The sequence below is a fragment of the Takifugu rubripes genome, chromosome 13 (genome assembly GCF_901000725.2).
Source record: "Takifugu rubripes chromosome 13, fTakRub1.2, whole genome shotgun sequence".
Classification (NCBI taxonomy): domain Eukaryota; kingdom Metazoa; phylum Chordata; class Actinopteri; order Tetraodontiformes; family Tetraodontidae; genus Takifugu; species Takifugu rubripes.
In genome coordinates this window covers 16,280,528-16,424,706 of record NC_042297.1, presented here as the reverse complement: position 1 = coordinate 16,424,706, position 144,179 = coordinate 16,280,528, and the positions used below count along the sequence as shown (strand labels likewise).

Genomic DNA, 144,179 nt, shown 5'->3' with positions numbered 1-144,179 from the left:
GTGGACAAAACATAGACAATGTTGTGGTAGTAGGAGGTGCTTGGACACCTTTACAGCACCACTGGGAGACCCTGGAACTAGTTACTAACCCCCAAATACTCACATTGGGCCCTGTGATGAGCCTCAACTTTTTATAGTTGTCAGGAAATGTGCACACGCACACACACGCACATATAGATCTTTCAACTGCCAATATAGAGTGCCATGTTCACAAATACGCCCCGCTGAGTGAGTGAGTGAGTGAGTGAGTGAGTGAGTGAGTGAGTGAGTGAGTGAGGGAGGGAGGGAGTGAGTGAAAGGCATAGACAACTATACGGGTGGCAGTAATTGATGCAAACAATGGACAGTTACATTGCCACTTCCTCCCTTTTGCACATGCATGAAACAAAATGTAAAATATGATATTTTTAGGCAAGGGTACCCTGGGTACAAAGGCTGCGACCAGGAAAGCTTCTCAGCTGCCACACAAGACATTTTCTGATCTATTTTATGTCATCAAATATCTAATTAAAGACAAATTTTGGGGGCAAAGAACACACAGTCAGGATTCTTTACTTTCATGGATTGAAAACATTTGTGTCTGGGATATGGAGACTCACTGTCTATCTTTATTTATATCAGCGGTGGAGACAATAACAAGGTTATGGTTATGGGCTAATCCTATTGATCTCCTATTTAAAGTAAGACTTGTGGTCATGGCTTTCAGGATCTTCTCTTCGCTAAATAAAGCTTAAGAAATATGGAGCGAAGGTCACTGGTTTTCATCGTCTACTCCTGTTTTTGCCTTTTTGTCCTGTTTGTACAGCAGAAGGATGGACGGACAGGGCTGATTCTGATCCGATTAAGAGGGAATATGTGCAGGTAATGTTGTCAGTATGATTTCTGCCTTCAATTTAATTGTGTTAAAGTGAATATAATCTGCTTCCACATCCATTGACAGAGACAGTAATTCCTGGTGAAATTTAAGGAAATAAGTAAAGTGTGATGGTGCAGCAGCGGGGAAAGGAAAAATTGACTGAAAATGGAAACGTCTAAAAGGATTGGAGGAAAATGAGACTGAACACTGAACATCAGGTTCTACAAGGCTCATGGTCATTGGTGGGGAGGGGGGGACATGATTTTTGACAATGCCAAGCTAATGTCCTGCAGTTTCCTCCATCAGCAGCACCTGAAATGTGCCTCTTTTGTCTACTCTTCCACTGAGATGGAAGGGGGGAAATGTTGAAAACAGCTGGGAAAAATCAGATGCGGGAGTGGAGAGACTGGAAGACTGAATGCTAGAAAATGAAAAGGAAAAGCAAGTATGTGAAAAGATGAAACAGTGACATAAAGGTGTAAGACCAGGACAGGCTGCCAGTCAATCAATGGACAACCAAAGCCTTTCTGAACTTTACTTTAGGCCTCAGAGGAACGATGATGGGAAAAAAATACCACAAATAGATTAAATCACATGTAATATAAAATGCTTTTCAAGATAAATTGGTCTTTTCAGCGGTCTCTTTTCACTGAAGTGCAGCCAGCTTATTGTTTATGGTGGCTGCAGTACTCACTCACTCACTCATTCACTCACTCACTCACTCACTCACTCACTCACTCACTCACTCACTCACTCACTCACTCACTCACAATCAGTGCAGCCTCCACATCCTCTATGCCTAGCTTCGTATCAAGTCCCTCATGGCCGACGTGACTGCTGGATTTAGCCATTCACATCCAGCGTAGCATAACCCTCTCATTTCTTTGCAAGCACAGCAGGTCATGCTTCTTCAGTGGCTTACACCATCACGGCACTGACCCAGCAGGAATATACTCTTCCACGAGGGGATGTGCATCTGCGGGAGCACGGCACCTCTAGATGGTGCTGATGGTGGCAGCGTTGTGGAGTCATTCATCATACAGATTTACTGTACCCAATGTCTTGTTAAAAATGGAAAATATGTTTGGATTCTTATTTCCATTCATCACAATAGACCGATGTCTAGTCAACTCCAGCCAGCAGGATTCGTTGCACTAATTATCTTTTTGTCTTTGTTCAAACCTTTAAGCTGGTATAATTAAAGTGCGGCCGCCCACAGTGCTCCATGCACTCACATATTTTCAAAGAGGTAGGGTATGGAAATGTATATCTCATTTCCACTGAGATTAGCTTGTTTTAGCACTCTTTCCATAGACTACAAGGAGCGCATGGCTTTGCCATTGTTTGTTATGTTTTTCCCAGTAGGATTCGTGTTTTAGGGGTCGCTATAATGGCAGTGCAGCACAGAGAATAACAGCTTTTATAGAGGAAATATGCAAACATTTTGGTTGTGGCATCTTTTAGAAGCTAAAGGACCATCCAAGAGAGGCCGTTAACACTATGGACTTTGTAGCTGATGATGATTACATTTGAAATTCATATCCAACTATATAGAAATAACAAAACTACTTGTGTACTCCAGAGATCCGCTTCCCTGACCCTGAACTGTGGTGCAACCTCCCCTTGGATCTTAAACCAGACAACTCCTTTTCCTCTCTGCTGTAACATTATGTCTAAAGGGGAACTGGAAATGACAAATAAACCCAAGAGCCGCAGTTTGCAAGTAGCTGGAGAAATCTAGCAGCAACATATCAAATCGCATATTACTCAGTCCAAAAGTAGGTTAATCTCATCAGACACCGTGTTTGAGCAAAACATGTTGGTCAAGAAAGTATAAACTGAGTCTGATGTGAGATGATAGCGAAGGAACTGCTCTCCCAGCTATGAATCCAGTTTTTCTCTGTCTCTATCGCTAGAAAAATCACACGGACGCAAATTTTTCAGGTCAGCCAATCACTTTGGAGGGATCGCTGCAGCTTTTCCACGCTGGGTATCGCAACAGCTTCTGCAGAAATGTAGAAGAAAAGCCCACGAGTCTGGTACTAAATTTAGACAAATGTATCTAATAAATACACAAGTATATGTAATAATTCTGAATGTGCACAGTGTTTGTTGACGCTCCGTAGAAACGAGTCCAAAGTCCAGAGACTATAAATTCAAGTTATATCTCAGCTGTTTCAATATGGTGCACATCTCCCAGGCTCATGCTGCTGCAAATACCTTCCACAGAGGCGGCAAATGGATAAAAATGACACCTCTTTTAGGTTCCCCATGGATAAATGCTTGGTTAAATGTCCACTCAACCAGTATATTATTGGCTAAAGAAGATTTGTTTCATATAGAAAACACTTTATACTGCAAGCTCTATTGAAGGCAAGAATGTGCGACTCTGCTCACTATTATTACTTTGTTTTGCTCATGTCAAACCACTTGCCTGATTTAAAGACACAGAGGAGGGAAAAAAAAACAAAACAAGACACATTTTCTTGCGATGCCCTGTGTTGAGGCTCCGCCTGTGGCAGTTCTGTCACATCAGATAACAGGACCTCAGCGATGCAGTTGCCAAAAATGTAAAATGTATTCATTTCCTGGATGCAAGCCCATTCCCATGCATTACATTTTGAATTCCTCTCATTGATGCTATATGTTCACCATCACCCTGACAGGTCATAAAGTTTGAATGAAAAAAAAAATGAATAAAAATTAAAGCACATTTTGGCCAAAAAGTCTAGTTTGCTTCACAATGAACCGGCGGTAAAGACAGCTTTGGCATTTTAAACCTGAAATGTAGTAATACTAAGCTGGAACATTTGCAGGAAAACCCACAAATTGCCTGGGACAGCAAGTAAAATCACTAATGCTACAGCAACGCCGGCAGGCTTTTATAAGCCATCCAATCTGTTAGACAGAACCCAAGTTCATTGTAATAGTTTTGAGGCATAAAAAGGATGGATTGAAAAAACTGCTGTAACCTAACCACTTAAGAAATATCTATCTCCAGAGGCCTATGCATTAAACAGTTGATCGTGTGTAAACTGAAAAAAGCATAGTTAGTACAAAAGGCCACACTCTCTTCAAATACTGAAAAAAACATTCTGTTGCCATGGGCGAAACCTGGCAACTCAGCAGTATTTCAACGTCACTGCTCGCATCAAGGGCCGAGCAAACGTGCCTCGAAGTTATGAAGTCAGTCTTGATGACCTCTGACCGGCGCTTTCACTCCATCAGCTTCTGTCCTCCACGTGAATCTCTTTTCCTGTCCGTGGAATTCGGCGTAAATTCAGCCATCCTAAAGACATTGGCCACATATTCCGGCGCCTGTGAAACTGGCTTTTGCCGCAGACTCACTGACAACTGTTTTCCAGCGGTTCTCACATCATTACTCGAGTAAGTTTATCAGTAAACTCAATTCTTCATCTGGTTCAAGCAACAATTCAGATCATTTGCTTCTCTTTCTACTGCTGGCTTGTTTCAAAGTAAGAAAATGGTGAAAAGAGAGAGAACAAACCAACAACGACAACAACAACGTTGCCTTTTTAAGTACAGGACTGCTGTGGTTTTACTGTATGGATCGGCAGTTTAATGCAAAAGATTTTCCTTTTAAAACCAGGGGAAAAGTCAAAAACACACATCTTCCCCCTCCACACACACACACACACACAGCCTCAATTTCCATGTGCGAAGAAATATTAATGAGTACAAATGGTTCTGCTGTGTCTTATATTTCTTGTACGCCTGATACATGTAGCCACGTGTATAACGGATATGTAGTCCATGTTGTCATTAATATTTTAAAAACTGGAGCTCATGGCCCTATAAATACCCCGTACGGTGAAGTTTGGCCCCTTTGATCACATTGTTACACTGTTAAACTATTTTTTTCCCATCCTAGCAATGCATTACTAATCTTTCAATAATATATTAGTTCCTTCAGAACCTATGAGGGAACTATTTCATCCACTCGTGGCCACTGCAGGCCGCTTAGGCTCATTATTGCTGTGAGCGCTGCTCAGATTTACTCCCGCTCCGCTGAAATCCACTGAAAATCAATTGCATTATGTTTTTGACAGAAGACTCTGTGTGTGGCCGAGCAATTAATATTCCACAGATGCCTTCTAGGTCAGAAACGCCTCAGTAAAATGATGTACAGTAAGTGATGCTGAATGGACATGGTTGCAAGTGGGAGTGTGATTATCTAACAAAGCTCATTTGCATCATGTCGTGTATTCCTGCTCATACTTACATGGCTGCTTTGAGTGTCGGCATATATATTCATCTTTATCAATGTCCTATTTTAGATGGAATGCACTTTTTCAGTCGCATGAATGAACAGATCACGTCGGCTGACTTCTTCCTAGGTTCTCGCGATCCACCGATGGTCGTCTTCAGAAAGATGAGATCAGACAGCCAGGAAAGATGGCGTTCTGGGGTCTGTGGGAAGATGAAGTGCAGACGTTCAAACGCTGAAAGTGAGCATCTCATTGACCTTTTACTAGTAGGTAACATTTATCATCTGCATTCTATCAGTCACTCATTCATTCCCCATGCTTCACATCAGTGGTTGGTAAGCAATAGCTAGAGGACGCTAATTTGAAAAGTCAACAAATTAATCAGCTCGGGAGGGATTCATGGCTGCAGGGTGAAAGTCTGTTGCTTATCTGCGAGGCCTTTATTATACATTTGGCTGGACAAGAAACTCCCCATGGCAGTGCACTTAAAAAGGGCAGGATAAAACAGATGGCCCCTCCTTTACCCTCGGAGCAAATGCTCGCCAGGCAGACGATGCTACAGGTGTGACAAGATGTCCAAGCTGGATCGAGGCCCAGCACTTGATGTCCCATCTCTCTCCCTCCCTCTCTCTGTCTCCCTCTCTCTCTCTCTCTCTGCTCTGTCCAAATCAAATCACCTTCTGTTTTTCCCTCCTTTTTTATTATCCTTCACTACATCTTACTCGCTTCCATCACCCGATCCTTACTACGAGCCAAAGATTAGCCGCGACATTTGCAGGCCAGCTGAAAGGAAGACAGCATCCAAGGAGAAAGATGACATATTTTTTACCCTTAGGAAACTGTCCTGGTGGCTGCTGCAGTCGGCAACAGAAAGCTTCTGACAGAAACTTTTGCGAATTGGAAAGCGAGCATATGGTGATGAGGAACTCGCCTCGGAGAACAGCTGCACAGTAAAGGTAATTCAGTTTGATCAAGGATATATGTATTGTTTTGGGATCGTAACTGTAGCTGCTGTCAAAGTACAAATTTACAAAAGTTTTTTAGACAACAAAAGAAGAATGAGTTGCTCTCAGAACCAAGTACCGCTGAGGGTTCGAGGGTAAAACCCGGCTTGGAAAATTTCCATAAATGGCTATAAAATTCCCCAAATTTTTTTTGCCTAGTTTGCATCCATCTCATTATGCAGGGATCAACCTAGAAGCAAATTAATAATGTAACTGGAGTACTGCAAAGGAGTACAAAGTTTTGGTATACATTTTTAAAATCTTTATTCTGTCTTTAATATGGAAGAAAAACTGTTTGCAAACCATCGACGGTGACCTTGCACTGAGCCTGCGCACTCCTGCTGAGTTTAGGATTCCGCTTGCGCCAACAGAAAGAGGAGACAAATTGCTTTTTAGGTGACTGTATTCTGCTGATTTGATGCCTGTGATTGATGATGCTCCACTTTCGATTTTGCTCCAATCCGTGCTCCCCAAACGTGCGCTTGAAATCGCTTCACGTAACAAATCCAATTATACACACAGCTTTCCTCTGGCATGAGCTGCTATCCATTCATCTGCCCATGTAGATTTGGCTGGTTTTTGACATAGTTGTACAAGTGGAACTCAATTGTTGAAGAATAATATCAGCTGTGCATTAGCCACCTCGTAACATTTTATCTTACTCTTAATCAATTTCAAAAGAAGCAAAAGAAAGTTGCATTTCTTTCAAAGTTATTACTCTGTGTCTCTTAATGTCTCGAATGAACTTTGCTCGTTTGTATGATGAAAAACATCTATTTTCCATGTTTACTGAACAGCTTTAGTTTCTATTAATTATGTGATGCAATGAAGGGAAATGTAATACTGTGTTCTACTCAAAGTACACCTATGAATAATTAAGGAACTAAATATAAACATATTGGTCTGATAAAATGCACGCAGCGCCGAATCTATACTCAAATATGGAGTTCTACATTTTTGGGGGTTGAGAATGTCAGATTAGGTGAAAACACCATTATTATTTACGTTCAGCAATGAGAGCAAACATCTGGATTTGCACTGTCTATTAAAGGAATTAACAGATTGCTGTTTTTATTTTCAGTGGACATATGAATGAGAAAGCCTTTCATTTGTGTATGTAAAACCCTGTGCACTGCATTATGGAACATTCAGGTGTGAGCTGAGACACAAACAAAGAATTTCTGGGTGCAGACTGTGCAAACTGTGTGTCTCCTGATATTCTCAGCCAGCCAGAACCACAGATTGCATATGAATTTGCATCTGCTGGCAGCGTTTCCATATAAACTCACATGCACGGATGTTAAAGCAGTGTGCAGGTCCAAGTCCAAGTAATTACTGTGTGAAAATGAACGAGTGTGAGCCAAGCCACAAGTCCCGGACCCTCCATCACTGCTTGGGTACCTCAGTCAGGATCATGTAATTACCTATTAAACATTTGCACTAATTACCAGTTGGACGCTTACCCAGAATTTAAAAAAAAGAAAATAGAAAATATGAAAAAGAAAATAACAAATTCAAAGTGCTATTACTTCTCTTGTTAACAGAATCCCGTGTTTGTTGCAAATTTTCACATTGCAGTTTTGATACTATGTTGTTATTTTTTGCCTTCATCATGAACCTCCTCATGAGGGGGGTGCTGACAATTAAAAGAGGGATATTAGGAGGCTTCAGATAATTACAAAGTAACATACTTTAAGACAGGAAGCTAAAGTAAAAACAAAATGTAGGAAAATACTCTCAGATATGCTGACCTTTCTTTCCTATTCTTACCTTCTGTTTATTTACACAACAACAAGGAAACAGGTGCTCCTGTTCCCTAAAAGCAGCATTAAAAATATCCACAGTCTCCAAGAAGACTCCATTTAACAAATCAAAAGTTATAGTAATTTATGAGGGGCACATGGCTGTGTTAGAGGACGGAGACACCTTGGATCTGTCTTGGTGCTATTGGCCAAACAATCACCAGAAAAATAATCAAAATAATTTTATTGGTGTTTTAAAGCTTGTGCAAAGAGCTTGGGTGTATGGGACAGACTCCCAGCTAACAAAGGATGCCGGCATCCCATTGAAAGACCTTTTCATGGCAGGACATGTGTTCGATAGGTGGGAAGGAGTTGCAGTTCAAACTTTACCTCTCCAAAGCCTTTTTGTTCTTCTATCTTCTCAACTCCACTTATTAGTGAAACAACTTATTAAATGTATTAATTATTTGATGTTCTCTCTGTCTAGCCTTCCCTTATGCACCTAGAGGTTTTGTGTGCCTACAGTGATATGCATGAATGCATATGTTTAAATTATTATCCTGGGTTTGCTGCAGTGAATGAAAAGATTCAGGCCACTTCTCTGTACTTTGACACTTTTATGACTGCACCTCAGCATACATTACTCCATTCCGTCATCTATGACATGTGCATCCTTGCTCCAAGATAGCTTTGTAGTGTTGGTTTTTAATCTTTCTTTTTACTTGACCAATACATCCCTTTTGGGGTCTGGGGAACGTGTTGGAGCCTGTCCCAGCTACATTTGGGTAACGGCAGGGTACACCCAGCTCATAGCAGGGCACTATTTGGGTGGTAAGAATTTAGGTGGTTCAGTACCTTGCTCAACAGTAACTCAGTGGTGCTCTGAAGGTATCCCAGCACCTCCCCTTACCACCAGAACACTCGCCATGTTTTTTGTGCACCAGGGCCCGCGAGCCCTCCGTTTGTCAGCCCAGTCCCACACAACCTGGGCCTATTTGTTTCACGCAAAATCCAAATCACAATATCAAAGCATGTGTAACTGCTTGAATTCGGCTACAGAATAAAGCTAGAAGCAGGAGGACAAGCAACGGTAATGCAACATTTAGATGAATTATGAGTAAAAATGATGGGAGAAAGATGTGAATAATCACATCTAAATTTACCTTTGCAGAGTGGACATGGGAAAAATTCCAAGCATAAATGAATGTCTGTTATGTGCATACTATAATTATTGTTGTCAATGAAAACAGAATTGCAGTCCTATTGGCTGTTTATCTAAAGGAAAGACCTTGCTCGTGGGAACTGCATTCTTGCCTCGTGCATAGACACACAATTTCACTGCTGGATCCTTCCTCACAATTACTAATTATTCGTAAACATGCTGCCAGTGTCTGCCATCGTTCGAGAAAGTTCATGTTTGTCAAATGGATGTGCAGTGAAAGCAAAGCTCTCCTCTTTGTTGCTTATTCTTACATTCAGAGACTCAGATGATCAACACTGACACAGAACAACTTCTTCCACTTCCGATACGATGTCACTCGTGCAGCTTGTCACTTACACAATTAGGGGAATCAGCAAATATGACAAACATGTGGTTATTTTGGCGTTACAAGCATAAAACTTGATTCCCGGAGTTTCTTCCTACAGTTCTACCCATGCAGTGAGAATTCAGGCAATGTTTTCACTGACAAAAAGCTGATAACGTTTGACATTTGCTCGGGAGCATCGCGGTATGAAGGTTATCGGTGGCATCTTTTTAAGCCTTGTGCCATGTCTGATTTCCTTCTCTCTAGTTAGCCACGCATTTGAGTGAAAAGGCATGTTATTCCTTGTAGCTAGCTATCAGCATCTTTCTGTTTCCAGGGACTGGCAAATGGTTTTCAGGATGGAGATAATATATGACACCTAGTGACAACAGAGCATAGATACATTGTATATTCACCGGCGTCAGCTGTGGGAGGTACATTTAACATTCTTTTGTGGATGTCGGATTGTCTTTGAGATGGTGAATAAACCGAAATTACAACTTCACTAGTATTGAATTGGAAAATCTATTTGAGGCCACACCTGCGCTATAAAGCTCCCCATTTACAACTGGGACACATCAGTGTCCAGCCAACCCACTGGTATTACCCTTCCTGTATGGGAAGGTGAACTCCTTGATGGCCCTGAGCGGAGGGGTTCCACTTCATACTGATTATTATTGCTGCACATGTCACCAATCTCACTCATCTTCGGGGTTAACCTTCATCATCAGGGAGATCTGACATGAAGGAGAACAGAATTGAGATATTTTCCCCAACCTGTTAAAGTGGTCCCAGCAGGTGAAATCAATTTTGTTACAATATTCATGTCAGAGCTGGTTCTTTGTTAGAGCTCCTGAGATAACAAGATTCTGGCTTAACCAACAAGATGACAGCCTGCTAGCCTCATAGTGACAGGTGGGAAGTTAAGGTGTCATCAGGGGCAAATTCTTGGTGCCATGTGTTTTGGGGATGCTGGCATCTGGTATTTCATGTGAAAGCTGCTCTCAGAATGCTTTCTCACATTGTTGAATACAAAAGAATAAATGAAACACGGGACAGCAGCCTCTGCATTATCAACATAGGGACACTGGAAGCAATAGGTGCTGGTGTCAACCTGTGTGAAAAGGAACTCAGAGTAATTCTTCCTTTAGAACATTAATTTAAGCTGGCGGTAATGCTATTCTAATTTCTTTTGTTTCAAATACCATAGAACAGAAGATAATGAAATGAAAAATATGCCCATCTTTGGAGAAGAAAGTGAAAGAGGAACTGTGAGATGAGTCAAACATTCCCATTATCAGTTGCCATGGTGAGGTGAGAACACAGCTTTCTGTGCCTGAAAAGAAGCCCATTAGTATGGTTGAGAGACAGCGTCATTACTATTGCCCACACGCAACCCTTTCAACTCTTTACCCCAACGTAGTATTTCCAATCAATGTGTCCCACATTGTCGGTTTGAGCGGAACCTGAGTTATACATTGTAATATGTATCTATATATAGTCACACAGGGCTGCATATGTGTATCTATATGTGTCTCTAGGTGAATGACTCCACCTTTGATTTTCTTGTACCATAAGCCTTGCCAAGTCAATGTAGGTTGTGTAAATTTGAAATTATTTACTCCAAGCACTTAAAATAAGATGTTAATCTGTGGATTTTGATGGCTCGTTTATGTATACTAAATTAAGTGAATGTATGGTATTTTAGTTGTGATAAGTGATAAGTTCTATACAGTTGTGTGTTGGCAAATATCATGACATGAATTTTTCATCAGTTTACTTCAACCGATTAAAAATAAAAACATCAAAACTGGCATTATATACTACTGCTGATTAGTTACATTTATCGTCTGTTGTTGTTTTTTTCACCTTTGAATCCCTGGACCTTATTTCTTCCATACTTGTTTAAAATTGCTGATATAGCAGCTAAAATGGATGTTTCCAGAAGCCGAATAACTGCTATATTTGCTTTTTTTGAAAGTATATTTGTCAATTATAACATAAATGCTTATTCCACATTATTATATTCTCCTTTTACATCTGTAATTAAATCAGTCATTAGTGACTACCTTTTATTTTATCATTGATGGAAATGAAGCTTTGCGATGAACAAACTTATGTATTTGACAGGATATTCCTCCAATGACCTCTACAAAGTACATTGTGCAAGAAAGAAACTGCTTCATCAAATATTGCTCTTTTTAAAAAAAAAAAATAACTGAGCTTGTTTTCATTTTAACTTATTCAAATGAAGAAATAAATGCACTAAGTGACAAATCCATGACTGGCCAGACTAGTGATAGAAGAAACTGTATTGACTTAAACTAGAACAAGCTTAATGTTTTAAGATAAGAATACACATTACTGTTTTAAATTGTTTATTTTTAAAAGTTTATTTTTAAAATAATGAAGCCTTTTTAGGACTGAATCATTTCAAAGGATCTGTCTCTTGTGTGTTTTACTCTGAATGTTCACATTTTTTTCCTATATTTTATAGTTTAGATCAGGGGCTCAGAATAACCTTCTATGTTTAGCTCTGGATTGAAAAGATAATACCCACATTGTAAATATAGAACATAACACGGCTATTCTATGGCAAATGAGATTTTCTGAATGATATAAGGTTAATAAAGATTTGTCTTAATATGGAATAAGACACAGAAGAAGAAAATCAGCCTTAAGTGAAACTGCATAAATGTGTCATTGCAGATATGATTGCAGTTAAAAGAAGGGAAGAATTGTTATGAAAATAAATGACATTTAAAACAATCATTAACTCATCCAACCTAACCTGGCACACATACACTTACACACACTAAAAGCAAAAGTTCACCAAAAATTAAAGGACAATTTCTGACCACTGTATTGGAGTTGCCATTGATGTATTTAATTTGTAATCTGATTACAAATGGTGGTGCTCTCTCTCTCTCTCTCTTTCTCTCTCACACACACACACACACACACACACACACACATACACACACACACACACAGTGCCTGCTTACAATAGTGAAAGAGGGAATTTAATTCAATTTTCTGGTCATTTCTTGTTCATCCACATGAGAAAGGAATGGCAAAATAAATGCACTCTTTCTCAATCTCTCCCTTTCCCCTCATAAAGGCAGGAAGACAGCAAAATTTTCTCAGTAATTTTAGCTTTTTTAGCATCAAAGCTAATACCCTTAGGTGATGTGGACTTGACTGTTTATCTGTTTTAAATTAGACAAAGGACAATAAAATGAAATAAAGTGTAGTTTATCATGAATTCAATGATTAGCAGCCTGAAAGTAACAAAGCACTGGGGGAGCGCTGCAGATGTGAAGTTTCAAATTTGTGCACTGAAATCATCAGATTTCTCTTACTTATGAGGTAAAAGCAACATGAGTGAAGCGGCTCAAAGACAGAAGAAGAGTGCATGAAATGCAAATTCTTGATTCTGGTGATGGCCTGTGTTTCTCACATGGGTAGAGCCGACATGTTGGATTGCATGCCCTAAAGCTGTTCACTGGAGCAGCCTGTATTCAGGCTGGAGCAGATAGATAATCCAACATCAGAGGATTATCAAAACTGTGGGTCAATGAGTGAATAAAATGATGACATAATTTTAAGGATGGAGCCCTTTTTCTCAAATCCATTTCATTTGCAGTAAGTTGTTATTTTACCCATTTCAATGTTGATTTCTGATGACACTTGCTGAAGTGATGCGTCAGGTTTTGCAAAAGTGAGGCAGCCCGCAGCATCGTTCTTCAATGTTTGAGCTCTGCGGTAAATATCGATGCCACCAATGTCAATAACCTGTGTGCAAGATAGAAGAAACTTTCATGTTTTTTCCCCTTTCTCTGATTGGGTTTCTGTTTTGTGGCAGCTATCTTTTACTCTGCTGTCCAAAAGAAAAGTTTCCCTGTTTACAGATGAAGGGCACTCTGCAGGCAGACCACGTTCAATGAGTCATTACTGAGAGGAGGAAAGAGAAAGATGTGGAGGACGGATGCGAAGAAAGAGAAAAGATTAAGGAACAGGGAGTGACAGAAAGGTAAGAGATAAAAAAAAGACCCACAGGAGGAATATGAGGCATACAAAAGAATATTTGTTCCAGAAAAAAGAAAGTTTGTTTCTATCTGCGCTCACAGATATTTGGTGCAATATTTAGTTTGCTTGCTCTTATAGAGCAGCCGGCTGTTAGACTCCATCAGTCAAAGTAATGAGCACAGAGAAAAGGATTGCCATCAGTCTCAATCTTTCTTTGTTTCTCTCACATGCATTTGTCAATATTTTTCCATTAATCTTGTTTGAACTTAAACATGCTGTAATTAATGTGGCACCTAGAGTGGAGGAACATGCTATTAGGGACAAATCAAATCTTAAGTTTGGAAATGTATGAATGTTATTCATTAAATATTGAATATTTTACCTTACGCGTAATGTCATGTGTGCAATGTAGAAGCCCCTGTGGGGCCGGAAGAGAACATTATTTTGGTAACATCATTTTAAAAGGAAAATCAGTGTATTTGTCTTCTCATAAAATACTTTTGCTTACTGTTCAACTGAGACCCTGAAAGTCACGTGGCCAATGGTTTCTACTGTAAATAGTGGTATGTAAGATATCCTGATCATTTAGGAGGAGAGGGTCCAACACAACTGTCTGCTTTGCTGTGGAATCGAGTGTCCTTGGTCTTTCTGGTTCTTGCTCTCCTCTTCTTCCTCTCTTTTCCACCCACTCATCCTGTCTCAGGTCAACCTTTAAAAACCTGTGTGCGCTGAGATCTATCTCCTCTAATCTTCAGCCCTTACAAGAAAAAAAAAACCTCTGCCAATTCACCAAACCTCCAAGTCTTTCTTCAAGATCAATCATCTGAAAATATATGTTACCTGTGCTCAATTTAAGATGCCTGGCAAAATAAAAACAGTAGTGAGACTTCATTCACCTGTTAAGAAAGGGAATATTATACGGTATTCAGGGTATTTCTTCTGATCTTCTATATACAGAAATCAATAGTCACCATGAGGAATCTTCCCTGATTTTGTTAAACTTTCTTCAGCCAGAAAGCAATATGTACGGTATCCCACACTCTCGTTTCTGCAGCAGTGAGGGTTCCTGGCCTCGCTCATTGTTTTTCATTCCAATTTTCACTCATCCTTTTGGATTATTGTTGCCAACCTTTGGCGCTTTGAACTAGCATCTGGGTAGCCTCATAAAGATCTGAGTTTTTCAGAGTATTAGGTCTGTGACCCTCAATGTACATTTTTCATTGTGCTGTTTCCTTACAATGCTTGTATTGTGCTTCTACGCTATGCTTTCATTGGTTATTCACCATCTTATAAGGTTTATTATGGAAAAGAAGCGAGTCAAAACAAACACAATGATCACATTTGATTGTTGTTGCCCTCCTATGGTCATCTCACTCCACTGCATTGATATTCATCCATCTGTCCATCATCCATCAATCAATCTATCCATGTTCCACTGCTTTACCTGGAGTACTTGGAATAAACCCATGTGGCCGTGGGCAGAACGTGCAAACTCCACACAGAAAAGCCTCTAGTCCCCAAAAGCTTCCTTTGGTGAGGGATCAGCCCTAGCTACTGCACCGCCATGTTGAATATACTGAAATGTCACCATCTAATGCAGACATATCTACGCTTCCCTAAAACGTACTGGGAACACCTAGGAGTGCTGGAAATACGGAGGCAACATGAAAAGAGAAAAATGCATAGAAGGAGGCAGGATAATTTCCTCGGACATGCATTCTGAAATGCAGCCCTCACATGAATCAGGATTTTTCAGCCATTCTCAGTGCTGTTCTGGCACTTATGAGAACAATGTATGCTTTGATTTGAAGATGAATCAGTAGTGCAGCAGGGATTATGCTGTGATGACCGATCTTCTTTTCAGAGTTCTTCACAACACCAGTAGCTCACTACCACCTGCTAGTAATACCTTAGTGCTCTAAGGATGAAGGATGAAGTACTCCAGCTATAGGATCTCTTTTTAATCTCATGATACAATGTTACACAATCAAATTGAGATCTTAATTACTTACAGAATCTAACCAGAATACAAGTGCAAAGGTGAAATTTGTGGCTAAACAAAACTTATTTTTTTGAAGAGCTGTCCGGTGTATCACACTGCTGCTTTAGAGATTACTTAGAGCATACTGATATTATATGTAAAGGGTGCAGAATGTTGCCTGTCGACCAGACAGTTAGCTCTAACAATGACAAGTAGCTTATTGACATATTCCATATAATACAAGTTCTGGATTGTCTGGCAGGAAATATTATTGGTCACAGCCACAAATACAGCAACCACCTGTCCCTCTTCTACCCCAACATCAACACTACACAGTCAGGTGTAGGCAAAGGAGAACCATTCTCACGTGTGAGGTTACGAGAGTCATATGCCTGGAACATGCCTAGAACATTCCTGATTTGATTGCTATGTTGGTTTATTAGTGAGCACATTTTACTGCTGTGAAGAACAATAAATGCCAACTTAAGATATGAATTTCCAATGTGTGTGTGTGTATTTATTTTAATGAAGATCACAATATACATTTCCCTAGAAAAGTGAGGACATTTTTCAGAAGTGAGCCTATAAGGAAGCTGAAGAATGAATTATGTCTATGAAAGTCTGCACAAAGTGTACACGTGTGAGTGAGTTTAATTTTTCTAAAGGTAAGTTTCAGTGGATGGAGGAGGTGCTTAATTTGTCTGTGAATAAATTGCCTTTTTATCTATACTACCTAATTGCTCTGCACAGTTTATATTTCTTTTTTTTAATTAAGTTGATGTGTCACCAATTTATGCTATTTGTCTTCATCCTCTGGTATGAACACAGACCTCATTTTCACTGTACAGCAAAGCAGCTCATCAAACAGAAGTTTGCTGAGATGTTATCAGGTAACCAGTCTGAGTCAGTGTTTGTGCGGGTTCTCAATCGTGTGGGTCATAGTCAGAGAGAACTTTAATTCGGGGCAACTGGACTTCAGAGTTTAACCCAAAGCTCGGAAGATCCTTGGGAGTTGTTAACCCTTGGCCAGTCTCTGAGTCCTTAGAAACACGGTGGTCAAGCTTGACCTTGTGATTGGAGCACTTAGCCAACTCTGTGTCCAGCAATTGCTGTTATGTTCCTCTGCAGTTCCATTTACCAGTGTTGCAAAGATCCCTTATGGTTGCTGAATGTCTTTGTTCACTGGGGTGTTTCATACTGCACAGAGGACTTAATAATGATGCTTGATAAATGTTTTTTTAATGTATTATACACAAGAACAATATGGATTAATTATGTGAAGTTCTGAATTTCAGAGGGCAAATGAGTCGGACAGGGCACTCTTTAAAATGACACTGATGTCCTGCTATATGTCTGTATGACGGGGAGCTGAAGCCCTAGTAAAAATGGCTCCAGTCAGTTAATTGAGGCTGTGACAGTCGCCATGTCAAGAAAGTGTGTCATCTGTTGGACACAGCTAATTAGATCAGGCTGTAGCCTTGTCCTGTCTGAGCCTTCCCTCATTCCATTTTGATGGTCGTTCTCCCTTTTACTCTCTCTCTCTCTCTTTTGCTGTCCCTGCCTCATTTCTTTCTCAGTTCTCATGGCAATTTTCACCCTGCGCTTTAAAAGCAGCACCAGCAATGAGACAAATACGACAGCAGCAGGTTGGTGAAGATATTTGTTTTTGATATCTGTTTTTTAATTAGAACTTTTGTAATTCCAGCAACTGGCCTGTTTTGTAGAAACAATTTCAAAAGTAAAATCAACATGAGCAAGCATGAAAGACAAGTAGTAAAGTGTTCATGCCTAAATAAATGAGATAGAGCCACTCCAGTTTTAATTATCATTGGCATCAACATGTACCATTTGAAGGCAGTTGAGAGATTGCTTTGATAACAAGGCATTGCCAAAGGCGCATAGCTGCATGATCCCCTGACATTCCATGCAGCAGGCAGACGTGTTTATTTTTTTAAAAAAACCCACATTTGTCATTTTTGGAAAAAGGCAAATGTCAAGTCAGTGAAATCCTGAAAATCACACAAGGGTTGTAAGACACATCTAAAGTCCTATTCAATCATCATAACAAAGCGGACAGACGTTTAGCATGGTTGTACTGTACCTTGATCCCATACATAATTCAATAATCTATTGATTGCGGACATTTGGTTGAGCATGTTGTTCAGTGCTGCATGCCCTCTGGCTCTTTTTTTTTACCATGGGGGACGCTCCTAAAATGGATGTATTGATTTTGGAGTGGAGAAACAGGAAAAGCGCAATAAAACTTCAAGGAAAGAAATATTAAAGGATTATGACACAGAGGAGACTTGAAAGAGCTTTACAAGATATGAAGTCTTTCACATTTATGTATTTTTGGGTTGGTAAATATTTCAACATGAAATATGAATTCTTACAAGAGTAGGATGCAAAATAGACAAATAAAAAGGAAGAAATATTACAAAATGCAGGCTATTAAAGTATTTTTCATTACAGTATCAGTTCAGAGGTTCAGCATGAAAGATGATTTGTATTCAGTTATTTTTTTAAAAATCATTTACATGTTGACTTAAGTGTAGGATGTTTATATTGTTATTGTAGATGTGTTGGTTTCTGTCAAACCTCTTGGAGAAGTAAGAAACGGAGTGCTCTACTCTATCAGAACCTTCCAGGAGAAGACCAGCACCTACTGACCGGTCACTTGGTTTTGCTCGCTTTAATGACAGGTTACATCCGGGCACTTTAAGGACAGGAGCCCTGCTCAACAGACCCTTGTCCTACTGAAGAGCATGCTGGCATTGTCAGTCCAGCCAAACTTTACTTTCGGACCAACAAGGTCTGAAAAGGGAGCGGCTAAGGCAAAGTTATTGCAAAATTCTCGATAATATCAGCCATTTCGAGGAAGTGTTTGAGAACTGTGAGAATGAGAACTGTGAGCACGGCTTTAATTGTCATGGACAGGCCTGTCTCCCCTACAGTCCACCACCTTGCACAAGTAGATTCCACAAGTAGGCCTGACTGAACTCACATTTGGCCAGATTGAGTTTAGGTTTTTTTTACTAGGCCGCTCAAACATTTGTTTGAGCTTTTCCAGGTGTCTGACAGGGGTCAAAATAAATGACTGCATTCCCCAAGCATTCTTCGCAATCAGACAAATCAGACAACACCATGTTAATCAAGCTTTGGAATGTGTTGGGTGCATCATATCAATGCTGTGCTTTAAGACTCTTGTGTAGTTGAGAGCATCAGGAAACAGCGGATGAAGACATAATAATAATCTATAAATTTAACAAATGCTGTAAACACCTGTCAAGTAGTTAACTGGCTGCAACAGTGTTGTTTCACTGTCATGACTAACACACCTCAATCTGTCAGTTAAGCAGTATTACTTGTCCACCTGTCAATTTTGTTGTGTAAAAACCGAGTTGAAAAACCAACCTGTGGACTAAACATAACATAACTGTAAAATCGGTTTTGTTAAGTGACAGCTAATATTGATTCTCAGCACCCTTCAATAAAAGGAGTGGATGACAGGTATTGAATTCTTGTGATCTGTGTTTTCACTCATAGCAACATAAAATACCTAGAGGTCAATGAGCATCAATCCAAAATTAAAAGGAAAACATCACTGACTAAATCTGTTCAACAACACCAATGCTACAGCAGAGGCTACACATTATGGACCATGAGCAGCGTAGCTTGTTTCCACTGCTGCATGTGCTACTAGCTCACATGTGTGCTGATTGCTGGTGGGTCAGACAGGTCCACTTCTAAAAAGGTCACCCTGTTGTTAAGTCACATCCAAATCTCCTCCTGTGCTCCCATACTGAGTGAAGGATAGCAGCACACCTAAATGTCTGTTGGTATACTATAAACATAACCTGAATGAAATACGCATGTATTTACCACTGTCCCAAATGCTTACATGTGTCAACATCTTACAGTCCTCTGGGAATATTGTGAAGTAAAATGTGTTTGTCATCTTCATACTAATAGAATGCCTCGTAAAGGTCTGAATGCAACTCCTGCCCCTGTAACCATCGATCAACACAAAGTCCTTGAGGACTTTGGAGTGCGCCCAAAAGTCCACTTAAGCATGAAAACATTGAAGATATTGACTTTATGATTGTCCTTTTGTGCATTTCCATTTGTAATCAGGTCGATTGTGGAATAGAGATCATTTGAATATTTTTGGGGGGAGGGAAAATGAATTAATATGAAATCCCTGTCAGCTTGTCTGGATTATTAGTTGGTCTGCACCTGGGGTGACAATATGGGCAAGAGGGAAGATGGGATGTGTATTTGGGGTGGATTTGCATGGGTTGGATCCAAGGCGAGTCTTTCGCCTGCAAAGGCTATGTCCAAGTCTTGTGTCTATATTAACACAACACCAGTTAATCTCGCCTGTGAGCAAGGCATATTATTTCCTTGCCAAACCATTAGCATCATTGAGCATCTGATCTCTCTATCGATCTCATTTAACCCGGGAAGGTGGAGTTTTCCACTTGTCGACTGGTAGTTGCCTTTAATCTCTTATGGATCATTTTTGGGTTTTTCTCGTGTGTGAAGCCACCAACAAGAGATTCCGCTGAAACAAGGGGAGGAGCTGTTTAGGCTCCTCCGGGAAGATACACCTGGGGGGAGGCATGTGGACATCAATATGTGGGGGAGAGAATGGAAGGAAGTGATTATGTTCAGCTTCTAATGGATCTTGAAGGAATAGTAATCAAAGTATTAACACTCTCTTAGGAGCAATTTGGAAAAGGTATGTTCCACACACTATAATGAATCAGATATTGCTCTGGCTGGCTTGGAGGGGAGGGGGTCTCATAATTTTGGGTTCATGCCTGATGGGGCAAACATGCCCATCTTCACGTACACAGAGAGCTTATTGTGCTTTTGCAAATGTTGCATAACCTCATCAAGCATCTCAACAGACCTTCAGTAAGTTTAGTGTGATTTGTGCAGCAGTCACATCTTTTATATTATAAATATAATTATAGACCTTTAATCACTCTGAAATAGATATCAATCGTGCTCTGACAGGACATGGAAATGGATATATCATGAGTTGGTTACTTATATGAAATTGTTTTAATTTGTTTTTTAAACAAAACGATATAAGGACAACGCTCATAAGTAGGTACTCAGATCAATAAACATTTGTAAACTTGTTTACATTTTTGCTGGTTTATTTTTCCATCTCCTTGTATTTCACCCAGTTTTCATGTGTTTTTTTTCAAGCCTGTCTCAAATTAAAGAATTTGTTTCTTCGCAGGCAATTAAAACTATTTGGATTGCACACTCCAGTCCTTTTGCACAACACTGACTCTCTTAAAAGACTAAAGAAACTTTTTATTTCTCAGTTTTAGAACATGAGGTATACTGTAGCTGCAGCTGTAGTTTGTCAGGTTGGTGGGGTGTTTGTGTTGGAGATAATTCAGTCCATATAGATATTAATGTAGTGAACTTATGATGGATTTAAGTGAGAATTCACTTTAGGGCTTGTTTTTCCTTCTCGGGAAGAATTAAAGCAATCAGGTCTATATAGTAACAGGCAGCTGCAATAGGGAATGGCCATGAAAAGGAATAAATGTGCCTTTGTTAAGTTGTAACAAGGTCAATGTTTTCGGGTACTTTATGAGCATGAGCACAACAGTACTGGCTTTCATGCCCTAGTGATTTCATTAGGTATAAATAGCACAATGGAGCCTTTTGCCACAACCAGATGAGGATCAGGTGAGATTAAAGGAGCTGGTGCGCATAATCACCAGCAGAGAGACTGAAGCCTCACAGCAGGGGGGATAGGCGAGATGAATAATTACCAATTTACCTGCAGCTGCGACTGCCATCTTTACTGACTCTTACTGAGAGAGATGCAGAATGTCATACAATTCAGTGAGTCCGAACAATTAGGATACACCAGCTGCTGTTGAGGCGAGAGTGTGCTGCTCGGAACCTCTACAGTTCCCTTACACTCAATCCCAAATGATTTGTGTTTCCATATTAGAAAAAAAAAGCTACGCATAAATCTGTTGTAGTTGAGTCCAAAATGTGGCCAAACATTGTCAGTACTGACTTAAAAATCTAAATAGCTGAAGTTGTTTTCAATGTATGATGACAAATCAAAAGGAATTGATTTATTTTGAGGTTAGTACTCTTATTGTGTATTTCTGACACTGAAAATGTTTCCTAACAGCAAAGGTGTCTGGTTTTTACCTTTAGCAAGTATAGACGTAATCACAAACAAGGCTTCTTATATTTTTTGGACTTTTTTGGATGCCCTAAGAAAATTGTGATTGTGACTTAGTAAATTACAATTTTTTAGATTACAATGAAACCAAGGCGCCGTGCTCTGTGCCAGAAAGAGAGAGCTGGATTAGCTTGGTTGGTACAGTATGTCGCTCATTGGTTGGAGTAGAAATCCAGATTACTGCGTACCAAATTTAACTGAATGCAACTGTGCACTCGTAACCTAATTTTAGCGTCTGTGATTGCTAATCAGCGTGATTATTGCAAGTCCACCACATATCAAAGTATCCAATCATACCTGATATTTTCCTGCTGGTCCTGAGCCCAACTGCTTTACAGAGAAAATAGGGCGATGTCTTAAAGTCAAATATTGCATCTCAGCTGCATTCCAACATGCCCCTGAGAGGCGTGTGATTGTCACAGCGAATGATATTATGCTAATATGAAATAAATATTATGCTAATATTTAATCCTTGAACTGTGCTGTAGTATGCTTAATGATACTGGTGCATTTCTCCACTTTTTACACAAATGTTGTGACTTCTAACATGCCGTGGGATACAAGAAAACAACAGTGCCCAGACGCAGGGGAGAGCCATGGCTGTTCAAGTGATGGGGACAGCTCTCCACAACTGGAGGGCTCAGATTTATGTTTAAGTGATGACGTATCGCTCATCTTACTGAAGTGCCCTTGAGCAGAGAAAAAAAGAACTCAAATACTTCCAGCCTCAGGACAACACTTATCTGTCCGACTTATCTGAAAGACAAAAGGGGACTTTTCATGCAGGTATTAAGAGTCAGAAAGACCTGCAGTGGTTCCGATGAGTTGCACATCTCACACAAGTGTTTACAAAGGTGCTAGCTAATAACGGGTGCGATGGAAATCTTCAGCAAATAAATAACGACAATCAGTCATGCATGAATGTAATAATTACAGACACTGATTGAGCACAGTCTCAAATGTTGAGCCAGTGTATCCAGATGGAAATCTGAAAAGCACTTTAAAAGGCAAAATCAATTCTGTGATCGTCAATGAACTGCAATGTGTTTTTGTTTTTAATTTTATTTATTGGGCGTTTGATGCCTCAAAAACAAGCTGTAATCTTGTCTTTTAGTCTCCCTACTTGCACATCAGTCGGTAAGAGAACAAAATTAGCATTGATCTGACCACCTGGTGAATCCAAGTCCAATATCAATTGTGGTGTTAGATCTATTTTATTCTTTTCTTTTGCTCTGTAAATGTCTGCATGAGATATTATACTCTATTAGAGCCAATGATTAGTTATGACCTGTGCGCCATATATTCTGTGTTCTCATTTTAAAACAGTGAAGGCGAAGAAACTGCAACATAAAACGCTGAAGTCTTGGTAAAGATATTGATGTCTGAGTTTTAACTTTATTTTGATCTTTCTACTTCAAATATTTTCCTCTTTTTCCTGCATTCGTGCCTATTTTTTTTTGTCCTGAAAATAATTAAAAAAAATGTTCTTCTTGCAGGAACTAATCAAAATTCTCCGCAGTCGATGCGCCTGGCTTTTGAAGAAGCCGTCCAGTGACATCTGCCCTGGGCGCTAGGGGTTACTGATTTAAGTTCAACTCATACCGCACTGAATAACAGGAGTCATTAATGGGTTATTTCACCGTAAACCCTAAGGCTGTGTTATAAAAAGCAAGGAAATGACAGGGGTCGAAATCGAGACAGAGAGAGTGACACTTATTGTTACATCTTGGCTTTCCAGCGCCCTCCGGTAACGGTTCCAAAGAGGACAATGGAATCACAGAAAGGGTGGACGGCAGGGTTACGCATTTGTCTAATTGTCATTCCAATGCAGAGAACATCCCAGCAAGGTGGCCTTGAATTTTCAGACCTCAAGGGCTATCTGTGCAGCTCACATCATTGGTGTTAAAAACTGTCACAAAAGTCCTCACTGGGATTGTTTTTTGCTTTTTTAAAGTACCACTGGAGGCATCTGCTCCATTTTCACAGCCTCTTTTTCTTTAACCACCTGCACCGCTTATCCCACCGGCAGCTGTTATTTCTAAACTGCTTTTTTAAAGATGGACAGAGCCGTTGGAATAATGACGCTCCCTCACAGAGGAAAAAGGCTGGAGTCATTGATGCTGCAAAGTTTACCGCTTTTATCGATGACTGTGACCAAAAGCTAAATTTGAGCCTTTGTCTTAGAAAGAAAATATTAAAATGCATGTGAAATAAACAGCAATTAAATTAATCTGAGCTGTAATTAAAGCCGTACTCTCAGGCGTGACACTGTGTGTGCTCTCAGATTGGATCGACGGAAGTGTCTTGCAGGATTCTTGCTTTTGACAAGGTGATTTAGTGACAAATTTAGAATTGTTAACACTGTTAAACCAGTCCATCACCTGGTACCAGTCAGTTAAACTCTTCCACTAAGGGATTCAAGAAACTTAGTTTTAAATTCAGTCTCCGAGCAACCCGTTGATCATGTTTTTGAGCTATGGGAGTGAACCAGACATAGAAACAGCAAAAGTCTGCACAGAACGGCCTCCAGAACCACCTTATTATGGGACCTACTACTGATGTTACCAGTACGAATGGGTGTGAATTTAAATAAAACTCTATTTTTATTTTGTAAATTCCACATGTGTTTGGTTTCACTGCTTTTGCATTTCACACTAAATCACACACTAAAACACGACGTGAGATGATCCTTTTGGTTCAAATTGGTTCGGAAATGAGTGTCACAGCTCAGTCTTGGTCTAACCACATCAGTTATAATCACTAGTGGTGTTTGATCAAGCAATCGTCTTTTTCTGTTGTTAGTGTTGTTTTCTGTGTTCAGGTACCCAATTAGTACCTGAAAGTGTTTTATTTAGACAATAGGGTGCGACATGTGTAAATGGATGTTGTTCTCGTCATAGTTTTTATTTTTTCTCTACATTAAACCAAGCGGACTTTTTAGCTCAACTTTGCTTGAATGTCATGAGACACTTTTACAAATTGAGAGTATTTGGTGCTTCCTAATAAAAACTGCCACAAAACAAAGTCAGCAGCTCTCAAATGTGAAAGCTGCCATATTTAAAAGTATAGATAGATAGATAGATAGATAGATAGATAGATAGATAGATAGATAGTAGATAGATAGATAGATAGATAGATAGATAGATAGATAGATAGATAGATAGATAGATAGATAGATAGATAGATAGATAGATAGATAGATAGATAGATAGATAGATAGATAGATAGATAGATAGATAGATAGATAGATAGATAGATAGATAGATAGATAGATAGATAGATAGATAGATAGATAGATAGATAGATAGATAGATAGATAGATAGATAGATAGATAGATAGATAGATAGATAGATAGATAGATAGATAGATAGATAGATAGATAGATAGATAGATAGATAGATAGATAGATAGATAGATAGATAGATAGATAGATAGATAGATAGATAGATAGATAGATAGATAGATAGATAGATAGATAGATAGATAGATAGATAGATAGATAGATAGATAGATAGATAGCTAGATAGATAGATAGATAGATAGATAGATAGATAGATAGATAGATAGATAGATAGATAGATAGATAGATAGATAGATAGATAGATAGATAGATAGATAGATAGATAGATAGATAGATAGATAGATAGATAGATAGATAGATAGATAGATAGATAGATAGATAGATAGATAGATAGATAGATAGATAGATAGATAGATAGATAGATAGATAGATAGATAGATAGATAGATAGATAGATAGATAGATAGATAGATAGATAGATAGATAGATAGATAGATAGATAGATAGATAGATAGATAGATAGATAGATAGATAGATAGATAGATAGATAGATAGATAGATAGATAGATAGATAGATAGATAGATAGATAGATAGATAGATAGATAGATATTTTACCTGAAAGAAAGGTCTTTGTTTTCCATGTATATGAAGTTTTAATAAATATTTTATAATGCTTAGAGATTATTTTATTTGAGAGGTAATCGGTATGAAACCTTTTGAATGTATAATGTGTACGCCGGCCTGCTGACAGCGCTGACCTCTTCCCAAAGCTCACATTGCTCATGTTGCAATGTGACCTTTATGAGATGCCACTTTTCCGTGGATTATCAACTTGACAGAAGTCCGCCGCTGCAGTGCAATCGCTGTCTTCCGTTTCACCGATGTTTGTGCAAACCGGCTAATTTTGCGCATCTGAGTGTTTTGCGAGCCGCCTTTGAAGGCAAGGCAAGGAGACATGAAGAGAGGGAGAAAGGAAAGACAAGGTATGGGATGATGAAAGGAAGGAGAATAATATATGGGTGAAACCAAGACAACTTTGGTCGATAATGCCAACATCAATAGAACACATTTTCTCCCTCCTTTCAGCAATCCTACTGAGGAGTTCTTCTCATCATAGCCTTTGGAAGGTCGGCATCCATCATAAGTATGCAGCTTTCATTCAGGTGATGGACTGATGTCAGGCCCTTTCATAGCTGGATGCGGCGCCATAGAAGGGACCTTTTCTCCTGATCTCTGTCCGGACGCCACATGCACACCAGAGGGGGAATGGGATGTCGTGACATTGACCGACACCCTGATGACTTTTCATCATTTTGAGAAGAAACTGATTCTCGTCTTGTGTTTCTTAAGTGGTTTTGGCGTACTAAAGGTAAACATTTTAATGAAATCTGACAAATAATAATCTTAATGTATTGATTAAGTGTTGTTTTATTTGTTGTTATGGCTCGCCTCATTTATTGTTGATCAAGTTGTGCGAGTTTATCTTTTTTTTTTTTTTTTACAAACCTTACATTTGCTACATGTTTCAGAGTTCTTTTAGTCTTCATTAGCATAGACAACATCTTCCGCCACAGCAAAAAAGTCTACAAATCACATCGTTATTGCTACAAATTAGACAAAAACGTCTTAATTGTTTGCTGTTCAACACATCGCAATGTTTTTAATCAAATCCTACAGCCATGATTTTCTCCACTTATCATGGGACTAAATATCTGTCCTACAGAGGAAACTCCTCAGAAATAGCTCAATTATACACCAAATGATGCCTTTGAGCCTGAAAAATCTAAGAAGGGAAGCTGTTTTCTGATGATTAACAAATGGTAATTTAGGGGTCAAGTCACCTTAAAAGGAGCAAAGAGGTGCCTGTCCCCAATGTTGCACTTACACCAAAAGTGGCTTTGGCGACTGCAGCGGCCGGCTACCCTTGAGGGATGTTATGTGAGCGGCTGGAGCACTGAGTTGAAACTGAGAGAAGCTCAACTTCATGCAAATGAACCACAACCACACATCACAGCCTGAAATCCCTGCCCTTTTGGTCACTTAGGTCACTTCAAGTCACCTGAGCGACCACAGGCAATTTTGTCCCTTTAGGTGTGAATCCAGCACAAGTATATCCAGATTAAGATTAAAAGCATTGATATCCACTTCTTCCACTTAAGTTTATTTCTAGTCTTCTCAGAAGACAGATCTCCACCTCTTTGTGATTACAGCTTTCAAGAAGCCTCTGTCCTTTTCTAAACAGTTCAAATGCAGAGGTGTGGAATCGTTTCACCTTGTCCAAGGACAGCAACTTTTGCTCTTTGCCGTTTGCACACCCTTTGCCATTGTGAAGCGTGCCGTACACTGTGCACACACAACCAGGGCTTTACTGTTGTTCTGCCTGCACTATTTGATTTTTTTTTCTCCCTGGGCTTGGGTGTAAGGGGTCTGTGCTGGCCCTGACAGCAAAAGAACAGTCTTTAATAACAGAAATCCAACACTGTGGGGAGCTTCTGTTTGATTTCATGGCTCGAGGCAAAGCTGTCTGAATATTACCCTAACTCCCCTAGTGCCACACAGGGGAGCTCCACCTCAGCGTCTTCATTCTTCATATTTTTATTGGAGGCAGGAGGAGATTGTGAGCAAGTATGGATGTGCGTCTCCGTGTGTGACTTGAAAGAGGCTGCTGCAAGTAAGGGTTATGTGTGCATGTGCATACTCCTGAAAGGATATAGGTCTTTTCTAACCACAGAGGCTGAGTACGGGGTTCGAAACACTTCTCAGCTGTCCTTTGACCACAGATGCCAAATATTACTTCATCCCTGGGCATTGCGGTAGGGACACTGCTTATTCGATTCCCTAAACCAATCAATGCTGCAGTTCTGCAGAAACACAATCATTCAGAGATCTCAGGCGCTCTCATGCAGTATGTGGAGTTACTGCACTAGCGCTGTTGCACCTTCCTGATTTTACATTCCAAGGCCTTGAAATTATGCTTGGTTTCTGCAACAACAGTTGTTCTTTCTGTGTAGAGTCAAACTCAAACATGACATACACATTTCTTGCTCAGGCCAGTAGCATCTGACATGCCAGAGAATCTGTCCATCTTCTTGCAAAATGTGAAATCATACAGTAATTTGACAAATCAGTACATCAAGTAGACGAGGTACACTACAAAGAACACTGAAAACACTAAAAACAACAATCCGTTTTATTTGTCTGGATACATACAGTATAAGTTACATTGGGTATCAAATATAAATGCAATAGTGTATGAACCCAATTGCAAACACAAAAGACTCGGCACCAATGGAAAGATTCAAAGGTTTACTGACAAACCAAACAGTTCAAAAACATGGCAGCCGATGGCTAGGTCAAGGCAAGCAATGGCTTGGTACCAGAAAGAGCAGCACAGGCAGACAATCCGACCGAGGGGAATCAGCAGGAGGAGTACGGCTAGGGGTTCAGTCATAAACTGGCAAACAGGAAAGTAAAGGCTGAAATCTTGGTCAGGGACAGAAGGCTGAGATGATTACCAGGAGGCAGACAAAGAGGGAGAATCGGGTTCAGGGACTGGAAAGTTCAGGGGCTGGTGCTGGAAAGTTGGGGAGAAGAATGACAGAAAGACTCATGTGGCAAAAAATATTCTGGTCGGCCTGACTTTAGTCACGGGGAATGTTGGGTGCACCTGCACAGATCAAAGAACTGGATTGCGACCGTGCTGATGACCTTCTCAATGGCGAAGGGCCCAACAAAACTGAGAGCTCAAGGAAGAAAACTTTGCTTCTCTGTTCCTCACAAAGACTTCCTCACACCTCGTTGAGTCCTGTCTTTTAACGGGCAACAAGAGACAAAATGCCAGAGCATGCAGGAAATAATCATTCAGAGCCACACTGTTCCAGACGCTGTGGCAGTCACCACAGGCTGGTTCTCTTGGCACAGCAGATTGAGGGTGGCATCAGAACCCGAAGTTCCAAAACTGAAAACCTTTGCTTTGGTGCTGGGGCAGGCCGAAAATGATGGGCAGGTGGGAGTCAGCCTGTCCCCCACTGCTATTCCCACATGGAGAGCTCTTCTGGTCAGGTTGCTGATCACATGTCACCCTGGCCTCTTTGGGGGTGGAGCAGGTCGGAATGGCCTGCAGAGTTTAGCATTCTCATCATAGCGCTCTGGGGTTCCCACTCACGGCACAGAGATTATCTTGGGCTCAGGCAGAATTGAAGCAGAAGATTCCAGTGTGGGAACTGTAAATGAAAGAGGATGAGTAGACATCAGCTGTTTCAACTGGGCAAAGAGGGATGTAAAGGCAATGGCTTTGGGCTTTTGCAGAAAATCTGGCATGTGCAGCAGCCTTCTCAATTGGTTGTCTGTGTTGCTTGGGCATATTTTCAATTCTCTCAGACTGATTCTGTGGAGACAGAGGTGTTGCTGAGTCCATGTCTGGACAGATTGTACTCTAACCAATTGTGCATGAACTCAGTTGCAACAGAAAAACTAGGCACCAAAGGAAAGAGTTCAAAGGTTTACAGAAACTCTGGCAAACAGACAAGCATTTCAAAAACATAGTTGCACACAGCTAGTTCAAGGCTGGCAGGGGTTTGGTACCAAAACAACAACAGCACAGGTAGACAATCCGGTGAGGAGAGGGCAGCAGGAAAAAGTATAAGTGGGCAATCAGTCAGAAATGGGCTTACAGGAATCAGTGAAGCAGAGGCTGAAATCTTGGTGAAGGACAGAAGGCTGTGATGATTACAGGAGGAAGACCAAGCAGGAGAATCAGGAACTGAGGAATCAGGCAGAGGAATGATGGAAAGGCTCACATGGCAAAGAACAATCTGGAAAATAGTGATTATGTAGCTAGTGACTACATGCTTGGCTGAACAAAAACAAGCATTTTGAAATTAACTTCTGTCTTCATTGGTGATAGCACCCTTGAAAGATTCCTGGCCCAGTCACATGACTGTCTCCTGATCACAACACCTGCATTTTAGTGCATGTAGTTAAGGTCACGCATACAGTGCGAAAAGATCATAGGACTCAATGTTTTACAATGACTTCTTGTGGGTTACAACTTTACTGTGTTCATATAGTCACATGAAAGATGCAGAAAGTCACCACATGACCCACAGTGAACATTCTGCAGGGTAGAGCAAACTATAATATTTGTCAGATAAAGAAACAATAATTGCAACACAAAGAAATCAAACACACGACCCGACGGACAGTAACCAGGCTGCTACTGCCAAACAGAGTGTACATAACAGAATGTCCCATATTTGCTAACCGTGTTGTATTAGAAATGTGAAGACTGTCGTGATGTTCCTGAAGGCCTGGGAGTTTGTGATGGAAAGCTTTGTGGTAGCTGCGTGAAAGAAGGCTAATAAAGCTAATAAAGCTAGCTGTGGTTACAAGAGATCTCTGCGTCTGTGTGGAGGACCTCATAAGTTTGCAATTTTCTTCCAAGAAGAAGCACCAAAACAGGACAAAATAATAAAATGCACACTTCATTTGGGCACAAAGGGGGCTGCAAGGAATGTGTGTACTTAATTATGAGTCAAAACCTATTCTCATGTCAAGATATGATTCACATAATGGATGTTTACACTTTGAGCACCACATAGAAATAAGCCATGTATCGCTCCCCACATTTAGTCATCTCAGAATGTTGATACAGAGAATGCATCCACCTTTGGTCATTTTCTGTGCATGATGACATTGTTTTCCAGTGAACCAACAAAGTTATCAAAAACATAACCCATACTGGGAAACAATACTGGCACTTGTCTAATAGGCTAATACCCTGATGATCTACAGACTACAAATAAGACTGAGCCTTAACACTTAGGCCTTAGCCTCAAATCCCAGCAGCACAGATGTCTGGTCTCATTTCGAACACCTATGATACTGCACAAAGTCGGTTCATTAGGAAGCAACGCAGCCTCCGAGGACTGCCTACAAGTGTTCTGGAGACCTTTCGATGAGCCTGATGCTGTTTGTCAATGATCTTGTACAGGAGATGAAACCGCACCTGCCTAAATATGAATACCAGAGAGAAAATTGTATCACCAAGAGGGTTGTTTGCATAGATACACCAGCAAGTGAGAAAGTTATAATGAAAAAAACAAACAACAACAAAAAAAACATTATGACAGTTGTGGGTCTGTGATGTATGCTGTTGGTTAACTGTAAAATAAACAGGCGTGCATCATCACCTGATTGTGAAGGGCGGTCTGGCGGTTACATGAAAGGCAATTACATTTAGCAAGCTCATTTTGTTTCTGGAGTCATTTGGAAGTTAATTTTAGACCATTGTTGAGTATTTTTGTGACACATGAGGCTTTTTAGTTTTTCTTTGTTTTTTTTAATTCCAATTGGGTGCTCTCGATTTAGCAGGCCTGAGGATATATCATGCAAAGTATAGAGCAGAAGCAAATAGACTTTAGGATTCTTCATTGTCATATGAATGTACATTCCCTCTCTATGAGAAGGTGTTGTGTGAGGACATTGTGAGAGGACCTGTTGGACCAACATTCCCACAACTAAATAAAACTCAGAGGGTCTGACTCATGAGTCTTTTTCTCCCTGTTGCAACCTTTGAAGGCCACAGTCTTCAAAATGCCCCTACGTTCCCAGACGTATGTGGATGGTCAATGACCTGGAAGCTCTCACATCCCCTACAGCAAGACAGGTAAACACCGGACTGTTTTGACAGGATTTTCCAGTCGGTTGCTGCAGTAGTCAACAATTTTGCTATGACACTAATGACAGTGGCTCTCCATGTCCCCAGCTAGAGCCTGCTCATGCCACACAGGTCTGGGCCTCGTGGAAAGATGAGAAATATCTCCGGTCCCAATCAGACATCTGTGCAGCAGGGTTTTAATCCTCTAAGACACTTTGTCAAGGAAAGGTCTCGCGAACAATTGTTTTGTTCAAGGGGTTGTTAATGACCCTTCATCCAGTGGTACTGGGAGAAATTTGTCCCTTGAGGATTTGGTTCTCGGTATCTAAAAAGACCTGAGTGGCCATCTGGATGGTTGACAAGTCAGACTGAGGACTTCTAGCCTGAGTGTGTTTCTTTCATGAAGCTCCCAACATTTGTTACAGAATGAAGTGACCAAAGCGGGCCCATTCCTTATTTCCACAAATTTAATTAGATCCTTAAGGGTGAGCGTTTCATAGCTCAATGCCTTTTGTTCTCTGCAAAGCATAGCAGACTCGTGCAATATTAAATGCGCCGATGAACACCACGAGTCACAGAGTTTCTGCTCCAAAGATGCCGTAGATGGACAGATTATCCAAGGAATGCTGTGATAGATGAGTGTGTGAGGGTGTAAAATCAGATACGCTACAGCCTCTTTCATCGCATCAACATGGAAGCACAATTCCCATCTTGGAATACAGTTCCGTGTGGATGGTCAACTGTAACCATTAAGTCCAGTAAAACGAAAAGAAAAAAAAAATCTAAATCGGTCCAAAGCACAATATGCACACAATTTCTGGGTGTCAAGCTTTTCCTCTGCTCCATCCAGGCCTATGAAGTCATTTCACAAAGTCAGCTAATTCAGATGATCTGAGAGCCAGCCCACGTCAGCTGATGCTCGGCAAACACCCCTCTTTGTAATCAGCTGGCACATCCCACGCAGAGCGTGCTCATCGAGGTGTCTTGACCTGCCGACTCCTTCCGCTTCCTCATCCAGTGTTTAACTTTTTACTGCCTTAAGCAGAAGATATTCATTTTTAAGAGATCGTTTGATGTTTTATGCATGCATTTGTTCACTGTGCCTATCATTGTTCCGTTCATTTGTGGATTTTTCACGCCACTGCCTTCTTACTGTGTTCTAAACAACAGTTCCTCTCAGTTCAATGTTGGGTTAATATACAGGTGACAGAGAATAATTCTGACTGGTTGCCTTCTCGCATTGAAGGCAGCAGATTGTTATTAGATCCAGCAGTGATGGTTGGCAGCCCAGATTGACATTTTTCTTTTCAGATAATTGCAACTGCAGTGTATCAGTTCCTTGATTACATGTGGGATTCTGTGGATGCTTAAATATTCCTTTCACTCAACATAAGCCGAATGTCTTGAGGGCCTGTATTGGACAGCACCATGCGCCAACTTTCAAGAGCAACTTGCTTAAATCGCCACAGGAAAGGACATTTTTGCTCAACAGGCTTTTTGCTCCAATGGGAGCCCAATAGCGAGCTGCACATATGTGGTCTGAATTGGGCTTAACCCGCCATGTGTCATCGCTTTCTAAAGAGCAAAATTACCGGTTTCAGCATAAAAATAGGAAATTTGCAATGGAAATGAAATTAATGAGCCTTTGTTATGGTTTTTGTAGAGTCCCTAAGCCTCACGTATGGGACGGCTGGATAACTGATGACAGAACTGTCTGATTTTCCCGGCTCTGTTTAGAAGACTCGACTCCGGCTTCGTTGGCAGGATTTTATTATTGAGTGGGTTAAAAAAGCTGTGATCTTTATTGAGGAAACATACTGTGTCCGATGCAGGTGATGTGATGATAAAGTCTTAATTAATAATCTCTTAACCCACTCCTGCTTCTTTTGGTCTCTTTGATTCATTTCCAGTTTCGCGATGATGCTCGTCATTGAGTATGGTCCATGAGTCACATGGGCAACTGAAGGTTTCTGCATTTGTTCCCGCAGTCAGGAAGAAACCCAGTGTATATGTCCCGCGCTGAGTGCACTTCCTAAAATAGAAACCCAGAGCAGACACTCAGCTTCCTCTTATGCCTGATACACATCGATGAATCATCAGGGGCTGAACAGAAGCAATTTACTTAACTTACCATACATATTTGAGTTAATGATGAACCTTAAAATCCAACTGCTGGCAAAAGCGCACTCACAATTACTTAAAAAAAATCTTTATTGTAGAGAAGATGAAGGGAAATAGTGAAAAGCTGAAGGTGCTGACCTACTCTGTGTGCAGTGTTTGTTAATGTGGATTGTCTATAGACCAGGACACAGATGTTCCTTTTATAAAATATTCAAAACCTCCTGAAGCAGACACATTGGACACGTTGTGTGCGTTCGGTGGGGGACATTCCCAGTCCCAGTGTCACCACCTTCCCCCATCGAATTTCTGTGCCCATACAAAACTGAGTGGCTGTCCGTGCTAGTTAGCAGTGTCCAGAAACCCAGTGTTCTCTGTGTCACTGTTGTTTCCTGCTGCACACTTGCACAGACCGTCCACAACAATTGACTGAAAACACAATCCCAGAAGCTCTTCGGCGCACCGGAACTGCAGCAAAACCAGTCCAGAATTGCAATCTTTTTGACAGAACTGGTCGAAGAACAGAAAGATGCAGGTGTCTTGAAGCCTTGTGGAATCGCCAGTGCCTTCTTGCAAAATCTCCAAATGTGTAACGTATCGTTTGTTTAGGCAGGATCGAAAGCAAAGAAAAGCTTGTCAAGGCGAGCTGTGGAAAAAAGAAAAAAGGCTGATGGATGAAAGTGCATCAGAACAAACCTCAATGATCAAAAAGCTGCGCTTTGCAATCTTAAAAGGTGTGATCTTTCTCTTCTGTCCTCGACTGTGGGTGGAGAGTCAGGGATGAAAAGGTTGACGGCCATGCCTCCAGCGGAACTAGATTCCAGTCGCCTTTTTTACATAATGAAACAGCAGCTCGACATTTCTAAACATATATCAGTATATTGGTAAGAGCCATAGTTGACACTTTCACATCTGCATTCACAAGTGTTTCCGAGGCTTCGGTGTCATAAATATAAAAGAGAATTTATCCGTCACATTTGAAATGATGTTTTCACTCTATGTCACAGCTAGCAAGGTCAGAGCTGCTAAGAGTCGGCATCAGGTTGCACATCAAACACTGAAGGTAATTTTTAAACCTACTTCATGTTGTAGATAAATAGCAGATGAGCATTTTGATAACTATCTTTATTAATGGATTTATTTTGCCAGGGACAGTCAGGTAACATAAATCAGCATGGATGGGTAGATAGTCTGCAGAAAGAAGCTGTGGTGTTCTGTGAAGGTGCCACAGCCTCTGAATGGCTTCCCAGCAGAAGGTGGTCTGGATTGTGGAAATCCCCGTGAACAACAAAAAGGACTGAAGCCTTCGAAAGGACAGCCCCCCCACCCATTTGGTGTAACCTGCCTTTTCTCAGTCCTGCGAGCCAGCTGTGGCATGTCTGCTGCTGTCAGCCGAAATCATGGGATGTGACAGGCGGACAGCCTGCATGTTGGTGCGTCCTCTTCCAGCTTCGCTGCGTGGGCAAAGATGGAAGCTTTAAGTGCTGCACGTCTGCTTGCAGGATGACCACCTGGGAGTAAACTGAGCATATGTGCGGCGCTGCAGTCAGACAGGCGGTGTTAATGGCCGGAGAAAGGCCCCTCAACTCTGCTCGCCACCTCCGGCCTAAAAGCACCTGGAAGCCAGTCCGGTGTGTTCTGCTCTGCTCTAATGAGAATACATGGTGTTATAAAAACTCTCGTTTCCTCCACCAGCACCTTCCCTCACATGCGATTCCATTAATGTCAAGCCCCTTAAAATGTCCACATTCACTTGTAGTGTCAATTATAAACACTCTGTCTGGAGAGATCTGGTCCAAGAGATGCTGTCCTCTATCCGCCCTCACACGGCAAAAAGAGGCGTTGAATAGCACGTTTGTTACAGCGTTTCGTTCGCTTTTAAAATGTCATTGTTTAATGAACATATTTATCAATTCGGTTTCATGTGTTTTGCTGCCTCCTCTCCAGGCGCTGATTACTATGTTACAGCAACACTGAATTCCTTCGCTGTCATGACTTCTCAAGATAGTGCGACCGGTACTGTAAATGAGCCCGCTCTCTTATGCCTCGCTAGACAAAGCTCAGCGCTTTAATTGGCCCTCTGTTTCCCTGTGAATAAGGAAACTGGCAGCCGCTGCGCCTTTTCTTAATTGCAGCCAACAAATGTGGAGCTTATTTTGCGCAGAGTTTAATATTCCTTCCATCGGCTGTCGTATCTAGATATTATTTAAGACTGGAAGAGAGTGCAGCGGAACTAAGTGACAGGAGAGCTGGTTTGGAAAGTTGTCTGACAGAGAGGAGAAGTTTTGTCGCTGGAACAAAAATGCTGCGGGATTATTCCGTTTTCCCAGAATGAAAACATGAAACGGTGGTAAATGGACGTCGGAAGAAAAAAAAAATCAGAAATGTGGGTGTCAAATCGGTCTCAGGAACTGATTTTAGGCATCTGAACAGGCTGGGTGCACCCACACAGGACAAAGACCCAGTCACTAATTCACCTGACCCCCCCAAAGTGCATGTCTTTGGACTGTGTGAGGAGGTGGGAATGCCTAGAGAGAACCTACACAGACACATGGAGAGCATGCAGGCTCCACACACAAAAGCCCCCTGAGGGTAAACTTCCCTGCCGCATTTGAACCGGAACTTATCTGACCTGATGGTTCTTGGGCAGCCTGTGTTGCTGCCGGTGTTTCAATATCATTTTCAGAATTGTACCCACAGCTGTAATAAGTTAAAGAATGTTGGCAATATGGTGATTACTCTAATGTATGTTTGCTTTCAAACAGCATCCACAGGAGATGAAGCGCTGTCTGGCAGATCGGGGCCTGTTAGCAGCGCCGCGGCAACTGTTTGCACAAAAAAATGAAAATAAACTCATGATCTTTCAACGAGCTTAGCTGGTGACGAGATCATTACCAGGAAAGTGAAGAACAAACATGACTCCGGAGGGGGAAAAAAAATCAAATCCAGAAGAGAATAGCTCAGTACATGTTGCTAAGATATTGAGTATTAAAGGAGAGTTCCAATTTTTAAGCTTGAAGGAATTCCGTTATACTTAGTTACTATGGAACCATATACTATGCTCCAGTTTTATACTCTCAGCTGTTTTGGGAGTGCTTTGTTTCAAATCCACAACTTTGAGACATCGTAAAAATGCTGAAGTGTAGACATGCAGAGTGTGACATCGCTCCCGGTTTTCATGATAGTCGAGGGCTGTTGTTTCTACTGCACTGCATTCGATTTTGCCCCTTCACTGAGTACAAGAGTGTAACTAAATATGTTGATTGGAAACTGATAAAATTCATTCCAATACTTGTCTAGCCGCAGTGCCTACGCGAGGGCCCCCAGTAACATCTACCTACTTACCACCCTTAATTTAAAACACTGTCAGCTATTAAATAATCATGATATTATCAACATGTGTGCGTCCTGGTGTGTGACTGTAGCAAGTGCACCAGTCCTTTTGTACCGCTCCACCACTCGATTGTGACTGTTGTCAGCTCGTCAGTGAGCGATTTGAACCCGAAACCCGATCTGAGTAATGCATGTGCCAGCCAATTTGCGTTTTTCTGTCTTGTTTTTTTCTTTCTGCTTTCGGACACGGACCAGTCAGCTTTGCGCATGCGTTGCAGAAAATGAGAATGTCGGTGTATTCGTCTAAATAAAATTTATTTAAAAGAAAAAGAAAAACCTTGGCACATACGTTGACAATGCATGAGAAAAGCCTTGTGAATACACGGGTTCACAATATTATGAGAGAAACAGGAGATCAGGGTTCAATACCTTTAATGTTAGTCTGATTCTTAGTGAGGGCGAGGTTGTGCGAGATTTAGGGCTGCACAAAACACACTACTGACATATGGCATCATGTCTTTATTTTACTCAGTCATCTCCCATATAGAATGAGTTCTATAGAGCTGTGCAGAAATTTTTAGCAAGCACAAAAATAATTATTGTGACATTAATTTTGACTGATCACATGATTATGGAAAGGCGGCTCTTTTATCTGCATACCAACACGTCCTGTTTTTGGTTTTTAACTATTTATTTATTGTTTCTTTATTTATTGCATTTTAACTTGTTTATTTATGGATATGTGGTTATTTATTTTGGTCAAGTTTGCAGGCGGACAGATTAGCACATGCGCAGAAGCGATGTGGTTCAGATGGGGTCCAGGTACAGATCAGACTCTGACACTCCCCAAACACTGTTTAGCACCTTCTCTGGCAGCTAATGATGGATTTGCCAACAAAAACCTTGATATTTTACATTGAATACATATATTCCATTCCAGATATATTTCAGAAAGCCACCACAAAGAAAAGAGACCTTTTTCTTGCCTAATTGCTTGCTGTTTTTTTCTCATTTATAACCCAAAGGTCCAAGTTAAGGGCGCACCACACAGTGGCCTAAATTCATTATTAAATCATCTGATCTTTACTTTCAAGAGCAAAGCCAAATGCATAACGTATTAGGTTTAGCTCATGGGTTTAATATCCATTAGAGATGCACGGAGCAAAAATTTATAGCCGTGTAATTGCTGAGGTTATTGCACGTGTGCAGAACACAAGAGGAGCATTTTTCCAGTTAGAAAACAGTGAAGCGATTTCTGTTTTTCATCAAAGGCCCTGATGATATATCAATAATTCCACACCCGATAGGACACCATCGGTGTCTTTGTCTGCCGTTGCTGCTCGTTGAGTCCCTGAGATGTGGACCATGTGTGGCGTCAACAACAACAATAGCGTCTTTGATACCGGACAGAACGCAAGCATTCTGCCCCACGTTAAGAACAAAACAGAAAAACTTGATTTTGAACCAAATGATGTTATTGCCATTTTATTTTTGTTGAAATATGCATTCATTGTGAATAAGGGACCACATAATCTAAAAAAACCCCACATATATGAATCTGGAATTCTCTTTTAAAGTTTCCCTTCGAACTGACACTATAAAATGCCATTATCATTTTTTATCACTATTGAAGCTTCCAGGTTATAGTCATTTTCAAATTCATGTCATTAACCAGCCCATCTGAAAGGGCCCCATTATGCAAAATGGGCCCAGTGACAGTACAAAGTCTGGGAAGTAAATGTGAAACTTATGAAGAGAGTTCAGGCACTTTAGGTGCTGAGTAACAAGCTTGATTTGCAAAGAGCTTTGGGCTTTTTGACTTAGCTGACCGCTCGTGTGCACAAAGAGAGGTGTTATGCTTAAGGTGAAAGAAAAATCTGGAATCTATTATATGTCTGCAGTTATATGTGAAACTAAAATGTGCTTTTAAAAGTCTTGTTTTAAGTTTGCAGGGAATAAAGTATAATCATTTCTAGAATTTCATTAATATGGCCCTACACTAAAAAGGAGCCTAAAGGCGAGTTACAGCGCTTAAAATGAAGTCCAGTGGAGACGTTCTAGCTGTTGTGTTAGGATACATATGAATAGCTCGCAGGTCTGTGTTGAACATCTTTGGGCCAACAGGCAGGAAATGCTGCTGTTGGTGGGTGAAGAAGGCTAAGTTGATCAAATTAATGAGCAAGTCCCCGCAGCAGACCCCAGAAGTGCATGTTTGTGCTGGAAACACATGGTTGATGAGGGGAATTTAAAAATCATTCCGCTGGGTCGACAAATGAGCCATTTGGTCCAATTTCTGTCATTGTTTGGAAGAAATGCCCTGACTTGAAAATGTCACAGCAAAACCTGGGCACCATTGTTAAACCTTCATGAGTAACAACCAGCAAAGCAGTGAGGTTTCCTTTTTTGAGATGAACTAGAACTTTTGACTTTCCTACCCCCCCCCCCCACACACACACACACACACACCCTTCTCCAATCACTGCAAAGTAAAAATCAAAGTGATGGGGTCCAGCTCAGAAATGAATTGTGTCGTCCGCCCTCTGCATCTGTGGAATCAGCGCGCGAGAAAATCCTTATGGTGGCTGTATTTCAGAACCGGGAAGGCTGCAGCTGCGAGTTTAAACGAGTGGGAGACGGTTCGCTCCCTGAGCAAAGCGAGAGCTGACTCAGAAACTCCAACCTGTGCGCCCTAAATCACACAGCACTGTTATCTGCCAGAGGATACAATCAAGGAAACACATCAAAGTCGGGTCTCCAGAGCAGCTCTGCCTTACGCGCAGGCCTCTAATACGCTCGCACGCAAACATATTCATCGAATCACTCGCTAATTGTGCATGAATGCTTAATAGAGTGACTCCTAATAAAGAGCGATTAACCCCCCTCCCGACTGGTTGCTCTAGCATCTGCAAGTGTTGACTTCACTGACACAACTTGGCAGATGATCGGAGGGAGCGGCAGTAGTTTTTCCGGGTCGCGACCTTTCCTCTCCTATTACTGGTGCATCCATGTATTCCAAACCCGGGCCCGATTCCAGACCCGCGCCCGCGACCGGCGTCGCGTGCATGCGTGTTTACTAATCACTCATGTTGCATGTAATCTCTTGCTCCTAATCTTGTTCAAGCATGTGTCGCTACAATTTTTTCTCTCAACCCCCCCCCCAAGTTCCTCTTTATAAAACCAGAGGCCGGTTTGTCCCTAATCTCACTGACATCAAACTGCAGGCAAGCCTGACGTGTCCATACATATTAATGAAGCCATGAAGTCATTTATTCACCCGCTGATTTACATTGCAGAGCAGCAAGGTCCTAAATCAAAGGGATTTCAAACCCCTTTTACAAGATTTGCAAAGGAGATGAGACAAGCTGTTTATTTCTCTTGTATGTAGCAGCTTTCGACCTCAAACTCCAATTTCATCTAAAATCCTTCATTAGACAAGTACGGCGGTGGCTTCGTTAAAGCAAATCGCTAAATGAATCTTTCAGAACTGTTACCCACTCCTGATCATGTGTGGAGGGGAGCCTTTGAATTAAACATGAATCCACGGAATCGCCTTCACGGGCTCGGCGCCGCTGAGACGATATCGTCCCTCATATTAATGGCGCTATTGGGCAGGACTGGCTAAAACGTTACCTGCTGGCTGCCGGCGCTCGCCAGCAGAACTCGGGAGGACAGGATGAGGATTTGTATGCAGTAGGAGGCACCTTTAGGAGGAGTGTGTCTGGACTGTCTGACACTCAGCCATTCTCTGTGGGAGGCGTGGGGGGCAGAGGCTCACTCGGTCGGAGGAAAAGACTTATGAGCCTTATTGATCAGCGGCTGGACGCATAAAACGGAGCTTTTATTGACGTCCAGGCGGCAACAGGTGAGGTAACAGAAGAACCCGAGAGCAGAACATAGCATACTTTAAGAGAATCTGTCAAGATCATTGTGTTAATAATTAAAAGCTGCTTTATTGTTAAAAGTAGAGCTGCGCTGGGCTGAAGCTCAGACCTACAGGACCATCACTTCAATTCCACTTCACTGGGAAAAATTAATAATTCATGTTTGGCTGGGCACTACACAAAAACATGGTGCCCCAGATCGGCTGGCTGCGATATAATCATTACCTATCTGTTACATTCGGGTCAATCTAGTGAAAATATTCCGGTCTTCATATAACGCCTGACAGGATAATAACGCCTTCTATCATCACACATCAGAAAATGCTCCAGCTACTTTTGAGGAGTGGTTTTAAAACGGCGGTCAGCCAACATGAGGCCAAACATGGTGTAGTGACAATAGCCAGAGCGTAGGTGTGTTCTAAAACTCTGCTAGGCCGCAAATCAGGAAGCAGAATCATCATTGGTTGGACTGAGCTCCAAGGCCAACAGAACAGCACTGTCTTTAGCTCTTTCTTCTCGGCCACTCAGAACGCAGATGTGTGAGGATGAATGGACGAGGAAAGAAGCCCCGGTAGTGGCGGCGGTGGCTGTTTACCCGAGAAGCTTTTCCAGAAGGCCAGAGGTTCCTCATTCTGTGTCAGCACGACATGTCAGCGTGGGTAAGATCGTTTGTGCAGCCGGAGCCGAGTAGCAGCAGTTTAACCCTCCATCTGGCAGCACGCCCTCTCTGACCTCCTGCTGTGCCCTAAAATGCCTGTTTTGGCTAAACTGCAAGATGTTCACAAGAAATGTGTCATCAGCTACAGTTCAGAGCTTCACCGCACGATGTTAAATACGCATAAAAGAAAAAGTAATAATAAGAATAAGAATGTCCTTGTGTGGATCTGAGTGGCCTGATCTCATCCCTTTAAGAAACGACTGACAACTTAAAGGGGGCTTGTTGCTATGGTTCTCTAATGATTCAATGGAGGGTAGAGCTGCTTTTTATATAGGTTTGGTAAATGAAATTACGATGCTAAGATGCTTAAATTATATATGTGTTAATATAATCTATAATTGATTTTATTCTATTCTTTTCTTTAATTCTCTCATTCTTTAAAAATAAGGGACAAGCAGCAGTTACGATACCTGACTAGCTGTAGCAGCCGCTGGACTTGAATGGTGTGAAAAGGTGTGCATCTATTTGTTTTAAATAAGGACAGCCGTTAGCAGAGGTGCAGAACCTTTTCTCTCATTAGACTTACTAAACGGGATAATGAATCCACTGGGAACGGGTTTCTGTGGCTCGGCTCGCCCTGTCGCCGCCATCAACGTGGTGATCAAAGCCAGCTGTGCTCACTTCTGTTGCTGCCGACAAAGCACAACTGGATTGGGTGTTTTCACAGTTGTCACTCAGTGCGGCGCCTCGGTCCGTGGGGAACGTGCCAAGGCAACAGACAAATCTGAGAGAGCCACAGTTTTCCTCTAGACTGTCACTCACTCCCTGACACAGGAAATAGAATCCACTCCCTTAAATAATGTCATTTTCGGGTTTTCATCTTTATTCCTTTATCAAGGACATGTATTTTTACTTTTATGAGGTACAGGCTGAGGGGATTGGAAACAACGTTTACTGTAAAAAACAAAGGTTTTCAACAAGAGATGGGGGGTATGATTTAAAATCCAACACTGCCTTATTTAACGAGGATAACAGAGGATCATCAAGCCTGCGGGCATCAGCATTTATTCCCCTTGCTGTGACTGGTTTTGGGGAATATCAGCTTCCGTGTTTGTGTTGTCCTCCCACCTGTGGCTTCCTGTCTGGGCCCCTCCCTCATGGAGTGGATCTGTGCTCTCCTTCCCATCTGTGTCAGGCTGTTTGTTTGTCTGTCTGTGCCTCTGCCTACATGCGAGTTCCTCCCTGTACCTTTTCAGTATTCCCAGTGTCTTCCCGTGCTGAATTCTAATGTCTCTCTATACCTACAAAGAAAGAAAGAATGATAAATAAATAAATAAATACATAAATAATCTGACTCTGGTTTGCACCTCAAATGCCCCCTACTGGTTACCTGAATGACAACAAATCTTTTTCATCATTAGGCCAGCTTGTCCTTTCTGCCCAGATCTACATTTCTGGATTAGTTTATCTTTAATCCAATTTTAAATTGGTCATATGTGCAAGATTCTGTATATCATAAACTTGCAACAGTACATAAACACAAATTTATCACTGTAAGATCAATTAAATCCATAAATTCTGCCAAAGTACACTAGTATTCTTTGGGTATTGAGTTGTATGCACATACAACACATGCATTGATTATGGGATGGGATTATGAGAGGTGTGTTTGTTAAAGAGATTTACCTCGAACAGAAGGGTGCTGACTGCCCGAAATAATGTGTTTCTATATGGAATGTCAGTGATGACTTCTGAGAAAAAGACATTACTTGCAGTAGTAGCCTCTTCAATGACACAGTAACTCATCTATTCAGCTCACATATTTTGGCCATAAGGTTTCATACTTTTCCTTTTGATGAACAACAATGCATATATCCAGCAGTTCTATCAACATATCTCTTATTCTACTCATGCAGTCAAATTATCATTACGATTAAAGCCTATAAAGAAAAGAACTTTAAAACTTACAGTTCTTGCATGGCACCACGCAGTCACTGACGTTACCGTTACATCCCAATGAGTACTAGGGAGTGACCATGAATGTTAAGTGGGGTAAAGGAAGAATTAAAGAGACAATGATGCAGTGATAAAAAAGGTTTATTAAGAATAAAATAAAGAGAACCAAGCAGAGCATTAACTGAATCAGGCTTGCCACAAAGCAGCAGAGCCTGCTTCAGAAACAACAGCACCTCAAATAAAGACAAAGAAAACAGTCAACCAACCGACCACCTTCCAGTCAAACTGAAGAGGAACCCAGACACCATCCTCCCTTTCACAGGAGCGAAATGACGAAACCCTTCCTACATGAGTGAAAACCTACACAGCGCAAATAGCTGAACACTTACACGCATGGCTGTCTGGAGGCAGAGGGAGGGCCGCAGGCTGCTTCCTCTCTGCTTCTATCTAGAGGGAGACAATGAGAGCACCTGTGCTCACTCAGCCATAGGCAGCTGCAATCTCACAGGAAGGAGGGGGGGGGGGGGGGGGGGGGGGGGGGGGGGGGGGGGGGGGGGCAGAGAAAGAGAGGGATACAAATCCATACATATCACCCCCACCCATAAATTCAAACACCTAATGTTCGTGAAACATGTCACATTGTGACACCATAACACCCAGAACTTACAGCCTCCCACACACCCAGTTGGGAGCCTCTCCTGCCACACCAACCCATGATAACACAATCAAACATATCAACTCCATCCAAGTGATAATGGATCAGCCACTATATTATCCAATCCTTTCTTGGGTCTGATTTGTAAACTGTATTCTTCTACTGGCAGAAACAGCGGTAGTAGCTAGCCCTACCAAAGATCCGCCGAACTCCGCATTGCATTGTGGGAGCGAGATAGGCTAGTACTTTCATCAGCTGGATGAACTTGACATGACCAACTTGATTACCCAAATAGTTAACGGTGGCTTTTCCTACAATGCAAGTAAGACAGGTTTTACCACACTGTACCATATCTGTCTTCAACAGACCAGAACAAGTGTTTTCGGATTTTGTTTTAATGACCCCCAGATGGCCTAGCCAGACATTCTCATCTGTCACATCTAACACTCGCAGACCAGTCAGGACGAGTATCGGGCCAAGCTGGTCCTCACTTTATGTTGTTTAGAGACACATTTGCCCAAGAGCAGGAGTCATCTTTTGGGCATCGATAAGAGTAGCACAATCAAGAGCAAAGGGTGTACTCCAGGTGGTGTCAGGCTCTAGAACCTTTCTGGGGTTAGGATTACTGTCAGCCCCACTTCCAGCAGGGGGCAATCCTTCCTCTTCATACAGAGGAGGGGCAAAAAGTGACTCAGTCTGACTACAAAAAGGCAATGTGCCTACGAAAAGGATGAATAGAGAGGATGAAAGACCGAGGGCCCCTGGTGTCACGTAACACGGTGATTGGGTGCTGGTACTCAGGCTTTCCAGTAAGAGAAATGGGATGAAAAATTACTGGCTTGAAACATTCTTCAATTTCTTTCTGAGATAGTGAGTGACTATCAGGAGACCCTGTCAATTTTTTAAATTACCCCCAGCACTTTAGTTTGTAATGTTGTAAAGAAATACTGTTTCTTAGTTTTTGGTGGAAGATACAGCAGAGCTTGGGCATTCCACCATCAGGGAACAAAGTATGACAGTCTGGGTCTCCAATGAGATTGTAGTGGAGATGCAGCTAGTACTTAATCAGTAGTTGAGTAACATGGGCCTACTTCGGTTCTGAAGCTGCATCAACCCACACTTGGCTGCATCCTTTAGGAGGGTAATGGATTAGTCGATGCAGAAGATCACCATTGTACCAGTAGCTGGGGGGCATTCTGGGTTAGAACTGACCTGGTTTTTGTGATTTTGAATAAGGCCAAACGTCACAACGGGGACCCTCAGGCTACATGATCAGGAAAAAATATTCTCAAAGATTTTAAACAGACTTAGTAGGAGCAAGAGACAAGGTGCCAGTATTGATGTCAATGTGGTGCTGAATGGATTGGTTGGCCGGGAAAAGCAGGAGCTCAGTTCTACCAAGGTTCAGATGGAGGCAGACCAGCTTGATTTACCACCAACTGTTCGAGAGTGTGGGGCAAGAGACCATAAACGTGCCTCTTCCAAAGCAACAACGCAGATGCCTGGGGTGGCACTTGAGGTGTCGAATCAGGTTCCAGAGGTGGCCTGTGCAGACTCGCTCAGCATTTTAGCTCTGCCCCAGAAGCTGCAGCAGACACGCTACACGAAACATCACATAATCAAAACACAGATTTTTTTCGTTGTCATGAGAGAAAATGTCACTTATGATGTTTACAGAACACTCCAGTAAACAAATTATGGCATCAGTCGGACTGTTTAGTGGACAACTGATCTAAAAGTGTTAGTCTGACTGATGTGGGTGCTCTCTGTAACCCACTAAGACACACGGATAACGCAATGGGAACTTGAGTTAAAGTAGACAACACACGTGCACATGCTCCACAACCTCGAGGGTGTATGACCCTGGAGCAAAAACATTCAAGAAAGCCAGTCTTAGTTTCTGTGGTTGCCGGTCTGTCCCAGTTGTTTATGTGACTTGGAAAAGGAGGCTGTTTTATCCAGGAAATAATTGTCGGACGAGCCATCCGGTGTACCTGATTGCTTTAATTACAGTGTGAACCCTTTTCTTTTATCGTCCACCCATTAATAATGTGAATAGGTTCACATTTTAAGGTAATAACTGGTTTTATATAGTGGAACAGATAGTAGATAATAACAGAACAAATGGAGATTTACTCTTTCTAAGTGTAGCTTTTGGGCTACACAGTGATTGTACGTGATAAAAAGTTCAGTTTTGAAATAGGAATTCTTTTTCAAACTCTCATCTATTTGGTAAAAACACTCATTTGTAGCATTTTTTTTATTGCACTCATGCTGGGTTCGTTTTTATTTTTCCTCCTGAGATTTAAAGAAATATATAGTCTAGAAAATCGAACAACAAAGTGCAAAACCGTAAAAGATTATCTCCCACTGACATAAACAAAAGAGAATTAAACCTTCTCTGCATGAGGGTGCCAAGAATCCAGACCTCAGGATAGCATCCAGCTATCCGGAAAAATAAAAAAAAATTTAAAAAAAAACATCAAATGAAATGAACCCATAGTGACAGTTGGCAAAATATTTAATATCTGCTCTGATATTTTGCATGGTTGTCAAATATGCCCCATTTGTTTGCAAAGCAGTGGCGGATGAGCACTCTTTCATCATCACTTGTGTGTGATTCAGTAAAACAAGGACAAACAAAGAAAAGAACAGCCATCACAGATTAAAAAAAAACAACAACAAACAAGAGCACAACTGCAGTGACAGATGGAAGTAGCCTCAGTAAAGAAGAGATGTGTGAGGCAAACTCCTCCGCGGGAATGAGGGATGAAGAATAAAAGGTGGGTAATATCCATTGTTGATTGAGGTATTTGACGACAAACGCGGCGTCGAGCAGCTTGCAGACGGGGGGCGCCGTTCATCCTCGGATGAATTGGCTGACATTGTTGGGATGGTGATTTGCCGTCGGAAGCGTATCCTCCTGGATCCCAGCCCAAGCACAAGGTGACTCAGCTCTGGACCAGCGATGATTTGTGCGGTTCTGTCCCACTAAGGAGCCTCCATTATGAAGAAAAACATGTAAGGAAAAAAACAAGCCTTGAAACAACCTTGCAATATATTAGCAGCTGAGCACCAAAGTGTTTGGGATGCCTGCAGTGATGGGCTCAGTGAAGAGACTATCAGCCAACAGCAGAAGGAAACAAGGTCCGTCTCGTTTTTTTCCCGGTAAGAACAGCTGCTGGGGAAACAGCAGAGATTTGTCCATCATCAGATGGAACAGATGCACCTTAATTGTAATCAATAAAGAAGTCTCACAGACCATGTCGTGGCTCACATCTTTTTTAAATCCAAGTCAATTTGCTTGAGCGTGGCTCACCTCGTGTAGCGGGGAAAACATCTCGCAGCCCGGTGACCTAAAGTTAGCTGAGCCAAGCTAAAGCTGCTTTTGCTGTTTAGGCTTTAGTGTACGCGTATCGGTAGGTCAAATTTCTGGATTAGGCACCGAGACACGGAGAGGCAGAGAGAAACATCACTCTGATTGGCTGATCAGCTTAACTCCTTCATCAATGTATGAGTCACACACCGATTCAAAGTGGTGAGGGGGCTGTTTTGTGAGGGTATTCTTGAGAAAACAACATCAAATCTACCACAAACTGGGCTACCATAGCCACAGATGCCTCAAAGGTGGAAGAATGTCCATGCAAACTGGCTGATTTTCAAAAGGACGGCTTCGGTCCAGCCTGTTCTCTGCAGCCATCGTAAAAAAAACAACCCTGAAACACAAACGCCACAACACTTGACTCTAAAGGAAAGAAAAAGGTGACAAATGTGTTCCTCTGCAACGCCTCAGACACATTTTTTAACTTCATCTCCAATCAGAGGAGCACAGATTGCAGTCTGCCGCACAATATGTTTTGCTCCGGTTTATTAGGCTCATAGATAAACCTCATGGCTGGAACTGGAGCCTGTGAGTGATGAAGGCTCCCCCTCCAGCATAACGAGATCTGGCCCTCCTTCTGCTTCTTGGCCACACGTTTACTCATGAATGCGAGTTCAGCTGGTCAATTTTAGTGCTTCACTTTCAAAAAGGGCCCGGCCCCCAAGCATGCTGTGGGTGTGTGTTTTAAGAAGGCAGACAAGCTGTTAAATGGCCAACGAGTATACAGCTCCAGGAACATAAGCTGTCCCGCACGTGAAGTCCAGGGTGGAACTGAAAAGCCATCAGACATCGCCACGGAGACCAACGTAACCCCCACCTCCTCTCGCCAACGGCCCACAGCAGCCAGCTAAAGCGCTGATGGAGCAACAACTGTTCAGTTTTACCAAACAGGCTGAGCGCATCGCTGGAGAGGTGCGATCCAGATGGAGACAGTTGTGTCGCTCCCAGTACTGATTATGTTCACCAGCTGACACTCCGCAGAAAGCAGGTCTCATCAGACGGCGCTGTAGTGGTTGGCAGACTCTCTCTCTTTCCCTGATAAGTCTATTCTGTCCATCGCTGGGATGGATGACAATTTACCCCCCCCCCCCAAGATGACGAGATCGAAGATTATTGTGATACCAGGTAATCAAAAAAATATATAAATATTGGTGACAGTGAAGTGCGGCTTAACTTGGCTTTAAGAATGCAGAGGCATAAACAGGGAGTGCATTTTTATTACATGATTATGGAGAAAATTAGAAGCAAGAGCATTTGGGAATCATTATAAAAGTGAGCTTGTTTTGCTGGAAATTACTTCCTAACAAGGACAAGTTTGTGAACACGGACAACAGAGAAAACAGAACTTTGAAAAAAAGCTCCCAACTGGAAAGGTAACACAAAATGTTGACTGTTAAAACCTAATGTATAAAAGTACTTGTGCTTTTAACTTGTCTAAAATGTCAAAGTATCAGTTTTTAGACCTTTAGCGGCTATATTTAGAGCCATATCTGCAACGAAAGAAAATAAAAACAATTTTGCACCAGGTTTTATTTTATTTTTTGCAGCACTTGTGATAAATTTGTTTTCTCTACTCAGTTTAACAAGCTATCATTGACATGTTTCTGTTTCCAGCAAATGGATCATTGCTGCCGTTCCCTCATTATTGCTGATTCAAGGAGTTTTTAACAGCTTTCCTGGGCCTGATCAAGGATGCAGGGTGAGAGCAGATAATTACTGTTGGGGTAAGTCAAATTGTCATAAGAACTGCCAGACTTTGCAGGGGCTCAAAAACATGTTTTAAAACATGAGACATAATTTGAATGTGTAAACAATTGCTTTCGGCAATGAGCAGGGTTAAAGTTGTAAAATTATAATGATGCATTCAGGTGAAAACAAGCCGAGGTGTAAATTCAAGAAGGGAATATTAATGAAGTTCAATAATTATGCCCGCAGTTACCCGAGACTTCTGATTCTGCGGCTCTGTCAAGCATGATTTTGTACATCTTTATACTAGATCAGCATTACTGGATGCAAAGCTCCAGAGCTATTCCCTGTAGACATGGTTACCATGGTTACAACAATGCAGTAAAAAAACAACAACAAGGGTTAAAATAGTTCTTTTTTTTATTGTAAATGATCTATAAAGCAGTATCAGAAAGAAGAAAGTATATCAGACATTTAACTAAGTGAGATTTCAGTCAGAATAAAACAATTGTGGTTGTTTTTTATTTGGTAAGAAACAAATTAAAATACCATTTCTGCTGCATTCGAAATATTCTGTCAAAAAAAAATGTGGCCTTTATGATGCTAAAAGTACAAATCTTTGAGAGACAGGGACTGCTATATATTTAATAGTACGCAGATAACAATTAGAAAGAAAATGTAAACAATAACTAATAAGAGATTCTTTGCATATAAAAGTATTAAGTTACATCAAAAAGAGAGTAACAATATACTCACTTATACATCAGTACATGGACATGTAAATAAGTAATGCAGCATAAAAGTCTAAAGTAAAGAGGGAAAATATAAATTTTAAATGTTTTTCTCTGGATTACAAAAAAAAGTGCTCGTCCATATTGATTTGCGGTGCTTGTATAGATTTAGATAAATGCTACACATCTTAGTAGAACTCTTTGGTGGACACCACTGAACAGATCAAGATCTATTCTGCCTCATCTGCTAATAAAATCTCATCTCTTGTGAATCTGCTCTCGACTTTAAATCCTGGAGGTCATCGTCGGGTTATTGTGTCTGCACCATGATGTTACGGCATACAAAACCACTTTTAATGAGTCGTTTCAATCATTAAATGTCAGAGAGTGAATATGCTGATGTGAAGAATTCTCACAAGGCCCTCAGTTTTGCCAAGAGAGCCTCCACATCTGACTCCCCGTTGGTGCTGCAGCTGCTGAGCGCAGCATCCCTAGAGGTCGGCTGGAAGGCCGCAGGATCGGATTCCACCACTTTAACCGTCTCTCCATCCAACACTCTCTCTCTCTCCAGCCAGGAGCTGTGACCAGCGGGGTTCCTGTACCTTCGACCCGACTCCGAACACGGTGCGACCTTGGGCTGGGATGCGGCCTGCTGGCCCGCCGCTTCATTACGGGCCTCATTGGCATGGGAAGGTTTGACCGCCGCCAAGCTCGCATTTATATTCTGCCGAGAGCGAGACCTTTGTAAAGGTGTCCTGTTGTTTTCTGTGAGTGGAAAACAAAGAAATAGCTCTGTGTGTGTGTGAGGGAGATAATGAGGGGAAGCTGATGCGTTACAGATTTGCTTAATGGAAGCAAGGGGTTAATTAGCTCAGAAAATTAATTACAAGAGCAGGAAGCTAAAAAGGCGAGCAAGCAAATGCAGAAATGCATCATTATTTATTCTAAAGCCAAGGAGAGAATTAGAGGAATCAAAACACATATGCACAAAAACCGGTGCACGTGAGACAGAGATCACACGCAAACACGGGCGTAGGAAATGTACACTGTGTGCACTGATGGGGACGGATTTTCTGCAGCAGAATGAGGCACGTGCGGAGCTCCGTATGATGAAATGGATATGGCTGATCAACCACAGCAGAAGCTCAATAACACTCTGTACATCGCCCTTTTCCAATCTCCCAGTCTGCATTCTTCTTCTTTTTTTTTCTTTTTTTTTTTACACGACACCCTCCAAACCATCCCCACCTCCCCTGACTCCACCATTATCATCCATTCTCCTTCCTCCGCTCTTCATCTCGGCTCTCGGAGCGTTCTCTTCATCTCCCTCCCTATTTTCCATCGCTCACATATTTCCTCGGTCCTCCTCCCCCCATTCTGGTTCCTGACATAAAACGCACACCCAGACAGACAGCGGAACAGAGCGACAGCCGGGATCAGACCTTCGTTCTGAATTATAATCCCTCTAAGTAGATCTTAGACTTCATCATCAGTATGTGTGCGCTGGTAGGAAGGTAAATCCATATTCATGTGACCTTGAGTGGATGGCTGAGAACAGTGGCGGGGAGAGACACCAGTGCATTTAAAGTTTCCTGAGCATTAAATGTCTGGCAAACAGGAGTCAAACACAGCAGAGCGGAACGGAGCGACCCGCTCTGTCAGCCAATCGGTAATGAGCTTGGAGCGTGGCCAACCAGTCATGACAGTGTGTTTTATGGGCCACGCCGACGAATGACAACCGGCGTCCCTGAACGCAACCTCTGACAAATAAACAAAAAACAGGAGGAAAAAGACCAAGAGAAGCGTTAAAGAAAGAAGGGGAAATTTCCATCAGGAGCACACACACACACACACACACACACACACACACACACACACAATTTATTAGGCAAACAAGAGGCATTGGGGGTTGTGGGGGGAGGTTAAAAGGACAAAGGAGCGGGTTGTCTTGCTGCTGTAACTGAACATTTACCACAGCTGAAAACCCATTCGACTTTAATTATCTCGCCCCCTTTTCCTTCTCTGTTCCTGTTTGTTGCAGTCGAAGTTGTAAAAGATGACAATTATACTCCGGCTGCGGAACCCCTGCCACCAACCCCCCCACCCTGGGCTGCGTTTAAATAGTCCATCTGTGCTCCGGGGCTGTTTTTTCATCATTGTTCTATCAGGGTGAAAATAAACAGAAAGAAATAGACAAACACAAATAAACAGGGTGATGGAAACATCAGCTGGGCGCGGCGTGTTCTACGTTTCCTTTCGAGAGGCATCGTATTCCGGTGGAGATGTTTACGTTTCGCTGGGAGGATACGGCGGTGCCGCTCATCGGCGACGGTGAACCAGCGCTAATCATTGAGCAGATACTGTCATCCTGTGCCGTCTACAATGACAACATACTGTATATTATGGAAGAGGCTTTCAATGAGTTCCTAAATAACATGCAAACTAACCGTTCATTACAGGGAAGAGGCAGCAATGTTCCTGAAAGTGAAAGCACTGAAAATAACTCAGATCAGCTCATTCTATCCTCCTCAGCTTATCTTGATTTTGTACCCATCTCTGCGACGTCAATACGGGCTCTGGTGTTGGTATAATTCATCAGTTATGCATCCCTTATTTCAATATTATAAATCATTGAGATTATTTTCAATGTTCAGGTGGGCTTCTGTCTTTAGGAGATAAAGAAAGACAGACGTGTCAACACAAAACACGTGCATCTTTGGACACATCTCATTTGTCAAAGCTCCGTAAAACCTACCGCTGGGAAAGATGGAGCCCCGTACCGATATATGTGAATTTACACTTCAGAAAGAGATTGGAAGAACCAACACTTCAATAGAAGCTCTTATGCTAAAGTGTTCTCCTCTCCTTTCTAACATGCCCCTGGCCTTTAGTGCTGAATGCGATCAAAGTGCAGCCAAGTTCAGTTTCTTCCTGCTCTGCCCGCCAGTGACACCTCGCTGCCCCGTCCTTTGAAGCCTCTCCAGCTTCTCGCCGCAAACCTACATCTAAGCTGCGAAACATCACGGAGTCCTGAAAAGCGCGTCTCATCTCACAGGTACAGACTCCGCTTTAACAGGAAAACCAATTAAATTGGAAGAAAAATGTGCTTTTATTGTAAATTTGCCATTCAATTTGACACAGCTCCATCACTGGTAATCAGTATTACTAATTAAAGGGGCTTTGCGCTTCTATGGCAAATATTTAACCTATAACACAACCTAGAAATAACAATAAAAGTGAAAGACCATTTATTCTACGAAAAAAAACAAAAAAAAAAACTAAACCATTTAAAGTGCTTTAGGTCAAGCAGAGCTCAGTGGAGGGCCACAGAGGTGGTTAAATCCACTTCTTGCTCCCTACTTGCCTTGAAACTTTGAAAGGCCGCAAACCAGCTCCTGACTCCGACACTAAAATCAATTAGGAGAATTTATAAGATTACACACCGTGCCCAATGGGGCCACAGAAGGATTTACAGCCTCACCAAGCGGCACTGCTCTCCGGGGCTTTGAAACATGCCATAAAATCACATTTCCTCTCTTAAAATAAAATTAATTTGGAACTTGTCGGGATGATGGCTGTGTAACTGCAGCGCTGGGGCGTTTACCTTGATCCAAATTCACTTTCAGAATTTTCACCAGCAAAGAGCTTCCTAAAAAGAACAGATCCTCTCAATTGGTGAGAGGACTTAGACAATAGAATTATCTTCAGCTTTATTTATGGACCGACTGGATCTCACAGTCTTGTGTGGGCCTTGTGCCACTTGAGCAGTAGTAGTTGCTGTTGTTGTAGCTCCACCAGTTAAAGCAGGTAATATTTGTAGCTAATTTCTGTAGCTAACAATCCCTGGGATCTGTGCTTCAGCACTTGCTTCCTTCCCTCTTCTAGACTGCTGGAGCTCAACTTGCAACGCTGCAGCACGAGTCAACAGATCAGAAAGTCTGGAAACTGGTATTTCCCACACAAAACACAATTCTGACAAATTATGAGTCTATCAAACCCAGTAGTCTCACACTGTCGTTCCCTTCCCGAGATGGCAGACAGGAAAGGAAACACTGATATAAAGCTCGGCAAATAGAGCTTGTTACGTCTCTTCTTACTCTCGGCTTTGCTGTCGAAAGCCTTGAGTCTTGAAGCTGACATCCTTTAGCCAGCAACTGGCACTTGTTCTTTTGCATCAGGAGACAGGTGAAACCTCAAACACAACAGACAAACTGCAGCTCTGAACGAGCAGAAATCCTCCTCCAGAGTGTGTCGATGGAACCGAGGTGGTTCCTTAAATGTCTGGTGGATATAAAAAGGCTCACAGGGGCTGTCAAGTAGAAGAATATACATCTTTCTGCATATGGCTGCAGAGGAATTCACTTCCCCTCCCCTTCTGATCATTTAGGCCATTTGCATTTTCCACTTCAAAAACAGATGCAGATGAGCCGTTCCTCTCATCTCTCACACTCCCTTTCTCCCCACTCTTATGAAGTTTGCTGTATTTGATGAGTTTAAGAAGAAAGTCGTCCTGCAGGCTTTTTACCCTCTGCACAGTGACTGACACGAGTTCAAGATGACAATGAACACGAACCCCCCCCCCCCCCCTCACACACACGCACACACACACTATGGGCAGTTTGCAGCACGTTCTGTGTCATGACTATTTGCATTAATGCCTGGGATGTAGGAGCCCACAAGAAATAGGTCACCTCTAAGACAAGCACACTATCAGTGTAGAACTGGATTTAAACGGTCCCTCACTGGCACCGAAGGTCGAGGGTTCCATCCCCAGCTGTGTTGAGCAAGTCTCTCTCCGTGTCTGTGTGGGATTCCTCGGGGTGACTTTCACTGTTCGACAGCAATAATGACAATTAAAGCATCTTCTTCTAGATGAAGCATCCAAATAATTCCAGAGAGATGAACAGATCTATATCCTGCAGGCGCGGCCCCTGTCTGCGATTGGAATCACCAATCACTCTTGCCAAACCAGATTGTAAGGGTTCAGTCTGACGTGCCGTTTCCCGTTTTTAAGTATTTCAGGGATGCAGAGAAATTGTAGCATATTAATGCAGCATATTCACTAAATGGCTTTAGGTTCCCCCGTAGAAACTTCTCAAGATATGATTTTTGATGGTGTAATTTTCGATACCCTGCCCGCATCACAGCGCTACATATTCATACGTTATTGATGTGTTGGGAATGACATTTAAGGAGAAGTGAAGCCGAGGGCCTGTGGCATCAGTGTAATGATTTTCTAAGGGACCTGACCGAGCTTCGTTATTTGAGGGGCTGGGAGTGAGAGCGTGTTTCTCAATCATTCGGCAACAGCGAATACAAAGTAAAAGAGTAAAGGTGCATTCACTGTGCTTCACTCGACAAAATCAATACATAATATTCGTCAATTAAATCCTTTATATAGCAATATGGTAACTGGACAGGCCTGTCATCATTTTTAATCACAGCATCTGACCATCAACAGGAATTATGCTTGTACCAGACATCACAGTATCATTCTGTCCATTTGTCCTCACAGTCGGTCTGTTGTCCTGCACTAAATGTGTGTGACAAGTTCCGGCAAAGTCTCGTTAAAAGTATAATCACCAGCACAACTTGTTATCTCACCCAAGAGTATTAGAGTAGCTGTGATTAAAGATCATTACCTGGCTACATACCAATAGGCTCTCTGTGAGCCCGTTCCTTGTAATTCCTGGTAACACTTTGTCTGTGTATGTGTGTGTGTGTCTTGTGTCACGCACAGAAACAGCAGATGGGGTTTTGAAAAAAGAGAAACTGCAAAAAGCAGTGAAGGGAGAGTGGACAGCAGTGGAAGAAATGGGACGAGCGTAGAGAAAATAACAAGATGGGCAGAACAAACAGCTTTAAGACAGTGCCGTGGTTTGAAAGCCATGACTGTGATTTGGACAAAAGAGAAAATATAAGAGAAAATTGAGCATATATGCGGACAGACTGAAAAGCGCCCCATAACAATCCCCGAGGGCAATGCCAAAAACAGCCCTTTTACAGGTGTCTAAAGCCCCTAATGTGTATCAAAGTGTTTTCCACAGTGATTTGGCTGCCCCCTTTTACAGCCCCGACCATATTTAACTACTAACAAAAACATCTGTTGAAGTGCATCAGGGTAGATGGAAGGAGAAACGGCTTCGTCGCACCTTATATGTCCAGTTTTTGACTGAATATGTTTCACCACATTATAATCTGGCTCGTTCATCGCCCCTCTCTCTTGACAAATTAAGATTTTAACTGTTACTGTGTCCTTTTAACATCTGGCGCGTAGTAATATGTTTTTGATCATGCTATTGTTTCAACAGAAATCCAATTAGAGATATGAACCAGGGGTGGGTGTATAACCCTAGTGAAACAGAGCAGAATGGATCAGATGACAAAAAAAAAGAGGACATTTCTTGACATTTATGGGTCACTCAAAAAAATTAATACACGGGTAAACATCAACATGAATAGTATGAGGCATGGCAAATGATTTCAATTTTTTTCCCCCCTAACAAGCTAAAGAGCTGTCAACACATTTGACTTGCCGTACTCGACATGATTGAGTCATATTAAAATAACAACCAAGTTGGGGGGGGGGGGGGATGGGTGAAAATGTCAGAGGCGATTTGATGCTTAAAACCAGAAAAAAGTGACACGGAGGATGTGAAAGAACTGAGCTGGACGTCCCTCAAGTTTTCTGCTACTCAGTGTGAATCCCAGCCACTGTGCACTGCAGCCAAGCATGACATTGTGTTAGCACGCCTTGGTGCATCGAACAATGCCTCAGAAGTGAACCCAGCTCCTTAATGCTACACGGTACACACGACGCATACGACACACTACTGTGACAATTTGAAGACTGAAAAAAGTGGGATTTTCAATGGGTTGTGCAAACTTTCCCACTGTCAGCTGTGAAATGACAGGTTCCAAGGTGTCACAAAGCCTGGTTTTGTTAATTAATGTATTCAGGAGACGACTTCCTGAAAGCTTCATGAGACTTGTAATAGACGCAAGATTGTTTCTATACTGCTCTGTAAGTATTACGGTTAGACCACGCTAAAATAAGACAAAACAAGTGATACAGGAATTTGTCCAGTTATTAAAAAAGAAGCAATGTATCCAGCAGATGGTGGAAGCAGCTTTACTCTAATTATATCTACACGTGGGGTAATGGAGTGAAAATGTTTCCTCGTACACCAACAGCTTTGCTTCCCCCAGCATCGGCTTTCTTTCAGTCTCCACAAAAGCTTGTGCAATTAGAACAGCAGACGTCACGCACAACTCCCGGACAGAGACTGACAAACATCACTGCACAAACCGCCGGCTATTCCACTGATACATGTGCACAGGCGGCGTGCCCGGCTTCCTCTGGCATGAATTAAACATGTATGGGTTTCAAGCTCGGCTACCTGTTGTTGTTTGTCTGGTTACTGCTGGTAAATACCCCCAGCAGTCGTAGTCTAATGCATATGTATTTATCTTCTGCGGCTCCTCACTAACAAACTTTCTGTCAGGCTCTCTTTCCAGCAGTGTACACCTGTCACACTGTGGCGGATGAATATTGATTCTTCGCTCACCCCGAGAGTGCTAAGTAAAACACAGTTTGAAATTGGAGACAGAAGCACACATTTTTCTGTTAGCTTACCTTCCGAAACATGAATTAATAGACTGGTTGAGTGAGGGTAGCCTATAGCACTAGAGCAACAGCTATCAGAACTCACTTTTTCACAGAACTATTTGTCTGTTAAGTTGGTGCAAAAAAATAAAAAATCAAAAGCCTGATATTACAATTATATATTACTTCTGATTATATTTTGATGAAAATCAAACCAAAGCTTTGTCAAATTATAGCTTTGAACATACACAAATGTGAGTTTAGCCCATAAACAGTACAAGCTTACTTACAATGGCTTTCGTTTTCAGCTGTAAGCCATTATCCCGATAAAACCCACCCACAATTAGCCATTATCCTATCAACCGATATCAGGAAAACCAAAGAACTCCTCTGGTTTGTCTGGTATGTCCTCTGATGTAGATGTTTTTACCCACTGCCATTGTCTGGACTGCCAGCCGAGAGCTTGTGTGTAACACTTAAGTTGACTCTGACAGCTCTCAATATGCTGGGCCAGCCCTGGCAAACAGACTTATGAATTCCAAACAGCCTGGAGTCATGCTCCATATTTCATTGAAGTTGAATATTTAAAAAGATCAACCCACTCAAAACCTATCATTCTGGGGCCTTGTGTCCTAAAAATAAAATCGCATCTGCCATATCGCATTACAGACAGCCACATCAGCCCCCATCTCTTAACTGTTCCACTTGTTCTGTTCTCCTCTCTCGCTGACAAAACCCATCTGGTAACCAGCTTGTTTCCATCAACTAAGGTTTTGCTCTCTCTCCTTCAAAAACCTACTTCCTGTTCATCATTTACTTCCCTTTTGTTCCTCATCTACTAGATGTTTTTTTTTTTTTTTTAAATAAGGCTTTATATTCAAGCAACAAAATAAAACAAATCCCGATATGCTAATTTTATGCTTTCACTCGATTTTAGACATAATCTTCATGATCTAATGCATAAACATGACACACTCATGCAAATGCCCCTGAGCAGCATTTTTGTTCATGTGTGTAGACAACAGTAGAATCGGGAGGGGGTGGGGGTTGGTTCTGCTCAGGTTTAATTTAAATTTAAAGATTTGTCAAGATTCATCATAACAAGACCATTATTAATGGGTCCACATTAATTAAGTTTGGGCTACAGGATGTGGATGTAGGGTCATGTCGCTGTCATCTTTAATATAAAACTGTTACAAAACTCACGAGTGAGTAAAAGCTCCCATTTGGTGCTTCTCCTGTTAAACACGAGTGAATTTGTAAGGACACGATTATCACGGCATTAATTACCCGTAGGAAGAGACAAAAACCGAGTCATCTCGACTTCAAAGCATGGACTCTTGTTTTCTGCTCGCTGTTACTGACAGCAATGCAAGGGGAAACAATATTAGTATCTAGAGAAAGCTTTTAAGATGTACTGATGTCAAAATGTCCCTTTGGGTTGTGTCAGAAGATTGGAACAAATGATAGCTTATAAGGTATAGATTATGTGTCCTTTAGCATTGTTTGGTGGACACATTGAAACTAAGAGTGAGGAGAACAAAAGGGGAGTGGAGGAAGCAATTACAGAGGGGAAAAAGAAGAGACAGGACAGAATGGCTGACTGTCCTGGTAATTAAAAATAAATACATCCTTGTTTCATTCCAGTATGTAAAGAACAGTGAATTAAACAGCTACATGAGCATAACACGTGTAAAAGGACTCAGCTGCCTGTAGCTAAATGCTAGTTCGTGTTTTCTTTTATCCACACAGAACTTAAGGCTGGTCAGTTTCATTTAATGAGCATCGAATCAATGTGCCTGACAAATGAGGTGACGCAACGAAAGGTCGTACACGTCATGGCTCAGGGGAACACATTAACCCAATCACCTCAGAGGCAGGGCTCTCCCAAAGAAAGTCATATTTTGTCAGACGTCCAGAGACGGTCATCAGAAGGACAAGGACAGTGGTGCTGATGAGATTGGCCCATATTGATTTAGATCAATAAGTGGGATGAAAAGAGGTGTGGGTGCCCTCTTCAGATGAGGAAACACTCTTACAGTAGCAACACCACCTTTTGTACATTATTTTTAATGGTTGAATTTGGATCCAAAGAATACAGCACGTCTTAAAATGGGCAAAAAAAGGTTAATGCGTTAAATGATAAAAAAAAAAAGATATTGTGATATAACTATTCCAGCAGTAAATCAACACAAAATAATTAAAAGTCATTGTACCTCAGGTTGGTATGTTTGAAATAACATTTCCTGTAAGCCAACCCCCCCCCCCAACACATGTGGGTGCAGTGTCACAATCAACAAAATCAATATGCTGGGATTAATGTCTAAAATACAGCTCCATTGATTGGAAGAGCTTGAATCAGGCCAAAGCTGGAAGGGAAGCAGAGCTGAATCAATGCCAACAATTTGATCAGATGGGAAGAGTCTTTTATGACAGCCCCCCTCCCATTGTAAAGGAGCTCATGTCCTCTCCGTTTCCTTCTCTTGTCTCTGTGGTATTGTATTTATTTCAGTCAGTGTTTAGCTCATTTGTCCAACTGCTAAGTTCTTTTAAGCATCTTAAATTGCAGAATGACAATAACAAGTGGCAGTTACACTCCACCTGAGTGTTCTCAACAATTTCTGCAGCTTGAACCATCATTCCATTGAATCGCTTCTAAAATAGGCAACGCTTAGCAGTGGACTGCCAAAAAGGGCAAATGCAAGTGTTAAAACAATAAATTATGTTATCATTGGAAATAAGCTATTCAAATAGACTTATTCCAGATTAGAAGCAACAGATACGTGCTAAATGTGATTAATTAAATAGGCTATTTCATGTCAATATGGCTGCCAAGAGCTGAACAGCACTTGCTATGTTGTGTAGTCATTTTTTGCCTTTTTGAAGAGATTTACAGATATCGCGACCCAAATGTGCCATTTATTTTGCACAATCAGATCTTCAATGAAACACGGAGATGTGTGTTTGTTTTCTTTAATCATCCCAAGAGGAGAACAATGGCTCTGTGTGAGTCACTCCAGTCTACAGGAATGCCCGTGGCACAGTCCTCCTTGTAATTATCACAGCACCAATCAGAGAACACGCGCAAGACAAACACTAGAACGAGGAACAAATTGAGCGGGGAAACAAGCAAGTCAATAACTTTAGAAAAAAACCCAAACAAACAAAACACAATGTGCCGCGACAGGAAGCAACACCGTCAGTCTGAGACGGATCTGGGAAGCTCTGGAGCAGTTGTCTGTTGCCTGCATTGATCAGAGGGATGATATAAAACAATGCGCGAGAGCAGGGTTGCACTGACATGTGTATGTGTGTACTGCTTCCAAAACTTTGGTAAATGACAGTTTGTTGTAGCAACAGCTGCCTCATTATGATTTCTCACAATGGTCTGACTTGTCACAAAACTTCACCATCGTTCCACAGACTCGCAAAAACACCTCCAGCTGCTACGATAAATGCCCTGTTTTTGTCTGGATAAAACCAATTACTGAGAAGAAAAACAGATAATAGCCAAAGAAAATAGCATCTGAGGGTACACGGCATTTATCTTTTAGTTATTGAAATGCCATTTTAAAAAAAAGCCGTAAAAAATAAAAAATATAAGAACTCTTCCTGAAATATGAGAGGACTAAATATGCATTTTATACCTTTAAACATGGAAAAAGAGGCTTATAGGGTAAAATTAGGGTTGATGTCACTTATACTAAAAGTGTTCAACTATTCCAATCCGGTTGAAAACTATCCTGACAGGCAAATCCAAATGTAGTGGGTTTCCTTGTCATTCTTAAAATATGCATCAGGCTGGCAGCCGGCAGGAGACATCTTACTCATCAACAGCAATAAGACCTTAAATACTGCAAAAATGATATTGTTAAAAATGCTTTACATCCATTCCAGACAGCTACTTTATCAAGAGTGCTCATGTGTGCCCTCTGAACCAGATGAGCCAGTGATAACTTATGGATTAGCAAGTGGTGAATGTAGAGCCTTTCTTCTTTAAAGGGGGTTAATTGAAATGCATTAATCCACTTGCTCAGAAGCGCCGCAGCTACTCAAAGTGGTAAAATCAATGTATCGCACGTCAGCTCCTACACACTAAAATACCATCAGGCGAAGGTAAAACGAATGTACTTTTTTTTCTTTAAAGCAATTAATAAACTGTGAAAGTGCAGCAACTGGAACATACTTTGTTGGCTACAACTGCGGTTGTCTGTTTTACACTGCTAAGCTGTAGCTCTGGGCATGCACAAATGTGATCTTTCTCTGTTCTGATTTCATATCAGCCCAGCCGTTCGGGGAGAGGAGGCCATGTTTATATTGTTATTGGAATTGCTTCTGTCTGGACACAATCAGGCATCTCTGGACCCAGGGGAAGATAAGGGAACCTGCTTACGTATCGGCTCGGGGTATTAGGGTATTACTGAAGAGCAAATGTGCACTTAGCACTGCCCAAAAACTTTTGCTCAACAATTAAATAGAAGATTTGCACTTCAGGAAATTAAATTCCACATTCAAAAGAGAGTTGATATGCTTTTATCTTAAAAAAAAGAGAAAAAAACACACAAAACATAGAGTTTATTTTACTATAACTAATATCTATGATGTGTCTTAAGATGATTGTGGTGGTCAGTGCAAGTGTTACTGAAAATAAACAGAGGAAAAGCTCTTGTGGCTGCAGCAACTGTTGGCTTAAATCAGTTATTTTATCTGATAACTGTAATTTAGTAATATTCTTTTACTGTTTTTTTTTGTTACATTCTATTTTCAAAAAACCTGGATTCAGAGAAAAATATAATAAGAGCCATGACAATCCTTTAATTTCATAAAATGAGTCTTATATCGCCCAGATTGTACACTACCTGCTGTATCTCTAATTACAATTTACAAAGGTAGGAGTTGTTCTTTGCACGTGTGGCATCTATTGCACGGTTTCATCTTTAACCCAAAAAGGCTGTTTAAGTTTTTCCAGATGCGGGTCGAGGGCCTAAGAACAGAGGGTGGCAAAACTACAGATTGTAAAGGACCCCGAGGCAAACGATGGCTGTGATTTTGGGATCTAAATAGATTTAATATGAGTGGTGAGAGTCAAAGGAGAAGATGATCGCATGAGAATGAGCTGCAGATACAGGAAAATAAAAAGGATACAGTAGATACTGCTCACAAAGGGGGAAAAAAAAGGAAGTGGGAGCTACTTTCACCTGCCACCAGCATTTAAGAGCTTAAACACATACGAGGCTTTTCCCTTCAGGGCATTAGTGCAATATTGGTTGGTCTAAGTGTTTTCATATGATGGATGATGGTTCACATTTCTGTTGTTTGTCACCAGAGAGCTGACCTTGTCAGGACCAGGGACGATTCGAATCCTCTCAGAAACCTCTCAGCATCCTACAGCATATGTGTAACAATATTTATGGAATGGTACCATTAGCATGTCTCTGGCACACCATCACAAGTTGAGATTTTTGGTAGGTTATGTTGCCTTCTGCCATGATTTGTGTTTTCCTCCGGTTAAAGTGGCGTAAAAACCTTAGGAGGTTAACTACTGCAACAATTTGCCATATTACGGTAAAGGCCATAACAACCAGCAAGGGCAGCAGTTTAATCAGCTTGGACATATAAAAGCCAACTAACAGAACTTAATTAGAAGGGATGCACTATATTCCTACTGATGATTCGGATGTTCTGGTGAGCCTGTGTGGGCAGCTGACTGCATGTCTGTCTGATTAACAGAGTGACCCAAACAGAAGGAGAAAATGCTGCAAAGGGAGCAGACAACGGAAGAGAGAAGAAGGGTGAGGGAGCAGTCCCTTTGATGCATGCTTACAGCCTGCCAGTTTGGCTCTGGCGGACAGTGACCTTGTTTGCATGATTAGTAGAACCACTGGGGCATGATTGGCCATGTTACATTATTCTCCCTCTTCCTTTTTTTTCCTTCTCCCCATCATGTCTTTTTTATCAGAGTAACTCTCCAAATCTCCCCCCTTTCTTCTTTGTCTTTTAACACTGAAAGTGATCAATTTCTTTGGCAGCATATCAAATTATGTTTTCGATTTTATGCCAATCTTTTTTGTCCTTTACTGATTAATCCGCTCCAACAAAACAGTGATAATATTATACATATAATGGCTGAATCAGAGGCTGATTTTTACCAGCCAAATTTGAAAATAAATGACGAATTAATCCTGTTTTTACGATGAAAGAATGACAGTTGATTGGCAATTTTGTTTGCTGATATGAACAATACATCTCATTCTCTAGTTTAAAGGAAGGGATGAAATAAGAAAAGATAAAAGAAATCTAATGAAGAAAACAATGTTTATCTGCACACTGAATTCTACACGGACCTTCCGAAAGCTCAATTCCTCAGAATATGAGTCGACCATCTCCGACCCTGAGATAATGATTGGAGGTGGGCTGACAAAGACATATAGTCAGGTGAAACATCTGAATGACGGCGGCAAAATGGTGCCTGACAGCCTACCAGTTACAGAGTAGTTTCAACTGTCATCTCCATCAACATGGGGATGGGAGAGTGATGGAGGGAAATTTGTGTTTTTGTGCATGATGGAGATGGAGGAAGAGGGGAGACAGATGAGCACATTCACACACACGTGGGCAAGGGGAGTGCATGTGTGTGTCATTTCACATACACGTAAAAAAAGGACAACAGTGTCTGAGAAGATAAGGGGCTCATGAGATGAAGATGAATTTAACACTGTTTACACATTAAACACACTGTAAACACATTGCCATTTAAAACGCCTCACACTCACAGCTGTGTGTCAGCTCCGCCCCCTTTTCAATAATTCCGCTGAAGGATTTCAGCTAGTCAAATTCTGAAATCACATTCAAATGAAATCCTCCTCAAACATGTCAATGTTGTGGCAAACAGAGGCAAGTCTTGACATGCGTTACGTCATTGGAACATTCTGAAGGTAGAAAGTGCATTACTTTCTTTAAACCGTGTTGGTTTTTTTTGATATTCTCATTATTGCCACACAAATCCCAACTTTTTCCCCTCTCTGATCATAAAATTTTAAGATCCTTGTTGTCAACACTTGCTTTTATGCTTCCTCTGAGATACTGTCATTATTTTTCACAGCTACCAGACAACTGTGACAGTCAAACAAACAAAGTCTTTTATTTCACAGCAGAGGACCTCTAATCTATTTACAGGTAGGAAAAGGCATACAAATGGAGAAAGAGCATTACCTATTAACTCTGCTGTAAAAAAGTAATTGAGATTACACCTCATACAAGCCTCATAATGTATGCAATGAGAAAATTGCAATGAAAATGGAAAAATCATGTCACTCACTAGGGAACTGTTTACTGATAAATAAGCGTAGCAGAAAAATAAAGACAGGAAGAAAACAACAGCCATATACAATCTCCTCAAATTTAACTACACAACAGTCAATCATAAAAGACAAATCTCATGAAATGCACCCAACAGAATAATACTAAAGATAAAAAATGCAACTGAATGACAGAGAAAATGGAAAAAAACCCAAAAACAATTCCATTCACTCATCTACCCATTAAAGATGCTTTAAATTACTTGATGGGCAAGGTCACTTTAATATGCCTAGCTGACATGATGCATCAAATAAAAAGAGGCAAGTATGAAGGCAAGATATGATGTGTTTTAAAACTGGTAGTGGTAAATCACCTGCTGGATTACTGGGGAGGAGGCGGGTGGACCTTATTGATGTCTCTTTCTTTGTAAATAAGGGGGATTTAAGATTGATGGCAGTGATTGTAGTCTGTTACACACCCAAACTAGCTGATAGAGGAGGAGATTTGATAAAAAGGGAATAAAATCTTTTTCTTGGTGTCAGCATTTCATTTTTTTTGGAATTGACAATAAAAGCAAATGGTGGGCTTTGGAACAGAACTTAGGAAGGCAGTGATAAAATGGCTCCCTGTGGAGGGGTGGTGGAAGAAAAAATCCCACTGCTGAGTGCCTAATCAGTAAATTTTCAGTTTTAGGGGAATTATCTTAAGCATATCCTCATTAAAATATGCAACATAAGACATTTGCTTTGCATTGCATCAGTTAACTGAAGATAAAAACAAAGGTGGTAACCTTTACAGTGTGAAAGTGATTGCCATGGGTCTAGATTTAATCCATTTTTCATTAAGAGATGCAGGATATTTTCCATTCATGTAAACATGATAATACCTCTGACAAAGTGCCCTTGGCATTTGTGATCGTCTTCTCAATAACACGGTAGAAAAAGTTTTAACAAGCTGTCGCTCATCATGAAAATCAAATGATGAAATGTAAAATAAATAACTGCAATCCAAGCTTGCTCTTTGCATACTTGTTTTCCCACTCTGACTTAGAACATTTACGTAAACATTGTCTGTTTTTGTGGAGGATGTTTGAAAATGAAGTCCTGTGGAGACTGACAGCCAGAATCTTACGTCAGGCTCCTTTAGTCAACCAGGGAAGCATTGTTGTGGAAGGTTTAACCTTGTAAAGGTGCTAACAAAAACTAAAGTTCTCTTACAGACACAAAAGTATTACAGACAGAAAAGTGGAATGATGTACACTCACTTAACTGTAATAAAACAGATGCATTGCAAGGAGAGTTTGATGCTTAACTATTTTAATTTGGAAGCAAAGCAAAGCTTTTCAAGTCGGAGCTTGAAACGAGCAAGAATTTTACTTTTGGAATACTTTCTTCTTTCATGCATGATAGATGCTATGGTATGTGAGGGTTTTTTTTTTGGACACGCACTGTCTCTTTTCTCCTTTAATGAGCCCTCGTGAGAGGTTAAAGTCACCAGGGCCAAACCTTATTCAACACAGTGCTGTACATGTGACCTCAGATATATAGTAATCAGAATTACAGCCAATTTATTAACAATTTTATTGTTATTGGTCATCACTACTTCATAAAAATAAAGTCGGCTAAATAATTTTTATGATGTGGATACATGAAAATCTATTCATCAGCTATTATCCTCAAATCACAACACAAGACGGTACTTCAGATGGTCACTACAAACATGAAAGCAGAACAACTACAGACAACGTTTAAATTCAGTTGCTGTAAGTAGTTGTGATAATAAGGTTGTTCAAAAGATGTTAAGGTAGAGGTACTTGGGCCCAGCATCCTCTAAGCAAAGTGCCTCAGAACAGATAATCCACCTCAACAGAGCCATAAGTGTTCACAAGAGTAGTGATGGAAAAAGGAGAACCTCTCTCAAGTCATCGTGTATTAGACAAGACTCACCTTTTTTTTTTTTTTTTAAATAGACATTTGTGTTAATATTTTAATATATTTTTGTTATATTGTGTATATTCTTTCACAACCATTGAGCTGTAGAAAGCAAAGAATCACACCTGAACAATGGACCACTTGGAAACTCTCCAGTGCCAGAAAAAAACACTTGGTCTGCCATAGATCTCAACACTCCATATCATAAAAGTTAACAAGGGACTGAGTCCCCACTTAAACAAATCTGCACAAACGGCACACAGGCAAAAGGAGCAGTTTGCTTTTAGCGCGCTGACATAAACACTAATGTCTCAATACTATCTGGGATTATGATTATTGCACAATCAATGTATTCCAAAAACATAAATTTAGCACAATTAAAAGCCTCTCAGCTCGCGGGATTTAGCAGTGAAAGCCACTGTTGTACTTTGCAGCTGTAGTCTTGTCGCATAACACAAAATCCCTCACGTCTTTTATCTGACAAAACTGACTAATTTGTGTTTGCGAAGTAACGACCTTTCAAACAGATGTGTGATTAAGAAACAAGACATCATAAACTAACAACTATGTGTGAGTTAGGAGGGAAGATAAAGCTAATTGCATGCAAATGCAATGTCAAAGGTTTGGCGACTGACGGATAATTAAGGTTGGCTCTTCTTGGAAATTTCTCAAATTATCACCGCAGCTCAATTACTCTCAAACTCCGGTTCAAGGCTGTTTGGAGGGAGAAACACAACATTACATAATGAGAACGAAGCAAATTGCCTGCAAATAAGTGTTTATAATGAATATGTTAAAAAGTACTCTGACACAGAACTGTTGTGGAGAGTCGATGCAACTGGAAAAAAGAAAAGGGGATAGATGTTTCAAATGTCTATTTGAATGTAACAAAAACAAGACAGGAGAGGCGTCAATAAGGAACTCTATTCTCCTGAAAATAGGAAGATGCATTAGTATTGATTAATATTGAAAATGTTGATATATTGACCCAGCTTGTCCAGGCAGCTGTAATGTGCAGGCTGGACCATTGTTATCAGGACGTCCAAACAATATCTTTGAGAATCCTCTAGGTGATGCAAAATACTGCAGCTAAAGTTCTGAGAGGTGCTGATAAACTAGGTCTCCTGTGCTGTCTTCTCTAAATACTTCTGACCTACACGGTCCTCAGAGGCCAAGCTCCAGATCCTACCTGGAAGAGCTACTAGCGCCTCATCAACCGCTCTGTTTTGCATGTGATCCCCAGAATGACTAAAGGGCAAATGGGTGGCTGCGCATTGACCCTGCTCCCTGTCCAGGCATGGGAGGCTGACTCCCCTTCTCGTTTTAAGATTAAACTTAAAACCTTCCTCTTTGAGAATCCTTATAGTGAGTAATTCTGTAGCTATAGTCATTTTTCTAGCAAGACTAATTATCATGTTCAGGGTCATCTATGTACGTGTGTATGATCTAGGTCTGCTCCATCTGTATTTCCCCCATTCTCTGCCCTCTTCACTCAGCCCCAAATGAGCCTGGTCCTTCTCAAGGTTTCTAGCGGTTAAAAGGGACTTTTTTCTTATCCCTGCTGCTTCTTGGGAGGCAGGCTGTGGGTCTCTATAAAGCACTGAGAGACATTTTGATTGTGACAGATGCTATATAAATAAAGAAGTATTGACCTGTTTCTGTGGCATTGTAATGTCCAATCTCCATGACAACACTGTTGGTTCAAGATTGAAAAAGAATAATAATAAAAAAATAATAGGAGTTTGTTAAAATCAAAAAAGGCAAGCACAGAGTGTTCTTTCAATCTCACTGTTCTGATTTGTGTTACTTATTGGTTCCAGTTCGGTTATATTTATTTAAAGAAAATAAACAACAAAACACTATTTATTATCTCAGGATTACACACACACACACACACACACACACACACCAGCATACTATTATACTGTTGGCATTATATTGGTGTTTCCTTTTCCTATTTGAAAAAGCAACTATCTAAACAACTTTGCAGACAAGATGGAGGAGAGAGGGGCTTTCATAACTGCCTCCCTCGGGCTCTGCCTGGCTTTGACAGGGCGAACGCACTAGTCTGCTATATCACCCAGTTACATTTATTAAAAATCATCGGCAAATTCATCAGTTGACAGCAAGAAAGGCAGAGAGCTGTGGAGAAAAAGATCACAGGGAGTGACAAAAACATTAAGACATTATCTTTTCATTTTGTGTATTGATGATATATATCAGGCCTGCCTTTCAGTTTTTGACTTTCTGCCTTGCTGTGCCTGCTGAGAACCAACCATAACTCGCACTGTAAGAGTCTTTGGTGAAACGAGAACAAAAAATCTGCTCATTCAATGTGACGTAAATGAGGTTTACGCTGCGTTAAAAACATGTTACCAAGTTCACAGCGATAATAGTTCCCCTGACACATCAAGACGGATGAAACCAGATGTACAAACTGTCAGAATGCGTCTTTAGCTCTGTTTTTCCTCACTCTCAGCTTCCACATCAAAACATCCTCTAACCCTCTTTTAAAATTGGAACACAATGTGGGAGAGGTGAGCCAGTCTTTAACAACTTGTTTGCTGATATTTGTTTATCTCTCTTTGATTCTCCAAAGTCGATCATTTAAGTCTACTAAAGTTGATGTTGACCCCTTTCAATAAAGTACAAATCTATCATAGTCTTGGGAACTGGGACAAAACAGAAGACAGCTTTTTTTTTTGAAAAAGGGAAAAAGTGACAGCGCCACTGTAAACTGTCAATTTGTGAAGTTGAATTTGCACATGAGAAGCATTTTACATCTTTTAATGTTAAGTGTTTCAATATTTAATTCCACTACATTGCCAGGACAAGATCACAGATTTTTCCAGAGCGCCAGAGCTATTTCGGTGCCCATCATTCTCGCCTCTCCAGCACCTGAGACAGATAATTATAAAATGAAAGAGAGATGCATTTAGTCGCATCTTTTCAAGTAAAATGTCTTTGAAATATGACATAGTATCGGGACAGGCTGGAAATCCAGTGATTATGGCAATTAGAAAGCAAGTCTGGGGCCTTTTTGCGCTATTTTCAGCTGAGTCCAGTCCCATTCCCTACTGGATTTTAAACACAGCTCCAGTTCATTTATCCTGAGTCTCTTTATGTGGCCATTTTTCACGTCCACCTACTGACTATTTTTTTGCATGTTTCATGAAACAATATGGACCCATCTTTTAGTTCTGCCTGTCTCGCCTGCACAGAGACGCTTCAGAATTATCATTCACCACCGTGATAAATCTCATCCCTTCTGCTATAGCCAAAACACCTTTCACTGTCACAGCCTGGCATATTTAACTGTAGGGCTTGTTGGATGATTTACGTCTTTTTTTTCATCCTCCAAAGGTAAAGAAGCCTGGAATTAACCCTCTCACACTGTAGGCTGCCAAGTGTCACACTTTCAGAAGTGAAGCACCAAAAACAAGAATAAATGTTATTCAAGTGATACTTGAAGTGTGTGTTTGAACGACATGATCATAGTCAAAAAACTATTCTTTTTTCATTGGTTGAATGTCTTGTGCAGAGTGATGCTGGTTTACGAAGTCATTAGTTTATTTGATTGAAAAGCATTTTAAAATGCTTGATTTTCACGAGCAAATGTAACAAACAAATTGGATTAAAGGCTATGGGCGACAAAACAAAGTGAAAAATGCATTTAGATATACACTTTCTACCGACAAATGGAATAATTAAGCACTGTGGAGAAACTAAATGGGTGTGGACAGGTTTTCACATGTTTCCCAGCCAGATGAGCCTCAAAAGTGTCCCTAACTAGCATTCATGGGTTGGGACATCATTTATTTGATCAATAAGGCCAACCAATTCAAAAATAAATTAATTTCCTTTTTTTGCTAGTGATTTATTGTACTGGACAACAAACAAGCCATTACAAAACAATAGCTAATCACCTTGAGGTTCATGTCATATGATGATCACCGTGCAGTTCATGGTAGATGGTGTTGGATGTAATTAAAAGAAAACAACTTCTAATTAATGAACAAGTAATGGTTAGATGGGGAATGGGGGTAGATGTTGCTACTATACTAATACCGGTAGTTTTCATCTAAATGAAACCACCCGATGCTCTGTGTGTATGTGTGAGAAAGCAACCCAGTCATGAAATCAATCTTCATCATCCCAACATTCCGGCACCACCATCACTCCTCAGGTGACAGAATATGACAATGAAGATGCAAAAAAGTAGTTTAGTTTAGCTGTGTGATAGATGTGAGGTCAACTCTTTCAAACATATAATGCAAACAATTGTTTTTCCATGTCACACATATATATACACAGACACACACGCGCACACACACACACACACTTGTATGGGAAAGCAGACCTCTGTCTAAAGTACATTTAAACTGCCTCTTTCCTCTTTGCCTGCCATCATAATTACTATTCAAACTAGCCCACGAGCTAATTACCTTCCCATTAAGAAAAATAATCAGGTTTGTGTACAAATCAAGACAATCCACAAAAGCCAAAGCCTAGAAACAAAAACAATAATCAACTCTGCCGAGTATGGCTATAATGTTTACCATTTAGTTTTTTAATGACCAATTATTCCATGATTTAGTTTCCCAAAGATTAGTGTGTAAATCCCTCATTTATTCATACCATTCTGCCAATCATTTTTATGTTGTTTTTTGGGGTCAAGATTTCCCACATTGTTTATTCCTGTTGGGCTGTAATGTGATTAATTAGAAGTAATTAATATCGCTTGTAACCAAAATGTCTTAGACTAGCCAGCTTCATAAACAATGATGGACAGACCCTAAATGTGAATAGTGAGCCTCAAAATCTTGTTTCCATTGGATGTCAAGCTAAGATGCCAAATATGATTATCGTTAAGCAGATAGCAGGGCATAAATTCATGGATATCGACACATTTTCTATATATCACATATATAAATAAAGAACTGACGAAGGTGATGTATAAATTAACTAAATCATCAGCTGAAGACATACACACTTTCTCTCTTTCTAAGCCTTTTAAATGTATATCAGCATAAATTTCCAGATTGGCAAGGAAATGATATCAATGTGAAGTGTTCATGTTCTGTATGTTCAGATCTTCAACTTCACAGACTCACTTGAGTTCAGTTGTTTATTAATTTGAACCCCGGGGGTTGCTAATCAGAGCGAGAGCCAAACTAATGAAGCTCTTCAGCCCAGAGGACAGACATACATACACGGCCCTGTGACTCAACTCGGAGAGCCTTTGAGGGCCTGCGTTAGTGTGTGTGAATGGGACTGTATGCAGACTACTTTGCAAATCATTTAGAGCAGGGCTGCAAAGGAGTGGCATAAAGACCGATTGGCAAAGTCTACACTCCTCTCCTTGGGGGTGTTTCTGGCATCAGACAGGCCGTTCTGCCCCAGGGCTGGACTTCCCACACCAACAGTGTGAAAACTCCCAACACTAAACTTAGATCTTAAAAATTAAAGTCAGAAAATCACATAGCAGGTCTGTGCCTGGGAGAGAATCCCACTCTCATCACTGTTGTCCAAATTATCTTCGCTGGCTCTGCATCGTCCCAGCTGATCGGTGACCAACACAACAAATACAAACCAAACCGGAAAGATTTGGTCAACGTTGAACCAGAAAGTCTGCAGAGACATAAAATCTCTAATGACATGATAAAAATGTAATGTTTTCTGCAGCGAATACAAAAATCGTTAAAAGTATTAGAGACAGAAATCAAGCAGCTCCTTTTATTGCTGTCATGGTACTGTACATATCCCCTCCTATAACAAACAGAGGTTCCTATAATAATCTCTGCCATGCTTTTCCTCCTGAAGGCAATGCGATATGACTGCTTGTGCTGGTAAATGTGGGAGGACCAGGGATGTGTGTGGTTGGGTGATAAGGCTGCTGTTAAATTTAATTAGCACAAAGCAGTAGTGAAAATGATTAAATTTCTCACTGCATTATTAACTAGAATACTATGTACAAGTTTGGACTCAATCAGTGAACAGCATGAAGTAGATGATAGGGAGAAAATGAGAAATGGACTGGAGCCACAAAAGAGAACACAGTCAAGCCTTAAACATCATAAAAATGTGAATGTACACAAAAAGATTGTTTTTTTTTTTGTTGTTTTTTTTTTAAATTTTTTGTTTCTGTCTTATGCATGGATGTCTATCAAAACATTACTCATGACAGGAAAGCTGAATAAAGATCCTAAACCAATTTTGCCTCACCCAGTGTTTATTGTCTGAAGTGTTTAACCTTAGCTTGACATGTTGAACAGCATCTATTATTTCAGGATTTGAGCCTTTTATTACAGACTAGCTTACTTATGATCCAGTCTGAAGTGAATATATGACAAGCTTAAGACATGGGATGTACTGGGCAGAGTGAAGTCATCCAGAAGTGTAAGTCATTATCAAAGCTTATTTAGTATGGAAACTCCACACTTGTGTCTCTGTCTACATGTATGTGCTTTCACTATTACACACAGAATTTTATTTCACCAAGGGAGTAAACTAATTGATATTCTCATCCAGTTTTATATGATGGGGAATATATTTGACAAGGCCTTAAAGTTCACCCACAACAAATGATAATGCAAGATGTAGGCGTGAAAACAGAGCATTTTCAAGGAAAATGAGAATTGCTCCTGGCAAACCTTGAATTGAGGTTAAACAACAAACAAGCGTTTTTCATTCTGCACCCTACATCCCAAATTTAGTATTCTAAGAATCCCACAGCACAAGCTAAACCTAATTACGCTAACTATGTCATTAAGGTACCCTTTGGCACCATCTGTTCAATTCATGAGCCCAAAGACACAACATGCATGCAGATACAATAGTTGGACCGCTTTAACAAAACAGAGACTACAATGACAATACAGAAATATAAATACAGTTTCCACAGGACATAATAGCCTGGTGTGGAATCACAGGGATCAAGATGTCTAATCAAGCATCCAAAACTGCAGATTCCGTAACATTACGTACTCAGGAAACCAGCGAGCTCAGAGCACAAACGGATGATTTTATGTATGTTGCACTGTGTGGCTCAGCACCACTGATCTATCATTCTGCCCAGACCAGGATTGTAACTCAAAGGGAAAGGGTGGAAAGAAGGAAAGGCTGTTTTCTGTTTCTTAATCATACTAAATATAAGGGGTCATAGCGCTGAACAAACTATCCACTCTTTTTAGTGTTTGATGAAGAGGTGCATACACTATTGGCCATTTATTTCATCCCATGAAAACAAACTTGTGCCTCTCTTGCGTGACTTGTTATCATATGTGTTTATACTAAATACTTAAATCTTGTGTCTTCACTAGTAATTATACTTTTTTTTTTTTTTTTTAATTCTCTCTGCTGCTTCACCGGACTGCAGCTGCACCCTTAAGATTGATTATTAAAGGGTAATATTTAGCACTGTGGGAAGAGACGGTGGTAGGTCGGTGTGAAAGAGAAAGCAGATGTTTAAGTGCTTGTGCTGAAGACTGCACTTTATCACCTCCCAACTAAACTAAGAGCATCCTTTGGGCTTCTCTCAAACCCGTGCCTAAATCCCAGGCAATTATGACTTGGACCGGTGTGTATGTAGGAGGGAAGGGAACTGGAAAGAAGTGAGGTAGGGGAAGTGGAGACAATATACCAATAACAGGCAATTATGATTTGGGACCACTCAGGCCATGAGAGTATAGAAGAAGACAGAGGGGATATGGAATTGCAGGGAAATGAGGAGGAGTGTTATTTAGGAGGCAGATGGAAGAGAGGGAGAAAATTAAGATGAATGGGTGCTGAGAGGCTGCGTTGGGGATGGGCATAGGAAAGTAATTAGCTGTGTTTGCTTTGGGAGGCTGGCAGTGAGAATGATGCCTGCAGTGACAGGCTGAAGAAGCAGAGTTTTATTAGCCAACAAGGCGGTGTCTGAAGAACCGAGCATGGGGCGGCCGGGCAAGCTACCCTTTTCACCTGAACAAGGCTACATGCAGTCTTTGCACAACATGGACTTGAAGCAGCAGCTCCTTCACACAATGCAATTATTTCAATCCATAATCCCCTGTTATTACAAAACAGCTCTGACTTGTTCCCTTTAGACCTGCTCATACTCCAGCCGACTTTTCACAACAACAGCATCTCTCCAACATGCTCTTCCCTAATGTCATCCAGCAGTTTCATCATTACTGGCTTGATCTTTATTCCTCAGCCCATTCCTCTCCATTCCACATGGCACAACTACCTCAGTCTCTCTCTTCCCACCCACCTATGTATAGCTAATTCCCTCGTTTCCCTTTTGAATCTAATTTCAGATAAGCTGTAACATAAGAACAGATCATAGCCTTTCAACATTCCCACCATTGATGTGGGTGGATTGGATTGACTGAGCAATTTCATTCATGTACACCTGTACCCAATCCATTAAGGATACAATTACACATATTTTCTTTCTTATGGCTCACTGATCATTGGATTAAACTTTTAAAAACAATAATTTCTTTCTTTCAGCATCATCTTTTTTTTTTAAAAAAAAGAGGCATTAGAGGAAGAGGGTGCCTGACAAACAGCTGATGCATTTCATAATCCCTGACATTGACAGCCTAACCTGGGCAGGTTCTTCCAAAGTCAAAAGGCCCCGGCCAAAAGAACCCGGTAAACTGTAGTCTCCAATGTCAACTTTTGAATGACCCGAGAGTCCAGGCTTAACAACTCATCTAAATAACTGTGCAGCCAGAGCCAAATGTGCTTTAAAAGTGATCAGTGAAGTTAATATGGACACGCAGGCACTGGAGGGAGGCCAGTATGGGGTTGATGATGTGGCCTGTTAAGATGAAGCCTTTGATGTGTTTTTACAGCTTAGAGTTTGACAGGATTGGTTTTAATCTGGATATTGTTCTCAAACGGATGAAACAAAAGTGGATTTCTCTTCCCCAATGCTGGTTGAAGGAGAGGTTTGAATAAAATATTAAACCTACATTTCTGGTGGCGAGTTCTGATTAATAGAGAGGACCTTCTTGCGGCAAATCAACAGCTCTACCCAAAGCAGTGTTTGCGCCATGGAAATGTATGGCTGCATTTATTCTGGGTTCACAGATAATGCCTCCACAAGCGGCAGAATGAATTTTAGGCTGCAAGAATGTGTTCATTCTACACACAATTAGTAAAGTGCTACAACACCAGTATCGCTGATTGATGAAAACCTGAAACATACCTCTCGAGTCAAAACGCTTTGAAGGCAAAGATAATGAATAACCTCTAAATATATAATGGGCTGATCCTGTTCAGCCCAGTGGTTGATTGGTTGGTAAACAATGCAGAAAAACAGAACCACCAGAGTGGATATACTGCCTTCAAAGGCTTCTCTTATTGTTGCACCTGAGACTGCTGGCCCAGTCACTCTTTCAAAAGAGTTACACAAAGACATAAAAGCGATGGCAGAAAATGTCAGCGGAGAGAAAAGGAAGCACATTGATTCGTAAAGTGATGCGTTTACTAAGAAAGACTTCAGGCTGATTCCAATTTACTGCATAAGAGAAGATTTTAAAATGAACAAACACAGCTGAGCATGCTTTTCTTTACCATGGTTAATAGGCCTGAGAACCTGGCGGAATGAGCCTGGACTGATCATCTGCTGCAGGTTATCTGGAAGGAAGTTACACTGAAGTTACACCTAACGTACAGCGTTTACCGGGAAATGCTGCGCTCAGGGGCCATAGAACAAACCTCCATTTGATTGGTAGTGTTTAAAAAATGTCATTTTCCAAACAAATGGTGAGTCAGTATGTAGCTGCAAATAGAGAGGGCTAATTTAATGTAATTATCTTTTTTAAATCGGCTTCTGGAGAAATACTGTCAGTTGCTCTCTAGACAGACGTACTTGCCTCTACAACTAAAAGGGAGTTAGTACAGGACTCACCTCTGGGTCTCGGTGCTCTCTTCCTGCGCTCTCTGAAAGCTGCTCCTGACTGGAGGGCTTCGAGCAAGCTATCCATCACGCCCGTCTCATCATTTTCTGAAAACAAACAATAAATAATGAGTAGAAAAAAAGAAGCTTTGGTAAAATGGAAGAAAGGCATTGTTAAAAAAGTGATGATCATATGGGCTGAAACAAATCTAGATTACAGTATATAAGGAGCAAGATTTTCATTGGGAGTTTCCAGTTTAAATATATTTTCTCAGCAGAATAAAACTATTATTGTTGACTGATAGATATCTGAAATTATCATGCATATAGGCTATGCAGTCAACTCACTCATAAGGTATAATGAGAGTAGCTGTAATATATTTCGCCTGAGCTGGTTTTGCAGCAGATGTGCACTATTTTTTTCCTATTTTTCTTTTAATGTGTCATTCCCTGATCATTGTAAAATACATTTTGTTTATACATTCATGTTTATTCAAATGGATACAAACAATGCACTAATTATTAAACTCTCAGAAGGCCCTTGAATTAATTATCTGGATATTTTTGCTCTTCACACATATTGCCAATGAAATTAAAATAAAGAAAAGGGATGGTAATTGTAAAATGTGGTGTTTAAAAACATGCAAACTGACAGGTGACAGATAAAACATGCCTTGTGTTGGCACAGCCAAAAAGCTAGCCCTGAAATTGAAAGCAGAATGATGGACTAGGGTAGTGATTTATACCTACAACAGCCTCCAGAGAAACAGAAGGGAAATAGATAGAGCGGGCAGAAGGATGAATGTCTAAGAGACAGTGACAAAAGGAAAGTGATACTGGCTTTGACATGCAAATGTGTTTAGAAAGGTTTAGTATGCTTTTACTTACTCAAACAAAGTTTGGTACATTGAACACACTGCAACTCTTTCTAAGGAAGTAGCAACAAGCTTTTGTTGCTTTTAAAGGAATGCATTTTTCTGTTTGAAGAGATGATGGATGGAGTATGTTGTATGCTACACTATCATTGGATTAGCACAATATCCTTTCAAATTCAGAAGGTACTGTACTGGAGCAGCATGTGATGCCATATAAATGTGATTTATTTGAGTCATAGAAGTATGAATGTGCATTACAAATGACATATTAAATGTGAGGATTTATATATTATAACCATTTTTTCAAAGTAATCTATGGGTATTAAATACAGAAAGGGCCCAAACTGCTAACTAACGTCATATAAATCAAGCAGAAGATGACAGACAGGCTTGTGTTTGTAAGGCGCAAATATGAAAAAAAGAAATCATATATCAAAATATTGAATATCCCAAAAATCATTGTGCTACATCCTATTCAGTTAAAATGCAGTCTGTTGCTTTGCTAAGGTGCAACTCCAACCACATGCACTCATAGCGGACCTATCTGTTTTTGACTGTCATTTTTTTGGTGCTTTTTATTTGCAACAGTAGCATTTCCTTTCTGGCTGGCAGGTTGCCCGTTCTTCATCATTACAGAGTACAGAGGTATGCAATTTGAGCAAAACCAGTGTTCATAGATGCCCAAATTTGCCATGACTTGTGGTAATTAATCATAGATGCAAACGTGCTTCCTACTACTCTCAGAGATAGAACCCAAAATATAGATACGACAAAAAAAAAAAAAAAAAAAAAAAAATCTGCTTAAAGACCCAATATGCAATACGTGCATCCATGTGTAGCACTTTATTTAACTGCAGCAAACAAACAAACAAACAAAAACAAACCACAAATCAATTCTGTAAGGCTCGGCAAGCAAGGAAGCAAGAAGGGGAAAAAAAAATCCCTTTCAGATCTCCTGCCTCAGGAATCTTTCGAAGAAAACACAGTCCAATTTTATACATCAATCTGCAGCAAATCAAACAAACCCACAAAAAAATGCTTTAAAGAACATAGACAAGAGAGGCTTTAAGACAGCTAGAAATTTTATAACATATATTTATAAACTCCCACCCACGTACTTACAAACTTGGAAAGAGCAGGTGATCACAGATATGTCACACACATAATAATACAGAATAAGGTGCATGGCAGGGAAATATTAGCCACATTAGTGGCTGGGAAATGGGTCTGGAATAGTCATTCAGCTTGTCAAATGTAGCAAAGGGAATGATGCACCAAGCCAATCAATTAATAAGACCAGCAAAACAAAGCGCTAATTCAATGGTGGACTTAATGAGTCAGACCACTGTGACTTTTTCTATTCCAAACAAACGATGTTTGGTGCACATTGTGCTGATCTTCATAGCTGCATAATCTGCTAGTTTGTGCCTTAATGATGCCGCTTTGAGGATAACATGAAAGTTTAACATGTTCTACACTTTACTGGGAAAGAATCCAAACTACTTCACCTGTAAAGCCAAATTAAATGTGCTTTTAAGTGCCTATTGTGTGTGTCAAGGCATAAAAAAAATGTGGAGGTGTTTAAAAAGAAAGGGTAATTTCGACAAGATTACTGGTCACCCTTCTGTCTAATAGTGAAAGTTAAATTACCCTGTACCTAAATCTATTCAGGTTGAAGGTTTATATTTTCTCAAGGTGCTCCTTGTCACCGACTTTTATTCTACCCACGCTACTCTCAGCATTTTACTTAACAAAGTACAACACTCATCATTTTGCTTCAAATAACAGTAAATAATCAGTTATGCTTTTTGACTGCATTAAACAATTCATTTTAAGTATCTATTGAATGGTGGACCATTGAATGGCTGCACTTACGCCTTAAAATCCCACAAAAAAAAATTTTTTAAAAATCACTGACACAGTTGGGGGATCAGTCTCGATTGCTTCACAGGGTGCTTAGAATGCACTGTCTATGAAAAGGAATATGGATTGATGACAGATCTGTACCGCCAGTCTAATATTCGATTAAAGTACTTTGGTTCTGCCTCTGTTTTTTCCCCCTGTCTAATGATCAGCTCCTTCTCTTGAATTGATCTCCATGGATACATGGCTTGAGCCAATGGAAATGGAAGATGCTATAGAAGACACTGTGGTTGCACAATTGCAAAAGTTAAAATGCGGCAGCTAAAATGAACACTGAAAGTTTTGAAACCTTTTAGCTGCTATTTATTTCTAGAAAACGGAAATTTCTATTTCATGTCTGTGTTTAGTACAGAAACGCTATTAAATATGAGCACACAAAGACCACGCGCACATGCAGTCACTGAGGCAGAAGTGTTAGGGTGGGTAAGATGCCTGCAAACTCACTATGAGCGTTTTTGGGATTCGGCTCCTAGCACAAGGTCATTTTCCAATTTTTTTTTGGTCCAAAATTGGGACTTGAACCATAATCCCTCTGGTAGGGTATAAAACAAAAAAGTTCTACCAATGTAATTACATACTAGACCATATGTGGCACTAGTGTATTAAAATGACTTATGCATAATTATTCAATTCAGTTCAATACAACTTTAGTTATATATAATCTGTACCAATTAAAGCCCAGAGTCTGACCCCAGAACAAGCCACTGCGGTGTGAAAAGCTTCATTTTAAAACCTTGAGCAGGACCACGGTAATGTGGGGACACCGTCCTGCTGAGGGATGGCCAGGTAAAGATGGAGGAGAAGGGGAGATAAGGCAAATCATTAGTGATCCTGAAAATGTGGAGCTAAAGCTGAGTGGGACAGTGGGGCCCTTATTTACATTTTTAGACCTTGTACCTTCTGCTGCAATGTTATAGCTCTTTGATTAGTTCCACTTTTCAAGACTAAAGGAATTTAAATGAAGTGGAACAGAAGGGCCTGTTATAAGATTTCTGCACATGAGCTGGTCAATCTTTGATGAAGTGTCCAGTACAGCAACTGATCAGCAGGTGGTCTTGTCATGCATGCATATCTCTCATCCTGAACATCGCTTACGTGTTGGCCCTGCAGCGGTTACCACGGCAATGAGAGGCGACTTGAACTGGCTTCATTAGACTGAAACCTATTGGTTTTTATGACTACCATTTCACTGACCAGCATTCAAAGGAAATTACATCAATGGATAGTCAGCTGTTATCCTGAACAGCGCAAGAGATCGGGCCTCTGTCACACGCCAAGGTCTAACAAGCTCAACTGTAATAGCTTATAAAGTAGCATTGAAATGCTGTGACTTGCATATGTTTCTCTCTGTCTTTATTGTTTGATGCATCTTTGTGTATATTACATAGCAAGCTGTTCTTTTACATGAAATCATAATAGCTCATGGCGTGTAGCCATGTAGGAAATGTTAAATAAAGCTCTGATGTGCAATTTGTTGCTCCACAAACATCCCTGCTTCTGGTCTACCCTGGGAGGTAATGCAACAGATGTGTCAACCACGAGCACAGCTAGAGAGGGGAACATAAAAAAATAAAAAAATCAGTTCCATCTGAAGTTCAATCTCCATAGGATTCCATGCAAATGCGGGAAAATTGATGCTCCTGCTCACTGTGACTGCCAAAACTCACAGCCTGGATGATGAAACCAGGATGCAGTTTATAGAACAGGCAGAATCTGAATCTGCGGCAGGTTGGAACTACGGAAGAGGGTGTGAAAAAGAGATGGATTCACATCTGATGACGAAAAGAACCACGCTGCGCCAGAGCCACGCTACATGCCGATACCTGCTCCTGCCACACAACAACAATCGTCCCTTCTGTTTTACGTCGCTCTGCCCTTGCATTATGTGAGTGCAATATAGACATACAAGCTCTCTGAGGCTTTTTAGAGAATTGATGGAGAGTCAAATGATTACACGGAAAATCACCATTGAGTGATATCCACCATGACAAAGAAAGAGAAAGCTCTTTAGTTAATAAATAGGCAGAAAGGCAGGCAGAAGAAGAGGCAGAGGCAGAGTGAGAGAATAAATCCTGTCCTGGGTTGACAGCAGATCTTCTTCTGCCAAATCTCCATCCCGAGCATCTATGTGAACGCTGTGTGTGTTTGTAGGCCTGTATATGTCAGACATTGCCAGAAACATCCCGTCTTTTCACTGCCTTTAGCATTATCTTAATTTTAAGCATTTCAAAATAACTTTCAAGCTCTAGGCATACTTGTATAAGCCTTTGACAAATTTTGGTCTACTTCATTTTTTTTTTTTTTTTTTAAACATCTGAACTACTTTCCCAAGAAAAAAGTTAGCACATCCAAATGAACACACACCTTTTCCAATCTGAAGCTCCTCAAGAGACACTCACCTTCCAACAAACACTATATAATAGCTTATAAGACACTTTTGATTTGAAGTGTTTTCACTTTTTGCACTTTGGCATCTTGGAAGTGGACATTTTCTTTCCAGTCAAGACGCAACCACTTGTTTGTTTGTTTGTTTTGTGCATTAGGAACAACAGTAAGGGCTTGAGGTTGTAGGTCCAACACTGTGTTCTGTCTTGCTTTTGCTATAACAAACCACAGTTAACAATGTCATTCACGATGTTTCTTAAAATGTATCGTGAAGTATCATCTTTAGCATCATGAGACTAAAAAAGAAATGATAAAAATACTTTTTATTTAAAGGAAGAATAAATTTAAATCTTTTCCATTAAATTCGATTGGGGCACGATCCTTTCAGTTTACACAATGCGGGATGATAAAAAGTCTGGGGCTAGACGGAAAATGGGAACTACTGGGAGATTCACTGACAAAAATAAAAAAGGGGTTTCTAGACTTTAAGGTTGCGCCCTGTTGATGCTGATGCTGAGCTGGCCTGGTCTGCCAGCTTTGGCTTTGAAAGTCGGCCTGGAGGCTTCATTATTTAACAATTTTCCAGCTACATCGGTGCTCCAAATATAGGCAAATAAGCACAAAAGTGTGTGTTTGTGATAATATACTGTACACTGCATGTACCATATGTTTTTAATTTATTTAGCATAACACTTCATAAATGAATTAAAAAAACAGCATATCTTACAGGAAAGCCATGGTTTAAAGTATGTTTAATATCTATAGAAAAATCCTGGACACTGTAACGATCACCCTTTTGAGGCCTTGGTAAACCACTATACTTAAGAGATGAGTAATTGAGTAGCAGAACTGTGGAAGAGGGAGCGCTTCAGCCTGCCCTCCTGGGTGAAAGGTCATTCTGGCAATCATCTATCCTGTTTAAGTGTTTTGTAGCAATATCGTGTAACCCCGAGGACCGCTGTACTGAGTGGACCTATTGCTCTACTCGCCTGAATAGTCAAGGAGTATGTCTACGATGTGATCAATATGCAAACATTTGCAAAATCACCACTGAATTACAAAGCTGAAATCTGTAATCTAAAACGTGAAAAGTAAATGAAATAATGAATTTTAAGAATTGGTACAGCATAAATCTATTCTGTGTTAATTCCCTGTTTAATATAACGAGACAATAAATAAAACAAATACAGTGAGACCTCTACTTACGAAATTAATTGGCTCCGGAAGTTGTTTCGTAACCTGAAAATTACGTAAGTAGAGATGCGTTTTCCATGTAAATGCCCTAATCCGTTCCAAGCCCCCAAAAATCCGGATATATTTTTTTTATAAATCATAAAAATGCATCAAAACAAGTAACAAATACATGTTACAATTAGATTATCGCACAATAAATGTAGGAATTCAGTGCAAGGCTTCTCCAGGAACAAAATGAACTTTATTACAGGCTAATCTTACATTAGCCGTCATTACTAGCAACGAACGTTAACACTTGTGGTAACACCGCCATCTAATAAACAAACATACGAGCACCCACAATAAATAAAAGTTAAACAAAGGCGACGCTGGGATACACACAAAATGTACAGATTGACATGCCTCCTAGCCAATGGGATGACAGGAAGATGCTAGGCGATAGCCAATGGCAGAGCAGCTACAAGCATGTTTGCGTTCGCTAACCTCCGCGAGGTGCGAGTAGCAGCGGTAGCGTATTTTTTCCTTTTGTATCCTGAAATTTCTTTCATAACAAGAGGAAATATTTTCCCGTTGAGACGTTTCGTAACCTGAAAATTCCGCATGTAGAGACGTTCGTAAGTAGAGGTCCCACTGTATGTAATTTGTTTATCTAATAAGTGAGAATAATCGGTTACCCTGTGATGAGAGAGGCATTCAGCAGGTGACCTTTTGTTTGAGAGTATAAAAATAAGAGTTTATTAACAAAGGAGATTGAGAGGTGTGTACCTGCGTTCACTTCCAGCAACCTCCTCTTCTTCTGCTGCCTCTCCTGTTTTTCTCGCTCTGCCTTTTCCTTTGCTACTCGGGCTCTCCTCTCCTTCTCCTCTGATTCCTTTTGCTTTTGGTTCTCCTTCACTGCTTGCTGTGTGTGAAGGAAGAGAGGAAGAGTGTGAGGCTAAGAATTAAAAAAAAAGAAAAGGATAAAACACGATGGATTGCTAAATGGGGTTAATTACGCGAGAGCACAGGATGTCAAACGTACATGCAACTGGAAAGCCCAACAGACGTCTTTATCAAGACTCATTAAAGTTAGACGAAGCCTCTAATCCTGGACTAACACCACACGGCTCTTCATGTAATTTTACTATTCCATAGAAATGTCTTTAATATCCACAGTTCAATAAGTAGAAGCTACCACACACTTGGTTTTGGTGACAACTGCCTTTGGAAAAGTATTATAGTAGTGTGATTTCTGTGGGCTACAGGTCCCAGTGGACATTTACCACTAAGAAATGTCCTTGCTACATGTTAGAGAAAACATCGAGAAGAGAAAACATGCTACATCGACAAGCTGGGTACTGATCACACAACACTTGGCAAATGACAAGTAAAATAAATCCATGAGGAGCAGCCAAACGGACAACTCAACAAGAAAAAAACCAAGCAAACAATCCTGTACTTCTCAGCAAAGCTATTATGAGCATTAACTCATTACTTCACATTTGTCTGCGAGCAGCACCATATAAAATAAAGTAAACCTATTCAAACACCTGTGCTTAAAAAATATAGGAATAGAGCGCAAATCAAAACTACATGCTGGTATATGCAATGTGTTGTGAGCTACAGTGGTCACCTGCTTCTTTTGATCTAAAACAAGCGTTATTTTAAAAACATTAAAAAAAAAAAAAAAAAAAAAAAAAGATTCTTCATTTTTGACCAGGCAAAACATTTTTTATTGTAATGCTGAGTTGAGAGAGAGCCAATAGGAGGGGGGAAAACCATATCTCTCTAGAAATTGCCCTCCACTCTCCTTCATCACTGCAGGTCTGCCTCTCCCTCCTCCTCTCCTGGATGTCCGCCATTAGACACGCTCAATTGGATTCCTGTCAGATGTGCGGCCTTGCCCTGGGTCTCCTTCCTACGGGTGACTGAGCACTGAGCGGTGTGTGTACATCTTTGTGTGTGTGGGGAAAAAAAGCTAACCAGCTGTCTGTGTAAAAAAATACACACATGAACAAACACAAAATGACAGATGCCAGCAAACATATGTGTGCACACGCGCACGCGCACAGAGTTCAAGGCCCAGCCTGCTTCGGGCGGTAGTCTGGAGAAGGCACACACCTATTAGCATGGGCCTTGACACAGCAGGGTAAACGCTGACACAGATTCGACCGTGAGGTTATGGTTCTGAGATTTACTGTATGCCTGTGTTCATTGGCCTTGCCTTGACTTCTCCCAAGATGTCTGTTTGATGTGACCATATGAACAAATTGCTGAGGGTGTAAGCAGCTTAAACTCTGACCTACCACAGGCAAAGTGATAGTCATCTTGGGAGTTTGGATCATATGCAATATATATATATATAAATATATACTGTAGAATAAATCAATCAATCTCAGCTACTCACATGAAGTGGATGGAAAAATGTTTGTTTGATATTAACGGCACAGCAGACATGAAAGATAAAGATATATTCTATGTTTATCTCCAAATAAAGCACATAGGAACGCCATTAAATAAGTGCAATTTGTAACAATAAAATTTGACTATTCTCTAACTGAATGCAAATATTATTCTTGCTTAGAAATGCAGGGAATTCTTAAGGTAACTCATCATTCTAGAAAAAAGCAAAGAGACATAAAATCCATTTGTGTGTGAGATAGATGCTAAGTTGGGGGCAGGGAAGCATTTTAGCTGGTTAATTAGCTACCATTATCTGTCACACCCAGTGGCCTGCACCACTAATCCTGCCGATTAAACACAGCGAGTCTGCATATCTACATAGCTCATGGAGTCCGACTGATGAGGCCACAGAGCTCAGCGATGACATTAATATCCTGGTGGGACAGGATCTCATACCCACAATGTTTTACTTTGTATTATTCCAAAAGCCACAAGGGGTGAATGATGGAACATTTTGAGGGATGTAAAGTGCTGAACAAATCCTAGAAACAAATGCATTTTAAGGTTAGTACGGTGACGATATTATATAATAATATTATATATTATTATATATTATATTATATATAATTATGCTTGCTGATTTGTGGAAAAATAGGAAACTAAATAAGTAAAGTAGAGAGGTTAGGTAGCTATTTCCTGTTTTGGTATGTCAGGTTGTACACAAAATATATACATGATTTTTCACAACATAATATCAAAATACCTGTTTTGGTCATTTAAAAAAAATACAGATTTCAAATTGTAAAATAAAATATATACAATTTGAGTCAGGATACCTCAAGAATCAACATGTGAACATCAGCATTACACTACGATTTGACAAAGTACTCACAAGAAACATGCAGCGGAAGTTACTGAGATCCGTGAACAGCTCCTCCACAGAGGTCTTCTTGGGATCAATGGCAAAGTATTCCAGCAAATTCTGGTAAAGAGTCTCCATGTTGCTGTGCATTATCTTCAGTTTGCCATACTGCTCCCGTGCGATATTGCTAAAGCTGTAGTTTTGTGGTTAACGATGGTAACAGATATGATGTCGTCACTGAAAGCGTAGCACTTTTCTTAAGTGTGGCAGTAGTAAAAATATATCTAAACCATATCTATCAATCAGGAGGCATCCACAAACATCCTGTGATGACATTAAACAGAAAACAAGCTTGTCAATTAGAAAACGTGTTGGGTCTGGCTCTGTTTATAGTCCTGTAAATTGACAGTGGCCATTTGTGGTTGGTGCACTTATTATTACCATGTTTTATTATTACCAATTATGTTGTAATGCAAACAATCAGTTTAATCAGTGCTAACCGTACAGCCCACTTTAGCCATGACCTGCATGGCGGCTTGCTTCCTGGCTGGGTAAATTCTGGTCAATAGGTGCTGCCGAAAGTCTGACTCAACAACAAACATTTTTCAAAGCTGAATTGAGGGGTTAAACGTTTACTCTGTCAAACATCATATGGTTCAAGATATCTGACTTCATTATGCAAAGACAAAAAGGCATAATTCATATGTGTACCATCATTCTCTCCTTCTGCTTCTGAGTTTGTTGTTCAAATCTGCCACCTCCCTCTGTTTAGCTCTTTCAGAGCTGAAATGCTCATGAAACAGCACACTACCTTGAATTTCATATTATAGTATTGAGGGTACTGATCAAACGATGAAGCTAAATATGAGGTTTGCATAAGCTGACACACCTGATCTGAGACACGCTTGTCAAGTGCACCTCTAAGAACCATCTGAGAGGTTCGCCAAGGTTTAAGATTGCTGACAAGTGGGTCTTAAGCAAATGTAGGTGTAAATAAAAGGAACCAAGACAGTTAATAAGTTTTTTTTGCTTAATTTATCTTCACATTTTGAAATTAATGTCTACAACTTAAATTCGCTTGATCTTAGAATAATTATATTGAGAAGCAAAAAAAAAGGGGCTTCATCCCAATTCTGTCTCAACCGTCTTTTTTAAAGTTGCTCTCCAAAGGGAAATCTGACAAATTTTCTTGGTTCCTCTGAGTAACTTTAAAGGTTAAACTGCATCTGTCATCTGTCTTTTTCTCCAAAATAACAGACAATTCCTTATGAAATTTCTTCCGAATAAACAAATATAAAAAAACCGAGTAGGACTGATGATTTAAAGATTGAATATCACACTAGCCTCATCTTAAAAATCAGCACCTCTCTCAGGAACTTTGACAGCCACATCTGGAGGAACTGTCCAATCACCCCGAGTTACAACACAGCTTGGATTACTTACCTGGAAAGATTCCAAGAGCTGTTGATTAAAACACTAAAGAGAAGAACTAAAACTGACCATGTGCTGATTTAAAAGGGATTTGACATGGGGTCTTTTTCTTCTGCCAGGGCGGAAGAAAATACCTGTCATTCTTTTTCAGTTCTGCATCCCCACAGTACCCCAAGAGAACTCTCCCTCAGACTTGCAACCAAATGCATGCATGCATGCATGTGTAAAGGATATAGCCATTTTCGTGAGGAACATGTCGTTTGGGTCATCTGGGGAGGCAAAAGTCTCAAGGTCTCGCTCCAGCTGCTGCAGCTGCCTCTCCATCTGCCTGAGGCTTTTTTCCAGATTCTCTGCAGACACTGAAACACATTCACGTACATCAAGACCCAAATGGCACCTACATCTTGTAAAAAGTACACAAAAGAAACACCCACGTTTTGAGAAAATACAACAGAACAGGCATAAAAAGACAACTTAATTGCAGGTAAAATCAAGTGTGTTGTATGAAAGCTCTGAAGAAGCAAAGAAAACCTTAAGAAGATATATAAATAAATATAAAAAGATATGGGAAAAACAAGAAAACCCATCTCACTTTCAACTCATCATTATTATAGGCTGACCTTGTGCAAGGAACATAAGGGAGTAAACAATAATTAGAAGAAAAAGACATAGAAGGTACTGTTGTATTATTGGCTCCCCCCTAACCATTTTTGTCATAAAAAAGATAATTGATATACTGCATAACAAGACAAAGCCTTGCAAGCATACATAAACCTATGATGCTTACACACACACACACACACACACACACACACACACGCGCGCATAATTGGCTGATTTGATGGTTTGTGTCTGCAGTGTGTAGATGGTTCTCTGCAACACTGCCAGGGAAAACTTTAAGAACTGCCATTATAGATTATGCGGTTGCTTTCAAAGTAAAAATATTGCACCCTAGTGTAGACCCTACATCCTTTGTCTTCGCTCTCAACAGGTAAATGGCTCAAGCAGGGTGGAGGGCAGGGGAAACCCTGAGAAACTGTTTCCTAAGTTGGTCATGGCTGGCACTTTAAGCTTCTCACTGAATATATCATATGGCTTAAATTACCCTGATTAGACCCTGCTTGACAAAAAGGCATAAGCTGCTTATATTTTAGTACTTTCAAATGTCCCTTGATCCTTACACATGCCTTAAGAAAATGAAAAAGAGAGAACGCCAATGCACTTAAGCTTCTCACTGAATTACATGAGTCTCATTTTTCTGATGAAAATATATTGTAAATCACACACATGCACAACATATAAGCAAAAAAAAAACGCATTTAGTTTTAGCATTCTCAACACTTATTTCAATAAAAATTGGTGACCTAATAAAGATATTTCTCTTTATACATTCAAAGTTTGTCATTTGTTTTCTGGAGACCTTGTACGATAGAATCGGCTGGATTAGATGTGTGAGGTGAGGCGAGGATGGACTGTCCCTTATTGAAAAAAGAAAATTAAAGCCTTGTGCTAAAGCATTGACTGTGACAAAAAGAGGAATAGATGTTTACGACTAAAATCCAGACTTTTAACTGATGTGATATTTCCCTCCCCCCTTTGAAAACACATGGGTGACATAAGGTCGCTTTTGTATATTCTGAGCTGTGCTCGGCTCTTTGCTATGTGCGTTGACCATAAATGGTTTTATTAATGGTGAGGTGTGACCGGCCCTCTGGTCCAGAGGAGTCGAGAACACATAGGATGTTTTATATGAATAGTAATTGAAGAATTTGCAGAGGTCAAATCCTCCATTTACAACATAATTTTATTACTCACCCAACATACTGTGCGATAAATGAGACAGAGCAAAGCAAACAATTGAGTGTATACGGTACATAATGGCTCTACAACCAGTAGGGCTCTGTATATAGATTTGTTGCTGTATGGAAATTGGAGGGGAAATCATAATATGCCCCATGAGGCCAAAGCCTGAAAGACAAGTGCAGCAGGCTGATTGATTGTGTTAGCTGGGAACAAGAGCTCCTGGTGCACACAACCAATGCTCTAAGCATTGAGAATGAACAAAAGCACAAGGGTCGGTGCGTAAGTTACAGAATGGCCTGTATTTGCTCTAACTTTCATTGCTCATTTTATGCTCAGACACACAGGAAATAGAATAGAAAAACAACAGTGTTGTGCACTCCTGAGTGATGAAAAAACAAACAAACCCTAAGATGCAGTATTTCGAATGTCGTGTGTCTTCAAGCCGGATAAAATTTTGTAGATGCGCGGTAAGGTTTTGGAGAGTGGTGTGCTTTTAGGACCAGGAAGAGCAGAGGTGCACATCTGCTACTCAGTTACGGAGAGACAGAGCTGGGGGCACAATAAGACCATCTGGAGGACTTCACACCCACACGCGCATCTGACTCTGCCCCCCATCTGGAGTCGGCAGCAGGTGGGTGGAAAGCTTAAAATTTACTTTAAACTTTGGAGATAAGACTGTACATTTCCAGTCTTAACCTTTTTGGAATTAAACTGTGTTTCTTATACATAATTCTTACAACCTGTTATATGCACAGGCTTTTTATATCCACTCAAGTAAGGCACAGATAAATTGTTTTTTCAAATCTATCTATTTAACACAGTAAGTGATGTTGTTCATACCAGATAAGACAACCTGAAACAGCCTAATTCTGCACAGTCATAATCTCCATGAATGTCAGACTGGATTATCACTTACAGAAAATGCTACAGTATGTACAGCTTATGTCTCTTTTAGATAAAAAAAAAACAAAGAGAGATATGGCAGGGACAGTGACTGATAAAAAAGAAAAAATTTGTGATCGGCAAGACAGATGGATACTGACAGAAAGATGCAAATAGATAGTTATAAATAAATTCACAGATAGGCCCAACATGACAGAGCAGCATCACACTGGGGTGCTTGTCAATGACTGGAGAAATAACATTCACAGCTCTGGAACAATGAAATAGGTGAAAGCATCAGAGGAAGTGTCAAGGAAACTTGAACTATTCAATAGTTTGGGTTTTATAACAGGATTGGCAACAGGGGACAAGAAGAGTGAGTGAGTGTGTGTTGACGTACCTGTAATAAAGTGTGTTCACGTTGAAGTAATTATGCCATTAAAAGAAATACAGCATATTAAGGCCACTAAATTGACTGTCAATGACAAAAGAATCCTTTCATGGATGACGTTTTCAGGATGTTCGTATCTTTACATGTGAAAGGGCACGTATAGGCCAGTTTAAGCACTGTACATTTCCAATGCCAGCTTCCTTACCAATCCCTTCTCTCTCTCTTTCTAAGAATAGAACTCTGGTTCAACATAAAGAACATGCTGTTCCATAAAACTGAATACATGCATATATACTGTTCCTGACGCTGACTGCCGCTCACGTGTGTCTGTGCATGACTGATGTATTATGGATAAAGCAATCCACAGTTGTTTTTGGGAATGGTCATCCTGTGCCTGCTTACCTGTATTCCACAATGTGACATTCACTGGCTTTACTCAAGAGTGGGACAGATTTAGACCGTACGTTAATTCCATGAATGGAATATGGAAGTAGCTTTAGCAGGGCAACAGGAGCACATGAAGCAGAGTTGTAGGCTCCAGTACAGCTTCTTAGAAGCTTATAGGATGAGTACTATTTTGTATAAACTTTCAGACTCAAATATATCACAAAAACATAAGGATGCAGCTTCTGCTAGCTGCCAGATGTTATATTTTCACCTACAAAATATAAATGATCTGCATTAATATACATATACTCAACTGTATGATGCATGCATCTCTCTTGTACTGAATCATGTTGTGGAGCTTGTGGGGATTTAGAGTCCAAAGTCATAGATACTACACAATAGAGCAATAAGATGTTTTGGGGTAATTTTGTGCCAATTCCAGTAATACACGGAGACATGGGCTGGGTTCCAGGATGTGTATGACAGAAATGCAGAATGATTCAGTTGTGGACTCATGGTAGAGAATAGAATGAATGAAAAAGCATTTATATGGAGCAGATTACATAGTTCTCCCTAGTAAAAAGAGTTTTATTCATTTATTGAGGCATTGGACATGGTGTAAATTTTACAGGAATAATTTAAAGTACTGCAATGTTAACTCCATTAAAGATAGATATACTGAAATATGAAGGAAAATATTTTTTGTGTATTATCAAAACCAAAATTAAGTACATATATGCAGATTAAATCTAATTTTGGACCAGAATTATGTTACATCACATCTACAGAGAAGTAGTGTTTTTCCTCAGGCCAATGAAATTATAAATCAAGAGGTTGCAATTTGAGCAAACCCTTAAGTTTACTGTAGCTAATGAGAATATTATCTGAAGAACTTTCAAGAGCAGTATAACGCAGAGCAAGAGCTAAGATAACAATCAATTCTCCACTTGGTGTAATCAAGCTGCCCACATCCAACCTCAGAATGACAAAAGAAGGCAAGGTAAAACAAAGAAATGGAAATGAAAGACTCCATCACTCCTTGTTAGGTAAAAAGCTCTCCAAACCAGACTACATGAATAAATTGTCAAGTTCCCCCCACCACCATATATAAACCACCATGGCTCTGTCTAAGTAACTGAATCTCCCATTAAAGAGTGTTCAGATGTAGGAAACTACAAACCTCTGTTCCACAGTTGGAGGATACAGGATAGTGAGTGTAACACCTGTTTACTGGCAAACTCAACTTGATTTTTCTATGATGCAAAAACAGGATTTTGAGCAGGAAATACAGAAAAATCAAGACTCTTGAATCAATGCATAGGCCAAGTTTTGGGCTGTTGATGTCTTTAAGCTTCAAACAAAGCTCTTCACAAAGATGGGAACAAACAACAGCAAAACCAGTTGCTCTCTTTTTTGTTTTTCTCATGAATAGTCCACCTAATACTTCTACCTGGTTTCTCAATTATAAGCAAAGCCTTGATCAGAAACTGTAAAGACAACAGCGACATTTTGTTGTGTCTTTTTTTAATCTTACCTCTGCTGGCTCGGTCCACATGTGCCAGATCATCAATAAATTTCATCACATTTGGAAATTCCTCCTCGCAAATGTGTGCCAGAAAGTGAAGTAATGTGGTCTTCTGATCTGCAGATTTTGTGTCCTTTAGCTGGAGTAAAACACAAAAATAGTTAATTGACAATGCTCCACAATGTGCTCAAAATTCATACATACAGTTATAGAAGAGTGAACAATTTGGGATTGTTATTATTACTACTTGTCGTGGACGACATGTAAGCCATCCGTGCTGGTGGGAAAACTAAATCACTTGACATCTGCTGCACTGCAAGTCCAAAGGATGTATAAAGCAGAGAAGACAAGGTTTTAAGAAGAGAGGTATTAATAGATAGATCGGATCATCCAAACCAAATCAAACCAATTCTGAATTGTCTATTTGTCAAAAATCATGTTTTGTTTTTTTAATATTATACCACACGACAATGTATTTTGTTTTTTATAAATTAAATATGACACTGAGGAATATGTCAACGCTGTGTATAGTGGTGAATATTCTTTGCCATTTTTTGAAAAGGAAAAAGATGACAGATCGACTATGTGACCACATCTGTAGGCATTTTGATTGTGCTCAAATTCATTATGCAGCAATGGTGCTTGATGTCGTTTTATCTCCATTCAACAAATGCAATACTTTTCCAATTTCTCTACTATATCTATCACTGGCATCATTCTCTTACTCTTTAATTCTGAGATGTCTCAGAGTCCCCGGCAATCATCCCTCCTGCCGAGTGAATTTCTGAATATCTCTACGCGATTCTTTGGTAGGCAGCATTGAGCTGCCCCCTACTGAGATTAATCAGATTTGTATTATATTCTCCAATCAAACATTCCGATCTCCCTTTCTGTCTTTGTTTCCTGTTTTTATTGCAACATCTAGTTTCTAATAACAACAACAACAACAACAACAACAGGTACTTCTCTGAATAAAGATGACAGTAATCACAGCTGACAATGTAAACATTCCGTTTTTGCCAGTTGGGCTTGGTGCAATTTTCTTGTGCTGTGGACTGTGCCGTGGAATTAAGTTGTCAAACTCTGAGCGGCACTGAGGTGATGTCTTCCTTTGTACAAAAAGCGTCTGACGTCAACTTGCACCTTAGTTCCAGAACAGCACGGCGCATAACGCACAGTGGATGGAACAGTTATAAATGTGCCGAACACCAAAGCCTGTTACTGACTCCTATTGGTTAATTATAACGCTGTCATGGTAATTAACTAATCCATCATGTGCGTGTTAAGTCATGGCTGTTTATGCATAGGCACTGGTGTTTAAATGAACATAACTCCAACAGGGCAGAGAGGTGGCAGTGATAAATGACTTTCACGGTTGTTACTGTGGAAACTGTGGAGTCTGTCAATAGTTGTAACGTAACCACAGGAGGAGACACCACTAAGATTTCACTATGTTGTCATCATGAAATCTTGAGTTTGAATCATTTACTATGTTTGTATTCTTAGCTTACGTGTACCTCTGCAGGCCATATGCCCATTATAATAATAGTAAGAAAAGAAATGGTCCCAGGGCACAGCAGCTTGGATTGATGCTTGCTGATGATGAAATGGATTGGGATCAATAAATATAAGCTATCTCACTCAATTTGAAAACAGCAGCCCCAAAAGATTACAATGAAGCAAAATTTCTGCTGTATTTCAAACCAAAGCATGCACTGACAGAAATCAGATTCTAAAATAGGTATGCACCTATTTAGTACCTGTCTTAAACATTAAATGGTAAAAGGGTCGTTGATGGCAGGGTTGAAGTTATAAACTCACCTTACAGAGAGAACTCAGGTCAAAGCCATATGACTGGGCGTTTCTCGAACCTGCATTCATGTAATTCCCCAGGAGCAGGACGAGCTCCAGCAGCTGGCCAAAGGCACGGCTCTTCCTGACTTCATCACAGGCGGCATTAACAGACATGATATCTGGACGGAGGTTGTTCACCTGCTCCTCAAACTGTACCCGGAAGAGGATGTGGCTGAGGCGAGGACGCAGCCGCTTTACACTGCTCATCTGCAAGTGCAACAAAAGAAAAACATGAAGAAACACAAATATGTGTGAAAAGGGAGAGTTAAAAAAGAAAGTGAATGGAAAAAGAATGAGGGGATAATCAATCTTTTAAAAAGGTACAGCAGCACTCATGCCACCATCTCACATCGATTCAATGTAAATTAAAACAAATGTATGCAAACGAGATGCTGAAAACTGTTAGGAGGCAGGAGTAATAGATGCTGGCATTGATCTGATTTGGGGCTGGGGTCTGGTAAGTTAATTGTGGAGTTACTGTCCATACAGGGCAGACAACAGAGAGGTGGAATATACAATAGGCTGCCTTGGATTACCCATTTCACACAATTAGAGAAAATTGGAAAATATTGCATTGGGCCTGAGGCTTGCCCACAACACTGATTGTGTATGTGTGCGGGGTTGGATGAAGGGGCACAGGTTCCAATTGTCTATTTGACACAGCAGCTGGCTGTGCGGTTTGATATCGTCCATCAAAGGCTTAATTACAGCTTCTGTAATGTTATCAAATTACTGTTTCAGAGGCAGTGTCTGCATATGCAAAAGGGAAACCAGCCAGGAGGAAGGGATTACCGGAATTAAGAAACACTCAGGTACATAAATATCCACACAAATGTCAAAATGTAGCTCAGAGATCAGATAAATGATGTCATAAGGAAAGTCTACATGAATCAAGGTAGTCACAACATTAAATTAAGGCAGAAAATGTGTGGTAAAATTAAAAATTCCACACCACCCCGCATCAAAACAAACCGAGCCAAGTAAATATTTTGACAACTTGTGATTAATATCCCTATGGAGCGTCAACCACAATTTTAATTTTAAATGAAAGACTCAATTTCAAAGAAGTGCCAATCATAGGAACTGTGTCTAGAGTTGAGCCAGCAGGATGCACATGCTGGTAAACAGACATGATGGCTGTAAATCAGCTGCAAAACCCATGCAGTAACAGCCGCTCTCCTGTGAGGGAAGTAGTGTAACAGTATGCAAATATAAAGAGGTCTATTGGAAGCATGAGCGGGTCATTTTTATAAAAGTTTTGTCACACAAAAATATTTAACTTATTTGTGAACCCACACAAAGAGCCCTTTAGTTTTGTCTTCAAGGCTCCCTTGTCTTGTTTCTCCCCCTTTAAGTATAATAACATTTATTGATTAGAAATGGCGAGGTGGTGCACCGCCATCTATAAATGTTCAAAGTGAATAGTAGAACCCAGGAAAAGAAAAGAAAGATGATCATAAAGAAAATTAAAAAATCCCTTTGAACCACAAAGGCGTCTGTAAGGTCCTCCTTGGAATTACATACAGCCCCCATTCCCTTAGATGTTTTCTTCTTTTATTGCTTTTATAAATTAAATCTTGTTTTTTTGGGTTTATTTTAAAAAAAGGCATATTCAACGAGAATGCCCTACTGCAACTAGAATCACAAGAAGCTACTTTTAATGAAATAAAATGAAAATGCAAGACGTACGTGATTATCACCGCTTTAAAAAGAGGAAGAGAAACTAGTCCATGGGGTAGACATGTCTGTTTTGTCCTACCATGTACCGCACAAAGTACATCAAATGTGCTGCACCCCACAGGCGTAAGTCTGGATAAACCTCATTTGAAAAGTCTTTAAGAAAATTATGCAGACATAATTAGGTGGCAGCGCATAAATTAGTGTCATCCACAGGTGTATTTTCATTCCTCTTGAGGCTTAGAAAGATAACATTTTAAAAAGCTGAGGATTAGGATATCCATATGCGAGTGTGTGTGTGTGTGTGTGCATGTAAGATTTGGAAGAAAAGAAAAAGTGATGGGATAGTAAATATAATACAAAAACAAGACAAGAACTTTACTGTACTGTGTTTAATAATACTCTTAACTCTACATGTGTGTGTGTGTGTGTGTGTGTGTGTGTGTGTGTGTGTGCGTGTGTGTTTATACGCACCACAACTCCAAACTGCTCAGGCTCTGACAAATTTGCGTACTCATTTTCATACTTGGCCAAAGCGTTGAGCTGATCCTGCTCTGGCAAGTGCTTCACAAGGTTCTTCAAAGACAATGACAGGAGAAGAGGAGTGAAAAACAGAGAAAACACAGATAGAACCAGTCGCAAGGAAGATAAAGATAAACATTCGACAGCTTCTATCTAACTTAGGTGAGGAGTTTCTGAAAACATGCTGAAATTGGAAATGCTTTATAGTCTTCCCTCTTATATCTTGAGTGCTACTGTGAAAGTTGGGAATGGGGTCACACAGTAGGATGGGAAACAGTGGACCAGCATTTTGGGACCCCGGGGGGCTTCCCCAACCACTCTACATGTCTTTAACAGATGTGGAAAAGGATTACCACTGTGTTCCTATAGGCACCCTGTGAGAGGCACTCAGGGAATATTGGGTAGAGAACCCCATCTGCATGCCATCCAGTCCCTGTATTGTACGTGTGTGAGCATGGACTGTATGGCTGGGGGGGTTGGAAGGTTTGGCTCTGCCAGGGCTGCCCTTTGTGCCCTTCTTCATTATTGAGAATTTCTAGTAGAAGCCTAGAGGATGAGGGGGGTCAGCTTTGTTGACCTAAGGATTCCAATTCTGCCTTTCACAGATGGCCTTTGGACCTCCTCTGACTCTGAGACTATGTTCCACAGCCAGGAAGAGGGTGGATTGTCCCACATGGTGGTTTATTGGTTCCAGAGGGAAGAGATTGACAGTCAGATCCACAAAACTGCAGATGCTGAACAGCTCCGCTGTGGTGCAGACAAAGCCAAGTCAGAGGGTGAGGCTCGCTGCTACTCCTCAACATTGAGTGGAGCCAGTTGGGGCATCTGGTAGGGATGACTGACAGATGCTCTGGGGAGGTGTTTTGTTCATCCAAAAGAAGACCCCCAAGGCAGACCAAGGAAAAACTGGGGAGCTTACATCTACTTGCTGGCCTGGGAATGCTGGCTGGGGAGCAGAATGTCTGGGCCTCCCTGCTGAGGGGATCAAGCGTCGGAATTCAGGACGTTTTATTTCCATTCACTCTGTTGGATTTTCTACACAAATTGACTTGTGTGTTCTTAACCCAAAATTTAGTGACTATCTATCACAGCCACATGGTTTAATGTCTTCATCCACTGTACAATCAATCTTCAGATGGCAGAGAGCATCCCCCACTACCCACCCATGTTCATGGCTAGAATAAGCTTTTAGAAGCAATGCTGTATACTTTAAATTTTAAAAGTTGACACACTGACATGTCTCCTGCTGTGCTGCTGTCACTACTGGAGCTTTATATACATACAGACACACACACACACACACACATATATATATATATATATATATATAATCGAACATGAATGCTTTCAGACATTGCCTGTCAAGAAAAAGCGGAAACTAAGTCTATGTTTTTCCAGTGTAGACAGTTATGCAAAACTATTCTGTGTACATGCCTCAGAGATATTTGTGAATGAACATCTGACATCATTGGAAATAGACAGTATATAGTTCGTAATTTTAAATTTATCTTTGATGCACATTCTCTTGAGAAACGTCAAACACCGCGTTAGCAGGAAGATAATACAGACCTCTCTACAGGGGAAAACTCACTGACTTGACATTCCACACAAGATGTGCCTGAATTTTTGTCACATTTTTGAAAGGTTTTCCCAAAAACTTGTGCTTGTAACTTTACATTTGGTTCCTGACAATGGATAAATCCTACCAAATGTTGCTTGCGATGAATAGAGCATACAAACGTGCTCTCATATTGTGTATTGCTATACTTCTCATGAGTGTACATTAACTGTAGGTTATCTCTGTAATGTGTATGAATACATAAACTGTTAAGCATTGTCCATAGACTCAAAAAGGGCCTTTCCCTTCTAAAACAATCCAATTCTTCAAGCTAATTCATTAAGCCACATTTTAATATTTGAGCTAATTAAAAATAACATTTAGCCGGCAACATCACTGTTCCAAAGCAATTGAAATTAAATGGAAATTTTCTTAATGATGCTCAGGGCCAGGATTAATAAACCTGTTTCTATAACATGTTTTTTTTGTCGATGTAATATAAAAGAATCTTTCAGTGGTCGTTCATTATCTTCAAAATGGAATTACAAGTTATTGATGCACTGAAATGTTGAAATTACAGCCAATTAAATAAATGCACTTAAGAGTAATAATGCTCTGAGTGGGACTATAACAGTGTAAAAAACAAACTGCCTGTTCATGATCACAAGTATGTCCCCCTCAGCCCTGTTTTTTTTTCATCTCAGACACAATCCTGTGGTCAATGTAAGAGAACTGATGCAATAATGTCAGGCAGTTGTGAACTAGCTCTCATTTTTTACAGCTTTATGCAAATCTTGCTGTACCTGGATCATAGGTTCGGTGAGTTGGTCCTCATCCACCTCCACAATCATCCGACGAATTTCATAGTAAGGCATCCGGAAAGATCCCAGGAAAATGGCTGCAGAGAAACATATAAAAGGATTTTGATTCCCTAAAGCAGATTTGCTGATTAAAAAATAACAGCAAATGATATTGTTAAAAAAATAAACCAAAACATGCCTCTGATGACTAATTATTCATAGACAATGACAGAGCCTGCTTAGGGGATAATGATTACATCAGTCAATAGTCAACATGTAAAAATTCCTAAAATAATCAGATACAATGAGGAACACAATGATACTCAATATAAAATGATCAGTAAACATGCATAGTTCAATATGCGCTTCTTTAAATCTTTCTCTCCCTCCAGGCATATATAGAATTACATGTTTTGCAACTATTCTCTCCCCCTTGGTACCATCTGAATGAGCCTTGTAAATCAGTGTGCTGGAATGAGAAAAAACCCATGGAGTATCTCGTCGTGCCGAAGTTTGGAGATTTTGGCGGTGTCATATATCACATCTTTGCTCAGATGCTTTATGTAACCTGTAAGCTGCATGAAAACATCTGCCAAAGAGTTTTGCCTGCTGGGTAAGGAACTTTTCTGGATGTTTCATAAGTATAACACAAACATTTACACTTTTGTAATAAAAAAATGGGTATGTCTTTTTCTGCAACCCCAATATAGTTACAATGCCAATTTGGAAAATTAGAAAATGTGCAAGATAACCTAAACATGGAATATTTACAGGTATGGCATTAATTATCGAATTCTAATTTCTAATTATCATTTCTATCTGCCTAGTTGAATCGAGATGGTGTTAATGACCACAAATCATATTGAAATACAAAAATCTACAATACTGCAGTACCCCTTTGTATCTAGAGGAGGCCCAGCAAAGATTTAAAGCAAAACCCTGAGCAGTGATGAAAAAATAGGGGGGCCAAGTTGTCAATCATGGCCTTTCATTTTACTTTCAAAGATATCAAATGAGTATTCACAGAAGCTGTCAGTTAAACCTTTCATGATGAAACCTATCTGATTATTTGAGTAGTATTTTGACTTTCTTCTTGAACAAAATATATAACATAGGAAACCAGGAGGGAAGGATTATGAGGGCTTATTCTACTGCAGATGACCTGAAGGGTAATCATAATCATCTTCTGATGTCTGAAGAGTTCCCATGTAGTCTCTTTTTATTTAAATCTTACAATAGAATAACTACAACAACACATCCTGGTTACAGCTTAGACTTCCAGTTTATACAAGAAAAGATGTAGACTGTGAGGCACTAAAGTCACGAAGGACAGATAAACGCAAGACACACGGATGTACAGTATATTATAAACCTAATCCATGGAAGAGGAAGTGGGCTGAAGGACATAAATACTTACAGAGATTCTGTGCAATCTTGGGATCGAGCACCTTGAGCGCTTTAATTCTCTTCTTAATGGATTTCTTGTCCTCCAGATCCTCCTCTTCTTTTTTGACTGAAGGACACAGACACAATCGGTAATTTGTACCAGCCAAAAGAAGACGCGCTGCTGTGATATACATTAAACAGAGATAGCACGATTCAGGTAGGGCATTATTATGATTTAACGGTCCGTTAATGCAGATAACCCAGTTGCTTTTTTTATTGCGAATGTGTTGTCTGTGCCAAGTCCCTCTTTTTCACACTGGACAGTTGGACACTTTATATAATTGTTTTGGTGGGACGATGTGTTGAATTTAATGCTGCTACAAAACAGGATTGGGGGTTTGAAGGGGAGTGGGAGCAGTACAGCTGTTCACCTCTACACGGCACGTACAATAACCAGGTTATAAGTGAAAGTAAACCTGGTCATGGATCCGTTAGGATGCTGTTAAATGTTGCAGAATGATGAAATCTGGGCTACAAGCAACAAAACACACACAATACAGTACACAGCATATAGACACACAAGTGCAAAAGCCTCTTGAGCCATACTCACAAGGGAGTTCATGGTTGGTTTTAATTATTTAGGAGACCAGATTAAGGGAACCAAAATGTGCACCCCAGGAGTACAGTTGGTAATTGTGGGATGTTGTAATTACCGCGAACACAGCGAGACAAAGATTTTTGTCCTCATGAGCTTGGACTTCATACGAATGGACACGATTACAAAATTTAGGGAAAAAAAACATTGAGAAGATGGGATCCAGAGAAAGATGTGACCAGACATGCAATCGACTGTAAACAAGAAATCACAAGCGCGATCACTCATTGAACCATTCTTGGACTTACGTGGCTCTTCTGCTGGTGCACTTTCCTCACAGTCTTTCAGTGTGTGAGAGTGGAGAAAAGAAAAGATAGAAAAGGAAGGACAGCGTAAAACACATACAGTACCGAGATGAATGGGAGTAAAGGAAAGGTATAAAAACACAGGTCTATAAGGCAGCACCTGGTCATTAGTTTAGATCTTAAATGAGTTAGATGAGTAAAAGCAAGTACTCCAGATTCCTTCCACAGTGCAGGAACATGAATAGGAGGATAGGCAAATTGACAACTCTAAATTGAGCTTAATGTCAATGTGATTGTCTCTGTATGGTAGTCTGTGATGAGCTGTGATGAACTTGCCTGGGCGCCTGACCTAAACACTCTACCCAAAACTCTAAAAGTGCCAGGACTGAAACTGCCAGTCTTAAGAGAAATGCCCCGTTACATGGCACAGAAAATACCACGATCGCAAATTCCAACAAGAAAGCAAACCTTTGTTTAATAAAATATGGTTTTGGATGCAATATAAAAGGCTTAACATGGCCAACCTACAGCTTTTGTGCATTAGGCGTATTGATCTATTGCAGCATCAGAAAATGGCATTCTTTTTTCTGCTTCTCTGTCTGGCAAATACAGAAATGTGAAGCCTTATTCTGCTCCTTTTGATGTGCACATAAAGATGTTGACTTGGCTGTTGAGTTTGAATTATCACAAAGAGGTGCAACAGGTGCCTCCATCTCTGCTGTACGGTAAATTCGGTTCAGTCGTGGATACTGTCCGTGCACATAAACCCATATTCCACCTCAAGCAGCTGCCTCAGGTGTTATCAGTTAAATCAGCTAATTAGACAGCTCCCCTCTGGCATCAAGGCCTCGTCCTCTCCGGCCTTAATACCGCTCTCCTTCGGGGAACCGCCGCTTATAATATATCAGCCAATTAAAATGTCCCATAGGGGGTCAGAGGTCATTGGATAATCAATCAGGGGAGCGGCAAACGTTGTAGTTATCAGATTTTACCATCACCCAGGAAGCGGGCAAGATAAGAGTACACTTGTGAGTCTGCCATCACAGGGAAAGGAGACATTGTCAGGTACAGCGTGTTGAACATGTGAAATAGATTTATTTCAAAAGCCCAATATAGCCATTTTTACATTTTACCGCATGGAGGATCCTAAATGACAGCTGTGCGTTATGCTTTACAGACAGACACTGAATAAATCATAGTTATTATTTCCAAGTGTAATTGGATACTCAGGACCGCTCCATGGGTTGTAGCAGTAAAGAAAAGGGATGGATGGATGGATTGATGGATGGAGAAGAGAAGAGAAGAGAAGAGAAGAGAAGAGAAGAGAAGAGAAGAGAAGAGAAGAGAAGAGAAGAGAAGAGAAGAGAAGAGAAGAGAAGAGAAGAGAAGAGAAGAGAAGAGAAGAGAAGAGAAGAGAACAGTGTATCAGAGACAGAATACCAAATTGTCTCTGTAAAACGGTCTTCCTCAGTATATCAGACTACACTCAGGCCTGGCATCTCTATGTATAAAATAAAGTCGAGGACTTTAATAGAGGTGATGGTAAATGTCAACCTGATGTTGAGGCCTATGGAAAAGGTAGGAAGACAATTCAGAAAAGAGTGAAAGAACAAGGGAAATGTCTTTATTTTCTATTAACCCTAGTGTGCCTCCTTTAGATTTCATAAAGTAAAGTGTGACGGAGAGTGAATTCCTGTCATTCAGACAGTGAATCACAACATGAATCTTGAGATAAAAAGAAAGAAAAGGTTGCAAAACTATTCTGGATCAGAGCAGGTTTTTGTTATCTCCTCTCACTTAAAGTAATAATTCAACTGAGTGGACTTGATCAAATCTCTGATAGTTTAAAGGCATTTGACAGGCAATATGACAACGTATAGTAATAGCGCCTGACACACACACACACACACACGCACACACACACACACTTCCCATAAGACAGTATCAGTGAATTGTGCCATCAAAGCACTAAAGGGAATGGTGGATGAAATAAAACTGATGTGAAAGAGCATGACTGATGCTGTACATGACATGCAGGCCTCTGAGACATGCTATACCTCAGATCACTCAAACACGCAGACACAGACACTCCCTCCACCCTTATTTTTTTGTCTCCCCAGCCCTCCACACTTGCTGGAGCACTTCATCTTATCAGGATGGATTTCCAATCAAAGAAAACGCCTTACTGGAACTGCCCTCGTTTTTATTGATGCACAGCCCAACACCCCCTCCACCCACCCCCCTCCAGCCCACCCCCACCCACACACACTCTTAATAATCTCAAATGAAAATGAAAATATTTAAGAAGTCACCAAGTGAACTATAGAACTGTCAAAACGATCAGCTAGTCAGAAGTGACATGTGTGCTAATTAGTCCTGCTACTTTATCTAATGTTTGTCCAGCAATCTTCAGGAGAAAGTACGTCTTTAGCCGTCTTTTCTCTTGATGTACTTTCATTATATATGGCATGCTGCAGTGGTAAGGCCAGATCCTTCTGACATAACAAATATATACACTGAAGGAGGAAGTTCAGAAGGCAACCGTCTCCAAAGGATAATTAAACCAGTGTGTAATTTCCAATATCTAGTCAAGGCAGTCACTCACATTGGATTTAAATCAGTGCTATTAGGGAAGTTCCTGTAGCAGAGATAATGATGAGTGTACGCCTCAATTTGAGGTGCAAACATATTTACAAACCCGTACACATACCTGCCTCAAGCAAAATCTACCATGGGACATCTGATGCACAGAAGCAAGCAAAGAAATCCACTTTTTTTTGACAAATCCGTCAACACTGCAGTCAACAGAGGAGAGATGAACAGTCAAACCAGCCGAGGAGCTTGTCTGCTGACTTACAGTGAGGTTTTGATCCAGCCAAGTTCTGAACTTCAGTCAGACTGACAGAAAGCACAACAGACAACCTCAATGTCCACTGGCGTCTATGTAACACCTGCCTCCACCTTTCACGCCCCACCTCATCAGTGAATCCACAACAATGTGACTACCTGCCTGGTGTGTTTGTGTGCTCAAAGTCCAGCCGCAGGTCCACAGTAGCAGAAAAAGAGTGTGTTGAGAAAGAGAGCGGGGGAAACTCAGAATAAGAAGTCAAGCTGCATTGTGAGGCAGCTAATCAAAGTGAGGCAAGCGTTAGCTGTGATCCAAACTAGATGACCCAGGGCCATAATTAGTCCAAGACTTTACTTCTAATAGCAGCAAATTAACATCATTAGGAGTTTTGTTTCTTCTTCTGGTAATTGGTCAATGTTAGGATTGATTCTACCCCTAAACACCACCAAAAACAAATGAGTCAACTGCCTTTGACAGAGGGACTGACACGAGAGACAGGATGCACACATTAAAAATAAAATCATATGTCAGAAACTATCACACCCAAAAATTACTGAGTCTCTTAATGAGTCTGGCCCGTCAATTGGCCCGCGGGAATTCTGGTCGCATGACTGTTCTATTCTCTGTGGAGGAGCGCCCCCTAACGGCCTCTTGATGTCCTACAAATGGCTTCTCAACATGCGCACGATTTCTATTTCTGCCTATTCTTTATTCATTTTTTATAATGATTTTGTTTTAGCACTCAGATCCAATTGTGAAGCCAGGACAAACATTTCTGGAAGACAAATGACAGTTCAACTTATTCAGCGTTGCCTTTCTCTGTCTCGACAGCATGTCTGCCACTCTCCAGAAAACTAAAGGGAATACAGACAAAGATGTTACTGCAAAATCACTTTATACGACACCTGTGCATTATTTCTGTGCTAACATAAAAATACAAACTCAAACAGTACAGTAATGGCCTGAGGCATACATAAAAAGGAAAAGGTAGAGCCATTATCATTGCTAAGTAGCAAAAAACATTTTCCATTCAGAACAACTTGACATGTTCATGTAATAGGTAGGTGATCGAAGTGAAAAGCCCAGAAATGACAGTCTGAAGGCATGGGGCAAAGAAATAAAACTGAATATGTTTATAACCACATGTTCATTGTATGGTCGCCTTACAGAATTACACCGTTTCAAGATAAAACAAATAAATTTGGGATCGCTTTGAATAGTGCCCGTTATACACATACACCAGACAAGTCATTATGGAACCATCACTGCTTTTTAAAATGTCATGAGAATTTCATAAAGCATGGGGATGGGGGTGACAAATACATGACTGGAAGGGTATGGAAGCAGTGGGTGTGGAAAATAAATCCTGACTGCTGATATGAAACACCCTCCTGCTTCAAGACGAGTCTCTATTTGAGGGTTTTTTTGGTCACCTTGTGGTAATTCTATCTCATAGCTTTCCTTAGGACAACTAGATGATGCACACCGTTGGATGAATTTCTCAATTCAAATGCTTCTGAGGGAAGTTGTGATAATTTAATTCTGGCTCTCACACATTATCGCAGATGTTTCATATTTAAAAGACCTACCACGCTCGTTCCTAATGCCTCTCCTCAGCCCCCATAATTCCAGTATGATAGTGCACAGATGCCTTTTTTGTCGCTGTAATTCAAAATCCTTACAGCTCAGTGATTGGAAAAAAGCTGGAAAATATTCATCAATGTTGCATTTAAGATGCTAATCAATGGTGGTTGCTTTAAAGCAGAAAATGACATCAAGATGTTTGAGGTTTTAAATGATAAGTGCTAATTTATCACATCATGCTTGAAGTTGTGTCTGCTTCAACAGCCCAAAGTGACAAGCTCCTGAGATTCTCTAGTTCTACATATGAATTCTTGCACATTCCATCTGTCTTTCTGTCTCTCATATGTCCGTGTTGTGGCTGGAGTTGGGCTAAGTCATTACTAGATGCTTGCATCCTGGATAGAAATGGCAACCTGATCTTTGTGATATTTGAGAGTTACGCCTAATTGGATGTTATTTATTAGCTGAAAGGAGCACAAGTTAAAGGGCAGCTCTCTTCAGGCTGTTGCTCATTTTCCCAGTTCTGTGAATCCCTGTCTATGCCCTCTTAAGATAAACAAGGATGGGAATAAATAGACAATTTATTCCACCTCAAAATCGTCAATATGATTTAGTGTTAATTCTTGCATTTGTTGAAATGCAAGAATTAATTCGACAGACCTCATGCTACATCTATCGGGCAAAACAACACGCAAAATTGTGGCAGAAAAGCCTTGCTGGAGGGAGAGGGTCGGTGTGCGGTTCAGTATCTACCGGTAATCACTTTGACATGTGGATGGGAGGAGCTTGAGATCGGACATCTATATCCATCTGAAACAATTAATAAGTGCATAAATGCAGCTTAAATGTTGTTCCTCTGAGTTATGGAAGAGATGCTGTAATAATGTTCATGATGCAAGAAACTAAGATAAGGCTACATGCTTTAGGAATACTTTCATATGTGTTCAATATTTGTCCAACAAATAGATTGTTGAAGGAAGCAGACTTATGAACAGAACAGTGCTGTGCAGGCAGAGTGTAAAACAAAGTGTGATTCCTCTCCCTCCGCAAACACTGAGAGACTAACAGCCTTGTTAGAGATGGTTTTAGCTCTATCTGTTGACACTGATGCACCAAAAGAGTCTCTCTGGAGGATAACTGTGAAATGAGAGAAACTACTGAATGTTCTGAGTTTTTAGAAATCTCCACTCACTATACGCTATGATATATATTCTCTGATTGAAGAAGGTAGGTTCTTTTTTTACTTTAATCTTTAAATGAAAAATTTGCGTATTGGATGGAGAAAATCTATAAAATGAGTAATATATATATATATATATATATATATATATATATATATATATATATATATATAAACTAAGAAAAGCAACCTGCTGTTAGAGTGAGCACTTTAGACCGGTGCATCATGTTTGTCAAAGTGGACGTTTCACGATGCTAAAGGCATTAAAATCTAAGCAAATAATACAAAAAAGAAAAAATACTCAGGAGGTCACATTATAACTCCATACAGATATGGTTGCTATGGCAACACATGAACCATGACTTCAGAGTTTGGTGCCAAAAACGGGGAGGAGGGAGGCAAAAGTCAAACAGCCACAAATCAGAGCAGCAGATCAGATGTAAAAATGCTTCAACAAGCAAGGTTTCTACACTAAAGCCAACATGTCAATAGCTGTTAACTTCATATCAGAGTATAAACAGAATAAGCAATAAATGAAAGGATGAACCCAAACAGCAGCAACTGACAAAATGCCAACATCAGATCAGATGCAACATATTTCAGAAGAATGTCAATGTAATTGATTCCGTAATTCTATAAATTGAAAATATAGAACAAGTTAAGCTTAATATACTGCTTTAATTAAAAAAATATGATGCATGTGTTGAGTGTTCAACACTGGTCTGACTTATTTGCATAGTTTGCTGCGTATCCATTCCTGCCATTTGTTGGGGGGGGGATCTATATCATCAATCAACTGTTAACAGGCAGAAATTTAAAATGCCTATTCATTTCAATTCTTGAAGTTGTGATGGACTCTACTTTGTCAATTAAAATTAAAGACAAAATATAAACAAGTGAGTGCTTATTCAGTTCAATTCTAAATGAATTAAAAGTGCAATCAACTGTAAAGAAAAGCAGGTGAACATTGATCATAAAAATACTGACCTTTGGTTTCAGCACCTGCGCAAGCATGAAGGCAGATGATGCAGCAATGCACAAGTTGCAAGATGGAAACAAAGATACAACAAAGAGAAATGAGAGGAGCTGGTTAGTGATGTTTAACGTGAGCCATATTTCACAGAGGAGAAGTGGCAGCGGATGAAAAATAGCAAGCATGACATCAAAACAATGTGATGCATGGGGCTGATGATTGCTGCAACCAAAAGCACTACTGCTGTAATCCCAAAGATGCACCCAGGTTGTACAAAGCAGATCTCCGTGTACTTAAGTATTAGAGAACTTCTACTCTGGTTTAGAGCACATTTATAAAGAAAGTGACATATTAAACTTCTATTTAGCACACTGGCTGTAAGAGCTTTACTGGAACATAATTACTGTAAACAAAATTAACCAAAGTCAGATTGAAAAATTGAGCACAAACACACATGAAACTCAAAAACAAATAAACCAAGTGATCGATGTAGCCGACACTTTACAATTGTGGTAACAAAGGATTTTTTTTTTTAAATCAACAGAACAGGAAAAATGAAGAAACAAGGATGAGTAAGAAAATGTGGAGGAAATCTGCAAGGTATGAGTATAAAAATGAGCTCATGGATTAAATGCAACCTTCATTTACAATTGACACTATAGTGCACAATGTTGTTTTATACCGGTGGTTCAAGCGAACCCCAGGGGGAGTCAGCCTCAGGGGTTCAGCGGAGGTCAAGACACACACCCGACTCAAATGACTTGTGGTGACACTCTCCGCCTCGCCATCATGAGCTGCAGGTGATCATGCTACAGCTACGACTTGGGACTGTTTTGATTTTACATTGTGTGATTTCTTCCTTAATATTTTAATCCCATCATACTATGTTAAGCGAAAAAAGACAGTAGTTGGACGAATATGTACAGTATGGATTCACATGTATAACGGATGGGAGTCAGCACCCTAACTGAATGATTTGCAATGCCAGGTTCAGCATTTCTAGTCTAGCAGCGACAACACTAAAGGACTTTCTTAAGCTGCATGGAGATGGGGAACACAAGAACACAATGTTTGCTGAGTTCAAGGCAAAGAAAGACAGATTCAAAGAAGTGCCTGTTCTCGGCATTGTACCCATCAACAAACTGATCCTAACAGCATCGCACCAAGTTGCTTACCTGATCGCTTGTTTTTGTGTGACACTCATGTTTTGCTAGTTTTATTCTTTGAACAGTGTTGTTTACGCACAGTTCATTCTGTGCCCCAGTAAAACATACCTATGTCTTGAATTTGTAAAAAAAAAAAAAAAAAAATAATACTAATAATATTTTATCTTTCAACAAAGAAGGGTTCAGTGAATCCGCATATGAAACTGGTGTGATTCAGTACCTCCAACAAGGTTAAGATTAGCTGCCACTTATTGATAATCGATTGTCAGATACTTCTTTGAAGAATGACAGAATAAAACAGTTTTACTACATGTTGAACTGAACTGTTTTTTTTCTTCCTCTGTTTAGAAGCAGACATCTAATGTGGCTTCACTGGATGGGATTATAAAGCTTTAACAATAACCAATTAAAGTAATTTATTTACATTTGATTAAGAGGAAATCTACGAACAAAACTAAACAAAGGGTTTTCAAACAAAGTCTTCATCCAAACGCAGCACTTTTGTGCAAGATGGCAGGGACTCAATTAGCAAACAATAAAGGGAACAAAGGAAATTTCAAGGGAAATAGATGAATATTTAATAAGAAATGTGAATAATGCTGTACGCTGTATTCGTTAAATGTTTAATGCGATCCAGATGCTGCTGCTCTTAAGTGAGATGGAACATGATGCTGTGCAGCTGTTTTAATAAGAGGACAAGGCCACGTGCATCTATGCATAACCGTCCTCTGAAACGCAGCAACGGCGGCACCTGTCTTCTCAAAGCCCGACACAACAATCAGGCAGCTCCAACAATGGAGAGAGGAAGGAAATAACATGACTTTGTGCAGTTTCTAAACCAGATGGAGGGCTGAGCTGTACAGATGTACCGTTGCTTAAACATTTAAAGCCCTGTAAAAATGGAGCATTTGATGTAAAGTATCTACGCCATTTGTAAACATGAGCGAGCTAACTTAATTAACCAGTAAACCCTTCTTTCCTCCAGTTCTCTCTTCTGTGGAGCAAACACATGCTTGACTGGCATCTACCTGTTGGTCATTTAGTTATGCCTCCATTATTCAACGAACTGACAGTCGGCAATCCGTGTGTGCCTTGAAAAAGAGCAGCAAGGACTTGTGACAGGTAGATAACAACTGGATGAATAATTCAAAGTGGCGTAAGCAAGCCAAGTCGGTGACAAGACACGAAGGGAACACAGGACACGTGAATAAATCATTCGACCACGCAGAGGATGAGAAACATCCCGGGTTTTGTTTTCTTTTCCTTCTATAAATCTTATCATTCTAACCGGCCGAACATGAATTGCTCCTTTTTTAACACCTGATGTTAGTGAACACATGAATGTTCACTGGCACATCATCGCACCTTTTCTTGCATGATTTCTACTGAAGCACAACAACTTTTCATTTCTACTTTTGTGTCATTTTCGAGTTTTCACGGCAGTCAGTTAGATCCAAACAGCACCTGACTAAATGAGCGATAATAACTTCACAATCTACGAGGTTGCGCCAATGGCGTGAAAGCTATTTGTGGTATAGATTTAAATCATAACAATGGTGCACTGCAGCATCCTCCACTGAACCATGTCCTTCTTAAATACAACATAAAGAATAAATATAATAGGGAGACTCACCTGTCCGTTGTGTGCAAAAGGTGAGAGCAACTCTGTTTAGCAGGTCTGGTTTTGCATACTGGTCTTCATCAGCCCGAACCCAGAAACAGCCCTCTGACATTTCCTGGGGACGGATCTGAAACCATACATTCACACTTCAGCACCAACCTCAACCTCATGTGCTTTCCTCAACTCAGTGTTGAAAATAGAATAAACCTGTGATGCACAATTTAATGTGCACATTCACGCTTAAAAAAATAAAATTAAAAAAAAGCAGATGGAATTTTCTGCCCAAAGCTGTAGTTGGATCCAGGGGTAAATAATGTGTACTTTAACATGCGCAAAAACAAATTTTCACTTCCCCTCGCTGAATTTGCTTTATCCCGGAAGGCGGCCGGGAATAGCTTTGCCATTTCTAGATTGTTCAGATAGTTTCTGATAGGAACATTTCTCTATCTGAGCTGTAAACATTTTGTCAACAATGCTTGACATTTTCAGCAATGCTTGAAAGTTTGGATTGTTATTAGAGAAAAATAGTTTTTGAACAGATTTGGCCTAAAAAAGACATATGTGGAGGTCTCTCACAGCTGTGGAAGTGAGCATTACTGTTGTCCTCCACAAAAGCTCAGCTGGAATTCCACATATGGTTTAATTTGCGGAACACCTGTACCGATTTTCGCACGAGGTTAAATTATTAATCGAACCACAAACTAACATCGCTTCTTGTGTAAACTTGGATTGCTGTTCAGAAAACATCTGTAGAGGCCAAGGCTGAAGTGAAAATGGCATGCAATCATCTGGTATTTTTGTATTTCTTCCTCTTTTTTACGGATTCAGCACAGATGTAGACAGTTGTTGTTCGGTGTTTAGGAAAACATCTGCACTTTTGAGCCGTTGCCAATGAGGAACAACGACAGTTCAGATGCTCCAAAAGTTTTATAAAAGTTGCCTACTATCCACTTTACTGTGACTAAAACCTCCGCTTGCTCAATTGTTAATTCACTATGGATTGGCCAGGTCTGTCGTTGTAAGCCTTTCCTTTAGAAATCCATTCCAAAATTGATGTGTCTTACCTTGGACCAGTTGAGGCGCTTCATCGAGATTTCAGGCTTGAAGTCCTTCTTTGCCCTGAGGCCATGAGGCAAGGCGCAATGTTTGGGGGAACCGAAATTTAGTGGAGGCGGAGGAGGGGCCCCGAACAGAGGAGGCACTCCAGGTGGAGGGGGTGGGGGAGGGCATCCAGGTAAAGGAGGGGGAGGAGGGGGTGGAGGTGGTGGGGCTGATATGCCAGTTGAGGAAGATGGTGGAGGGGGAGGTCCAACCTGCGAGGCCTGCCCAACATGGGGAGTAGGCAGACTAACTGGTACAGCTCCAAACTGAAAAGAGAAAAGCGTAGCTCTGAAATGATATTCACACTGTAACATTATAGAATGTCTACAGATTAGCATTGTGAAATGAATCTTTTCCAGCTGGATTTGGTACAACTTTAGTGTAAATTGTAGATTTACTGGGTAGAAGAACAATCTGTAACAGTACAACACCAAAAAAATTCAAGCCACAAAGCTTTGTAAAGTGGATCATAGAGAGCAAATAGCTTATTGATCTACACACCACTCTTAAATTAAAGCAAAGTAAAGATCATTCCTGCGATCTTGCTGATTCTGCGTCTATATGTGAGACAATGTCAGAGGCAAACAATGGCAAGAACTGTGCATCTGTATGTAACCGCAGTGGTCTAAATGTTTTAATGTTGGTACTACTTAAGTATTCATTCTGTGTTTGCGCTCTTAAATTGAAAAATTATCAGTAAACGAGAAAAGGAGTTCTCTTCCCCCTTGACTGTAGTTATCTTGCTGTGCATGGGTGTGGGAGCAACTCTCGAGTTTTTTTTTCTTCTTTTTTTGGTGGGGAGGAGTGGGGGTTTAAGAGATGGTCGAGTAGAGAGGTTGAAGGGGGTTGTCAGAATAAATTGCTTTCAGAACACATTCCTTTTAGGGATAAAAATCAGAGAATGGCTAGAGCGGAGGACCAGCCGCCGTTCTCATTAGACTTAATGTCAGCCAGCCAGTGGAGCAGCATCTTCTGTACAGTACATCAACCCAAATGTGTAGGCACCAGTTAATAACAGACCCTGTCCCAATTCTCCAGAATTAAAACGTGTCTTACTAGGAAATAGGAATATTTTGATGGCATATTTAGAGCAGCTGAGTAATCAAGTGTGCTTCATGTCACACTGAGCTTGTACCTGTGATTTGAAAGCCTGCAGCTCTGCTTGAAGCTCAACCCTTTTCTCTTCACACTTGGCCAGTTGGGTTTGTGCCTCCTGTCTGTTCAGGAATTCTTCATCATACTAAAAACGACGTCTCAAAATTAATGGATGTTATTTCATTCATTTAAAAAAAAAAAAGAAAACACACAAACATATCCTAAACCATTTCAAGCACCAGACTGCAGGCATCCTGTCTGAACAACCAGGGTTCATTTTACCTTAATGAAAGAATAGCAAGAATTTTACTTAATTAACTGGATCGGATTATTTATTCTTCAACTCAACATGACAGAATGGGACTGCAAAGCAGTGAAATTTACCTTGTTGGGTTAGTTACATCAAGACCAGCTGTAAAAATGCATTACTGGGGTTAAAAGGTGAGTCAACTTGCCTTCTGTGCCAGTTCAGAAGTCCTTTGTTCATACTCATCAATCCGTGCTTTGTCCACACACACTTCTGAAATTTAAAAAAAAAGAGAGCTTTCACAGACATTTAGACATTTAATAATTTTGTGTTGCCAAATGGATATGACTTGCCCAAAAGGTGGCTGAAGTCCACATCTAGGCGCTTGCGGTAAGTAAAGTCTGGATCTGTGCCGCTCCGGTGGAGCACAATTTGAGAGACACATTCCTCAATGATCTTAAAGTACTGAGGTCTGAGAAAAGAAATTCAAGATAGACAATGGATATAGGAGAGGGCTAAACACGTAGAGAAACATATGTGATTCAAATATTATCCTCTCACAATGTCGCCCATCAATTTGCAACAACTCATTACCCAAAACAGAGACACAGGAGTGACTCTTCCTTCCACCTTGTAGAAACAAAGTAGAGAGGTCCTAACTATGATGAAGAGGAAGAGATGTACACTGGAAACACCGAAGACAAAAATAATAGGAATCAAAGGGAATAACACACGCCATCACCCAAGTTTCTGGTGTTCTTCTCATTACCCTGTGACTTTAGGCCTCCTTTGTAATGTGGGAATATACTTGACATAAAGCATACTAAGAAAAAAAGACACTACACTTGCCTGTCACAAGCGATATGATCAAATAAAGATGATACCATGTCTGGCAGTTGCTAAAGGTGTATGATATTTATATCAAGAGTAAAGAACTGCCTTAAGAGAAACTGAGAAAAGTTGATTTATTCTGAAAAATATATATATCTGAAAATGCTGCATAAAAATGAAAAAAGTAAAAACCTGTTAATTTAATTTGATCCATTGCATTATTATGGCTTTCTTTTAAGTGTTGATTGGCAGACAACACTAACCTTAAAATAATTTTATAATTCCAGCTTCAACTTTATTTCGCACACAAACAACAGTACAAAATGTTTCTGATTAAGAGTTAATTAAATTTGAATACACTATGATTACTTAGACGTGAATAAATAAAGTGAAAGGGAGACTTGCCGTTCCATAAATATTCAAAACGTATTATGTGTTAAGTACAGGTGAGAAAGAACCTCAGGTAAATCAATCCATAACTTAATTTCAAACTCAGGTCATAATTTAAATATATTTCTAATTAACCAACACAGGCCTTTGGACAGATCTTAAGTAAACTTAAACCACTCCACGGTCAACTAAACTATTAAATGAGAGTAGGGTTGACATTACAATGAAGATGTTTATGAATTTATATATGTCTTTGTAAACAGGCATGATAATTACTTTGCATTCAGCTCATCCACTCTGCACGAGTGACATGGGGCATCTTTCTAACTGCCCCCAGCGAGTCCTTATAAGATACCTAATTGGACCATAAACACAATGTTTCCTTTGAAGAAAACATGGTGAAGTCAAAAGAGGCAAGAAGGCGACATCAAGAGAAAAGGAAAGGGGAGAGTTGGGCATCTTAAAAAAGAAAAACAAAAGAAAGCTACATTTTGATGTGCACCCTGACAACAGCTTTCAACAAAAATCTGAACTGAAGCCTTACGCTGGAATCTGAAACCTGCAGCTCTTTGCTACAGCACCCTAAGGATGCTGCTCCTTGTACAAAAAAAGTAAACAAAAAACAACCTTTATTGTAGTTGCATTGCCTTTGCGCGCACTTCCATGTTTACCTGACAAAGTAGTCGTTGCGTATGAGCAAAAGGTGCTGCAGCATGGAGAGGAAGTAAGGCTCGGCACTACTGTCCTTCACCACGCTCTGCAGCATGTTGAACACATCCCAGGCATCAGTGCAGAGAGTCAAGGTCTCGTATGTACTATCAAACAATGAGTTGTCAAAAACTGCTGGAGCTAATAACAAAATGGATATCAATTGCACAAAAACACTTAATAAGTGTTAATATGTTTTGTTTTGTTTTTAATAACACTGCAAAGGATATTCAAGCTCACTCCTGATATCCTCCAGTCGGTGAGAAAATTCTATCATGTCCTCTTCTTTGTGTTCCTCAAACACCTTCAGCTGAATGTCCAGGGCTTCGTTCCTAATGTTCGTCAATTGCTGTAGGACAGCGTTTAAAAAGAAAATCCATAAGCCATACAGAGACATGAAGCCATATCAGGCTTTAACGCTTGACCTCTGCAACATCACCATGTAAAGGGAATAAAAATGTCTTTGAGAAGCTTATTTGTAGCTTTTAAATGTATTTATAATTGACAGAAAAGCAATGAAAAAATGCTCGTGGGTTTCACGAATTTAGACTTATTTGCTAACATGAAACTACATTATTTATCTGAAGTGAACAACTTAAACAGTATCACCAGATACGTATTACCAGGTGAGCTAGAGTTCATTTTCTACTGTGGGTGCGTTCACTTTTCCTTACCGGTAACATCTCTTTCAGACCGCAGCGCATGAATTCATTTCTGATATGCAGCCTTAAATCCAGTTCATCGGGAGATGTTACTAATGCATTGATGAACTGCATGCATGCCACCTGTAAAAGAAAACAAATAGATCAAGATGAAGTTGAGGAGGCCAGCGAGGATGAGAAAGAGAAAAAAATAGGACAAACAAATGATACGTGAGTAAACCAGAGAGAAGAAAAGGACCTATTCTGTGATGTAAACCATGCAGGCATGCATTCTAAATCTGCTATGTTCCTTAGAAGCAAAGGACCATAACTAATGCATGTCTATTTTCTCCAGTCACCAACATGGTGGAGGGAGGGACTTTAATATTAATGCAACAACCGTAGACCCACATGCACGAAACTGGCTAACAGTCAATTTAAGGGCAAACACGCTCTTTTGAAAGTTGTTTTTCTCTCCCAAGTGAGTTTGGACTACTGTTTGGAGACAGCTGCAACCTGTGACTATTCAACGAGTTGGGCGAACACACAGACAGAAAAATCAATTATTGATCAACAAAGCAAACCACTCATGAGTGAAGAGAAGGTATGACAATGATAGAGCACAAGAAGAATATCACCATTTTTAAGATTCATTGTCACTCATTGTCATTGTCACAAACAATCAAGCCAGATAGTAATTGATTTTCAACATTAGTTTCTTTGGTAGTCCCATTCGGAACCACTTATATTGATTTACACTGAACATCATAATTGTTACAATTCCACATCTCACCAGGGTATTTTTTCTTTGGTTGCTAAATTTGTAAGATAGACCTTAACATGTGCGATTTCTTTTCATTTCTTGGTTATTTAACTTGAATTATTACTCAAGTGATATTTTTTTCTGTCAACCTCTTTATTGATATTTTCCAATAACATTGGAAATAACAAGATTTAAATAGATGTAACTGTTTTTGGACTAAAAGTAGCAAATGAGTGGGGCCTGCAGACATAAGTGACTTTATAATTACTCGAGACATCAACTGCAGTCATTTTACAAATAAGATTAATATTTATGATTAGTGGCACCAGCAGTAAGAATGAGTCTTTGATTTATACTTCATCTGTAAGCTCAAGGCTCCCGTGAGTTATTGTGTGAGGAATTTGGCAAGCAAAGTAACAAGTTTAATAATCGATGACACTGATAAAACATTTGTTTGAAGCAGGAATGAAGCCTTGCCTTAATCGGTAGCATTCCTTTGTGCTTTTTCTTCCCATGGTAACATAAAAATGCTCTTGTTTTTCTTTTTCTTTTTTAGCTTTGATCGCTTTAATATGTATTGCCACAGTGTGTTTGCATTGTGGCTGTGCGGACCTGTGAGGAATGTGGACAGAGATAATGACATAAAGGCAGCAATATATCATCTCTGTGTAGAAAGAATGGGAGACAGTTTAGTCCATGAGGTTAAAAATGCCTAGAGTGTCTTTTTCTACAAAAATATTATTTAGTATTTTACAAATACCTTTCTGAAAGACCAACAATGTTTATTTCAGTAAACTATCATGTCATAATGGATGTATTATTGTATAGCAGTGATTGGGACACTAGGGGCAGGAACCCTCAAGCTGAGAAGATGCCTCCAGCAGATACCAGGAACCACATCAGAGATATCTGTCCAGAAGAGCACAGTGCTAGCAACAGCTTCTCACCTCTTTCCCATGGCTCATTTCAGAAGAATCTGATGGAAACAAGGATTTTAAGATTTCTACTTTGCACTTACTTGTAATTGAACTGAGCGCTGCCGCAATCCTTGCACAATGGGATTGAACCTCTCGATGGCTCGCCATTCTCCCGCTGTAGTAATGGCTTCAAGCACCTTTTCCAAACTTGATGAGAACACAAAATACATAAGCAAAACACCGAGGGGAAAATGAAAGGTAGAAACTATTTTCAACAGACTTTAATAGTACTTCAAAATATGACGGTGGCTATTTGATTGCAAGAAATCGTCATACAAATTTTACTGGTCTTCATATAGTATCTAAAATGAAACAAATTGCAGCTTTTAATATATTATTAAAAATGACTTTGTAGCAATGCATTATCAATACCAGGTAGAACTGTCAAATATTGTTCATAAGGATGCTCTGGGACTAATAAAGAGCCTCCGTCATAAAGAGCATAAAGTTGCTATCTAACCTCAAAGGTCCAGTAATCAAATTGCCTCAAACTTTGCAAGAAGCCCACTTTGACATCAATGACAGATAGACATATAGTACGAAAATGAATGATAACTCAACATACATATTCTCTTCTCCCACTATACAGATGGCCGATAGCAGCTTTACCACATCAGTCATCATGGCAGGCTGGGTGGGATCAATGGCTCTTGCTAGTAGTGCAAGACATTTCTCCTCCCCGAGGATTCTATCCAAACCGTACTGGAGAAAACATAAACCTGAATGTGGAGTCATTCTGCCAATTTACAGTTGTGAGATGATGAAAAAAAAATCATTGGAAGACAACAGTAAGATTAAATCATCTTGATCTCATTGGATTTTAAAAACTAATAAAGAAAATTTAAGCAAACAAGTCTCAAGTAGGAGGCATTATATATGATTTACATGTTAAATGCTTGACATAAACTATTGCTTAAAGTTCTGAATGACAGCTATTCAAAAGTCCTATTTGCTCATTTTAATAGCTTAAATCAGTATATGAATATAAACTATAAATTGCTGATATAAAATCATTTATGACTTGAAGTAATATTACCCTTTATTACTTTCAATACCACTAATGACAAACAGCAGATTGCACCCATGTAAGACATGGAAGAGGAGGGGGGCGTTGAACCAACAGCTTGGAGAGAACACCTGTCTATTTTGTATTGTGGGTACATTCTATCCCAAGATACCTATCAAGCCAAGAAAAGGTCTTGGCTAACAAAAAAAAAAAAAAACCCTACGGGTAAATGCTGACATCTGGCACATATGGCGAGGCAGGCTTGCAAGAGACCTTACAGCAGACTTAGTGCTAGAGTGGCTGAATACATCTCAGGAGTTTTAGAACTATATGCCAATTCTCTCTTCACTGTAGATGTATGTGTGTTGTGACATGTGCTTTAGATGGAAGATGTAACAAGGACTAACACAGCATCATAATGTGACGACACTGCTGCACTCTGTCAACCTCCAAAAAAATCTCATCTATAAGAGACAGATTTCCTTTCGTGAGTGAGGTTGAGGTCATTAATCTGCACTGCGGTACATTACCATATTGAAAGAGTAACTCACAAACTCTCTGGGTCAGTTCTGTTATGACACTGCCTCGCATGCGCTCTCTTTTATTCACAATCTGCCTTAGAGCTGAATGTGCCATCATGTTGCAGTAGGGAAGTACAGAAAAATGTTTTGAAGGCCAGAAAACTTGTGTTCAAAAATAAAAACCCTTCAATCAGCTGTTGCGATTGGTTTATTTTGCCTTTACAAAACACAGGAACCAATAACATATTTTAATCAGAACATAATTGCTGCTTCAAGTTAAGCAAAATCACATTTAAAACCAAAATTACCTTATTGTTCATGAAGGCTTTGAGGCACTGAATGATTTTGTGTTGGGCCTTTTTGTCCATCTTTTCTTGTCTGGGAAGAGATGAGAGTGACATGCACCAAGGCTGTTAAAACCTGTCATCCAAAACTGATTAAACATTCTTATTACAGCTATGCATAGGAGGAATAAAATACACTAATGATAATAGTTTACTAGATTTGTTAACATCAATAATATTTTTAACTACCTTAAAAATTGCAAAAGCCAAGTCAGATGACATGTGAATGGAAAAAACTTAACTGTTTTTTGAGAAGCAAGTTTTCTAATATGTCCATCAGCAATCCAAGTCCTTCATGGCCAAAGCTCTGTACCCAGCTGAAACAACAATACTATAGGAGTTATAGGAGTGTAAACCAGACTACGATCACAATCACATCAACAGCTGTGGGGAAGAAAAATAGTAGGAAAACACACAAAATTCATCACTTTGTGCTGGAAGGACAGAAGGCAGCAATAGAAATACTGTAGGAGGGTATTTACAAAAAATGTGTTATTGCATATCTAATACAATATTCAAGATAAATAAATAAACTAAAGGAATCACAGTGCAACTCCACGTCAGTCAGACATTTGGATATTGATCTGTTTCAATTTCACCTGCTGGTTTGCAAATGTGACAAACTGCTCGAGAGGAGAGACAAGTAGCAAGACAATCTCCAGTGAGTAATGGTGGCTGGAGACCATTTCCTTCACCTCATCCTTTCTAGCTGATTTTATCTAAAAGCTCTCTGCAACTACTTGTAGCATGAGGCAGTATCTGCAAAATTTTCTCAGTGCAACTCCCCCAAGATTGCATATCCAAAATCCTCTGTGGGCAGAAGGTTTAATGTGTCTCCAGCCTCAGACAAATGCAGGAGATACCAAGAGACAGGCCAGGACACTAGGTGGAGGGGTGAGGGGGGCCGTAGAAAGGCAACAACCCAGCAGCAGGACCGCTACCTGTTCAGACAGCCAGAGGCCTTCAGACTGACCTTTAGCAGGCCACTCACATGCACGTCTCTGCCCAAACTTTCAGAACCAGATCATATGAGGATTGTGTCCACAAGTGGGACCTTTATGAATTTGGGGCTTTTATGCCCTATTTGAATTTGCCAGAGGTCAAATGTTTCCAGCACCTAATGATGGCGACCTCACACAATTATTTATGCCTGCCTATATGTATCGGCAGGTGGGGCCAAATTAGGAGTTAAATTAGGAGGAAACTCAAAGAAGTTGGATCAAACTGTGATCTGATATTCTCCATTGAATCTGTATCCAATCCTCCATGGGTTATACTACATTTAATATCCAATTACTTACATTATGTGTAATTAAATTAACCAAAGCATTTTATTTATCTGACATCAGAGACACCTTTATTTTTATTTACATTTAGAGGAACAGGAATGGGAGAGGCAGAAACATTTACTTGTGTATAAAATTCTGGAAAAAAGCAATGGGTGAGATTGTGAGTGACTGCTTTTCCCCTCCTGATTGAAACCGAATAACATCACTGAACATTAGCATTCAGTTTAAGTATGATTCTAATCAACAAGCTGTCTGGCTTCCAGCATCAAATCTTCAGCAATCCTCAAGGTGACAACAAAATAGGAACCGTTATCTGAATTTAATTAATTTTAAAATAATATGGCGTTTGTAGGAAGGTGTAAAGCATAGTAATGGTATATTTTGCATATAAACTCAAGAGACTTTTTGCCTTTTTTAAATTGCTTCGCATGGTGATGTCCTGCAGGTGACAGACTGTTTTTCCATTCAACATTTTCACAAATAAAACTACTCTAGTGATGATTTAGGTGTGTTTGGTGAGTGTTTAATGAATACACGCCTGAGGGCGGTCCGGTGCCTCAAAAAGTGTCAAAAAAAACAACAAACAAGTTTGAATGTGCAACACGTATGAGGTGATAAATTCTTTGTGAAGCCAGTGTGGCACAGGAGAGTGTACACGGAGACAGTGTAAAAGCAGTGGCATGAAATGGAGCAACAGTGCCAGTTTTTCATCCAGTTATTCAAATTGCTTATTGTGTTGGTCTTCAAGGCCTCGTTTCTATAGTTAGCATTACAATAAAATCATACTGTCCATAATTCAGCTGATGTGAGGTGTGTAAAACCAGGTTAATTACTGCACCATATCAAATAACACATCTTTATAAAAGCTCTTTGTCTGCCTTCACAATCAAGACCCATCAATATGTGAATATGAATGCATGTCGAACAAACATGGAATGAACATGATTAATGAAATGCAACGAAAATGTAGAAAGCAACCCTGAAAGATAAGTGACAAAACTGAGCGACTGCAAAACTAGTGACTAGTGAATGGTCCAAAAGGAAAACAGCATAGCTTGTCAGAAGAGCTGAAGACAGACATCTCTCTAAAAGCAAGAAAAATTGTGAAACCTAATGAGTGCACAGTCATGAGTGCAAATGTCTTAAATCTATAAAAAAAAAAAAAAAAAGCTCCATATTGTGACTTGTATATAGGCAGTATTAATATAAGCTTACATAACAAAGTAAGTTGGTTTAATTTCAAAGATCCTTGGCTTTGGAAGATCAAAGGTCAAAGTCTCTCTGGAATCTGGAAGATCCACTAAATTTAATCAGCTGTTCGTTCCTCAGAATTTCCTGAAGATTTCATTCAAAGCCACACATAACTTTTTGAGTTATTTTCTAACAGTCAGACAAACAGACAAATGCCAGCTGTCACAAAGCCTCATTGGCGGCGCTAAAAGCAACTGATAGCATCAGAGTAAAAGCATCACAACAACCTACTGATGAAAACATCAAAACAACCTCCCTGCCAAGCAAAACATGCTTTGGCAGGATGAGGGAAATTGAGTCAACCTTTGTCAATTTTTATGTCAAAAAACCACATCCGGAGCTGAAAGACAGACCTTTTTGCACATCCAGAAGGCACTCTGACACCCCCAATCTAAAATAAGATTTGATCTGGCAAAAATTTCGATCTTGAAAATCTTTGTAATGTATTTTGCCCTCTCAGCAATTAGTTTCTGATATCTGACACCCCTCCAACATACCAAAATAAAATCTTGATATATTTTACATACATCATGTTGAATATTATACATACATGGTTTTGATGGGAAAACCCTCATAAATTAACTTAAGGCTGAACTCATTTCTGAACCGAACCAAGTCGAAGTCTTTTGTATTTTATATTACATGTAATAACGAATCAGAACAAAAGTGATGACACAGAACTGAGTTATATGTAAGCAGTGTGTTATACGTATGGGTTATAAGCAGTGTGCACATATTCACACTTGACTGTGAAACTATCACATGTTCTCTGTAGCACCACTCTTAATTACCAGATGATGTGTAGGTGATATGATTTCAGACAATGTTCATTTTTATTAAATTGAATTGATAATTTCCATTAGAGTCTCCATAAAGATTTTATTTTTCCGAGAAATACATTAAGAGTCCAAGGTTTACTTCCAAAATATATTTTTGAATTTTATGCTGTGCTCTCAATAAATAAATAAATGTGGGGCCTTAGACCCGAAGGTCAGGTTTAATCTAATATCAAAAACCAATTTCCACTGTTTCGCCAGACCATTTATCAAATTCCTTTAATACAATTACATCTTGAGGCCCTGTTGGCCCTTTGGTCAGCACTATGGCCTCGTTACCAAAAGAGCCACTGAAAGCAAGCGCATCTGTTGGGGGGGGGGGGTAATGTAGTGTGTTCTGGGGTCAGAGGAAAGGTATTACAGGCTGGAGATGTATGAAGTGTTAAATTACTTTTTGTTGAATTTGTGTCAAAAGTTCAAAAAGGTAGTGCAAGCGCATTACTGCAGACTCCTAAATAATCATCTGGTGCATCCCCGCAAGGTGCAAGGACAGCAGATGTGAGTGAGCATTCTGAGCAGGTATATAAGATCAAGCACTATGGAGTGCAGTCACCATCTGCAAACATTTGTGATGCAAAAGGATCGTTCTTTGAATATGATGGGATGCCACCTTGGCATTAACATTGTCTGTGTAAATTCCTCCCTGCTGGACATTTCAGTGATTTTATTAGAGCGGAAGCATTTAGGAACAACAGTGACTCAGCCACAAAGCAGAAGACCAGCTAAAATCACAGAGCGGGTTAAACGGGGTGCACTGGGAGTTTTATGGAAAGGTTTTCCACGGTCAAGCCTTACATCGTACATCACCGCGTCCCCCGAAAAGCGTTGGACAGAGTGGTGTAACGCACATCATCACTGAACAGTTAAGTATTGGACTACTACTACCTGCCAGACCTCAGCATGACAATTGAGGACCTTGGTGGGGGAACAATTCTACAGGGCTACTTTTCAGGGTTTGGTCTAGGGCCCTTATCTCTTGTGAAGGGCAATGCTAATGCTTTGTAGTCATGTAGTCAAAGTCATGTTTCCACATGACTTTGGTTTGATGAGTTTTCGGTGGAAGAACTTGACTGCCCAGCATACAAAGACCTGACTTTAATCCCGTTGAGCACCTTGGGATGAACTGGAACAGAAATTAAGAGTCAGGCCTTCTCATCCATCATCATCAGAGGCACTGACCTCATAGATGCTCTACTGAATAAATGGGCAGGAATTCCTATAGAAACACTGCAAAACCTCATTGAAAGTCTTCATATTAAAGTATATATTTCTGAAAACTTAAACAGATATCCAAATATATTTGTCTAGATAGTGTACAAACATGCAATTGCACAGATCTTTATCACAACAACGTGCATGTCAAAATTAAAAAGCAGTAAATATTGATGTCAAATCTACTTTAAGACAGGCCTCTGGAAGTCTCTGTAAAGTTATGTGCAAAATCCTGTATGAAATATTCAACATGTATGTCAGTCCCTCCAGGACATTGCAATGTGGATACAACTATTTACTCAAATACAGCCAATCCCTGAGAATGTTGCCCAGCCTTGCAATTTTGTCCAATCTCCACATCTTTTCTGCAGTTTCCACTCATCACCTACGTCACACCTGTCGCTCACTGGTGCGACGGTGACTTTTTGTAAACAGCGTGAAAGATGAAAATGCTAGAAGACGGTTGCATCTGCCAGCAGTTTTGGGCAATATTTTACATGCGCCTGTGTACACGCGCATTGCATGTGTAACTTTTGTTTTAAGAATGGATTTTTGCAAGTACTTTGTGTTTTGTGGGTTTTTTTTGTAGTTTGTGACATTAAAATGACATGAATGAACACTACAAAAATAAGTTATAATTGTCAAAATGTTGAGCCTCTTTATTTACATTGCACCTGTAAAGTATTGACATTTTGTGAAATCGTTTGCTCCGTAGAATCCCAAATTTCACTGCAATTTTTTTGAAACACCTGCTGCCACACTAGGCATTTTAAGTAACAAGAGTCACTATAATCCTAAAGGGGACTCCACTTTGCAATGTCCTTTAACAGAAGTAGAAATTGCAATCATGGACACGTGTGCACCATGACCACCTGCACTGTTTCCTGTGAAAGCAGTCTGTTTGGCATTTGGAGTTCAGTTTTGGGAAATGCACTCTGTTACAGACCCATCCAAGGACAGACAGACAGACAGATTCATGAAAGGTTCCTTTCCTGTTTTGTAGCAAAAGTACTTTCTGAGGTTATAAGACATGTTATAAGTCATGTTCAAGTCCTCACCAGTATGTTCAGTTGGGTATGAGGTTCAAACATAGTGCTTTGGACTAAAATCAGACATTGGCTAATGGTTGTAAATATCACATAAAAGGTAAAGATGCTGTGTAACACTGGACTGTTTCAAACTGTTTCTATTGTCTGTATTGTACCTGACAGGGTTGCTGGTAAGTGATACTCTCAATGAATCGAGACAGGCAAACAGGCGTTCATCCATCACCCCTGACTTCAGCTCTCCCAGGAACTCTTGGGGAGATATCTGATGACTGCTTCTCAGGCTACCCTGAGGAGAAAAGATAAAGAGAACCTTACATGCAACAGTATGAAAGAGGTAAAAATAAAACATAATGATCATCCTATTGTCCTGGGATGTTCTGTTATTTGATATGTGCGCCACCTTCCACTGGACTTTCCTATCAGTTTCCCCCCATGCATCACCCATCCACAGCCCCATATGACAAATCAATGTTCCTTGTGTTGAGATCAGATGATAGAGTGATGAATCACAGTCTCCACTGACACAAACATCGTTGTAGGCTCTACCAAGTACCATCTCTTGCATTGTCAAGAAAAAATAAAAGAGCAGGAGAAATTTTTCCCAAGTTTCAGCCACTTGTCGGCACAGCAGCCCATGAAGGACCTATTGTGTTTTTGTCCTTTCCTCCTGTCTGGTTTTCAAATGGCTCCACCATCCCAGCCAGACACAGTGAAAGCCATTGTCTCAGTTATTTATTTCAAAGGATTACCGAAGTTCGGGAAACTTGACTACTGATTATAAAGGTATATTAGTATTATCTGAAGTGATGCAGTAAATCAATGAGCAGCAGGGGGTATTCATGCTCTACTAAATGTAAAACTGATGATTTTCTGCACTCAGCTGGCACCTGCAGATCTTTGACAACCGTTCTTATATAAAACATAACAACACAAGTGTGATATTCCCAATGGTCAGTGTGGCTTTTGCCGCTGTAATGTAAACTTCTTGCATGACTCCAATTTGGTTAAAGTTGAATCCCAGTACCTGGGAGGTGAGATGAAAATACACAATAAAAGGAATTTGTTTGAGCTGTCGTGAAGTCATGTGTCCCGAGCGTAAAGCGTTGGATTGCATATACTGTATAGATGCATGTTAGAGCCTGGGAAAAAAGAACATATTAGACTCGAAGTTTGCGGCTTATTGTATGTTGCTTTGATGCCAGATTTCCATGTGTTTTTTGAAGATTACTTTTATTAAACCTTCTGTTCATTTTGAATTCACCAAACAACACACTTTATGAACCCTGCACGTCAACTAATCAGATTATGTGTCGCTTTCTAACTCTGCTATAAGGATACTCAGTGGATTATGGCCTTCCCTAAAAGCATTCTGTGGTTAAAGATAAGAAATTAATAAAAATGTCCCTTTATGACCTGGGAGAGAAACTGTAAACCTCAGAAGTGCATTGCTCTGACACAGAATCATCATACTGTATATTGCTGCTTTGAAAGCTGACAGCATGTTGCTAAGACACTGGAGGACCATTAAACATTGACTGAGAACTGTTGCATATAAAATCTCAATGTAACTAAGTTCAAAACAGCATCTAATCATTTTGTGACAGGGTAGGATCCAGGAAGAGGCACAACACACCTTCACATGTGTGCAAAGTCGTCACTTTTTTTCATAGTCAGTTAACATCAGCACCATTCAACCAATAAAAATATTGGATGTTACAAGAGTGACTTTTAAAAGGTCAAATTAGAGCCTTTGCAAATGCTGAATAGATCCACTTGAGATTGCATTGGCTTATAATCAAATTTATCAAGCTACTGATGCTAAACAGCCAAATTTAAATTCAATCATAGACATGTTACTTAAGAAATTAAGTCAAGCTAATGATTTCTTTAAAAAAATGTGACATTTCAAGCCATTCATGAGCTAAAGTACCGTGATAAAAAAGTAGCACAAAAATTAATCTACCGGTACTGTATTTTATTTTTTAATCAGTTTAAATGAATCACAGTAGCAAAGTTCTTTTTTTTCCTGACTGAGTTTTTTAAGAATATTCAAATGAAAATGAAGTGGATCAATATGATCAATCCTCAGCCAGTTTCAGCCTTTTCTGTTTCGTTGCTACGATGGTCAACATGTAGTGGTCAACAAGGTGGTAATGGTCAACAATGGTCAACAACCTTTTCCCACCAGGATCAATGAGTGAGCCCCTCTGGTGGGTTCAGTAATTAATAATGGATGTTTGTGGAAATTATTTGCAGCTACTGTATCTGGCAGCTTATGCAATGCCGTAGTGTACGTTCATACATATGTCAGTATTTGCCAACTGATTCATTCAGTTTATCTCTGGACATGACAAGAGAATGCAGAGGAGGAAATTCATATGGAATATGGGGAATAATCACAGCCATCTTCACCAACAGTTCATTCTGAGTAGGTGCATATCAGACCACAGGTTATGGGTGCCAAGGTATTTGGACTGGATGCAGAGGAATAACTTGGCCATGTTAAAAATATATTAATATGGAAACATGTGAGACAATAAAAGTGAAAACCTTCCTGAGATGAAAAACTTACAGCTTTAGAGGCAGTGAAAATATACTGGGTAACCATTTCTCTCTTTGTGCTGAGGTCCTTGTCTCTCAAAGGGGTCTTTTTTTCTTCATTCAAGTTCATGTCCTCCTAAAAAACAGAAAGAAGATGAATTCTGCCTGAATTTTAAACAAGTGCTTCCTATTTTTTTCCCTAGACATTTACGATGCGTAGATATCGCACAACAGATCCATTTTCATGTCAATATCTATTTCACTTTAATTCTGACAGCCATTTTAGTGCAGAACAGATGTTATTTATTAACCAAAGGTGGATATTTAACTCTATATAGTATATAACATATACATGATAAATACCATCATCTTTTCAAAAAGGGCCAGTATCTCCTTTTCTGAGGTGATCTTTGAAGAAAGCTCCTCAAATGGATTCGTGGTGGATGATGAATTGATGGACCAATCACTGGCACTATGTTTAAAGTGAGATACGGGGGCGCGCTCCTTCTTACTACCAGGAATGCGAATACTGGCAAATCGGTCCAGCTGCAGAGAGAACAGAAAAAGGCACATGAGAGGGTGAGTAAACAACAAAGATATACGCTGACTGATCGGCGAGGGCTCATAAGCATCTAAAATGCAGAGGCGTCTACTGATGTTAAAACGCACGAACTCGTAGTGTTAAAGGTGTGAACAAAGTACAGACATAGAAGACCAAAATAATATTAAAGAAAACGCAGTGCATCAGGATGTCTATTGTCTAATAAAGAGAGAAGAGCAGACTTGTGATGAAAGCTAAATCCAAGGTCAGTCAAGGTTAGATAAAGAATGCACTGTTGAAGCATTTCTGACTACAATCGTCTGGGTTTAGTCCATTTAGTTGTAGAAAACAAAGAAAAGGAGAGTGATTATATTCTGGAAGTCTTACCACGTCATCAGTGATGTTTTTAAAAGGTAAATGCTACAGATGGGGGACAGAAAAATTCAAGGTGGATCAAACAGTAGATGAAACAAAACGATGAACTAGAAGCATGTGTTGCTTCCCTGCATTTGGTGTAAATGCTACACAATTGTGACAGCTAGACGTGATGGGATTGTCATTCTCAACAGTGTTGTCATTATTCATAAAAGAAAACTCAACAAGAAAAATAGGCTCCTATGTTTCTTGGCTACACTATCCTTCAGGAGCATAGACAGCAGACCAAAAATCCAAGCAGAAACCACAGTCACATTGCTTATTAACTGCTTCTTGCCATGGTTACATGTCTTTTTTTGAGTCTACCTAATGCACCAGTTGTGTCTACGTGCACACTTTTTAATATGTAAAAAAGAAAAACAGAAGACAAGCAGGCAAATGGTAGATAAATCTGAAACCAAATTGGGCAACTGGTTTAGCATAAGGGTAGGGTTGTTTTTTTCTTTAATGGATTCAACAGGATGCCATCCTAACTGTAATTTGTAATTGTCACTGAATTCATTTTATTTCTGCTATCACTCGTCACTTAATTAGAATGGGATAACATCTTTTTTCAATTAACTGAGACAGGTAGCTCATCACTCGCAGAGAACACACTGGTATATACAAGCTGGCAGGGACATGGCTCAATGGATAAAGTAAAAGTGCCTTATTGAGAAATTAAGGACACATAAAAATGAGTACTTTAATCCAATATTAAAACCTTTTTAAGCAAACAATTCAATTAATTTGGATGTAACACCATTCTGTTGTTGCCGGAGCTTAGAAGACCCAAAAATTAAAAATGTATTTCACTGTCTTTTATTTCTTTAATGATATAATAGTTTGTGTGCGCAGTCCTCACATATAAAGCATCATTTAACCTAAACAGCCCTCTCCACCACATTTTTGTGGTGCTGCAGTGCCACCTACAGACATAAGGACAGAAGTATACAATACTGTATAGTGTATACTAATAGGGTAACACTTTTCTTCAGGAGTTTTTAATAATACTTTCTAAAGGTTTTCATCATGTTATACAAGTTCTTGGCAGATCTGAAAGAGGCACATTAAAGGTGTGAGGAAACACTGTGCCTTCACAGTTCGGTGCACATCTTTAAGTGGAAATGTGTTACTTGGTATTCGTTGATTCTGTTCAAATTAACAAGAGAAGCTGTGGGATAACAGTGCTGTTAAGAAAAGGGGATAAAGGCAACACCTGGAAACCCTGGAAAACGATATATACACTATACCATTTTAGGCATAAAGACCATGGCTGAAGTTCATTACTTTGAAGAATCTTTCACTGTACTACTGCTGATGTAGCCAAAACGAGGTCAGCCGCAGGTTGGGCACAGGATTCCGCATAAGGCAGGTCCATTAATGTGTGGTTACTGGTTACTAAACACCTGACTGTTTGAAATTGAGATCACTAATTAAAAAGAAGACTCCATAGGCAGTATGTAGTGCATGGAGATGAGACCAACTTTGAACTCTTTCTCCACAAAGGGAACCTGAAGGTAAGACTACAGCAGACACAATGGTGGTAGGTCTGTAGCACAGTAGTAGGAAGCACATGGATTAGTCTAAACCCTCTGCTAATTTTAACTTTTCCTTCCATCATAACGTCAACTAACAGCCAAGGTCACCACTGTGCACAAAACACTGTATTTCAACGCAGACGAGCATCTAACACCACATTTACCATGCTTGTACATTTTCTTTTATATATATATATATATTGTTTTCTTGTAAGGAGTGACGTCATTTGAGAACACGGCAACATCGCCTTTCACGGTCAGTTTTAACACATAAAAATGCACAAATCTTCCAAATGCATTCATCTGCAATGACTTCTATTCGTGTCAATGTGGACAAAATAATCTCACCGAATTAACTACGTTGCATAGAGAGGGTGAGATTGAACATTTCTGCCAGACTTACAAACTTTGGTTTACGTTCCCCGTCTTCGTAATACGATGAGCTCTGGTTTGAAGACTTCTTCTTATGGGCTTTGTTATCTCGCCCGGCGATGGAATCAAAACGCTGACCGTAGCCATCCATGTTGTTGACCCGCTGTTTTCTGCACAAGCTGACACAGACGGGTGTTGACGCTCGATGTTACGACGGAATTTATGACAAACTGAACGACAGTCGTGGACTCGTCTATGTTCGCATCATCATTTGCCCTCGAAATGGCATGATAAATAAAGCTGGCGAACGCCGACAGGTGTAAATTAGCTGTCAATTTCACCTTGCGCGATTTATATGATTAGCAAGGAAGCTATACTACCATTCACTGGTGGATTTACTTAGCTCTAATCCAATTTGTCGACTGTCGCGTAGTTTCCGCTGACAGAATCAATAAAGTTGTAACGGAGCAGTTCACGTCCCCGATGTGTTTATTCCAGGAGCGAATAGAAAACAATGTAAATAATACACGTAGAAGGTTATACGTTACTTGGAAGTGTTTCTTTAAGATTTGACAGACCCGCGCAATGGGCTTGACAGTTCCGCGTGTTTAATTGAGCCAATAGGATGCGAGCTACAGCGGAAGCTCCACTACTATTGGCTGAACGCCCTCTGTTTACGATTGCAAAGGCTCCCTATTGGCTGAGGAGGCTGTCAGTTTATTTTAAGGCCATTCCACCCGCCTCTAACGTTAACTTTGGAAGTTAAAGTGAGCATTGCGCAATACCAAATGTTATTTGAGGAAATGTTCAACACAAACAAAAAAATAACGCAATCTAATCGTCTAATTAAAACATTCTAAGATTTTGCAGTGAATAAGATATAGCTTTAGAGGTGAGTGTCTTATGAAAAGGATTTAACATTTTAAAGGAAAATAATTCAAGGACAAGTTATAGGAAAATAACGTTCAATAGCAATTGCAGGAATGCAAGACCAGGCTGAGACTTAGAGTGTGTTTTATTTTCAGAATTTTAATCAATAAATGAATCATGGGGGACTTAAATCGCAGGTTTGTAATCATAACAATAAAAAGTCAACGACCATCAATGTTCTGTCCTGAATATTTTAAGAGGATACATACTACCACCTGGTGGTTAGGGTTAGAAAAAGCATCGCTGTTTCGATTTGAACTAGTGTTTATTTCACTATAAACCACTGTCTCTTTAACTACAATTTCATAGCAACGTCACTGTTATGTAAATATGACGATTATGTAAAATCATTATCCTTCAGTTAAAAAGAATTGTCAGATTTTTTTTTTTTCATTTTATATTGCTTCTATAATTTACGTTTTGTACAGGAGAAGGATGTTTTGAGTATGTTTTTTACATATATTTAATTTCCTATCGGTCAATTGTCTGTTTGAAACTCCAGTTTAAATTCAATTTTAAAACCGCCATACTGAATTCCCATGACAGATTTAATTTTGAAAGCTCTTTTGACCATCGTAGGACGCCGTACACCGGATGTTACGTACGCTCAGCACTTTCGTTAGCTAGTTTATCATTGTGGCGAAGAGAATGTAATGCTTTACGGATTAAGATTAAAATTATTTGACTGCGCTCACGTTCTGTCACGGTACTTGAAGATTTGGTCCGAAAATGGCCGATTTGGCATCTTCTCTGGAAAAAGAGGGCTGGTAGGTAACATTGTAGCAGACGATAGTGAGCTACCAGCTAACTAGCTCACCGTTGTGCCAGTTTGGTGTTCACTCACAACACGTACCAATATCATTATTGTTATTATTCTTAGTCTTATGACTGAATCACATTTAACCTTGTTATCGATTTTCTAATTTCGGAATGGCGACTCAGACCTTGTCTGCTGAGGATTCTGCTAGTGTGCGTTACAGTGTTGACGTTAATGGTTTGTACAGGTTGTGTAAAGACAGGTGATATGCAATAATATGGCGCCTTACTCTGTAAAGAAGAAAATAAACGAACCACGTTTTATAGAAATCCTCTATCAAGCTTCACTAAAGCACATAGAACTCACTGGGCTGTCTTTTTAATCTCCTGAATAGACCATATTGATTTGTATTATCGAAGTATATTCTCAAAAACGGCTATATTTAACTTTTAGGATTGTATATATGTATATGAGAGATTGTTAGAGCACTATAACGAGCGTGTTGTCCTTAGAAATTGTGATATTGCTGAAAAAACCTCACCGAACATCATGGTCAACTTCCTTGAATGTCATCTTGCAGGTACCTCACTGAAGAAGGTATAGCAGAACTGAAAGGATCCAATGAGAAAATAACAACTAATGAAATCATTCGTATTGTTCTTGATGTAAGTTCACATTTGTTTTGAATGTCTGGATTTGTACAGCACTTTAGTGACGAGTCTTTCAGTCAATGATTGAAATTCAATGCGAAGTATATAGATAATGTGTTAAGGTTCTTAGACAGATTAGGGGTGATTGCTTCAGTCTTCAATTAGTAGCAAGTAATAAATTACAAATTAATGCTAGACTATTCTGTTGGTATTACACAAATGTTTTCATGTTAGAGTAGAAAGGCATTGGTCCTGTTTTTGCAGATTTGTAATTCAAGATGAATCTACCATACAATGGATGTAGAATGAATGGATGTCTACAATGATTTTGCCATTTTCTTTTGTAGAGTGATCTTAGACCTATTGGAAGAAAATTCCTACCATCGGATATCAACAGTGGGAAGACTGAGGAGGTAAGCCTTGATAATAAAGCACGTGGTTAAAAACGCTTTGGTAGTTAATCAAGTCTGTGTAGTGAAATGCAGTTCTCAGAGTCGCCACTAGGTGGCACTGATACACCAACAAATAACGCTCCCAGAGAAGACACTGTGCTCTGTGAAGTTAGACCATTAAAAAAAGTTTGATTTTAAATACCTGCCTGTCTTGCGTACTGCTTTACAGCCTACAGATTTATAAATTAAGTTATATAAATTTAACTCTTTTACACTTCGCTAGTTGGAAGGTCCATGTGTACTACAGCTGCAAAAGGTGAGAAACATCTCGGCTTCTAAAGACCACGAGGAGTCCCAGGGTGCACCACGAATGCTCCGGCTGCAAATGACAGATGGGCATACCATCTGCGTTGGATTAGAGTACAAACCCCTGTCTAAGATCAGGTAGAAATAAGGCTGCTTATGCTTTCACTGTATGGATGTGTCCATATTTTATTATGTATTCATGGAATGCCTGTTTAAAAAACTCAACATGACGACACTCTACAATGGGATGTTAGCAGTCTCACCTTACAAAATGCTTCAGGGTTTGTTTTTTTGTTGTTTTATTTACAGTTTCTACATCCAGGCAGCTCTCTAAAAATTACCAGGCTTAATTACATTTCTATCCCAGCAACAGTGGCCCTGGTGACTGCTGCCATGGCGACTAGCTAGTCTGTACAGGTGGAGTGGCTAGAATGTGGGCTTTTACTTCCTGATGGGCAGAGAACAGAACAAACCCCTCTTTATGAGGAAGACGAATGCACTGGCATATCAGCGGCAACATGGTGTGGATCACAGCCGTGTCTACAAGTGTGCACAGACATGATAGCAGAGAACTCTCACCGTATATTTATTTTTTACAATTTGGTGATTGAAAGAAAAGAGGCCAGACTTCCATTTGTGCTTCAACCACTATTTGGGCAGCAGCGTCTGTCCCAGAGTTTTGGAGCAAAATCTCTCACTGTTGCTTTGGTGTTCGGCATCAGTAGCTGGAAATCCCTCTAAGCTTTCTTAATGAGAGGGCCAGAGGCCTTATCAAGCCTGATGAGATAGAGGGGCTTTCAGTTTATAGTGAGGGTGGGTGAGCAGCTGGGATTGTTAATAGTCCCGCTCAGTCTCATCACCCCTGCCATGCATGGCTCTGCGTCATTTAGAAAGTGATGTTGGAAAAGTGGAGCTGCCTCAAATGCTGCCATGTGTTACGCAGTGTATTCAGATTTCATAAGATATGTTATCCATACAGTTGTCTTTCTCTTGCATGTGCATTTCAGCCTTAACACCCCACCAGGAACAAAAATAAAGCTGCTTGGTACAGTCCAGGTTAAAAATGGCTTTGTGTTGCTCGATGACTCAAACATCTCCGTCCTTGGAGGAGAAGTTGAACACATGGTGGAGAAATGGGAACTTCAAAGGGTGAGGGATTAGTTTATAATGCACCTGTAGCTGCCTTTACTGAATAAAAGCATCAACATAATTGCTTATTATTTAAAATCTACATTTAATCAACATTTTTGATATGATCATTTCTCATGAAACTTCCAGAGTCTGGCCAAACACAGCAGGAGTAACATTGGAGCTGAGGGTGGGCCACCTCCCTTTTTGCCATTTGGTCAGGTGAGAACAGTAATCCTTTGTGTGCTTGTCAATAGAAGCCCCAAACACCAGACACAACAAAAGGGTAAAGTCATATACCACAAAATCTGTCTCTGCCGACTGGAATAACTTTCCTCTGGGGCTCTTTACTGTGCTCCCCCACTGTTTTCTCTGGGACATAAAAGGCCTAAAGGTGAAAAATGTTTCCCTCCAGAAACTGCATTTGTCAATTTGATTGACCAGGCTTTAAAAAAAAAAATCAATATAAAAATGTGTAGTTTTTAAAAAAAAAAAAAAAAAAAAAAATCCTCTGGAACCTTCCAAAGCAACTCGCCGTAGCCCCTAATAGACGGGAGCAGAGGTGTCTTTTCACATCTGTCCTTCTCAATAGATGCGTTTTTCAATTATTTCCTTTCTGTTTGATGTTTGCTCTCACATCACTGACTGAATTCAGCAGTTCGCGGTCATACCGATTTGAGTCCCGCTCCATGACCATGTGAACAGACGCTCCGAGGTCTCCCAGCCGTAGCCTCTGGACACGCTGTAGCCTATCGGTTAGCTCGACCTGCCGAGCAAGGTCAGAGAAGACAGACACCCGCTTCGAGGGGAAACACTTCTTCTGATTGATGCAGTTACCTACATGGCGTACAGCTGCTCTGCCTGTGATTATTCTAATCTCTCAAAATGACAGATGGCATCGAGCTTTTCCATCATTGTCAAATTCAGTCACTACAGGATGGGTGTTATTGATGCACACTCTGCTGCTACCCCCCCAAAGCATGAATTTACTCCGTTTACCATCATTATTCCAACAAATGTTCTAAGCCGAGGACAGGGATTCGTTTTTTGGTTCTGCCTAAAAACGGACCTAGAGCTGCACAGGTGGTGTTTTTGAGACATTTCCTTAAGAACATTTAAAAAAAATCCCACTTTACTGTTTCCCCTTTCCATCATCCCACTGAAGAACAATGCGCTCAAGTCAGATCACAAAATCCATTTAATTAGTATTCCCGCTCTCTCTGGTAATCGAGACCTTTTTGCCGAGCGTTCCCGTCTGATGTGTGGAGGCACGGTTGCGTGCGATAATTATTAAACAGCCTAATGTTACTGCATGTAATTAAATGAAAGGAATTCTGACATTGCTATGGGAATGGAAGTCTGCTGTGGCCTGAGTGGTGCTCTTAGATGTTTCCGGAGATTTATTAAACCGGTTTCCCTAATAGGGTCAATCGGAACGGATTTTGTTGATGACTTATCAGCGCTTCTGCTTGTCCACTTTAAGCTCTATGCGTAGCCTTTTACTTGTGATTTAATTTAAAGCGATGATGTCATTGTGGACGCTGATGTCTGGTGGATGTATACATGACCAAGGGGGATGGCTGAAAATATGTATATATATTCCCCCTCTCAATTTAGAAGTGCGGGAGGAATGATGAAGTAGACAGCAGATCCCTGGACCAGAGAAAGACTCTTCAATCTCAGGTCGTAGCCAAAAGTTCCGAGGAGAATAAGGAGTTTGAGAAGCAGCGCACAGCAGCCATTGCCGAGGTGGCCAAGACAAAAGAGGTAAAGGTCATTAGTTGCCATCTTGCTTTTGCTGTAACAAGACAAATAGTTGTTGAGTGTCTCGTCATGAGAAACGTCGTCATCTGTATCCAACACCTCTTTATCCGTGAACACGTTAGGGTCCTCGTACATTTGGTGGCGGAGGAAACGCAGGTGGGAACTTGTCTGGCGCCTCTTCATCTTCCAGGAACCGTGACTCACATCAGCAAAGGAGGCGAGAAGACAGAACGGAGAGAACCGAACGGACTGAAAGCAGACAAGATGGAAACTATCGAGAACTGGTGAGAAGATCAATTTTGGCTTTTGTCCTATTTTAATGAAAATAGATATCATTATATACGTGGGTCATAAGAGTCACTATTTTGTAAATGAGTACTAAAGTTTAAATTTGCTTTAATCTATGTTGTGGCTGGGGGGGCGGTTTTTCATGAAGGTGGATGAACGTGCTCTGAGAGACATCATGGAGATGGGCTTCAACAGGGAGGCAGCCCGCCAGGCTCTGATGGATAATAACAACAATCTTGAAGTGGCATTAAACAGCCTGCTGACATCGTCCTGTGGTAGCAGACCTGGCCCAGTGGTAGCTGAATTGAACAAGCCTCAGTCCAGAGGTTCATAAACACACACGCCCACACACATCGCTGCTTTCACCAAGAAAAACAGATCTCTTAAATGCTTTGTGTTTGTAAAACTGGGGGAGGGATGCGAACGCCCTATACATGCATCGAAAATCACCCAGAGCCTATTTAAATGTCCGCAGTGTTTTTATTTGTTTTAGTGCAGTTACGACAAATTGCATTCGCACTTTCCCGCCCGCTGTTTTTCTCGGCACACCTTGAAGCTTCAGATCGATGAGGGTCTTTACCAGCAGTTATTGTTTTGAATTTGTATTAGTGCCTGCAGCAACTTGAAATGTCTTCTATCACGCCGAACTACCTTCGGCTCCTTTGTAAAAGTGTTTTTTAGTCAACGTGACTCATTGCATCTGTGAGCAGAGACCGCTAGTTTTGCTCAGTATGCGGATGATGCTGAATCAGCTATGGTCAATAACTTCTTTGGGTTTCTTTGTGGTCGTTAAGTGGACAAGAGTGCTAATACAAGAAAAGAAAACCTTGAAAAATGTTGCACTGGCAAAGATATCCAGACCTTTTTTTAGTTCTACTGTTGATCCGATACTTTTTAACAGTATCGGATCAGATCTGACTGGGGAGGAAACACGGCCAATACTCTCTCTAAACAGACAGTTGCGCACGCAGGATGGCATCAAGCAGAGGTTTGTCAAGCGACGCTAGATCGAAAACTTACTTTAAAAAACAAAACACCTTAACGCATAGAAACCAGTTTGAACATTTAACGTTAGATTTGATCCCACTTCCTGGGTTTTTGAATTAAAATGTATCGAGGAACAGCTTGGATGAGGGCTTATTTTAATGTAATTTATCTTTGAAACATGGCTATCTTGGTATAACTTTAATTTAGGCCTACTTAAAGTAAGCACTTGTGCAATTGTGTATCGGCAGATTGTATCAGATCAGCATCAGAAGGACGGTGTTTTATTTAGTATCGGATCGGGAGCAAAAACTAGATTAGGACAACGCGATTTAGCAGCCATTAGAGCTTTAGACACCAGGATTTGGGGATGTCCTACCATTATTCGTCAACCTGACAAAGCTTTGTCAGGTCATAAGGGGACCATCGGTGGACAGACGTTGGACTGGGTTCAAGGCAGGGTTCTGGACGGGCTACTACATAGAGTTGGACATCCACAGAGTTGCTTTGGCCGTGAGCTTAAGGGTCAATGTCCTGTCTGTACAAAAAGGTAATATTTGCTTATAATTCTATAATATGTGTGGGTTTTTCCAGCTAGAGGAAAGGGGAGGGGCAGGACCAGAAATGAAGATGAGGAGAATGGTGCAGGAGGAAGACCCTCTGGACCGAGCACTCTGTTTGACTTTTTAGAGTCTAAGATGGGAGTATTATCAATTCAGGGTGGGTAAACTCTTTTGATTTTATTCTAAATTGCCTCGGCGTGTCTCACAGGACCATAACTTATGCACTTTTTCTAATTATCTTTTTTATGATTGGCATTTTCAGACCCCAAGAGTCAAGGACCTCAAAGGCCTCATGACAGTAAAGCTAATTTCTCCAACTCTGACCATTACCCCAAAGATACGCCTCAGCCCAGGTCTGCACATGGTGATCACAGGCAACAGAGGAACGACAGACCCCCTCGCTTCTATAGGGATGCGGATTTTCCCAAACCTGGCCAAGAGCCCCTCTTTAACTGCACAGCGTCCACAGTTTCGGCTCAGGGTCAGCATGGGAAAGGTCAGGAGCGATGGTCCCGAGGAACCTCAGACAGACATCAGAATGACAGAAGAGAGGTTTTAGATGGACAGAGTTTCCCCTCATCCGCCACCACATTTACACGTTCCAAAGACCCTCAGCAGCAAACAGAATTTAGCGGACCGCATCATCAACGGCCCCGAAACGGAGATGGCGGGACTGTGACTGGACCAGCTCACAGGAAGGGGGTGAAAGATGGTGCCCCTGCTTCTAAAATGACCAATTGCACAGGCACAGAGCCTGATGGGAAAGGAGGCAATAAACGTCCAGACAGGACCGAAGAGCGGAACAGCAGCAGGAGGAAATACGACCGTCAAAATTCAGACAACCCCGATCGACACAGAGATGGCGGCGCACCGAATGCTAGCTTTCGGGGAGGGGGCGCGTTCCAGGAGGCTGGGTTTCCACAAGATAATCGAATCCCACCGACAGTCCATGCTCATTTACAAAATGGTGATATGGAACACAAGAGAACCGGGCCAATCAAACCACCGTGTGCCCCAATCAGAGAGCCAGCCCCCAGGAAAAACCCTTCAAATAACCCAGGTTCCAAAAGAAGGCCAGGACCAGGAAAAGGTCCCAGAGGGCCAGACAGGGGCCATTATGGAGAACACTCTTGGAAACCCGGAGACCAGTGTCTGGCATTGTACTGGGAGGACAGCAAGGTATGTCCGTGTTCAACAGCTGACTGTTGATGCTTTAATTTCACCAACACACCACTGTGTTGGAGTATTGTTACACTACTACGATAATCAGATCTTCCTTATCTTGCGTTCTTGCAAAATTGGCTGTTCTTTAACTGAAAATAGATCGAGCATTTATGTGCCATTTATGTGTTTGCAGTCGTTTGGTTGTGTTAAAGTTACCTGTGTGTGTCTCTAAAGTTCTACCACGCCAGAATAGATGCCCTGCATCCGTCAGGCTCCACCGCTGTGGTTGTGTTTAGCGATTATGGAAACTGTGAAGAAGTCCTGCTACACAACATTAAACCTGTTACTGCTGACATGTTGGTAAGAAAGAAAATGCACTTGATATGATGACTTTCTTCTCATGTTGGGAAAAGTAAACAGCCTATCTGGTTGGCATGTTGCGTATAATGGCAGGAGGAAGAGGACGGGTATTACGACAGTCCACTGGAATTCCGCCGCGGAGGAGACGGACAGCCCCGGCGCACCCGGCCGACGCAGCAGTATTACCAGCCGCCGAGGGCCCGTGACTGATGCGTCTGCAGGTGAATGGGACTTTTTTTTTGTTTTTGTTTTTTTGAAATCCATCATTGTTTTCCTGGTGTTTTATTTTACAGGCTTTTAATTGTTTCTTTTTTCCCTCTCTCTCCATCCGCCAGTGCGTTTGTCCCTCTTCCCCCGGGGACGGACGTCCCGACTTTCTGCAACAATCCAGAGTGCTTCCTGAATTTTTATGTGTCCACGTTAGACTACAGAGAACTTTTCAAAGGGCTTGGACATCATGTAAAAATCCAAACACGTGCAGCTGTCAATTTTGTTAAGAACATATCTGCTGTATATGCTGTGAAGATTTATTAAATTGACTGAAAATAAACAGCCATGGTGCGATGTTGTGAGTCTGATGGCATCTTATAAGACCTGCCGTGTGTTTATTTTTGGACTTTCGCGTCTCCATTCTCCATTGTTAAGCGAAGACATTACAGCGAGCTCCTCAGGCTGTTTTGTCACGTTCGGTGAAACGGGTCCAAACAGAAAGACGATCCCTCCTTCCTGTAACAGAGACGGCTACACTGCAAAGAGATCAATTTGCACATTACAAAAGGGACACACAGATGCAAAACTGGCTTTTGATAAACCTGTGCCAAGCAAAAGCAGGTTTTTGCGCACCAAGAAATGTCTTCCTCGTCTCCAGTTTCAGCCCTACCAGCAACTGAGAGACAAAAGTCAGCAGACCAGGGTCCAAGCAGAGAGGTCATAGCTCGGTTCTGTGCCATTGATTGGAAGGATTTGCTCCATTTTCCAGCCGAGACGCCAAGAGACTGCAGATAAATAATTAACAGCCGGTAATATGGAAACCTCTCTGCTCGGTAGGAACTGAAAGTGCAGCTCTGGTCAGTGTTCTCGGGACCTGACCGTGACGAACCGCGCGGGCAGATTATCCAAAAGGGATTGGGTTCCAATCAGATTTTGGAAAACAAGCAATACTCCTCGTTGTGTATGCAAACATTGGCGGTGTGGATTAGGGGAGCAGAGTTTGCGGCTTCTGATCTGGCAAATGTAAAATTATTGGAGAAAATCCATCATGGGCCTGAGCAAACCAATATTAAAGGTGATGTTGCTGACCTTTTATTTCTTCAGTGGAAACTGAAAGACAAAATGCACATGTGAGCATTTATGTAACACCACGCTTGACTTGATATCCAACGGCGAGTCTAAATCCTCCCAGAAGCGTGCGTGTTTTGGTGTGACGCTATTCCAATTTAGCAATAATGTCTGTGCAGATGGGGCTGATGATGGGATTTTTACATGATGGCATCGCAATTACTGTGAGGGCAACTCCTTTTTTTTATTTGAACCGTCTTGGCGTGGTGTATTAGTAGTAGTAGTACTACGGCTGTTGGTGTCAGTGGATTATTTGAGAAAGGGAAGATTGGTTAGTGGTTCCAGCAAAACTCTTCATCAGATCACGCCGGCTTTGTTTTTCGCCCCCATTTTCCCCGTCCACCTCTGAAATACTGGAGAAATATGAGCTTTCAACAGAAGGTTGAATGTCAAACACCTGACCAATATATTCACTGTGTGACAGGCAGAACGGTTTCCCCTCTTGTCAGTTTAACTGGATGTCTTGAGGTTGTTGAGGTCTTGACACACCCATCGCAGCAAGAGAGGACCCCCTGCACCAACGTTTCCAGGTCCGAAGACTTTCCACCATGCTTTTATCCCCCTGAGTTGAGATTCTTTCCCACATTGGCATCCTTTTTTGTGCCGGGCCTTCGCCTCCCACCTGCCTCTCCTCGTATTGCCATTCACAGCTGCTGGCATTGTCCCTCTTGCCTACCTGACCCCTCACCCTCCTGCTGCCATTGTACCAGTGACATCTGAACCCCACTGATCCCGTGGACTGGACCCTTTTATTACATCATGCCTGCACTGGCCTCAACAACGCGCGCTTTCTCTCCTTGGCGACGTGGAGGTGAAAGAGAGATCCGAAGGGAGGTCACATCCATTTCCTTACTCACACGTGAAGGTGATACAGATGGAGAGCTTCGTGTCCTTTACTACGAATGGCTCTGGCAAATCATAAAATAACCCAAGACAGCTAAATTACAGTTAAATGAATGCACGGAATGGAATAAGATAGTCCAATAAAACAACAACAGCCAGTACGGCTGCTCTAATTTAAAAAGAATTACGAGTCGTGGAGAATAAGTTTCAGTTGTCTGTTTAGCATGCTGGTGCAGGGAGAGACAGCGCCGGGCCTTCAGCGGATCTAAAGAATTGCAGAATGGATGGTTCAGCATCAGTTCTCCATCACTGACTGTTGACGTGATGGTTTATGGCATCCTGGTGTTCTTAGGCTTAGGCTGATTACATGAGAATCAAAGAATTTGTCACCCCACCATCTGGCACGCGCGACGCCCACATGCAAACATGCAAAACAAAAGCCGGCGCCTGTATGTTTTGTCAGGATCTGTAGGCAAATTCCAGTTTGTATTGCAAAGCTCAGCGCTCTGGTGAACTTATAACAGCTGCAGCGCCACAGAGGCGAACCGACGCAATATTACTGCGCACAACAGAGCGCCGTGCTTGGCCCGGACTCGGCCCGAGGATGACGTGGACGACGAGCACGCACCGAAGAGCATTTGGACAAGTTTCAAACACTTGTTATTACTTGAACTGCAGCTGAGAGAGTCGACACTTAATGAGCACGATCGGCGCTGCTTGTCAGCAGTAATGGTTGTTTTCGGTGTGCGGCGGACCAGAACCTGAGATGGGTCATTCCTCAAACGTCCTGCCAGCGTTTTGTTGCCAAGCACCTCTCGTGTTCCCCATAACACATGACAAAGTAATGGTCAAATGGGGCCAGTTAGCTTTGACCTGAGACGGCGCAGGCGAGCGCTGAGTGATGAATCTACAGCTGGGTATTGATCTTTACCATCAGCACCGCGGCTCTATTCAGCCGAGCAAACAAGACTAAAAGCACCTTTCCGTCCCTGATATAGAGCCCAGTTGCCGCTATTAGAGACAGGTTTTTCGAAGAGCTCCTGCACTTGAGACTCTACAGCAAAACCCCCAAATTAAAGCAATAATATCTAATCAACAAGATGAAATAGACTGTTTCTGCAACACACATAAGTAATCTTTAAAGACTGTATTATGGCCCAGGCATGGGATCATTTACTGGTCAAAGGTGCTGAAGTCCAACTGGTTTGTCACCACATCTGTGGATGTTGTTCATCCCATTGTAATGAAGAAAGAGTTTTGGGGGGTTTATCTTGTTTTATTGAGGTGTTTATTGAGGCCTCTTATTTAATATTCTAACGGAAGGCTTTAAATGGTAAATGTCTTGTGGTTGCAGATGAATTAAGCAGCAACATCTCAACAAGAAAATTAAAAGAAGCACGGCTCTGACCTTGGGCTTCATATTCACTGTCCCTCTTAAGAGGCAGACAGATGTTCTGCCCTTGTTAGATGGCAAAACAGCCATTCAGCCAGTTCATCTTCTGGGTCCCTGGTTCTCCTAATGAGGTGATGACTGTATTGTGAAGCTGCTCTTTGGCCTTTGACTTCTGTACGGAAACATCACCTGACCTGCACTTGGAATGAGGAATGAGAAGTTTTACCTCACCGAGAGCCTTTGTTTATATAATATCTGACCATCTTAGTTCATCCCCCCTAGGAGCAGCTGATATTTGGTGTTAGCTGCATCCATCCATCCATCCATCCATCCATCCATCCATCCATCCATCCATCCATCCATCCATCCATCCATCCATCCATCCATCCATCCATCCATCCATCCATCCTTTTTCTAGCCAACAGTCAATTGGAATCAGAAGTAAAATCTGTATTTTTGACCAAGAAGACTCAGATTTCTTTAAAAAAGGACTGTGGAAAATATGCTCACCACATGAATAAGAATATGAATGAATAAGAGCCACTCTATGTCAAGGCTTTCCTGGAATTGGAATATATCTAAGGCCTCTATGCTGTAGGAACACTAAATGCAACATACTGAACGTCCAGCCTAGATACCACATTTCAGCTGGGAGACGCAACCAAACCACTTCCTGTTAAAGGGGAGTTTTTTTCTTGCCTCTGTTGCTCTTTGGGGGTCAGGCACTGAGTCTCTGCAAAGCACCTAGAGACAGTTTTGATTGTAACAGATACTATATAAATAAAGTTGAATTGAATTGAATTGCGGCCATCATCGGAGCGCTTCAGTGTTCACTGCTGATGTTTCTGATGCGTCT

At 40.5% G+C, this 144,179-nt stretch overlaps 2 protein-coding genes across 13 annotated transcripts; one reads left to right on the top strand and one right to left on the bottom strand.

Moving 5' to 3' along the window:
• Nucleotides 1–28,102: 28,102 nt before the first annotated feature.
• Nucleotides 28,103–131,071, bottom strand: LOC101075165 (protein diaphanous homolog 3). Of its 11 annotated transcripts, none has more exons than XM_029846047.1 (30): nucleotides 131,012–131,071; nucleotides 130,495–130,642; nucleotides 128,524–128,556; nucleotides 127,959–128,141; nucleotides 127,627–127,731; nucleotides 125,210–125,340; nucleotides 119,660–119,734; nucleotides 119,382–119,451; nucleotides 118,112–118,248; nucleotides 117,588–117,693; nucleotides 115,840–115,950; nucleotides 115,396–115,514; nucleotides 115,129–115,245; nucleotides 113,590–113,708; nucleotides 113,445–113,509; nucleotides 113,030–113,134; nucleotides 111,858–112,160; nucleotides 110,806–110,920; nucleotides 108,021–108,035; nucleotides 100,553–100,648; nucleotides 99,139–99,233; nucleotides 96,730–96,831; nucleotides 94,546–94,785; nucleotides 92,734–92,863; nucleotides 87,971–88,095; nucleotides 86,336–86,500; nucleotides 83,827–83,962; nucleotides 76,697–76,792; nucleotides 76,360–76,422; nucleotides 49,628–50,721 (listed from the first exon to the last, which is right to left on the bottom strand). In XM_029846047.1, exons 2-30 carry the CDS (start codon nucleotides 130,612–130,614, stop codon nucleotides 50,369–50,371), a joined length of 3,630 nt encoding a protein of 1,209 aa, XP_029701907.1. In that variant the 5' UTR covers nucleotides 130,615–130,642; nucleotides 131,012–131,071; the 3' UTR covers nucleotides 49,628–50,368. The 11 variants fall into 11 exon arrangements, with proteins under 11 accessions (XP_029701912.1, XP_029701911.1, XP_029701910.1 ...); XM_029846046.1 differs by having other exon boundaries at nucleotides 130,844–131,062; XM_029846052.1 differs by lacking the exon at nucleotides 49,628–50,721 and adding an exon at nucleotides 28,103–29,121 and having other exon boundaries at nucleotides 130,495–131,062.
• An 888-nt stretch (nucleotides 131,072–131,959) lies between these two features.
• tdrd3 (tudor domain containing 3) lies at nucleotides 131,960–140,342 on the top strand. 2 transcript variants are annotated; one of them, XM_011610089.2, is made up of 14 exons: nucleotides 131,960–132,160; nucleotides 132,731–132,815; nucleotides 133,148–133,213; nucleotides 133,476–133,636; nucleotides 134,506–134,647; nucleotides 134,777–134,848; nucleotides 136,244–136,393; nucleotides 136,513–136,674; nucleotides 136,827–137,004; nucleotides 138,257–138,382; nucleotides 138,488–139,404; nucleotides 139,624–139,749; nucleotides 139,840–139,970; nucleotides 140,085–140,342. In XM_011610089.2, the coding sequence occupies exons 1-13, from the start codon at nucleotides 132,123–132,125 to the stop codon at nucleotides 139,957–139,959; spliced, it is 2,343 nt and encodes a 780-aa protein (XP_011608391.1). In that variant the 5' UTR covers nucleotides 131,960–132,122; the 3' UTR covers nucleotides 139,960–139,970; nucleotides 140,085–140,342. The 2 variants fall into 2 exon arrangements, with proteins under 2 accessions (XP_011608391.1, XP_003969937.1); XM_003969888.3 differs by having other exon boundaries at nucleotides 131,961–132,160; nucleotides 139,843–139,970.
• The last annotated feature ends 3,837 nt before the right edge of the window (nucleotides 140,343–144,179 follow it).

What these genes read in the sequence shown, in the direction of transcription:
- tdrd3 (XM_011610089.2), top strand. Translation starts at nt 132,123, where the DNA reads ATGGCCGATTTGGCATCTTCTCTGGAAAAAGAGGGCTG. An exon ending in TCATTCGTATTGTTCTTGAT is followed by an intron (nt 132,816 to 133,147) that starts GTAAGTTCACAT and finishes TTTCTTTTGTAG; the next exon opens with AGTGATCTTAGACCTATTGG. An exon ending in AGGTGGCCAAGACAAAAGAG is followed by an intron (nt 136,394 to 136,512) that starts GTAAAGGTCATT and finishes TGAACACGTTAG; the next exon opens with GGTCCTCGTACATTTGGTGG.
- LOC101075165 (XM_029846047.1), bottom strand. Translation starts at nt 130,614, where the DNA reads ATGGATGGCTACGGTCAGCGTTTTGATTCCATCGCCGGGCGAGATAAC. An exon ending in ACTTCCGCTGCATGTTTCTT is followed by an intron (nt 83,963 to 86,335) that starts GTGAGTACTTTG and finishes CTTCACACACAG; the next exon opens with CAAGCAGTGAAGGAGAACCA. An exon ending in GAGAGCACCGAGACCCAGAG is followed by an intron (nt 76,423 to 76,696) that starts GTGAGTCCTGTA and finishes ACTTCCTTCCAG; the next exon opens with ATAACCTGCAGCAGATGATC.